At 31.1% G+C, this 141,803-nt stretch overlaps 15 protein-coding genes and 2 non-coding genes across 30 annotated transcripts in view; 9 read left to right on the top strand and 8 right to left on the bottom strand.

Moving 5' to 3' along the window:
- The window catches only part of LOC107406325 (two-component response regulator ORR9-like), a 3,632-nt gene extending 2,067 nt beyond the window's left edge, over positions 1-1,565 (bottom strand). The window contains exons 1-2 of one of the 2 annotated variants that reach the window (XM_060816975.1): positions 1,053-1,565; positions 605-726 (exon numbers count right to left, since the gene is read on the bottom strand). In XM_060816975.1, coding sequence (XP_060672958.1) covers positions 605-726; positions 1,053-1,197 — 267 coding nt within the window. In that variant the 5' untranslated portion in view covers positions 1,198-1,565. The remainder of the gene's footprint in view (positions 1-604; positions 727-1,052) is intronic. The other variant, XM_060816976.1, reaches the window with a different exon arrangement.
- A 16,783-nt stretch (positions 1,566-18,348) lies between these two features.
- LOC132803726 (delta-aminolevulinic acid dehydratase, chloroplastic) lies at positions 18,349-25,477 on the top strand. Of its 2 annotated transcripts, none has more exons than XM_060817146.1 (13): positions 18,349-18,489; positions 18,696-19,049; positions 19,367-19,478; positions 19,599-19,672; positions 20,233-20,301; positions 20,383-20,466; positions 20,610-20,679; positions 21,571-21,626; positions 22,301-22,422; positions 23,024-23,095; positions 23,189-23,270; positions 23,359-23,436; positions 25,082-25,477. In XM_060817146.1, exons 2-13 carry the CDS (start codon positions 18,741-18,743, stop codon positions 25,247-25,249), a joined length of 1,296 nt encoding a protein of 431 aa, XP_060673129.1. In that variant the 5' UTR covers positions 18,349-18,489; positions 18,696-18,740; the 3' UTR covers positions 25,250-25,477. The 2 variants fall into 2 exon arrangements, with proteins under 2 accessions (XP_060673129.1, XP_060673130.1); XM_060817147.1 differs by having other exon boundaries at positions 18,433-18,562.
- Positions 25,478-26,072: 595 nt separating this feature from the next.
- Positions 26,073-31,577, bottom strand: LOC132803725 (IAA-amino acid hydrolase ILR1-like 6). Its single transcript, XM_060817145.1, has 5 exons — positions 30,939-31,577; positions 29,995-30,120; positions 27,606-27,920; positions 27,388-27,516; positions 26,073-26,691 (listed from the first exon to the last, which is right to left on the bottom strand). The coding sequence occupies exons 1-5, from the start codon at positions 31,458-31,460 to the stop codon at positions 26,326-26,328; spliced, it is 1,458 nt and encodes a 485-aa protein (XP_060673128.1). The 5' UTR covers positions 31,461-31,577; the 3' UTR covers positions 26,073-26,325.
- Positions 31,578-49,115: 17,538 nt separating this feature from the next.
- Positions 49,116-54,604, top strand: LOC132803898 (F-box protein 7). 3 transcript variants are annotated; one of them, XM_060817706.1, is made up of 11 exons: positions 49,116-49,274; positions 49,722-49,808; positions 50,003-50,115; positions 50,868-50,984; positions 51,078-51,174; positions 51,826-51,899; positions 52,889-52,942; positions 53,056-53,157; positions 53,342-53,400; positions 53,806-54,016; positions 54,274-54,604. In XM_060817706.1, the coding sequence occupies exons 1-11, from the start codon at positions 49,265-49,267 to the stop codon at positions 54,331-54,333; spliced, it is 984 nt and encodes a 327-aa protein (XP_060673689.1). In that variant the 5' UTR covers positions 49,116-49,264; the 3' UTR covers positions 54,334-54,604. The 3 variants fall into 3 exon arrangements, with proteins under 3 accessions (XP_060673689.1, XP_060673690.1, XP_060673691.1); XM_060817707.1 differs by having other exon boundaries at positions 53,806-54,022; positions 54,280-54,604; XM_060817708.1 differs by lacking the exons at positions 49,116-49,274; positions 49,722-49,808 and adding an exon at positions 49,818-49,837 and having other exon boundaries at positions 49,989-50,115.
- A 1,666-nt stretch (positions 54,605-56,270) lies between these two features.
- Positions 56,271-61,616, top strand: LOC132803644 (cyclin-A1-4-like). Its single transcript, XM_060816950.1, has 13 exons — positions 56,271-56,614; positions 57,016-57,195; positions 57,661-57,919; positions 58,160-58,302; positions 58,401-58,493; positions 58,692-58,825; positions 58,984-59,053; positions 59,150-59,226; positions 59,310-59,343; positions 59,543-59,692; positions 59,836-59,970; positions 60,506-60,629; positions 61,478-61,616. The coding sequence occupies exons 2-12, from the start codon at positions 57,067-57,069 to the stop codon at positions 60,614-60,616; spliced, it is 1,335 nt and encodes a 444-aa protein (XP_060672933.1). The 5' UTR covers positions 56,271-56,614; positions 57,016-57,066; the 3' UTR covers positions 60,617-60,629; positions 61,478-61,616.
- On the bottom strand, positions 61,127-62,415 carry LOC132803645 (acetyltransferase At1g77540). Of its 2 annotated transcripts, none has more exons than XM_060816951.1 (2): positions 61,992-62,406; positions 61,127-61,353 (listed from the first exon to the last, which is right to left on the bottom strand). In XM_060816951.1, exons 1-2 carry the CDS (start codon positions 62,268-62,270, stop codon positions 61,282-61,284), a joined length of 351 nt encoding a protein of 116 aa, XP_060672934.1. In that variant the 5' UTR covers positions 62,271-62,406; the 3' UTR covers positions 61,127-61,281. The 2 variants fall into 2 exon arrangements, with proteins under 2 accessions (XP_060672934.1, XP_060672935.1); XM_060816952.1 differs by lacking the exon at positions 61,127-61,353 and adding an exon at positions 61,644-61,667 and having other exon boundaries at positions 61,992-62,415.
- Positions 62,416-64,239: 1,824 nt separating this feature from the next.
- LOC132803844 (V-type proton ATPase 16 kDa proteolipid subunit) lies at positions 64,240-67,315 on the bottom strand. The gene is made up of 3 exons (XM_060817604.1): positions 67,092-67,315; positions 66,612-66,897; positions 64,240-64,773 (listed from the first exon to the last, which is right to left on the bottom strand). Exons 1-3 carry the CDS (start codon positions 67,168-67,170, stop codon positions 64,641-64,643), a joined length of 498 nt encoding a protein of 165 aa, XP_060673587.1. The 5' UTR covers positions 67,171-67,315; the 3' UTR covers positions 64,240-64,640.
- Positions 67,316-72,760: 5,445 nt separating this feature from the next.
- LOC132803731 (BTB/POZ domain-containing protein At1g21780) lies at positions 72,761-75,597 on the top strand. 2 transcript variants are annotated; one of them, XM_060817183.1, is made up of 4 exons: positions 72,761-73,095; positions 73,195-73,340; positions 74,235-74,350; positions 74,750-75,597. In XM_060817183.1, exons 1-4 carry the CDS (start codon positions 72,983-72,985, stop codon positions 75,359-75,361), a joined length of 987 nt encoding a protein of 328 aa, XP_060673166.1. In that variant the 5' UTR covers positions 72,761-72,982; the 3' UTR covers positions 75,362-75,597. The 2 variants fall into 2 exon arrangements, with proteins under 2 accessions (XP_060673166.1, XP_060673167.1); XM_060817184.1 differs by having other exon boundaries at positions 72,762-73,095; positions 74,756-75,597.
- Positions 75,598-76,620: 1,023 nt separating this feature from the next.
- Positions 76,621-77,329, top strand: LOC132803733 (uncharacterized). The gene has a single exon (XM_060817187.1). It carries the CDS (start codon positions 76,759-76,761, stop codon positions 77,098-77,100), a length of 342 nt encoding a protein of 113 aa, XP_060673170.1. The 5' UTR covers positions 76,621-76,758; the 3' UTR covers positions 77,101-77,329.
- A 600-nt stretch (positions 77,330-77,929) lies between these two features.
- On the bottom strand, positions 77,930-80,385 carry LOC132803732 (uncharacterized). Of its 2 annotated transcripts, none has more exons than XM_060817186.1 (2): positions 79,516-80,385; positions 77,930-78,591 (listed from the first exon to the last, which is right to left on the bottom strand). In XM_060817186.1, the coding sequence occupies exon 1, from the start codon at positions 80,206-80,208 to the stop codon at positions 79,537-79,539; it is 672 nt and encodes a 223-aa protein (XP_060673169.1). In that variant the 5' UTR covers positions 80,209-80,385; the 3' UTR covers positions 77,930-78,591; positions 79,516-79,536. The 2 variants fall into 2 exon arrangements, with proteins under 2 accessions (XP_060673169.1, XP_060673168.1); XM_060817185.1 differs by having other exon boundaries at positions 77,930-78,544; positions 79,516-80,378.
- Positions 80,386-84,671: 4,286 nt separating this feature from the next.
- LOC132803831 (chlorophyllide a oxygenase, chloroplastic) lies at positions 84,672-88,724 on the bottom strand. The gene is made up of 9 exons (XM_060817460.1): positions 88,565-88,724; positions 87,744-87,977; positions 87,398-87,502; positions 86,959-87,252; positions 86,461-86,608; positions 86,100-86,284; positions 85,878-85,990; positions 85,315-85,609; positions 84,672-85,224 (listed from the first exon to the last, which is right to left on the bottom strand). The coding sequence occupies exons 1-9, from the start codon at positions 88,646-88,648 to the stop codon at positions 85,054-85,056; spliced, it is 1,629 nt and encodes a 542-aa protein (XP_060673443.1). The 5' UTR covers positions 88,649-88,724; the 3' UTR covers positions 84,672-85,053.
- Positions 88,725-89,931: 1,207 nt separating this feature from the next.
- LOC132803736 (uncharacterized) lies at positions 89,932-92,853 on the top strand. The gene is made up of 3 exons (XM_060817197.1): positions 89,932-90,550; positions 91,616-91,893; positions 92,297-92,853. Exons 1-3 carry the CDS (start codon positions 90,304-90,306, stop codon positions 92,606-92,608), a joined length of 837 nt encoding a protein of 278 aa, XP_060673180.1. The 5' UTR covers positions 89,932-90,303; the 3' UTR covers positions 92,609-92,853.
- A 446-nt stretch (positions 92,854-93,299) lies between these two features.
- TRNAQ-UUG (transfer RNA glutamine (anticodon UUG)) lies at positions 93,300-93,371 on the bottom strand. The gene has a single exon. It is a non-coding gene; the product is annotated as a tRNA-Gln (tRNA).
- A 563-nt stretch (positions 93,372-93,934) lies between these two features.
- Positions 93,935-94,020, top strand: TRNAM-CAU (transfer RNA methionine (anticodon CAU)). The gene is given in 2 exon segments: positions 93,935-93,972; positions 93,985-94,020. It is a non-coding gene; the product is annotated as a tRNA-Met (tRNA).
- A 373-nt stretch (positions 94,021-94,393) lies between these two features.
- On the bottom strand, positions 94,394-101,911 carry LOC132803735 (filament-like plant protein 1). 5 transcript variants are annotated; one of them, XM_060817193.1, is made up of 7 exons: positions 101,666-101,910; positions 101,148-101,460; positions 100,688-100,827; positions 99,782-99,938; positions 97,385-97,607; positions 95,061-97,210; positions 94,394-94,929 (listed from the first exon to the last, which is right to left on the bottom strand). In XM_060817193.1, the coding sequence occupies exons 4-7, from the start codon at positions 99,890-99,892 to the stop codon at positions 94,534-94,536; spliced, it is 2,880 nt and encodes a 959-aa protein (XP_060673176.1). In that variant the 5' UTR covers positions 99,893-99,938; positions 100,688-100,827; positions 101,148-101,460; positions 101,666-101,910; the 3' UTR covers positions 94,394-94,533. The 5 variants fall into 5 exon arrangements, with proteins under 5 accessions (XP_060673176.1, XP_060673175.1, XP_060673178.1 ...); XM_060817192.1 differs by lacking the exon at positions 100,688-100,827; XM_060817195.1 differs by lacking the exons at positions 100,688-100,827; positions 101,148-101,460 and having other exon boundaries at positions 101,666-101,911.
- Positions 101,912-117,407: 15,496 nt separating this feature from the next.
- Positions 117,408-119,629, top strand: LOC132803851 (photosystem II 22 kDa protein, chloroplastic). The gene is made up of 3 exons (XM_060817616.1): positions 117,408-117,781; positions 117,994-118,110; positions 118,988-119,629. The coding sequence occupies exons 1-3, from the start codon at positions 117,557-117,559 to the stop codon at positions 119,477-119,479; spliced, it is 834 nt and encodes a 277-aa protein (XP_060673599.1). The 5' UTR covers positions 117,408-117,556; the 3' UTR covers positions 119,480-119,629.
- Positions 119,630-126,820: 7,191 nt separating this feature from the next.
- On the top strand, positions 126,821-132,774 carry LOC132803816 (uncharacterized protein At4g08330, chloroplastic-like). 3 transcript variants are annotated; one of them, XM_060817390.1, is made up of 3 exons: positions 129,879-130,737; positions 132,176-132,357; positions 132,457-132,774. In XM_060817390.1, exons 1-3 carry the CDS (start codon positions 130,646-130,648, stop codon positions 132,570-132,572), a joined length of 390 nt encoding a protein of 129 aa, XP_060673373.1. In that variant the 5' UTR covers positions 129,879-130,645; the 3' UTR covers positions 132,573-132,774. The 3 variants fall into 3 exon arrangements, with proteins under 3 accessions (XP_060673372.1, XP_060673373.1, XP_060673371.1); XM_060817389.1 differs by lacking the exon at positions 129,879-130,737 and adding an exon at positions 126,821-127,350 and having other exon boundaries at positions 132,176-132,774; XM_060817388.1 differs by having other exon boundaries at positions 129,909-130,737; positions 132,176-132,774.
- Positions 132,775-141,803: the final 9,029 nt, after the last annotated feature.

The following is a 141,803-nucleotide window of genomic DNA, read 5'->3' as shown; positions in this document are numbered from 1 at the left end:
TTTCCCCCCCATAGTTTTTATGTTCCAACTTTCGATGCTTTCGCAATTATATTTACTTGCTTTCAATGTATAATATATAGGATTTATGGAAAACAAAAAAACTTGCTGGTCTGTGTCTTCAATTTTACCAGCCAAATGAGTTACATTGATGCTTTTTTATCATATCTTTTCTTTTTCTGGGTCAACTTTTTGCATGCTAAAACTCAGTGATTATTTGCCCTATCCAATAACAAAAACACACCACTATATATATATTTATGAATTAATTAATTTCAGACTATTTATTATATGTCTGATGAAAACCCAAGTGTATACATATAATTAACTAAATTTAGACCAAAAGGGAAATTGAAACAAGTATCAGATTACTTATAAATGGCCTTTATTTTTTTTCGGTTCAACTTTGAAGGGATTTGCTTCTGCTTAATCGTATTATTAGTTTTCTTATAATTGAATAGAACAAAATGAAGGGCCATTTCTTCTCTTTTAATTAACTTAGACAGGCTTTACTATGTGTTAGATATTATCAGATGGAAATTAGGAACATTGGAAATGGTATTAAGAAGAGCTAGAACAAATAAATTAAGAATAATATTATTCAGACCTCTTGTTCTGGTGAGTGGATGGAAGTGGATGAAGAAGAAGCTGATGAAGAGCTGTTTTTCAATTCATCAACCAAACCCAGGTACTTAAGTGCTTCATCCCCAGAGTCCACACAAGTCACTGCTAAACCAAATTGTCAAATATTTAGAACAATCTATATATATATATATATATATTACTATATACAAAATCTACCTACAACCACAACTCAACCTAAAAAATATAGTTAATTAACTAACCCCAAAAACCAGAATTATATATCTTAAACAAAAGAGGGCAAAAGGAAAAAAAAAAAGGTTACTGAAGTTTATACATATTAAACCCCAAAAAGACTTTGTATTTGCTCCCTATTTACTCTCTTGGTGTTTGAAAACGGGAAAGAAAAGGACTTGGTTTATGAAGAAGGTTGAAACCTTGTTAATAGATATATATAAATGTATATAATATACCTTTATATGAAGAAACTCTAAGAAGCCTCTCCAAGAGCTTTCTATCTATAAGACTATCATCTACGGCTAAGACATGGAAATGTTGTTGTTGTTCTTCTTCTTTTTGGTTTTGATGTGAATCTGCAACTTCTGATTTCAGCTCCATCTTTTGTATATTATACTTCAAACTCAAAAACCAAAATACCCTTCTAGTTTCCTGTTTGTGTGTGTGTCTATATATATATATATATATATAATATTTATGTATGAATGTTTTTAGAGAGAGAAAGAAAGAGAGAGAGAGAGAGAGAGAGGAGAAAAAGAGAGAAAGGCGTGCCTATGAGGAATGAGAGGTGGTTTTGTAGGTTTTATTATTAAGTAGTTGGGAGAGAGGGGGCTGAGAAGCAAAGCTTGGCGTGTTTGGAAGATAGATAGAGAGATTGTTGATGTTGTTGTTTTTTTTTGTGTGTTTTTCATGTATTGTGAAAATCGTTGATTTCTTCACTAGATTCTCTCCACCGTGTTGGTACAACCACTCGTCCATCTCTCTCTCTCTCCTCTTTCTTTTCTTCTTTCTTTCTTTTTTTTTTTTTTTTTGAAATTTCTTTTTAAATTTTAATTTTTTTCCCACTTTCTTTGGATTTTGTTTGATTGTCAAGGAAAATCCCGGAGATCTTTGTTCCCATTTGGTCATCATGATGATGAAAAGGAGTTGATTTTGGGGGTGTGAATTGGATTGGCTTAAAGATTTTGACAAAAGTGCTTATAAATAAATAAACTACTCTTTAAAAAACAAAAAAAGAAAAGAAAAATAAACTACTTCTTTTTTTTTTTTTTTAAATAAAGATATTTATCTTGACCTTTCTTGCAGGCCTTTTTTATTTTTTATTGTAAAATTTCATAAATTGAAATTGGATTCGAAATTGGGAATTTATTTGATTCCTATTTCCAAGTTTCCAAATTATACATAACAAACATATGCCCGTAAGGCATACATGATAAGCATAGTACTTTGTTAGAATGTAGGATGTGACTGGTATGTGTTTCAGCCGACCAACTTACATGTTCTCTCAATTTTAGAAGGACAAGATGACTAATTTCTATGGTATCACATAGAAAACTAATTATTTACCAAAAAAATTACAGGAAATTAATTATTAAATTGTTTATAAATAAAAAAAATTACAGAGTGAAGCAATATTAAGTAATCAAAGGAAACAAAATTAAATTTCATATGAAATTATCATTTTTCCTAAAATCAAGAAATAATCTAAAATGTAATTAAATACAATATTATTGTTAGGAAAATACAATGAAACAACAAACCATTTCCATTATGAATTCAATTATAAATATAAAACCTTCGGATTTTATTATTCAAATATTGTCAAGAAAAATAGTATAAATATAAAAGAACATAACAGGGTAAAATACCTACGATTATCAAAAAGTTAAAATCCTTGTTTAATATGACATAAAAAAAGAAGATTTGCATTCCTCAAATGCATCTACAAATTAAATCGGATAGATCAAATATACATGAAAATTCTTTTATGCATATCCTATATTCAAGTTAAAAGTCCAAAACCATCCTATTGGTTAATAAACTCCCATGACATGATTAACCATTAAAAATTTATTACATTCATGTGACTACTATAGATTTGTCCATGTCCTAGCGGTTATAGGAGCCTATTAGTTTATGGATTTTAGCTTTTAATTTAGGAACCTAAATGAGAGACTTTTTGCAAATATACATCCTACATATAAAACATGTGTGCATGAGAAAGAAATACCCCATATTCAGGAGTAGAGATTCATGATTTGTTATATCAAATTATATGTAAAGTGGTCAAATTAGTATATATATTATATATATTTGATACTTATACTTACAGTTTTCTTTTTTAATTGACAATATGCACCAAAAAAAAAAAAAAAAAAAACAATCTGTTCCGACAAAAATGCGAAACACTTTTTGGATAGAATTTTGAAAAATTAAAAACCAGAAGATTTGGGGAAAAAAGAGAGTAATTACATAGAGCTGGTTATGTATAAACAAGGTAAAAGGAGGCAAACATAATTATTAAGAAATAGAGTAGTGAAAAGGAAAACAGTGGGGACCACAGCATTAGAATGTTGTATGAACTACGAAGAGTGAGAAGAGCAAAAAAAAAAAAAAAACTACGAAGAGAGAGAGAGAGGTTGGAGTGAATCTTGTGCAATAATCGTGAGGGGGACATGAAATAAATAAAGAGGTTTTGGGTTGGGGCCCCACCTAGCAAATTTTAGAAAATCTTGAGTGGGGACGCTGCAAATCTAATCTTTTGTGGGACCCACTTTCCATTTTCCCTCCCGCTGTGTAAGAAAATCCTCCCCCGAAAATATTTTCGAATCTGTTCCCATCGAGGGCGTCCAAAGCACGAGAGTATTTTTTTTTTTTTTTTTTTTTGGGTGCTTTTAAGGGGTCGGATTGTTCAAATTTTCAATTTTTTTCCACCACACTTGAGTGTGGGTCCCATTTATTGTCTGCCACGTGTTGTAACTCCACGTGTAGACCTTATCATCAACCTGACAGTGGAGAGCAGTGGATCATGGCGTGGACGCCTATCAACCATCCGATCACATCGCCAATCATCTTCTATGATTCTATTTGTTTTTGGCTCTTTACCTTTGTTTTTTTTTTCATTTTTTCTTTAATAATCACTTTCTTGGAGTTTTCCATTTTTTTTTTTTAACGTTTATTGGGCATTGAAGATTTGTAGGATGTTTGGTCTTATAGATAAACGACAGCTAGGGGGGGACCATGTACATGCACGCAAACAATTCCTTTCGATGTCATTAAAGATATATTAAAACATTGAAACAAGCCGTCGGAAAAAAAAAAAAAAATCGCTATTTTCCATATGAAAATACAGACTTAATGTATGTATATTATGAATTATTTGGTTTTTTGAGTTTGCTTGTATTGACAAATATTAAATAGGGTGTTTCTTATCTTTTCCAGGACAATCAAAATATATAACAATTATCTTCCTTTGGATTAGTTTTCGAATTAAGAATTTCATCACATCTAGAGCTAAAAAAAAATAAATAAAAAATTATCAATTTGTTACTTCTTAGTTTAAATCACTTTTTTTTTCTTTTTTCGGTAATATAGTTTTTAAATCACTTGGAATGGAAAAAGACAAAAAGTTTGATAATAATTTATTCGGCACATTAATTTTATTGATTATTAAAGTTCTCAAGGTTCAATTTCTTTTTATTTAAATATTGAATGTTTGTGTTCGTTGTGTTTAATTTGTTTATTGCAAATGTTAGTTAGTATATTTACAAAAAAAAAATAAAAAAAAATAATTGTTAGTTATTGTCGGATAAAATTTATTAGATATCTTGATTAAAATAAATTTAAAGGAAAATAAACATTAACATCAAATTATAAACCATTCGAAATTGGCTTTTTTTTTTATTTTACTTTCTTTTAAATTTTTAATTATTCGGGATGCTTTACAAATTTTAACTTTTTTCAATAAAAAAAAAAACACTCTAGCTTCTACTAAAAAAATATTAATTTGAGATAAATGAATTATATACAGTTAATTATAATGGAAAAAATTAAAGTCCAACTCATTACCAAATAATATATAAATTAATTGATTTCAAACGCAATTATCAAGAAAAGATAAAAAATAAAACAAAACACAAAAGAGTTTAAAGAAAGAAATCAAAAGCGAAAGTGACATAAAATATAGTTTCAAATTTAAAATTAGTGTTAAATTTATCCATGAACTGAGTTGACGGTGTATAAATACTATTATTTTATTTTAGAGTAAAATTTAATTGAAAAATGCTATGATATGCAGGTGCTTGGTTGATGTACATGGATATGCCGCCTCCTCAAGCTGACGCCTAGTAAGAAATATGTAATTAATTTTAAATGTTCTAATTATGCATAGTAGGGGTGGGTATGGATTGGATTGGTTCGGTTTTGGACCGAAATACAATCCAATCCATACATATCGGTTTTTTTAATTTACAATCCAAACCAAACCATTGAAGTATTAAATCCAAACCAAACCATTTATGATCGGTTTGGTTTGGATTGGTTGATCGGTTTGAAACTTACTAATTTATAAATATATAATACAAATAAAAAATTTTCCAAATATAAAATATAAATAATAAATTATAATTATCCAAACATAAAATACAATTAGAATAATACAACATAGTCTACAATGGAAAATAAAGAAGAAAATGTAGCAAATGATACACATCACGCACTTATTAAATAGCAAACATTAATGTCATCATCTCACTCCTATAAAATCAAATTAAAATTGTTAGAACAAATAATGTAAAATAATACATTCGTCAAAATTCATTCACTCAAGAATCAATGCATAATTTCTTTTTTTTTTTTTTAACTTTAAAATTTGGTAAATCATAAGTCAATCAACGTTAACAGGTTCACTAATTTTAGTTGATTCTGTAAGCTCTACAAAAATCAAAACAATAAAATTAGCAATAAATTATATTTAAACATTTATATATATATATATATATATTTATAAGTAACAATTGGATACAATATATGTAAATATATATATGATGGGAATGTAAAAACAATATATATATTATAGTGATGGTGATGGACTGGTGGTGGGTGGCAACAAAGGTAAATGTTTAGTTTAGCGTTACAACTTACAATTTGATTTAGGATTTGGGATATGGGGATGTAAAAGAAAAAAAAAAATATATATATATATATTAAAAATCAATATATAAAAATGGAAAAAAAATTTAAAAACTAATATATAAAAATGAAAAAAATATTCTAAAATTAATATATAAAAATAAAAAAATAAAAATATATAATTTTTTAGTTATATAATATATTATTTGGATTGGATTGGATTGGATTGGATTTATATTTCTAATCCATAACCAATCCAATCCATACAATTTATAATATTTTGAACCCAATCCAATCCAATTGATGTAAAAATCCAATCCAAACCGTTAAAAATGGATTGGATTGGGCGGATTGAACGGGTTGGATTGGATTTTGCCCACCCCTAATGCATAGTTAACAAATATATATATATATATATATAATTTCTTGGATATCAATGCTTTAACAATTGAGTCAATATCGCTTAACATATTATATAAATATATTAACAGATAAGATAATAATATATGTACATTTAGTAAATATTTTAATATTCAAACTAAATTATATCTATAAAATTATTGTATATATGAATATATATATATATATATATATCATAATTGATCTGAAAAATATTTCACACAACATGGACATTAAAAAATGACACTCTTTTTATTGTATTTTAATTGACTTTCTTCACCTTTTCATATTAAATTTTTAATTTTAAAAGGTCAAATAAATAATTAATCAAAGAATTTAAGTGTAAAACCAAAAATATCAAAGAGGATAAATAAAAATAATTAAATGAAAATGAAATCATTGAGTGATTTGGACATCCAAAGCCAACATGCATGTCTCCTCCCAAGAGCAACTCAATATATATATATTTTTTTAAAAGCACATTAGAGAAATAAACAACCACTTAAAAAAAATAAAAAAATTCTCTCCTTAGTAGATCTGTCCATAAGCCCTGTTGAGCTGATGTGGTATCAAAGTGATTATTATTTTTAGAAACTTTATTATACGTTGTGATGTTTTTTAAAAAAATTAATAAAATATATGTAATTAATTATTAACCATAAATATACATTACTATTAGAAAATAATTTTCAAATTAACTGTATATTTATATAACTTAAATTTAAAAAATATTAATTTCTATATATAACAATCTACTTTTTACTATTGAAAACGCATGCGTTTTATCCAAAAGAACAACTCAACTCATCCACATATAAACACACTTTTTCACCTAGAAGAAAAGCCAAAAACGAAGAGATGATAGACATTTGGTCCGAAATACGAATAATAGCTGGTAGCTTTACAATTTGTGATTGAATGTTACCTTTTCAATTTGAAATCTGAGCAAAATGAGAAAAAGATGGAAAATTGTGATACAGTGGACGTCAAGTTTAATTTATGTGCACACAACCACCTTTGTCTAACCTCATGTATGCTTGGAAAATCATGACCTCAAATCCCACAAGCTTTTTGCATACTCTCTCTTTTGTACAAAAAGCAAAACGCGTTTGTTGGCCATCTTTATTTGAAATATGGCATGGCATCGTGGGTGGATACACGAGTTTGCAAAGTATTTCCCACCAATTTGACACTCTTCTCAAAATATGTGTTTTATATAATTTTCTTTAATCTAGAAAAAATTCTTCAAAGATTTGTCTAAAAAACCTCCTTCGCACATGTGGTGAGGCGTTATAAAATATTTGTATGCCTTACCACATGTAGATAGGTGCTTTCTCAATCAAACGATTTCTAAACAGTTCTTTTCAAATAAGAGAAAAATTAATATTTTTATGTAAGTAACTTGTATATATAGTCAACCTGAATCTCAAGCAAATTAATCCCACAATTTTAATAAGAAATCTTAGTATACTATTATTAGATTGACTTGATAAAAGAATTGTTATATACAGTTTTGACTTATAAGAAACATAATTTTTATTTTACATTAGACACCTAATGATATGACAAATGTTAAAAATTATTATTTATTTAATAAAATTTTAATATTAAATAATTAATTGAAATAATATTATTGACATTTAATGTGTCAACACGTTCTCATCCTATATTGGAAAACATGTTCTAAACTGATTTATTTTTATTATATATACAGTTTTAATTTAGTGAACTATATAATCTACCTTATGATATATGATATTGATATAATAAAATATTAAATGGGGCAAAAAATATAATACAGAAAAATATTATATTTTAAAGAAAAAATCTATTGGAATCTACAAATAATGTAACAATTTAATTGGTTATTATTAAAAATATATTTAATGCATGTAATTCCTATTTTAGGAATTGAATTGAAACAGTTATTTCAAGTTATAAAATGTAAGAAAAATGAACCACTAACTTTTTCTTCTGTTTCATAATGTAAATAGGAAAAGAAATATTTTTTAATGATTAGTTTAGTGGCAATGTTCACGCTCTTTTATATAAAACATCCTGGTTCAAGTAATTCAAATGGTATAAAAAAAATAATATCTTATTCTTTTGAAAATTGTATTTAAAAATTTAAACAAATTAGTTTACATTTAATTAAATATGTAATTTATTATTTTAAATTCAATCTCTCTCTCTCTCTCTCTCTATATATATATATATATATAAACATTTATTTTTTATTTTTATGTGATTTTAAAGTACCTTTTATTTATATATTTTAAATATGTGGATAATGTTACAAGTCTAATATTTTTAAGAATTATCAATGTTTATCATTAATTTGGGTGAATGAATAAATAATCAAGTTTTGTAAACAAATAGATATTTTAGAATGGAAGAATAATTAATCTTAGAGATTTTGTATTACTTGACATAAAAACCAATCAAAATAAACTTATATCATCCTATCAACTAGTTATTTCCTTCTTTTCTTTATTTTTTTCTACCAAGTAATTCATTTTTCCTTATTAGATTGTTAGTATTACAAAACCAAAAATAAAAGTAAATATTGTAAATTAATATTGTCATCATTAACATACCCACTGTAAAATGGGTTATAAAGCCTACTAAATCATAGTTATAAAATGAGTTATATAACCTATTATTTTAGTGGACAACATTAAACAATTTATGTTGTCCGATTGATACCTAATTACCTTAGTCCATAATAAATTATATCATAAATTCTATATAATTTGGCTTTTACTGGGCAATATAATGCATCCACCTTCACCCTAGTAGAGTATTACTCATATATATAATTTTGTATAATAGGCACATATATTTAAATTATAAATGTGGATGTTAAATTACATGTAATCCTTGATAATATATTCCATAAATTATATATAATCCGACATCCATGCCATTATAATAGGTTTGCATATTTATACGTATATGTATAGGGTTTGTCTATTAGGTCTATTGAAAGGCTTTTAACATTAGATCTTTTATTGTTAACATTTATATCACATCAAAAGTTAATATATATTAAATTTAATTATTAATTAAATATAAAATTAATGAAATACTAAAATTTTATTTGATTAAAGTGGATCCTATTTTAAATCAGATATCTATAAATGAATTTTTTAATCTCAATCTATCCAATAAAATCATCATGCTAACTTGACAAAATTCTCATTGTATATAAATATGTACATAAAATTTGGACCCAGCGAGTGATGCTGCTTACCTTATAGTGAGCAAATATTGCATCACTAAGGAAATGCATGGAATTAAATTAAAAAAAAAAGAAAAAAAAAAGGAAATGCATGGAATTTACAGTTTTTTCGTCCCGCACTTTTCACTAGGTTTGTAAATGATTGCTGATTCCAACTCTATAGACCTCTATAAGGTAAGCATCATTTTTCACTAGAATAAAAAAAAGAGAAAATTCAAACTTAGAATATGATTATTTATAAGTTTACAATTGAAAATACATTTTTAGATTCACACTCGAGTAAATCTAGATGAAATCTTCCCATATTTTGTTTATATATATTGAAATTCCTTTAAAAAAAAAAAAAAAAAAAAAGAATTATCAGAAGAGGAAATAGTGACGGTCTCCAAAGAGATTGACAAATAATTGTATGTATACACGTATGAATCGAGTATATCCATTTACTTTGACTATGCCAAGCAATGTGGACCCCCTTTTCTCACTATAAATTGACATTTCTTCACGTCACCCGCATCTTTCCTTAAACAGGTCGTCGAGAATCAGCAACAAGATTTTACTCTAGATCTCCTTGCTGCGTCCAACTAAAAATATTACAAAATTTCTGGCACATGTGGGACCATTTCAACTTTCATTTCGGGGTCCACACTCTTCCCACTATTTCTCAGTCAACAAACAGACTTGATGGAAAGTTTCTCTTTTACATAGTTTTCTTAATTGTCTTGAGACGAGACTTTTTTCTTGGTGAAATTAATTGTCTTGGCTCAGTTTACCGTAAAATGAAAAGCATTAATTTTCTTGAACGAAAAAGAAAAGTGAAAAAGGAAAAAGAAAAAATATTCATCTAAATCTTCCAAAGTTTGAAATTAAGGAGACAATATCATCTGTTCATAGAATCATAAACTGTATATGATCAAGATAGTCACCCATATTAAATTGTATATATTTCTATTACTGCCAAGTAAAAAAAAAAAGTGATTGAGATTGACGTGGTTATATAAAAGTAGTTCATAGAGAGGCCCTGGTATAATCGGTGTCGATTATCCTGTAAAATAAAGCTAATTAGCTTAAGCATGAATGTCGTACACGACTCACTTTATTTCAAATCAGTATCTCTTATTGTTGGACAAATTGTGCTTTACCAAGTTACGCATGATCCTACAAGATTTTTTAGTTGACAATTAAAACCATGGCCACACCTGCTTATCATCCAATATTTATTATATAATCAATCTTATTGATCACATTAGAATAGGGATGCAATCCAAAAATCAACCTCTTACCAGAAAAAGAATGACAATTAATCATTTGAATTTCATCTAATGAAATCAGGATGTCTTTATATGATATAATATTATATTCACATCAAGTGAATATAATGGCTTTATGAATTGGAATTCCTTTTAAAGCTCTTGAATGATATTTAAATTTAAAAAAATATTAATAGATTATATAAATTTAGTAAACTATTAAAATCGAATCTTATTTAATACCAATATATTTTGAAATTTTGGTATTTGAAGCAATTAATAATTGATAAAGGAAACTTTGTTAGTAATTACCGTCAAACTATCAGGTCAATGTGTATGTACATTTATATATATAGTAAACATATGGTCCCCCTTTTTATGATCAAAATCTAGATCAAGTATGCTCCCTCTCTCTTTAATGTATTGCTTTGGTTGCACAATTCTTATGCTACTTAACTTTCTACATATTTAGAATTGGTTCACAGTGCGCCCATTCATACTCTTCTTATATGGTAAATTTGGACCACCTTTACACTGAATGATCAGTTCCTGTCAACCTTATTTTTGAAGCTGCATTTGGCTGTTGTCTACGTCTTAGAATTTAAAAAACTGGGGCATGGATGGAGTTAAAAAATCTAGGCCTTTATTCAGACTTTGTTTTTTCCTTTCCAAAATGGTGTTTAAAACATTCTAGGGTTTCGTGAATAATTTGTAAACTAGCTATAGAGATGCTATGGCATTGGTTCATTGTGGACATTCAAAGAAAATTAATTTTTTTTTTTTTTTTTGAGAGAGAGCAGTTGGAGAAGATAAATATTTTCTTAAATGTGAAGTTAAATATTTTTTGGTTAATTACCCTTATTATTTACCTTCGTCTAAATCAATCTCATTAGAGATATATAATCTAATATCTAAACTACTATTTTCTTAAACAATACATATTAAAGGATTGATTGAAATCCTATGTGGGACTCCGCTAAATAGTAAATATGGTTCGTTTGACCGGATTCTATATAGTTTTGTCCTAGTTGCTTTGTCAACCACCTTCATTTTTGGCTTTTCCACATTCAATCTTTTATCCCATGTTTGCTTGCTCTTTCTCAGTCTACATTCCTTATGGATTACAATGATTTAGAGGTTGAATCATTGCCCTTTTGTTCATTAAGGCATCATGATTATCTCCAAAGTAAAGTTTTTGATTACCTCATATATAGTGATCTTTTGAGGTGATATTTTGATTTTCCTCGGTTTTTTTTTTTTTTTTGGGGTAAATTTGATTTTCCTCGGTTATGTCAGGAATACATAACGGTAGAAAATTCGTAGCCTCTTATTGTTATTATTATTATTATTTATAATTAGATAAATTGAATTAAGGATCTGTGGACTGAAAAATTCGTAGCCTCTTATTTGAAAGGTCATGTCATATATGAGGAAGTATATTAATTTTATATTGTCGATGTCTATCACATTCTGAGATCATATCCCCTAAAAAATAAAAATAAAAAATAAAAAAAAAGTGAAGAAAATCTAGTCATTGTGAACTTCTTTCAATTATAATGGAAACAATAGATAAAAAATTACCAATCGTACGTCTTTTCGACACTGGAAATCTGTTAGGCGTGCGCAAAGATTATATAATTGATGTCAAAGTGTTAAAGAGCATCTTGACTTGAGCTCTCCTCCTCCATTATTTGTCAAATTTTCTTGGTCTATTAATATTATATTTTCGTTGGGGGGTCCTCGTTGGTTCGTAAGAATACCTAATTAATATAAAACGAAAACGACAAGTAATCAAAATGAGGTTCTTTATGCCATTTTTTATTTTTTATTTCTGTTTTGATAAATTTGTGTTTCTGAGGTTCAATTAGCTTGGAATGACCGATTCTTCCAAGTTATATATATATATATATATTTATATATAGCTTTGATTAAGAAATTAGTTTATATATGGGTTTTGTACCCTAGAATTCAAATAACTATACGTAGGTCATTATGTCAGTATGACACATCCCTATCCTAATGTTCCATGGTCTCGTAGCCTGTGGGAATCTATTTGGAGTCCTAAGAAAGCTAGGATTAAAGTAGATTATGGTTTTGCTAAACTGCTATGTTAATTCTAGTTTGAAATTTTAAACTCAATTATATAGAAGAGAGATATATATAATTGGAGATAAGACCCCCCCTCCAATTATTACCAAAAAAGATTGATCCCCTCTAATTTGTATTAATTAATTCCATAGTAATTAGCTTAAATTAATATAATTTATAATACCATGTATGATTATATATTAATTAAGACTCTAGTTTTTCTTTATGCTCTTTGATGGTCAATTTCGAGGCAATTCCATTTAGATGATCGCTTGGCATCTAGCATACATAAGTCTGATAAAACGCTATGATTAAGTAATTTTCAGGGTTGCTTAAAAAAAAAAAAAGAAAAAAGAAAAAGAAGAAGAAGAAGAATAAATTAATTGTAGGGCTAATTATGATCATTTTATCATCTAATTAACGACGTTTTATATTTTTCCTTCCAAATTATAAAACTTTTATATTGCCTCATGATTTTTTCTGTTAGTTTAATTTATTATATATTTATTTTTAGATAAATTTGATAGAAGTAATCATATTCGCAATTTATATAATTTTATTTGGAAACTATGTAACTTATTTCATTTTTTTTTTTTGGTAGAGTGTGTATGACTAATTTTATAGAATTTAATAAAGAAAATTGCAAGATTGAACTAAATTGATAAGAAACAATAATACTTTAAAGGAGAGCATAAGGGTTTTATTTGTAATTTGGAAGACAAAGTGCATATTAAAAGTGACATTTTTATTTTTATTTGCATTACTAAGATTGAGAGAGATTGTAGAATCGAGATTAAAGTTTAATTAAGAATTGGCACTTTGGCAGCTAACTACATTTTTTCATCAAATCAAGATACACAACACAAACAATATTTGGTCACCTTATTTAAGAGCTGTCCATGCATAATATTAATGAAAAGAAATGATCATCTTGTTTTTTTTTTGTATTCAGACACTGCTTTGCTTTCAATTAATTATGTGCATGAGAGAATTGGCAAGACTTGGCTATTTAGGGTTTTACTTTTTATGTCCAACGGTGATCATCAAAATTCATTATTAATATAGTAATTCATAATTGATGTTTTTATCATTTATTTTTACTAAAAATTTAGTATAGAAAATAAAATCTTTAATAGAAATCAATTAAACTGATACATAAACAATGATGATAAACAAATTTTTTTATATTGCTAATATATTTGTATAAATAATTCTATTTTCATAAACGATCACATCTTGTAATATATTGCGAAATATCGAAATTGAATTTCAACATTCCACAACATATCATGGGAACGATGTGTTGCTTAAGATATTATATATTCCATCATCAAAAGAATATTTCCCTTCATATAAATACATAATTATGACTTATCTGGGATTAAATCTACATTAATTATTACATCTTCCAACCTCAACAATTATAAATGCTAGCTTGGGTATTGTGAAACTTGAAATACAACCTCCCAAAAATTAATGTCTTTATTTGAACTACTCCTTAAATTGCATATATAAATTGACATTCTAGAATGTGAGAAACTTCGACTTCATTGGATGGTATTGTTTATAATTTGATACAAAACGACTACAAGTGGATTCACTACAGCACAGGACTTCCCGTGACTTCATTATCATTTTATTTTCTTTGTTATAGCGGCACCATGCAAATATAAGTTATTTTTTTTCCCTCATTGCGTTGAATAAAACAAATAAATAAAGATGCATTATTAATGGTCATCCGTGATTGCAAGGAAGTTTGTATACATCTTGTGAAGTGTAACTTTTTCTTAAACTCTATTCAAAAAAGAACAAGTAATTATAACTTATCTCAAACAGAGCCTGATTAAGCTGTCAAAGAGCTTGGACTCTTATGAAAATATAAAATGTTTTCTATTATACATCTCAGATAATTATAAAATTCCCCTTTTACCAAAAACAAAAAATAAAAATAAAAAATTATAAAAATCCCTCCACGATCCTGTAACATGAATTGATGCGTTCATATTAGTTTTGAGTAATATTGTATTAAAGCAATACTGAGGGATACTTTTGTACATTCACATTTGATTGAGTTGCTTTCTGTTATGGGTTTATATTTTGGGCCGCCACGTAAGAAAAACTAGAAAAAAGCTACGGACTAAATAACTTAAGAGGTTTCATTTAAATTCTACACTGCTATATTTTAGGAACCATCCTACAATTTGTCAAACATGTGCCTTGTCCACCATCATATCACAGAAGATGCCAGGCCCTTTGGAAGAAGTTTTAGGTAGTGAAAGAAAGAAGGTTTCAAAACTTGCACTTGATATTTGGGTCTGTAATGATGGGTTATATGACCACTTAGTCAAGAGAAAAAATATATAAATGAGGATGTTCTTAGCCTCATCATAGTTATCGGCACGGCATATGATATGCTGGTTGCTTTAGTCAAATAATTGCTGCCATCCACCAAGGAGAAGGAAGGGTAGATTAACAATATGCTTTTGATTTTGGTAGATATTTCCGTATTAGTTGGTGTATCCATTGTTATTCGTTAAAAATAAATAAATAAACAAATAAAAAGCTCTCTTTCACTTAATAAGTACCAACAATGATGCGAAAGCATTTGTGATAAGGCGCTGCAATAAATCAACCCATGAGAATATATGGTTATATGATCAACAAATTGAAGATTTCTATATATCAAATTTACTCATCGATTAGATTATCAATAATGTTATAGAAACAAAATTATTTACCAAATTCATTTACTAAATTATGTAGTTAAATAATGTGTTGATAAATTATTGATTGAAAAATTAATATAATCATCAACATATAGATAAATGAATTTCAAATACAAACAAAATATTGCTGCATTATTTTCTGTATGCAATAAATTGTAAACAATTTGACGTCTCTAGCTACGATTATAGTTTGGGGTTTTAAAAATTTCGGCTTGGAATATGGCCTTTTTTTTTTTTTTTTTTTTTTTTTTTTTTTTGGGGGATATTACCATTAGAAGTCCATAAACTATATGTTTTACGATAGTTTGGTTCCAATTTTTTTTTTTTTTAAGACAATTTCGTCCCTGAACTGATAGGAAGTGTGCAGCACTAGTCCAAATTATTAATTCCGTCCAAATGTTTAACTAAACATGCACGAGCCGTTACATGCCCATTTTATAAAGGGATTCAAAGTCATTCTTAAGTATGCCTCTCTTTCCCTGAAAAACTTTCTCTTCCTTTTACCATGTTCATTGTTGCTCTCGTGACATCTTTCTCTCCACCAAAGTTTGGATAACCTTTCATTGGAGTTTGTGGGATGGTCTTGTCAACAAAGATGGTAAGTAGTAAAGCTGAAATATTTAGTCTCAACAATATAGGATTTTGGTTCATGAAATACCATTTCAGCTTGAGCAATCCAAGATTTTTCTTGGATAAGATTTATATTTTCAAAACTTAATATGACTCATTTATTTGAGAAGCATAAGTTTCACTTTTCGAACCATTCTTTCAATAAAATTCATTTATAGATTAAAAAAATGGCTAAAATGCATCATCTTTACACCAGTACTCTTCACAATAATAATGCAGCTGTGGCTGTATCAATGCCTTAAATCAATCTACGTTTAAAAGTATGAAAGTGTGATTAAAATTTAATAAAAATACAAATAATAATAGAATAGAATGTGAAAAAGTCATTACAGCCCCAATCCGATGATTCAAAGCAAATTTGTGTGCTTTTTTAGAGTTCTGCCATAACAAATCCACTAACCTGCATTGTGTGGGATTAACCCTTATACAGCTTCCGCAACTTCACCGCAGTAGTTGAAAGTTGAAACCATCATGGCTCAGTCAACAGCCCAATAGGGGAACCCAAGCCATCTTGAACATAGACCACCTTTGCCAAGGACTTGTGTTCAAAGTTTTAGACTATCCAGAACCATTCCTAATCAATGGTCTCCAGAGATCTTTGAGGGAGTGAAGATAATTCAAAATCTGATATTGCAGAGTCGTTAAAGTCATCAGAATGGATGTCATAAGTGGAGGAGGGCATGTTTAGGAATGGTTATTTGCCCCGAACGACCCGATATCCGCGGTGCACCACTCTTAACGGGGCGGTTTTTCCCTTAAAAACCAGAATTGTTGGGCGGGCTTGGGGCAAATACTTAAATCTGAATCGGGGACGAGTCGCTGCCCCGGAATAATAACCCCGGCCCTATATATATATATTTTATAATTTCAGTAAAACATCATTTTCTTAAGAAAGCCCTAACATTCTTTCCCGATCGCCTCCGCCAGTTGCAGTCGCCATAAACCACGGCCAGCTTCCTAGCCGAAATCGCCGACTTCCTACCCTTCTGACCAACTCTCCAACCACCCTCTTCCTTAGCCTCATCCTCCTGAACCTCACCATCATCCTTCCCTCTCCTCCCCTCATCCTCGATCTTCCACTTCAATATAGGCGTCTCTGGCCTGCTCCGCCTTCCATTCTGGGGCGCCGTCACTCTCACACATGCAAAACAAAAAGACCGATCCAACATTTTGTCCCTAAAAGCCAAACGAAAACAGAACTGCAAGGCGTTCTTCTCCATTGCTGTAATGCAATTCTCCTCGTCTTTATTCCTCCATAGATGGTGTGCTTTATTAAGCTCCTCTAATTTATTTTATTGGTTTGGTTGGTGATGATGTTTTTCTTTTTTTCCTTTGAGACTGAAAATGAAGGAGTCTTCAATTTGGACCTACGGTTGGTATCGTTGTCTTCCTCACTTTACCTCTGATTCTTTTTCTCTTCTGAAACCCCAAAAAAAAAAAAAAAAAAAGAAATTTTATTTTTTGACTGCTGTACATAAAAGATCCTTTTTCCAATAATAACGCCGTTTCGACCTACTTCACGATTCACCATGGAATTTTTTATTTTTTCGTAGCAATGTCAAGTTCCTGAGGTGTTTCCAGGAGTCGGGGTGAGAACCTGTTATATAGCCCACCGTCGGTACGGCAATGGTAGCTGGAGCCACTCTGAGTCCTGGCTTTTCTTCGAGAGGGTAGTTTCCTGGGAGCGGGCCTATGGTGGAGATCCAAGTCATGTGGTGGGTTTAGGGTCTTGAATGAGAAGTTTTCCTCTTTAACGGGGAAAACCGTCCTATCCCGTTCCTGTCCCACGGAATGAAAAATTCCCCATGAAAGTGGAGACGGGATTTTAAAAACCGACTCCGTCCTGCTCCGTTAACATTCTTAGGCATGTTGAGAATGCTGACTTTGATCGGATGTCGAAGCTTGACCATCTTGGAATTGGAAATCACCTTCAAAGCCCTTATAAAATGAGCATCTGATGGGAATATACATATTCAGTTAAATATTTGAATGGAATCAAAGATTTGGATTAACGATGAACACTTCAAATGAGTTTAGGGATGAAATTATCTAAAAAAAATAGTTTTGAAACTAATCTGTCATATACAGCATATAGTTTATAGACTTGCTATATATAATTTAGAGACTTCCAATGAAAATATCCCTTTTTTTAAAATATTGAGAGGACTGGGCTCCCGATTTGTTCCATTTTGGGTTTCAAAGAAGGTTGGTCGATAAAACGGGATGTCGTTTGGGCCTTATCTGGTAGGCTTGTCTGTTTGTATGGGGTGGGACCCATTAGAATTCAATTCAACGACGCTTGTCTGTATATTCCATCGCCATCGGTCTATTTTCGCAGCAACTCTGTCCTCATTGGCCTGCCTAATTTCCATCCGATAGATAAGCCCTCACTCCCCCTCTCTCTCTCTCAGCTGTATCATCGTCTGCGACGGTAAGAATTCCATTTCTAATTCCGGGAAAATAATATTTTATCCATTTTTTTTTTCTCGGCAACCAAATAGATGGTAATCGATCCAAAACGCTTGATTCTCTGTTTCTTTCGTGCAAACTAACCGTTCTACTAGAAAATTCTGCTTCGGTTTTTATTTTTAAATAAATAAATAAACTTGAATTGATTCCCGTTGAATATATACGCAGTTGATTGTATCGCGAAGCTGAGAGAAATATTTTGGCTGTTGGATTATGGCGACTGCGATCGTCAATGTGCCGAGCAATGTGGGAGCGGTGAAGGGTTTGGATTGCCAGAGCTTCGTTGGCCTCAGACCATCACCAAATGTGAGGAGCTTCAACTGCGTTCGGACCGCGAAAAAGAGGGGTCCTGGTCGCTTCGCAATAAGAGCGAGCGAGTCGCCGCGCGATGGACCCCTTAGAAAGCTTGGAAGGAGCGACGCCGAGTGCGAAGCCGACGTGGTGGCCGGAAATGTGCCAGAAGCGCCGCCAGTGCCGCCCAAGGCGGCTGCACCTGCTGGGACTCCCGTGGTCCCTTTACTTGTGAGTAAAGAAATAAAATCAAATTCATCAAAGCCTTCTGGGGTAGCACTAGAATTTGCCAAAATTGTTACTTGAGATCATTGTATGCATAAATACGCTGTTTTGACGTTTTGGGTCATTTTTTTAAAGTGGTATTTAGCGATGTAAGTAGTTGGGTTTGCTGGAATTTCAGAATGTTGGAATTAGATACTAAATTGTTAGATGAAATCAATATAAGTATTTGTTCTGGGATTGTGCTTGTATGGTTTTGTTGATTAAAGACTAATGGGTGAGTAATCCTCTGTCATTGATCATTGATATTATTGTTTTGGTGTTAGCCACTAAGTCGGCGTCCTCGTCGAAACCGGAAGTCACCTGCATTAAGAGCAGCATTTCAGGAAACAACCTTATCGCCTGCTAATTTTGTTTATCCACTTTTCATACACGAAGGTTGGTGTTAATTTTATCTGCATTTACTTCTTCTGCTTGGATACTATTTCTGTCCCTGTTGTATTAAAAAAATCTGTCTCAGTTTGTATGGTACTTTCGATTTTTCTACGAAACTTTCAGGTGAGGAGGACACCCCTATTGGGGCTATGCCTGGATGTTATAGGCTTGGGTGGAGACATGGACTTGTGGAAGAGGTAAAGTTGCTGTACTGATTTTATGGATAATGCAGAGCCATAATGTTTTGCAAATATGAGCTTTTCTTTTTGCTAACTATTTATCCTATATTAGTTGGCTTTTGCTGCCTGGAAGTGCTTAGGTTGTGGCTTAAAGAAACCTTGTTCATTTCTTAAAATTTTTGGTTATGATTTGAACCTAAGGTGCGAGCACCCTGTGACATGCATAGAGGATCCCTTGCAAACTGATATTCATATATTTCTTTAAAACTTCAGTACCTTAGCTTCTGACACACCTCCAGAAGTATGTTTAAACCGTTGACTAATTTTTGCAAGGAACTCTGGTTATCTGTTACTTGCAAGGACATGTAGAGGTTGCTGACTACATCACTTCTATCTTGTGCTCTTAAAAGTACTTAGGTGCAGAAACAGTATGATTAATGTCTATACCAGTTACACTATTATATGTCATTTTTTAGGAGATAGGAGGTTCTTAGCATTCCTTGTTTCAGCATTCTTTATATATTTTCCATGCATTATCTACATGTATGGTCTTTTAATGAACTGTGGGGTTGGAACAGGTTTCAAAGGCCAGGGATGTTGGTGTTAATAGCATTGTTCTCTTTCCTAAAGTTCCGGATGGTGTGAAGGTTTCCTTCTCTGCTTCTGCATATCTTCTTCTGTTCTGTAGATCAACATAAGTACATCACATAATTGGATTTTACCTCTAGTCTCCTACAGGTGATGAAGCATACAATGATAATGGTTTGGTGCCTCGAACTATTCGGCTGCTTAAGGACAAATATCCTGATCTTGTAAGTTAAAATACGATCCACCCTTTTGCTCTTTCTCACATTTTGAGGCATATAGTTTCCAAGGAAAATGATTTTTCCTGTTCATTGTGGTTTGTGTGTGGAAGTATGTCATTTCTTATATTGTTTGATCTTTCGTTGATCAGGTTATCTACACTGATGTTGCTTTAGATCCCTACTCATCTGATGGGCATGACGGTATTGTCCGAGAAGATGGTGAGACTGATGCGCCTGGCTATTTAGTTGTTTTTATGTTTCGAAACAAACTAAATGTTTCTATGCTCAAAAAATGAGTATAGTTCACACTATTAATTGTTCTAGTTTCATATGCTTTCTGAAATATGGGAACTAAAGCATTCTAAATGCATGGCACTAGAATTTAATCTAGATTTTTTGTATAATCAACGAGTCAATATTCTTGTCTATGGTACTCCTGATCATCATTTCTTGGCAATAGTTTGCTAGGATTTGTTATCATGTTGAAAACCCTGGTTGAAGTATCTTATATTTGTTTTACTTTTGAATATCCAAGAGATTCTCATTAAAATCAGCTCTATATCATGTTCAGCCTCAGGATAATGCTTAAATACTCAAGCTTGCATGTGTCTGGATATACCAGGATAGAAGGATAGGTTTGAAAATTCTTTATTGGGTAGTTTGGTTGACATCCGTTTCTGTTGCAATCAAAGTACTTGTTGTGTTGCACTGCCATGGAAGACTAATTAATTTCTAGTTCACATAATGGTGTTAGTTAATGCAGTTTCCTTTCTTATACAAGTTTTTCAAATATGCTTAGATTGTTATCTTGTATTTTATAATGGACATTTTTCAGATTACTGCCAAAAAAATTTCCATGAAACATGCAAATAAGACAAGAGAACTTGAATGCCTGGACACATCCTTGGAACAATTATTCAGTGAAAATGATTTTCATATCTTTAGTAAAAAAACTGGCTGTTTCATGTGAGTTCCTATTTTGCAACAGAGTTAGAATCAAGCTTTAACTTTTGGCTGATAATTTAACCACATTAGAGCTCCATCTAAAATAGGTGGTTTTCATGGATACAGACATTAACTGATGCAGAATTTTTCCTTGGTTTGCTGCAGGAGTTATAATGAATGATGAGACAGTACATCAGTTATGTAAACAAGCTGTTTCCCAGGTAATTTTATCATCTTCCATGAAATTGTTTTAAAATGTGGGGCAAGTCATAAATTGGAATTATACTGGTTGCCTACTTGAGGTTTCTATAGCTACAATACATTCCTTATATTTTCTGCTTGGTATTTTACTTGAAATGTTTACAGTTTCTTTAGGATAATCTGAGTTCAGTAAGCAATTTGTTACCAGGATGTCTGTCCTATAGGGTCATTTGCTTCCTTTTCTCATGCTCCACAAATTTGGCTGTATGCATCTGTGTTTGTAACATACATGCTGCTCTAAATTTTCAGTGATGCTTTTTTCAGAGTAATGTGGTACTGTTTGGTCTCTGTTTGATCAAAAAAGAGAGACTGTCATTTTCAATGTCCTAACATTACTTTTATTACTTGTGAGTGGTGTTAACCCTTTTCTTTAATGTGCCATGCTCTTTTTTTTTTGGTGGGGGGGACTAAAAGGAAAAACCCAAAAAAAAAAAAAAAAAAAAAAACAAAACAAAACAAAACAAAAGATATCTGCTTATTCTTTGAATCATGGAGAGAGTGCTGGCCGTGTAGCAACTGTGGTGGTGATATAATATTTACCTTTTTGGTTTTAGTGTCTTGATTTTTCTGTGCTTTTGAAATTGCTATGATCTGACTAGAATCTGGTTCCCCTCTGTGCTAATTACATGAAAAGGCCCGAGCTGGAGCAGATGTTGTCAGTCCCAGTGATATGATGGATGGTCGTGTAGGAGCAATTCGAGCCGCTCTTGATGCTGAAGGATTTCATGATGTTTCTATCATGTCGTATACAGCAAAGTAATAATTTATTTTTCTGCTGTTTTTCCTTCTTGCTTTTTACGTTGGGAGGAGGGTTGGGTTGTTAACATATGTTTTCTACTGTACCATTTCTAAAAGTTTCATCCTTTTGTTTATTTTCTAAAATTAGCCTTTGTTTTGGCATAATAATGGCACCATTCCATCCATCCTAGTTGCAAATAAGAAGAACGTTTTTGAAGTTAGGAGTAATAAATATGTTATGGCTCCATGTTTTACATAGTTTCCTATGTAGAATCCTGTTAACAAATTTTATATTTTTTATGTCAACCCCCGTGGTTTGACACCTCTTCCTCTCCTCCAATCTCCTCTCTCAATGAATCCCCTGCTTCCTTTAGAATATCTTATTTACATGGAATATCCAAAGATGCCCCCGCCTGAACATCATCATACCACCGTAAAATAGTAGATTTCTTAGCCAATCCACCTATGCTGGCATCCTATTTTTTTTTTTTTGGTTAACCTTTTTTGACAAACGAAATATTAACATGTCTTTCTTTGTTTTTGATAGCAATTGTAGTTGATTTGTCCTAATCTTTAATCCCTATTTTTCATTTTTCAATCGCTATTATGCTGCAAACAGGTATGCAAGTTCATTCTATGGTCCCTTTCGGGAAGCACTGGACTCAAATCCTCGTTTTGGTGACAAAAAAACGTACGTATTATCTTTGAAGTTAAACTTCATAATTTCATTAGCTTGATCCATCTGTGGCTGACTTGAATTTTAATCTGGCTCTTTGAACCTTAGTTATCAGATGAACCCAGCAAATTATAGAGAAGCATTGGTTGAGTCCCATGAAGATGAATCTGAAGGAGCTGATATTCTCTTGGTTGGTATTGCTTGCCTTAGTTCTTTGAGCATATTTACTTAATGATAGAAACTTCTCTTCATCTGAAGTTATGTAATTTGGTGCCTAGGTGAAACCTGGTCTGCCATATTTAGATATCATAAGGTTACTCAGGGATAACTCTTCTTTACCAGTTGCGGCTTATCAGGTAATCTCAGTACACTTGTAATCATCTTAAATGACCTGGAGTTCATATTACATTTTTTTTTTTTTTTTCCCTGAACAATTAGAATGTTATTCCTTCTTCTAAACTAATATAATAGGGGTAAGGGGGCGCTAACGAGCAAGAAAAGGCCCCGCCTACGTTGAATAATTATACAATCAGTTTTAAGTTGAAATCAAACTGTTGTGGAAGCACATGAAATATGACAGAAACAAAATATCACTTGTAATAACTTTTAAAAACAAAATAAAATGTCGGGATGTTCATTAACAAAATATCACTTGTAATAACTTTTAAAAACAAAATAAAATGTAGGGATGTTCATTAGTTCGGAACTGACTTAATTTGTGAATAACCAATCCAATTCAATCAGTAAACGATTTGGTTTTTTTGAATCTGAAACGAACTGATCTCTAAATGAAATCTAATCCAAACAAATCCAATTAATAATCAGTTTGGATGATTGATTTCGGGTTTGGACTTTTTTTTTTCTTTTTTTTTTTCAATAATTTTTGGGCTTTTTGAATTTTTAATTTTATACGTTAACCTTTGGCTTTTAGGCTTTTTCATTATATAAAATATTTTTTTTTCTAAATGTATATATTGTCGTTAAAAAAAAAACTAATACATAAAATATATAAATATTGAAACAAAACAACATAAAAAGCTTAAAAATAAGTTAAAGCTTTGCATATTACATTACAATCATTCAACCAGCCAGTAAAATTGCAAATCATGATATAAAATTTAAATATATATAATTTTAATATTTATATAGTTTATCGGTTTGGTTTCATTGGATTTTTGTTTTAGAAACCGAATTAAACCAAACTGATGGTTGGTTTTTGATTATTAAAAACCAATTCAAACAAATCGGATTGGATCAGATGAATCGGTTAATCGATTTTTTTGCACACCCCCTAATAAAATGAAGAATCTCACTTATAAAACTGTCAGGTTGAGGCAAGAAATTTTGTCCTTGGGATGTTACGTGTTTCTATTGGTTTAAAAGCCATGGTTTTAGATAAATGACATAAAACGCTATAATAGTGGAAAAGTATTTTTGAATGCCTTTGCGCAGAATGTAAAGTGAGCAGTCTAATAAAATTGTTATTGTTTATGTTTGTGTCCATATGTATATTTCTTTTTGGCTACTAAAGATTATGGAAGTTGTATTTTCGCTGTTTGTTGTCTGTCTATATTTTACTTTTTTTTTTTTAAAATGTACGATTACAAAAGTTGCCCATTTATTTTTTTCTGTATCTCAATTGAGCACATAAGCTTTTCATCATCCACCTACAATTTAATGTCGGATTAATCCCTCTGTGAAAGTTTTTTAGTTGGACTTTGTCAAAATTAAATCATCTAGTTTATTATGTAGAGAGTCTATGTAGACACCGTATGCTTGAGATATATATATATATATATATATATATGTTTTTGGAAACAAATTGCTTATCCGTGCCTTTTTGGCTTTTCTAACATCTTTATTCCATTAGTTTGGAACGCACACAAATTTTAAGAGTATATTACAGATTATTGTGATATTGTTATTTGGTTGATTAACTTTATCCCGATACTATTATCATTTTTGTTATAATATTATAAACCTGCATGCGAAATATTCTAGGTTTCTGGTGAATACTCAATGATTAAAGCTGGTGGAGTGCTCAAGATGATTGACGAAGAAAGGGTGATGATGGAGTCACTGATGTGCTTACGAAGGGCAGGCGCTGACATCATCCTCACATATTTTGCACTTCAAGCTGCTAGATGTTTATGTGGTGAGAAGAGGTGAGAGTGGTAAACTCCGACATTGTTAGTTGTGAAAGAACCTGAATTAGATTTCACTGATTTGCAAGAATTCTTTGTCTATATTCAAGCTGAAATTTGAAAGACAAGGCTTTAATATTATGGTACCGTGATTGACCAAAATATATAGAGTTACTTTATGCAATGTAAAATGGTACGATGAAGTTGTACTTTTGAAATGAGTATTTAATGTATTGTCCAGTTTCTTCTTGTTCCTCGACAACTGAAGAAATAAATAAAAAAAATTAAAAATAAATAAAATAAATAAATTTAAAAAAAAAAAAGTTATTTCTGTACAGCAGTCTGCTAAATGGAACAAATTGAAAACAAGTAAAACAGTGTTCATAGAAATATTAGAAACCTTTTAGTGTAGAGATATTGATGATAGCAAAGGACATTAATTTCATTCTATCTTGAGCATGAAGATAATTGCAGTGTGATACTGACCCATCGAGGAGTTTTTGTTATTATTATCAGCTAGAATATGTCAGAGGCTTGGAATGACAGCATCATCACTCTAGTCACTATAATCATTCTTTGATGGTCGTGTTATCTTGAGGAAAGGATTATCCGAGACTGACTGATTAGCAAAATTGAATTAGCATAAACTTAATAAGGTTAAGATTTTCATCCTTGTTTTCTTTCAAATCCTTTTGTTGGCTTTTGTATGAAATATTTTAATTACCGTTGTCAGGGGCAAAGAAAATTGTATCTTTAAAAAAAATAAAAAAAAAGAAAGAAATTGTATTCGCTAGGTTTTACCAACAGAAACCAAACAGCCTGTTACTTGCAAAAAAAGAAAGAAAAAATAAAAAGAAAACAATAATAGTTAGTATTACAAACTTGAAATCTACATCCTAGCAGCAGAAAAACACGGTACTATGATTCTTTACACCATTATATGAAGGGACAAAGTTCTATACCCTCCCATTCCAAACCTTTCCCTCCCAAGTGGATAAAAATTCAGAGAGCTTCTTATGGGAAAAAAAAAAAAAAAAAAAAACAAAAAGCCATGGAAATTCTGAGAGAGAAATCTCTATCCAAGCATTATTATTATTATCATTATCTGTGCTCGTTGAGGTATCTTTCTGCAATGGTGGCATGAGTTGCTGCACCAATTGGTAGAACATCTTCATCGATCATGAAATATGGAGAATGGCCTGTGTGTATGGAACCCAAAGTTTCATTCCTTACACCTATGTAAAAAAATGCTGCAGGGACAACCTCTGAGAAGAAAGAAAAGTCCTCTGCACCCATCATCGGTGGTACGACTCTGAAATTGGTTTCACCAACCAAATCAATGGCCACTTTTCTCACATGCTCAAACATCTTTTCATTGTTCACAGTTGGTGGGTATATTGTGTACTCTTTCTCAAAGAAATCCACTGTTGCTGAGCATCTGTATACCATTGCCTGGGCCACAATTACCTGTTTTGGGAATTTACGTATTGATTTGTGTTAGATAAAAGATCACCTGTCTCTTTATTTATGCTACTTCTTCTGTTTTTTCATAATTTCCTCTTTAAGAAAGAAACATTTGATAAGTACAGAACAGCCTTTTTTCTTTTTCTTTTTTTAAAGCTTTATTGAAATTATAGTGTCCCCCACATCTTACTATATGAAACAAGATTGTTCTTTCTTTATGCTAGAAAAAACATAATAATAATAAAGTGATAAAACAGGATATGTTCTTTTTTTTTTTTTTTTTTTTTTTTGACAGCATATGTCAAGTTGGTTGGTCCCTTCAGGTGACAGCTAATGATTTATTTATATCTATATATATATATATATATTCTCTTGGTATCTAATTCATAAAACATTTCAATCCAATTATATTTTACTTTTAATTGAATACCAATGCCAATATCAACGTTACACCAGATGTCGGTGTGGTCTTAATATAAAAAAATTTCCACCCCATGTGGTATGGCATTGTCTAGACATTCTTTAGACCTATATTTCACAATATTAATGAAAAAATTCAGCATTTATTAAGTATTATAACTTTATGATGACAAATATATATTAGACCAATAGCAGAAGGACACATAAGAAGGCAAACAAAAGGCAGTATCATTTTTATTTTTATTTTTATTATTTTGAGTAGGTTTTCAGGAGACAAACCTCTTCTATCCTCTGAAGGAGTTGGTAGAAACTGGTGTTTGAGAAAGCCCTGAAAGTGCCACCTAGGACCACTGTGTCTGGTATCTCGTCTAGATTATTGCCTCCGTTGAACGAAGTCACCGACACAACCTGAGTGAATGAAACAAAACGACGACGTTCCTCTCAATTCAAAAATTAATCAAATAAAAAAATTATTAAAAAAAAAAAAAAAAACCCACCTGGGAGTCCAGTGGATTGGCTTCACGTGACACAATTCCCTGTAAGCTGATTACAGCTGCGGAGGCTGCCAAAACCGGGTCAACAGAATGGTGTGGGTTTCCGGCCCGACCCGTTTGTCCACTGATCACAGCCCTGAAGAAACCGCAACCAGCCAGTAATGGACCTGGTCTCGATCCAATGGTGGCCGTTGGATGCTCGTGAGAGACATGAACGGCGAAGATGGCCTCCACGTCATCCAAAGCCCCATCTCCTATCATCCTTTTTGCACCGTTACCAGCTTCCTCTGCTGGTTGGAATATCAATACTACAGTTCCCTGTCAAAACAGTCCCTTTATCATTGCATTTCACATGAAATATCATGTGCCTGTGAATTTTAATTTCTTTTAGTATTATATATTATTAAAGCGGCTTATATCAAAATATTTGATAAATATTTTTAACAAATAATATCTTGTTAATTGAATAAATAAATCTAATGATATAAATAACTATTCATAATTTTTCAATGTTTATCCATTTTCGAATCCACCCAATCAGAGTCAAAATAATTTATCAAATATGATTGTACATTAAAACTATATTAAACGGGGTATATTAGTAAACCAATATATATATATATATATATAATTAATATATAAAGCATCAAAATAAAGTGTTTTGAGGGCATGCATCACTCTATGTTATCTTTTTTAAGGTCTCCACCGATACCTAGCACAACATTCATGTGTAAAAATAGTTGGTTCCACATTAAAAGTAAGTAATAATAGCAATAAATAAAAATGAAATTAAATATCAGCCAATACTTTAGTATATTAAAATGTCACGTGTCTAATGAGTGTACCATGACAAATAATAACTCACCAATGTAACAACTGTTAAAAAGAGTCCTTCATTTCCATCTGTATCTAATAAATTCTTTAAAGAAGGTAGATCTTTTTTTATTTCTATTTTAAGTTTTAAAATATAAAATTAAATTCAGATGTATTATCTAAAAAAGTAATAACTTTACTGTTAAATTGTTTTCCTGTTTCTTGGAAACATGATCAAAGTAATCCTCTACTCATATATAATATAAAGATGGACCATGAGTGAAATGAATCACGTGTGCTACTACTTACAGACAAACAAAGGTTTGTAATGCTTTTATATGATAATAATGATATTCACAAAAAAGAAGGAAAAAAAAAAAAAAAAAACATATTTCTCTGTTCATGGTCATATCATTTAGGATTGCGTCTTTTTTCCAAGTACAGTCATTACCATTTGTTTTGGTAAATAAGTACAGTCATTACCATACTTCTCTGTTCATGGTCATATCAAAAATTTGCAACTTGCGTCTCACCAAAAAACTAAATAAATAGATACAGAGTTAATAGAAAAACCGACAGATGCAATTTCAATCAGTCGGCAACATGCGAGAGGAAAGACATGATGGGGGAATTTCTACAGTCCAACCTCAATGAACGGTACGATCGGTAATCTTTGAACCATAGTTTATATAACATAATTCATAAAATAATAACATTATATATAAAATAAAATATTATTCATTTTATAATTTAATATTATATATTTATAGACAATGTTATACAATTTACAGTAATATTGGATTGTAGAAAGCTCTGACATGACAAAAGCATAAATGTGAAACACGACGAGAATGAATTTGATAACCACAATTTTATTTTTTAATATATAAAAATAATAAAAATATAGCGATCTCTTTGAGAAGCTAGGCAAAAGACAAAACCTTCAACAACTGCCCAAGTAAAAAAGCTGATTTGCGTAGCTTTAAAGAGGTTTAATTTATGAAGCGCCCACCCACTCTCTTTGGTTTTTTTTTTTTCACATCAATGTTGTCCATATAAAAGTTATCCTCTTCTTCTATTGGTAGTATTTCAAACGGACCCATGACCACTATTTCTCACTTTTTATCCGTAAATTATGGGACAATAAGACACTATTACCCTTTGAAGACTGAACTAAAATAACATAATAAAAATTTAAAAATCTTTTACAACTCTATACCAAAAATGGAAGTATGATAAAGGCTCTCCCCTTTAAGCTACATAAGTCTCTCTCACTCTTTTCTTTTTGTTTAATTTATAAGTATTTTAAAAGACACATTCTTTTACAAGAACGAACATTTATTCTTTTTGGAGACCTCAGTTGACCCAATCACAAAACCCACAAAAAAGATAAAAAGAAAGAGTAAAATTTTGAATATTCAAAGCTAAAAATTCCAATGAAACACATTATCTTACTTCTACTACACGAAGGAATAAATAAAACTTGGAAAAAAAGATAAAACGCTCTCACATTTCATTGCTTCATTATTAATTATAATTATAATAAATAAGGTAAAAGATGGTGGAAAATTAAACCAACCTTCAAAAGATGCTCACGGCTCTTCAAGATCTTAGCAGCTCCAACAAGCATAGTCACATGTGCATCGTGCCCACAAGCATGCATTTTTCCGGCAACTCTGCTTTTGTGCTCCCACTCTACAGCTTCCTGCAACAAAATGCAAAACCCTCACATGCTCACCAACTATTTATTATTCACCATAAAATATTCAACTTCAATGTGGTTATCATAATTAATAACTCCCATGCATGATATATAATTGATTAATCGATGACTGCTTTTTGCCATATGTTTAGTTAAATCAAAATTATGTTACATAGTTCAATAGAGCTTTTATTATTATTATTTTTTTTTTTGGTTTGAAACATTTAGTATTCTACTTCAATGTGAAAAACTAATTTAAACTTGATCAATTTTTAGTACATTAAGTTAATTTATCTTGTAAATTTATCATATGTTTGTATTCCGAAGTATAACATATGATCAAGTACAATTCATAATCAGTAGTTTAATATTTGTAAATATTAAACGACGAAGTACAACATATCTGATCAAGTACAATTCATAATCAGTAGTTTAATATTTATAAATATTAAACGATAAAGAATATTATGTAAATTTTAAAGTACTATGTCAATATCAAAAAAGAATATTAAAAATTCATAAAAATAATGTGTTTGAATTTTTTTTTTGGAAAGAAAAAAAAAACCATTTGAAGCATAGATTCACGTTGACATACATTTAGATGCCTAGCTAAATCATCAATATTGAAATTTGAAGATATTGACGAATATATGAGTATAAAATATATATATATATATATATAACATTTAAAAAAAAAAATTTGAACATGTTCAACTGTTCAAGTGCTGGTACGTTTGTATTCTGAAGGATTTTTTATTTTTTATTTTTTATTTTTTTGTGTAAGCAAGAAAAGTACGGTGGTTTGAAAATTCTAGGCGTACCTGAATAGGGAGAGCATCCATGTCAGCTCTGATGGCGATAAAAGGTGGACCGCCGGTTCCGATCCAAGCTCGAATGCCGGTCTTGGCCAACGGAAACCGGTAGCTGATCTTCAACCTGTCCAGCTCATCCCGAATCAGCCGGCTCGTCTCGAATTCCTCAAAAGCCAGCTCTGGATTCTCGTGGATTCTCCTCCTCAGCCTCTTCAACCACTTAACCGTCTCCGGATGTTTCGCCAAGCTCAAAACAGCTTTCGAACACGCTTGGCTCCAAACCTCGCAACTGCTTGAAGAAGACAGCGCAGCCGTCGCCGCCGGTGCTGTCTTCGTGAGTCTGCTATGATTCCTTTGTCGTTGTTGTTGCTCTGGGTTACAGTTTAAGACGCAGCTAGGGTCCAAAAATGAACAGTCGTGATGATCGCCTGAAAATATTGATGATTCGACTAACGGAAAAAATTGATGAGTGGAAAAAATTATTGAGATTGAATAATAATACCAGAAAATTGTAAATCTGTTAAATTCCATTTTTTTTAAAAAAAATTCAGAGAAAAGAAAAGAAGAGGAGGGACTTGCAGACAGAGAGAGAGAGAGAGAGAGAGAGAGGAAATGAAATGAAATGATGGAAGGGAAGGATAAAGAAAAGAAGAGAAAGAAGAAGAAGAAGAGAGGAGAAATTAAGCACGTGGCGACAAAGAGTGTGACGGGAATTTAAGCACGTGGGGGAGGATATGTAGCTTAAGGCCACAAAGAAAAGAGTGTAAAAAAAAATTATTAAAAAAAAAAAAGTAGTTGAATGAGGCGAGGTCTTCAGGATGTGTGGGTCCCACAGTCGTTGTGCGCACCGTTTTCCAATTTGTGCCGGAGTGACGCTGTGCTTCCATCCTTTCTGGTGAATTCATTTTTTTTTTTTCTTTTAAATTAAAAATTCGCTTTCAACCGTTTCCTTTTACTGATTTTTCTCTTTTTTATATACATATATGTAATTTTTTTTTTCTCATTTTGTTTTTATAATTTTTTTGGGGTGAAGAATTATTTTTGGAAATTGAATCAGAGACTTTCTAAAACATCAATAAATACATGAGTTTTTCTTTTATCTGAAATTAAATACCTGGCCTGGGATTGGATATAATATATTTTTATATTTATTGAGAATCAGTAGATAGGCGACTTGGTCAACACTCTACAGGATCAGAACGTGCTAAAAATATTAGATGAGCTGTCAAAGTCAAAATCTACACTGTTAATGGAAAGCTTTTCTACCCGCTTCTGACAGTCTTGGATTATATCGTTTTTTTATATACAAATAAAATAAAATATAACTAAAATGATAATTTTTATAATTGAATATTTTTATTTATGTTATAAAAATATAAATTCGAATATGGAAATGCATATGAAAATGCATGTATTTAGAATAATTTGTAAGATTAAAAAAAATATAAAATATTAAATTATATCAATTATTTTAATATTATATTGATTATTTTTTATTAGATATTGAAAATTTATAAAAATATGAATGATCAAGCAATATCTTTTTTTTTTCTCTTGCCATAATAGTAAATGGGTAAAATGGTAATTTAGTTGATTTCTGACACATTTCGATAATATATAAAGAAAAAGGAAATAATAAAAAAATTTGTGAAATTTTATATTTAATTTAGATATGATAAATTTCAAATACACATCATATATATATATAAATATATATTTTTTGCAATACTTATATTCATATTATATAATATATATATATATAGAAAAAGATATTTAGATATTTTGAAGTATAGTTCAACTTTTAGCTCTCCTCCAACGCTTATTTTCCATGTGTCTCTAAAAGTAGATTTGAATTTCATTTACATTTTTTTTTTTAACATTAGTTATTCCTCCATTTTCCTTCCCCCTCTCTCTCTCTCTCTCTCTATATATATATATATTTATATATATATCAAAGTTCTACACATAAAAATATCAACTTCTGTTAACAATATTTATATGTATTGGTTATCTACAACTAATATAATGATTGAATTTATCAAAAAAAAAAATGAAAAACATAACCAATGAATTTTCTGAAAACACCATTTAACCTAACGTGGTACAACTTGGTTTCATGTTTCAATCAGTGATTTGATAGCAAAATCATATCTTGCTGGTTTCTTGTTTAATAAAATTTAATGTAGATTGTAAAGACTAATATAGGGTATCAACAAAATACTCTTTTTTTTTTTTTGTATATAAATAATATAGATATTACTTTAAAAAGATAATTTTCAATGATGATATTTAAAATGAATATCAAACTTATGTAGTTTACATACTATTAAAGCGAATATTTATTTTTACACTATCTATTAGACATTATAAGTTTTATTTAATATCAAAATTTTGTAAAGTCAATATTTTCCAAAATAAAAAATGTTAGTAAAATATATATTGATTAATAGTCAAAAATAGCACTTTTGCGTTACACTATTTGAAAATAATTCAAATAATTATTGAATTGTGATATATTTATGTCATCTAGATATCAATATCATCAATTTTTATACTACATATGACAATCCACAATGATAGTTGAAAACGCTCTAAGACTTAAGCATATTATATAAAATATATGGTACGTTTTTGTTTTAAATTGACAAAACGATTTCCACAAAATAAACATTTTCACAATTCCACTGGAAAAAGATAAAATAGTTTCGTGCTAATTAGAAATGCACAATAATAATAGTGAATTCAAATTATAATATTTAAACTTTATATAAGTTAATACACATTAGTATCCTCTATTTTGGCTAAACTATATATTGGATTCTCAAATTTCAAACATTTGATATTTAACCTTCAATTTACAATTTTTTCACATAAGTTCAATTTCCAAATTAATTTCTAAATTGACTAACATGAAATTTAAAATTTCAAAAAATTAACTAGTTTATTATTCAATTTTGTTCCTTATGATATTTGAAAATTGAAAAAAAATAGATAATTTTTTGAATTTTTATACTTTCTGTTAGTCAATTTAAAAGTTAGACTAAAGTTAACAAATTATATATTGAAAATCTTATGCGAAATGTTTTAAAAATTAAGCTTAATGTGCTATTTGACCAAATTATACAAGGTATAATCAACCCATTTTATATAATATGTGAATTTTTTTTCTCATTTTGATTTAGTTGCAATTGCTTCCCCCCCCCAACAAACAAATCTCTTTAATCAAATATACTTATTTTTGTCTACAACTATGGATTCCAACATAACCTAAATTTTAGGATATATAGAAACATAAGCCATACCACTCTTTTTGTATAATCATATATTAAATAAAATTTATTAAGTACTTCAATTGAAATTTTCTATTATTTTTCAAATTAAGAAAAAGCAATATAAATAGTTTCTTAATTTCATATGATTGTTAAACGACTAATAGCTTTTGATCATATCCATAAGATATGATTAAGTGGGTTTGGAGTAAAGATCTATTGCTTTAAGCTTTTGATTATGTCCATATGATTTAGGTGGGTTTTGAGTAAAGTTCTATTGCTTTAAGCTTTTGATTATGTCCATATAATTTAGGTGGGTTTTGAGTAAATTAAGATTTGATGTTTTCACTTTTTGGCGGCATAATTTCTATCATACTGATAATGAATATTGAAAGAAATGCTTGTCTTTTCCTTGTCACAACTTATTCAAAATCAGTTTTTTTTTTTTTTTTTTTTTTTTTGTGTTTGATATGACAGTACTATTTACATGTCCATCTCCATCAGCCATTTTCCCTCCTGTTCTTTTTTTCTAAAAAAGAAAAGAGAATAAAAATTAACGAAAAAGACACTCAATATTATTTTTACATCCACTTCCTCATTTTTTCCTTCTTTTTGTTTGACACTTTTAGCATTCCCTTTCTCTTTGAAGGATGAACCCTAACGTTTTTAGAGCCCCACCCTCCAATCCCCATACATAAGAAAACAAAAACCTACCTCTCTAGCTTCTGTACCGATGCACGTGAAGTATTTTTAGAAGTAATCAAATTTTCTGATCTCTTACACCTCTTTTTTTTTTTTTTTTTTTTTTTTGGCTAAACTGATCTCTTACACCTTACTCGCTAAGATTCTCAAACTTGTATGTGGCGTGGCAATATATATATATATATATATATATTAGAGTGCTGATTGGAACATTTAGATTCTTTTTAATTTTATCTTAATTATAACTTTATTTATATTTATGAAAAATTATATTTTTATAATCAATCTTTTTTTTAAGTTGAAAAAATTAGTAAAAATTGCAGAGAACCGAGAAGAGACTACCGCTCTTTATCAACAAAACTACTTTGTCCCAGTCAATCTCAGTTTTGGCGTTGGCAAACCAACCAATATGCAGAACCCAAACTTTGTCCAATTTTGAATATAAAAATCAATAAATAAAATAAAAGTAAACTTACAAAAATTTTGTTCAATTTTCTTTTTTATTCTAAGGAACATCGTATTATACTGGTCTTTAATGCTGAACTTACAAAAAGTTTGTTCAATTTTCTTTTTTATTCTAAGGGACATCGTATTATCCTGGTCTTTAATGCTGGGCCCATTGGGGTTTTGGAATTAGATTCTAATTTCTTCTAATTAATTAAAAAGTAGTAATGGAACACCCAGACACTAAAACAGGTTACTATTATAAATTATTGGAATTAGGATGAGTCGCACTTGCAGAATATGCGCATACCTACATCGTTCAAATAATCTATTTTATAAAACTCGGCGTTACTTGCGAATATTTTATCATAAATTAATCAAATCTAAATCTATATACGTGCGAAACATAAAGATAAGATGGAAATCACTTTCACTTGTATGGCTATTATTTTCAAAACGGTCCCCAAAAAAAAAATTAAAAAAAAAATAGCAATCCTAAACACTAATATAATGTGACCGTATAAATATTAAGAAAAAAATTTATTTATGTTTTTTTGGTTTTACCATTATTTTAATTAAATTTTATGCATTTGAAAAATCATTATTTTTTTTTAATTTTTTAAATCTTTCAAAAGAGCTTTATTTGTCAAATTTTACTAATTTTGATAATGAAAGCCAAATTTGTATTTTTACAATGTTATTCAATTGTAAAATATTTATTTTAACTTCTTTTCAATTTTTTTTAGTTAAAATTAATTAGTAAAAATTGATAAATGAGTCTATTTGGATATATTTAAAAAATTAGAATAAGGTAATCTATAATTTATTAAAAATATAAGATCTAAATGAAATTATAATCAAAATGAAAGAATGTAAATAGAATTGGTCCTAATAAATTATAGTTAAATATTGAATGATGTGTTTATGTCTTAGATTCGATTTTCAATGTGATCGATTTTTAGCATTTCAATGGTGATGTATATATATGTATATATACTATGAGTATTGCTGTAGATCGTCACCTGTTCCACTTGCAGTTTACCTGAAAGTTATTGATTTTGTTTTACATCTTTTTTTACTTTTAAAACTAAAAATTTATATGTACTAGTAAAACCTTCATTTTCTGTCAGTTGCTTATCGCTATCATAGCTTGTTCTTATAACGTTTTATATGTTTGGTTTTATTTGAAAGATTAAAAAACGTACATGATAAATGACTATCACAAATTTAAAATGATTCTCTTAAAAACGTTTAAAAAAGGGTTTATATTTGAAGTTTATCTATTTGTTTTCTTTAATTGTAGCTACTTTGAAAAGCCTAACCATTCTTTGAAGCATGATACAATTTTATATATCTATTTTTTTAATAAAACTAAAAACATAATCATTATCAAACAAGGAATAAGTTATCAGTTTTACCAGCAGAATAAATTTTATTTAGATCCAATCAATTTTATCATAATTATATTTATAATTTTTTAATTTTAAATATTAATATATTAATATATATTATTTAATAAATATTTTAGTTAAAATTTTGATACATACGACACTACAGAAATAAAATACTATGTAAAAATATTATAAAAAAAAAAATCTAGATACGGCTTTCTTAAAATAGAAAGAAATTAACGCGTTACAGAGCAATTGAAGTGCAAGCTGTGGCTATCAAAAATGGAAGCTAAGACAGAGATGTCAGAGGCACATGGAGGTGGCAGTATTTTTCATTTTATTTAAAGTTTTTTTAAAAAAAAAAAAAAATTGACTGCCGTTTTTATTCATTTTTAAGAACGGTTTTAATTTGTCATTTTCTAAGGCCAGGATTCCGTTGCCATTTATGCATTGCAATGTATACGACACTGTATAAGCAGGCCATACTTCATTTGTTTTTGTTTGTCTTTTATTTATTTATTTATTATTTTTTTAATATTCGATGTGACGGATAGGTGGATAATTCATTTACTTATCCATTATAAAATAATTTATCATGATTGTACTATTTTTAAATTTTAATGTTTTCTTTCATAACAATAGTAAATTCTATATGTAATTTATTGATTTGTAGTTTTTTTTTTTTTTTTTATGGTTTTATACCTAGGTTGTTCAGAACATATCTTCGAGGCTTTTTTCGAAAATATTTTAATACCATCTTTCATCAAACATATTTTATTCTTTCTTTTAAAAAATGCTTTATTCTTTTGTTTAAAAAAAATTAAAAAAGGACATCATGAAGAAGAGGGAAAAAAAAAATGTAGAAGGAATAGCACATATAAAATCATGCGATTTCAAAAATATTCCAAACTAAATATCAGATTTATCGTATCAAATGTCAAATGTTCTTTTTTAAAATTTTGTTTATCAATAATTATGTTATAATAATATGACAATCAATAAAATATGGATATATAATATTTGATATACATATTAATACATTTATTTGGCATTATTCTTGCAAACCAAATCACAAGGGAAGATACAGTTTAGTTATTGAACTCCCTCCTCCTTTTTTCATTTGTAAAACAAATTACCAAGCAGAAGTTTTATTTTTATTTACTTTATAAAAACCAAAAATCAGTTTTTAAATTTAAATTTTTAAATAACAAACTCTTAAACTTTTAAATTTAAATTTATAAATAAGTATTTATAAAGTTTTTTTTTCTTAATTTTTCTTTTGCTTTTATGTTGGAGATTGAAGATTCAAATTAAAAATCATCATATAATAAATAAAAACTTTGCTACCAAACTGTCCCATATGACTTTTTATGCTTTTGTTAGAGTCAAAATACTGCTCCTCCTTGACTTAAAAAATTACATAAATCTGTCCCTAATTCAGAAAGTAAAACTACACATTCACACATATATATATCCATAGAAGAAAAAACTACATTTCCTCTTCTTATTTTTCTTTTTTTAAAAAAAAAAAAAAAAAAAAAAACAAAAAACGTTTCCTCTTAATTCCATTGCAAACTTCGCTTTTGAAAGCTGAAATTTGTGTTGTATTTGCTTGTAACCACAGGATTTTTCTTTCTTTCTTTCTTTTTTTTTTTTTTTTTATCATCAAATTGTTTGAAAGCTCCATATACTTCTGCGGAACGGCTAATTAAATTGATCATCAAAAGAATTTCTTATTGTAAATTGAAAAAGAGTTCCATATATAGCATACTATTTTGAGCCCCTTTACATTCAAGAAAATTAAACAATTAGTATTGAATTTTCATTTGACACCCAATTTTAAAAAATAAAAATATTTGATATAATTTTTAAATGAGGAAGTATGTGAATTAATAATTTTAATTTAATGATCTTAGAGTAAAATTATTAAAGACTCTATTTTAAGAACCAAACTAGTATTAAATGGTATGTTTTTCATATTTACACCTTTAAAACATTTTAGTTTGTTCCCTGTCTTTTTTTATAAACACAATAAATTTGGTGGAATTACAAAATACCCCTTTCACTTATATTCAAGTTTTATTTCGGGCCATAAACTTTAACATAGTGTCAATTTTGAAAATTTTTGTTAGATTTTCTCAATTTATAGTTTTCACTACAATTTTAATTTTAAGAACTCAAGTTAAAAGTCAAACAAAGAGGTGAAATCGTAAACGCACGTACCGATTAATTATTTTGAAAAACCAGATACGGAAGAATTTTTAGTAATAAATTCATAGAATATTATTTGACAAATAGTGAATGCACTGACAAAGAATCCTATGCAAGCTGTTGGCCGATTATTCTTTTTTCTTTTGTCAAATACTCATATCATAACTTCGAATCCCGTAAAAAAAATAAAATAAAATAAAATAAAAACGTGAAAGAAAATGAACCTATCATGCTGTCCATAAAAACCCATTTGTTAAAAAACCTTAGACACAATCATAACAATTCAATTATCAAATTCCCATTTCCATATGATGTCAATCATGACTCAATTTGTGATTTGCGTTCTTCAAATATTTCTTACAAATTCACTGAAAAGAATAATGGTTTATATCATTCTACCTTTTCACTTTGCTCTCCTAAATTATAAATATTTTCATATATACCGATCCTTTGAACTATTGTTTTTATACCATTTTAAGTCCTTTTATGCAATTTTATTTACTAAATTTAGCCAAACTAGTCATACATATATACTATACGAAAACAAATTAAAATTGTTTCCAAACAAAACTACATAGATTATATACAGTTAATTTTATTAAATTCATGGATTGAAGATGTATGATTGGACTAAGATGGTATACATATAAAAAATTGGGTGGCAAAGGAAAAAATGTATAATTATTTGGAGAACTAAATGATATTAACCAAAAAAATAATTTAAAAATATATATAATTTTCCCATACTCTTTATGGGTCTAATAAATCCAAATTGTTTAATAAATAAGTTTGACAATATCTGAAGCAACGAAAGGTCAGGATTTATTCGATCCAATCGTACCATGTAATCTTTTAAAAAGCGTTCTCTTTTAAAAAGCGTTATGAGTGAGTTATTTCAGCTCCATACTTTCTTTTTTTTAAATCGAAAAATAAAATCAAAAATAAAATTAACGACTGATCACTTAGAATCCTCAATTCAAATTGAAATGTATAACTTGATTTGAAATGTACAATGATTCAATACAGTAGTCAATACGGTATATAGTTGATATTCCTTTTTTTAAAACAAAAAAAAATCCTTTTTTACTTCTGATCTAATAATTTTTTAATCTTTAGATTCTTTACATATCTTAATGCCATCAAACTGCCAATTAACCATTTCCAACGGGCAGATAAAAGAGATACGCAGCTGTTTGTCAATAAATAATTGCCTCATAATTAAGTATTTCTTTCACTTTATACAGGAGAGAAGAGAATAGAAAAGAAAAGGAGTTGAATAGAAAAGAATGGCAGAGAGTGTACTTTGATAGGGGCTAAAATAAAGGTAAATAGGAAAAAAAAAGTAAATTCATTGTACATGCTAAAGATTCAAACACCACTTGTTGAATCAACCAATGGCAAAAAAATTAGGTGCGTGTGCAAATAAAAGAGATTGATGTAGCATAATCAAACAGGGACATTCCCAAGTTGATCTTTGTTTTCTCTTCCCCTACCCTGTTCCTTGACAAGTTTGGTCATCTTTTATGGTGGTTGTATTTTACTTGAATAAGGAATTGATGGCAGGGTAGGGCCTTTGGTTGTGGCACATAAGCCTTTGCTTCTGGCACATGAAAGTGACTATTTCTTTCTCTTTTTTTCAGTGACTATTGTGTGTAGCCATAATTCATATGTGCCCACCCCAAATATAATCAAACTATGTGCAGGTAATATATAATTCATGGAAATAATAGCAGGGATATATATTGAATTAAAAAAAAAATATATTGGTATTGGTAAAAATTTTGACTTCAATCATGGAGATGATTTTTAATGTAAAATTCCTTTACTATTACTTAAACTTCTTTTTTTTTTTCCAATGCCCAAAAAAAAAAAAAAATGAAATCAGGATGAAGGATTCAACTGAAGGGATTGTCCATGATTTTTTGAACTTCAGATAATGTTGTATTGAAAAGTAAGTATATGGTTGGATGTGCAAGCATGATGCATTGATTGAATAATCCAATGAAGTACAATTAAACATGGTAGATTTCTAATAAATTAATTTTTGGATATAAAAATTTTGAGTAGAGGATGCTTACACAGATAATGTAGTAATGTGATGTATTATTATTGTATTAATTGAAAAATTAATGTAATTTAAATATAAATAAATATTTTTTTTGAAAAAATTAATATAACTAAATATAAATCAATAAAATAATAACACTCATTACTCAATAATGACAAACTTTTTACTACCTCTAGCGTAAGAGATATCAAATTTTTTAATAATAATGCTAAAGACATTAAATTATTTACTAAATTATATGGCAACTAATAATACCCTTAGTGTCATAGACATTAAATTTTTTAATAATATGATTTAATAATAACGTTAAAGACATTAAATTATTTACTAAATTATATGACAACTAATATGATAATTTTGATTGAATCTTTTATTGAATTTACTCATCTACATTTAAATTATGGTTAATTTTCAAACATTAATATATAGACAAATTATTTGATAAACTTTTTGATACCTTTAACACCGTTGATTATAATACGTTGGATAGTTTCGTACTGTGATGTGGTATTCGAAAAATTAATCAGGAGGAAGGCAAAGTCTAATTAAAACCTATCGATAGTTTGGATTTATCAGCGATTTGTTGGTGGTATTTGAAGCACCCTTTAACTAAGCAATCAAAAATAATCCAAATTAATAATTAATTAAATATATTTAACACTGAAAAATTAATTTTCTTCTTAATGTTGAAGGTGTAGAAATTCGAATTCCATAACTTTTTCCCAAAAAATAGATAAGGTACAATATTTGTTTTCTTAAAAAAAAAAAAATGAAAGAAATAAAACAGTGGGTGACCAGACGTTACCACATGGCTCAATTAGTAGGCAATGAGTTCGGTATAAGACTATTCATCCAAAAATAAAAAAAAATAAAAAAGAAAAGAAAAAAATGTTCGTATTAGATCACGCTCACGATATTAATAGAGTGTACGAAGGAAAAAAAAACTTTTTTTACGACAAGTTTAGGTCACGCTCACGATATTAATATACTGTACGAAGGGAAAAAAAAAAACTTGTAAAAAAATGAAAAGAAAAGAAAAGAAAAGATTGATAGGCAATAACAGGCAAAGTAAAAACCTTTTTTTTTTTTTACTTGATAAATAGATAGGAAGTAATTTCTTTTATAATTTCTTCTTCTTTTTTTTTTTTTTGTTTTTTCTAAACAGGAATTGATTGAGAGAAAAGTAAACTCTTTTTGTTTCAATACTGAAACATTTGAAGAATTGTTAAAATTCTCCATAAAAAGGTAATTTTTTTTCTCAAAAGACACACTAGGCTGTTAAGTTGCTAGGTGCAACGATGAAAGATGAAAAATTTCAAACCTTAATGTATGTTTGGATAGTAACAAAGTTAGTGGAAATGTAATTTTTTTAAAAAAGTAATGTTTTTTTATTTAAATAGTTATTGTGAAATGGAAAAATACAAATATAAAAAATTAGATTTTCATAAATATAGAAAAATATATGAGAAAGTTGTTCCCATCTCTATAAAGATATCATTTTAAAAATTATAAAAAAAATAATTTTAAAATTTTTTAAATACATATTTATCTTTAATTTATTATATAATATTAAATTTAATTACTTATAAGTTTCAATATTTCTATTACCCATCAAACATATAAAATAAAAATTAATTCTTAAAAAATTAAATTTTATAAAATTAAATATCAATAATCTTTTACTTTCAAATTTAACACTTTCCAAATAAATTTTCAATAAAAGATAAAAATATAAAAAAAGCTTATTACCAAAAAGAAAAAAAAAAGAAAAAAAAAGAAAAAGAAAAAAGAGCTTCTTGTTAGAAGAAGAGATATATAATATAATAATTTGATATACAAATGCCAAGTCCATTTCAAGAACGTGTAAAATTTCGTGGCAAAAACTCACATCAACTCTGACATCAGGTTTTACGTTGGCCAACTGGTGGCAATTGTACAAAGCCAAAGTGTAAAGGACCCCATAAACCCTTTTCTTTCCCCTTTCTATACGTAAGGGGGAAAAAAAAAATAAAATCAACGAGAACTTCCATTGAAATAGGAAAGAGACGTTTGAAAAAAAAATAAATAAATAAGGGAAAGAGATGGAAAAGGCCCTTAAATCTGTTGCTGTTAAGCGTGGAAAATTCAATTGAAAAAAAAAAAGAAGGGAAATTGGAGTTACAATATTTAGAATTGAATAACTTTGAATTATTAAAATATTTATCAAAAAATATAAATGATGTAATAATATTTAATTAATTAATTTTATTTATTTATATATTTATATTTAAATTAATTATATAAAAATATCAACTAATAAGATTTTCAAATATATTATTTGATAAATAAATTTTATGTATATTTTGGTGGTTGTAATCTTTTTATCCAAAAGTTCACGTGATACAATAATGCAATCTCAAAATAACAATAATAATAATAAAATATATAAAAAGATACCTAAACTTTGTCTCTGACGACTGTTATGGATAAAATTCCATACCTAACTTGCGCTTAGGAGAACACATGTCTCAAAAGACTCTTTTCCATCTTAGGGGCCATATATACAACCAAAGAATGATGCTCCCAATCAATTCAACGAAATGCAGAGTGACACCAACTTAACAAAAAGCCCAAGCTTTAATCCTCCTCAAAAGTGAATATGGAGGAATTCTTCAGAGGCTCCACGTAACCTAGACAAAAAAAAAAGTAAAATCTAGGCGACTATGGTGACTAACTTGGAGTCTAAGAAGGGCAAATGATATTGGACACGTTATTAGCACGAGGATGCACATATCACCTCCACAGGATTACCCAATCAGAGAGGAGCACATTTTGATGCAATGTGAAAGCTTGAAAAGTAATACAATCTCACAAACACATATAACAATAATTTAAAAACTGTTAGATTCGCTCACGAAAAATTGAAAAAAAAAAAAAACTCAAATATTATTAGTCATAAACAACAGGCTTTTACAAATAATGCAAAGCCACCTATATAAAGGCTAACATAACACATGAAAGAAATGAACTAAAAATTCTAAAATATGTTTCAAAAATAATAAAATAAAGAAAATAAGAAGATATCTTATTTTTCTAATATTCTAATTACTTTATTTGATTAACCATTAAAAAAATTTAAAATGAATAAGATACTATATCCTAGTTCCCTAATTAAAACTGATATTTAAATTCAAAAACTAAAAAATAATAATTACTATAAATGAAATACAATATCAAATTAAATATGTTATATTTTGCTGCTACATCAGCCCATTAGATGGATGAAGCAGGGTGGACAATTTGACCAAACACCAATATGTGAATGACGAGTTGATAAAGCTTGTCACCTTTACCACTAGTCACCTCGTGAGAGAGAGGTTTGAGGGTTTTCCACTAAGCTAGTAAGAAACTCTTCGAGACAAATGGAAGGTCCAGCTGGTAGATTCATCCCTAAAATCCTCGAATTTGATGCTTTTCAAACTCTCTTTTTAGCTACATTACCATCACTCTGCCAGAATATTCTCTTAGGGGCTGGCTTAGCTCGTTTACTGATTTTAAGCTTCAGAAGATTTATTCGCCGGCTCACTTACTGGCATGCACCTCCTAACATTATTTTCTATGTTCTCAAGTTGTAGTTCTTATTAGCTCCATCGGTGCTAGTTGTAGTGCCTTGAGGTCTAGCGAATATTGTCAAGATATGAAGGCCACATTTAGGCTAAACAAAATTTCCAATACCAAATGTCAACTATGAAAATATTTTATATACCATCAGTATGAATAACATGGATTCACAAACCATTTATATATGAATGTGTAGTATTATTTATGTAGGATTTATATGTTTTATATTTTGTACATAATTATAGATTTTGAAGTGTGTATTGATCGTTATTATTGGAAAATATATGGGATGGCATGGTGTACTTGTAACATATAATACTTTTATCAACTATACAATTTTTTACACTTTGTGCTCTTGTTCCAATTGTATTGCTTCTCAGACTATTTTTATTTTCCAATCAATTCAATTTAATCATGTATTTCGAATATATATATATATATATATATATTTTTTGGTATTGGAATATTTAGTAGTTTCTATGAATTTGTAGCTTGCCATGTTCAAATAAAATGTTAATTGAAGGACAAATAAAGCAAATAATAAATTGACTAAACGATTATAATAGAACTAGAGAACAAAAAAGAATTCTATATTGGGTTCTAACGCAGAGAGTAGAAATATGACTTTATTAATAGAAGAAATCCAACTAACAAAATATATAATTTAAAAAATAAAATAAGAACAAATTGAAATATAAATAACAATTAAATAAAACTCGAAAAAAACAAAAAAAAAAAAACTAATTGAAAGCTGGATTCTCGAGAAGATAAAACTAGAGAAATTTCAATTAAAAGATACTGTAAAGAGAAGTTGATTGGACTGTGAGTGGTGATCTAAAATGGTATTCTCTATCCCTTTATCTAGTCTCCAGCTAAAGCTTGTTGTTAGTGATAAAACATTTGATGGTCTTATCTCAATCAAATTTAATCTTTATTACAGATAGAATTTATCTCCATTTTATAATTAAAATTTATCTTTTATCCATATCTTCGATAAATATTATCTCCAACCACATAATTCTCAAATTATTTCTGGCTCAAACAATTGGAAATGAAGAGATTTGAAAGTTGAGACATTTTGTCCAAAGAGGTAGTGGCTTTGCACGTTAAACATATTAAACAAACACGTTAAAGGGTTTTATAAAAAAAGAAAAAAGAAAAAGAAAATGCAATATTGCTTAATTTTATATTCAAAAATTAATTTTTATTCTATTTTTATTATCATTTTCGTAGAACTGTTAATATACTAATCCCTTTGGAATAATCCAAATGATAATAACCATCGTCATAACTTCTTAATTTGGATTTAAGATTTGATAACGAAATCCCTTCTTCTTAATATATATATATATATATATATATGTACTATTCTATTAATAAATACTAAATTGTAAATAATAAAACATGATAACTACAGTGTTGGGTTTGAAAGACAAAATTTAAGTTGACAGAGACACACAATATTTAAAAGGCCCACACTCTGCTAGAAATTGGAGTCTCTATGAGGTTTTTTGGACCACTCCCAAGTTCTTGTGGTTGCTATAGACCCAAAATATGTACTCTTTCATTCCAATTTTTAGTCGGCTCTGGCACCTCTCTTTTTCCAACACTATTTTTTTTTCTCCCCCGGTATAATTGCTAGTTTTTATTTACTTTTGGGATAGAAAAAGAAAAATAAAGAAAAACGTAACCCTCATTTTTCATATTGTTTTCCGTTATTTCAGAGAACACATGAGAATAAAGGATATATATATATATATATATATAAATTTGACATCATGGGTTTGGAAGTTGGGATCTATTATTTTCTCATCATATACAATATTTAACATTTCATAAAAAAAAATAGGATATCTAATAAAAAACTTCACATGTATACATATCTTGAAAAAGCTGATATCGTAATTTTTTTACTTAAAAGAGTTATTTAATTATACATCAGATATTAAATATAATTTAGAATGTAAATGAAAAAAGTTTAAAATGTAAAAATAAATAAATAAAGGAGAATAAACTCTAAAAAATAAAAATTAGACTTGATAAGGTAGGGAGGAGGTGGGCATATGTCACTGGTCCTCACTTTCGATCCATCTTGTAGTTGTCAAAATTTTTGTCATTTGTCATTATTAATATTGTTGAAATTTTTGTCATTTGTCGTTATGGTATTAGTGTTATTCATCAAGTTATGTTATTAGCGGTATTCATCAAATCAAATCAGATCAAATTATATGGTAAATTTTAATTAATATATTTAATTTTAACCATTTTATATAAAATTTTAATATTTTTAATAATAATCATTTAAATTATTATTTATTTCTATTAATAATTGTTCATTAATAATAAAAAATAATATTTTTTATTTATTAATTTCAATCTAATGTTAAGGAGCTTTCCATGTGCGATTGTTTTTGATAATCTTTCACATTTAGATATTCAATTTTATGTGACAAATATTTAATTATCACTTTTTATTGCACCAAATATTTCTTTCTTTCTTTCTTTCTTTTTTTAAAGGGACGGGAAGATTTTTTCTTTTCCTTTTTTCTTCTTTTGGGTCATTTATAATCTTTCTTCTTCTTCTTCTTTTTTCTTTTTGTTTTTTTTTTTTTTTTTTGGGTTATTTATAATCTTTGCGGGACATTGAATGGAACAAGCTAATATAAAAATCTGGACTGAATTCTAAAACTTCAGATGAAAATTTGGCTTTTGCATTGTTTGTTTACTCAAAATCCTAAAATTTATTTATTAATCGAGTATTGCTTATATTAATAATTACAAATCATGTATTTCTTTTGCAAGTGACATGTTGTTGCACCATACAACAACCTCGAAGCAACATCCTAAAATGGAACGTAGTTGGGCCCAATCCAAGTTGTGAGCGCAATTTGAGTTTGGATTGGATTTCGCTTCGGTCTGCCCAATTGAAACTGGGCTGTTTACAATCGTAAGATGGCACATCAACGTCGATAAAATGATAGACAGGTTGGTTTTCAGCAAAGGATCGAATCAAATGCATATGATCCATTAGTAACATTTTTTTTTTAATTAACGAAAACAAAAAAAAAAAAAAAAAAACCTAGCAGCAATGTGTTTACTCTTATATGAGAATTCAATTAATTTTGATGATTTTTTTTTTGGAATGAAAAAAAAAAAAAAAGAGCTTCTGCTTGTTTATGGTTTCAATTTTGGAATTAATATGGATTCCCAAAAAAATCATCTCATCAATAATTATGCTTGTGCTGTAGTAAAAATAAAATGTAATGTAAATCCGTGCTTTCCACTAAAATGAAATCGTTATCACAAAGCCATTGAGTAATTCCGAATGGACATGTGAAATCAGAATTTGAATATGAAGGTTTTGTAAATAATGAACTTAATTAGTTTAAAAAAAAAAAACTAATTGCTTTAATTATATATATATAAGAATAAAAATAAATATTAAAAAATTATTTTGATTGTGGAGAAGATTGATTATATAAAAATCCAAGTAAATAAAAAAATTTAGTATCATTATTCTCTATTATAAATTTTATAGTAGTCTGTTCATTGTATTGGTTCCTTGATAAATCTTTGAAGAGTTTGCACTGTCAAGAATTGCTGCAAATCTCTCTCAATTTATTGTAACGTGATAATTGTAAAATGAGTTCTCATAATCCAAGAGGAAAAGACAGAATTAAATCCTTATTTAGGAGTTTGCTTCATTTGATTGCATTAATATTCTACTTAACATAAAATGTTACAATTTTATAAAATAAAATAAAATTTTGCAATGTTTTCAAATGAATTGTTTAAACATTAATGTTAGTTTTATTAATTTTTTATCAATATTAAATCCATTACAATTGAGAAGGGAAAAAATTTATTCAAATTAAAATTTAAATCATTATATTTAGAATGTATTTTAAATAATTTTGTCATTAGACTAAAACTATAAATAATTTGTTTTGTGGAACTTTGAATGCTAATTAATCAATATTTTATGTTATTGTATTATTTTTAGTAGATAGGAATTTCCTACAACAAAAGCAAATGAAATGAAAATATTTTCCACATTGACATCTACAAGAAAGAAATCTACAATTAAGATTGAAACTTTTATTTATACACTGTTTTCAATTTCGTTATTCTTTTTCTCTGACATATTAAACTCTTTAAAATTAATAATAAAACAAAAACAAAAAAAATTCACTTGATTCCGTACATTAATTGAAATAAAAAAGTGATTTCTATATAATATTTTTAGTTTTTAAAAGAAACTTAACATTAAAAAAATGCCATCTATCTATGTCTAAAGCACACGTGACAACACACGTGCGATTTATTTATTTATTTATTATTATTATATAATTTTCTGTTTCCTATTTCATGTGCTCGCTCGCTCGGACACTGGAAAAGCTGTAGACGTGTCCCCGTTTGATTCATTTTATTTATCGTTTGATTGATTGGGGTCCACTTTAAAGCCTTAGATGTGGGGCCCATTGATTTCCAGGTCAGAAAATTAATTTGTGATAGTCGGTGTTTGTAAACGCTGTTTTCATATTTCTCCTTTGTTCTTCGTTTGTCTTCTTCTCCATTTTCCTGAGAAAAATCCAGAGGGAAAGCTTCGATTGGTACTTGGGGGGAAAATTTTTTCCCTTCCACCCTTAAATGGCTTCAGGTATGCTGATTCTTCTAAACCTAACAATCAAGTTTTTGGTCTTTGGTTATAATTGTTGACGAATTATGATCCTTTTTGTTGTGTGTTTGTGATTCCAATTTGCTATTTATTTTTTTTCAAAATTTTATGATTTTAGGTTCTGGGTTTTGATTAATTATTGAAAAAGAAGTATAATTTACTAGTATTCTTTGCCATTAGAAAATTTATTGCAAATTTAATATGATTTGGGTCTGGAAACTTCGTTTGAACAAATGGGAGAAGAATTGACAATTTTTGGGGTTTTATTTTGTCCTAATTAGCTGGAAAGGGATTGCTTTTAGATGTTCCATAACTTGTAAAAAATTCATCTTTATTAAATTAAATGCTTTTATTTCTTATATTTGGGTTGTTATTGTTGTTATTGTAATTTTTTTTTTTTCAAGACATTTTAATGGTTTTTTCTTGCAGATTTCCCCTTTACTGTCCCTGCCGAACTTGAATCAACTTTGAGATTGAAGACCGTTCAGTACTTTGTAATAAAAAGACCCTGGCTTGGTAGCCCCCGGTCCTATTGCATTGATGATGTTTGTGTTTCTTTTTATGTTGCTCTTAATATATGTTGCTCGGTTGGAATCTAAAAATTAAAAACAATGTTTTGTACTTTGCAGCTGGTCTTGTTGTGTGATTTCAATTGAGTACAGGATGTAGATTTTTACGATCTCTTAGTGTTTTCAGGATTTCTGTTTCAGATCTTTATGGAATTAATGTTAGACCTGTTGCACCTGTGGGAAGTGCTAGTAGAAAACCATATGTTGATCCAGCACTGATACACCGTTCATTGCCAGATGAGCTGCTCTTTGAGGTATTGCATTTTAGGACATGATTTATTTTTTGTTTTTATTTTTTATTTTATGAGAAATCTAATATTCTCATTCACTATCCTTCGTTTGGGTGCTTAAAAATGATTTCTGGAGAACCAAAAAAAAAAAAAAAAAAAGAAAAAAAAAAGAAAAAAGGGTAAATGTCGGGGAAGACTAACTTTGTTGACCCTACTTGACAATATCTAACACATACATTTGAACATATCAATTCATTTGTGCTCTAAAATAAACTGTAGTTTGATGGTTTTTGGCTAACTTATGAACCCTGTATAGTGTTTATCAATTTCTTTTGATGGTTTAATTTTTAAATTATACTGATGTGTATGTTTAAATAAATTATTATTATTTGTTTTATTTTATTCATTCGGATAAGTTTCTTATCGTAACATGTTTCTGTATCATTTTGAGGTAGTTTGCTAATGTACTTAGTTTAGACAAAGAAAGAGTTGAAGCTAGTCTTAACTAGTTTAGGATATTTTTCAGACAATGGAGCTAGGATATAATGTTGGGAAATCCTCGCATCCCATTAAGCCAGATGCTGAAAATTTTGTGATTTCAAGTTGCTATAGAACATAAAATCATCACATCATCATCTTCATTGTTGTTCACATTCTATAATTACTACTTAACTACAACAATTGTAATGTTAACTATCTAGGTTGTTTTCAAGAATCTTTCTGATTTTGTATTATCATAAGTGAAATGGTTTTAAACTGTTCTAATTGATATATAGGTCTTTGCAAGAATGACTCCATATGACTTGGGAAGGGCATCTTGTGTTTGTCGAAAGTGGAGGTATACTGTTCGTAACCCTGTGTTTTGGCGCAATGCATGTTTGAAGGCTTGGCAGGTAAACTTTGTGTGGTTTATGAAATATGAAACCATATCTATTTATGTTTTCCTATGAATTGGTGATTTTAAACCCTGTGTTTCTATGATGAAGGTCTCTGGGGTGGTTGAAAACTATAAGATTTTGCAGTCAAAGTATGAAGGATCATGGAGAAAAATGTGGCTATTTAGACCAAGGGTTCGTACCGATGGTAAGCTGTACCTATCTTCCCCCGCAACCCCCCCTCTCCTTTTTTTTTTTTTTATTCCCCCCCCACCCCACTTTTTTGTTTTTTATTTCTTTTCCCTCAATGTTAAATTTGAGACTAAAAAAGGTGCTTGGACATCATAAAGTTTGATACTTTTTGGTCGCTATGCATTGTATCCTAAATGCATGATGAGAAAGCCAACTAGCAAGGTTCTTACTTAGGATAAGCATGTAGACGTTTCATTGTCTAAATTGAATTCTATAAGTTATTTATATCCTGTCATGTCTAAATTGAATTCTATTAAGTTATTTATATCCTGTCATGTTTAATTAATTGTTGATGAATCATCTGTATATAAGTAGAATAGCTAAATCAATTCCTCATTCAAAAGTTTTTTGTACAAAGATTTAGGCTGAGTCAGAATCTATTATGATTTCTGATGCATTGGGGAATACACTAGCAGCTTAACATGAATGGTGATATATTGCCAATTTTCATCAATAGGTATTTCATATGTTTTGAAATATGTTGTATGTATGTGTGAAAATGAATGACGTGAATTAACAGAACTCACCCAATTATCCTATTATTATACCTTCGGGGATTTGAAAAAATTATACATGAAGCTAATTTCCATTTTTATTTTCTTATCAGGTCTTTATGTTAGCAGGAATACTTATATTCGTGTTGGAGTTGCTGAATGGAAGGTCACTAATCCTGTACATGTGGTATGCTCCTTTTCTAGACTATGTGCATTTTTCTTTTGGATAGATATCCATTTTGTTGAGTGTATTCCACATAAAAGATGCACAAATTTGCCAAAATTTAAGAGTGGCTCGGCAAAATTGAAAGGTTTTACATTTTATAAGTTTAAAATTGCAAAACTAACCTAGAAAGAAGTTAAATATTTAGTGCCACTTTATACATGGAATACAGGAATAACAAATCTCTGATTATGACAGTAGCAAGGGGGAAAGAAACGTGTTATAATCATTATGAAAGAAGAATGTTATGTCTATTCTTTCTCTTCTGCTGCTGACCAAATTATTTATCTCATATCTTTTATTTTATTTTAATTGTTTTTTCCCTCCTCTTTGGAGGTATTACAATTTTATAATAATAATTTAATATCTAAAAAATAATGAGGTTTTTACAATTTTATAATTATGATCTAATATCTAAAAGTAATGAGGTTCAAGAATCGTACCTCTTTTGTGTTTTTAGGTTATAATCTCATACGAGTAGGGTATATATTCCAACCAGGATAATAGCCTTGATAGTCAAATTTCATGTTTATAATCATGTTTCTGATTTTTTTAAATTCCCTAAATTGATTCTTCTGGAGTCATAAATGTCAGGTTTTCCAAGCACTCTACTAATTTTTGTTCCTGTGGCTTGACAATGTTAGTATGAGCTAAAAATATCTAATATAACAAATTATCTCAACAACTTCATAGGCCATAACATAACTTTTTTCATATATCTAAGGGAGAAATTGTTATCGGCCTTAATGTTACAGTTTTCTCTTACAGAGAGTATTATAATTTTGTATTTGTGATGCTCCCTTGTATCTGTACAGACAGCACTGCACATCAGTGTTAGTACTTGTAACCAAGCTGCTAGAATAATTTCTTAACTTCTCTTTAAATTAGTTACAGGCGAGTGCAATCTTTTTATTTTTAATTCTTTTTCTTCTATTTCGTTCTTACTTTTGCAGGTCTGCTATTTCCGTTACATGAGATTTTTCCCTTCCGGCCGATTCCTTTACAAGGTTAGTGCATTGAATTCTTATACTGCATGAGAATATTGATAGAATAGAAGATAGATAATCATGTTTGTTGTCTGATTGCTTTAATCTATTCTTTTATTATATACTACTATCAGAATTCATCTCAAAAAATCAAGGATGTGGCAAAATGCATGAACTTTCGGGCATCTAAGGCAGACTGTGTTTTCGGTGGCCATTACACAATATTAGATGATAAGGTCAGTGTATCTGCCTTTTCAGGTGTTAAATGTTCAATTTTGTATTCTTGCAAATTTTTAGTATCCTCGTGTAGCTTATCATGTTTCATTTTCATCAGTGGAATATTTTACTTTCCACATGCTATTGAAACCTTTTACTCTTATCTCCTCCCCATTATTAATATGTATTTGATATGCATTGCAGGTTGAAACTGCAGTTTTGTATCCAGGCATGCGTCCTACTGTCTTAAGGATCCGCTTAAGGTATTGCACAGGGAACTGATTCTGAATATTCTGTAAATTAAGAGAAAAAAACAAATAAATAAATAAAGTATTTTTTGTTGTTTTCTGGTTGGGAGTGATTATACCTTTCAGAGTAATTGACAAACAACTTATGCTGCATCTTGATAAAGTTCTATTTATAATGTGTGGTTTGGGCAATGATTTAGATGAGTCCACAGCTGGTTGTCTTTTCAAGGTCATTTCTTTAATTTTAAAGTACAAAAAGATCATTGTTGAACAGTATATTGAAGTTGAACATGAGATCTTCTAATTGCATCTGAAGGGGAGAGTAATTGCTGCTTTATGAATGTTCTATTTGGACTTGTCTCTTAGTGGAAGTTTTATTTATTTATTTATTATTTTTTGGCATAAACTCTTTCTGCACAGGTTAAGAGGAACAACAGAAGGAGCAAACAATAGGATGGATTTACTCTCACTGGTTACAAGTGGTGTGAACAGTAATGAGGTCGATAACCACAATGAGGATATTCTCGGAGTGGTTGAAGGGTGGCAGGATGATGAAACACACAATCCAGATGTCCCTGCTGTCTCACATAAGAGGGGCATGACACCCTTTGTTTTTGTTCCATTTGAACAGGTATATGTGCATACTTTTCTAGGCTTTCCCCAACAACAAACGCTTTCAAACGTCATTAACAAATATTGGACACCGGGGTCTTTTGATTCAAGCTTCAAATATCATTAACACATCAGAAGCCATCAACTTCCATGTCTTTGTTAATAAATGCTTCAGTCGTGTTCTCCCCCGGTACATGGTTTGCACTTCACATCATATGTACAAGTACAATCTAACTTCTCTTGGAAATTGTTTGCATTTGCTTCTTTGTTGTGTAGGTAGAGACGTCAGTTTTGAATCTGCCTGTGGACAAGATGGATTATTTTGTACCTGGCTGATAAGCTCCAATAAAAGATCTCATTTGAAATTTGTAAATATGTAATGTATTCTGGCATTCACGTTCACTTTAATTCATGTATTTGTTTTTAAACATTGAATCAATGCCATGAAAAATATAGTGGTCGGTGTGTGCTTTCGTTTCTGTTTCTGGATTTTTACCTTTCCATTACATGTATAAATGTAGGACGTTGTATTAAGCATGAACCGCTGTATTTTGTTGTGATTAAGAGTTTAATAATGTAATTATAGTACGCTTTTTGTTTTGTCATACATACTACATTTCAATATTTAATCGCAGAACGGCGAAGAGCAGCTTGTATAAGAGGCTCATCATGTTCTTCTATATATATTTATAATTAATGCTTTGTAAAGGGACCTGGAAAAATGTCCTTTAAAAAAAAAAAATAATGAAAAATAATTTGAGTTAGAATGCTTACACTCTATAATTAAAAAAAATATTTAGAAATATTTACAAGTAATAAGAAAAAATAATTTTTATATTCTTACAATAACAATAACAATAACAATTTTATATCCTCTCTTACAATAACAAAATTCAGTATTATGTCTTGACTTTTTTTTATATTTGGCTTTTCCGGAAATTGTATTCCAAAATTTATTTATTTTTTCAATATTTTTAGTATTGGTTCTATTTTTCCTGATTATTTATGAAATCAATAATTTTATATCTATTTCTAAACATCTATTTTACAAATGCTTTTGCAGACTTTTCCAATGGTACCTGTATTCAATTTTTTATTTTTTTTTTAAAATAAAATGGCTTTTTAGATATAAATATTTTGAGATATCAGCTTTATTACCCCACAAATTTTATATGTTGGGACCGTAAATAGGCTTGGCTTTGGATCGGCTGGACAATTGAGATTGGATCTTTCGGCTTCTCCCGATGAAATGACCATTAATGTATCTGCCATGCCTTTCATGTTCGTTCTTTTGCCATGGAATTGATAGAAAATGAAAAAATCCGGAGGCTGTTTGGCCATGATTTTTTAAAACAAAAGGAATATATATATATATATATATATATAATCACTCTCAACTAAAATTTATCTTACTTTATTAATTTAAGGTTTATACTTTGATGATTATTCAAATAATAAAAATATTAAAATCTAAAATTTAAAAAAGAATCAAATATGTATTTAATAATTTATTTCAAAAAAAATATAGTGGCTAAAAAAAAAAAGATAGAAGATTAAAATCTAAAATTAAAAAAAAATAAAATATGTATTTAATAATTTATTTTAAAAAAAATATATAGTGGCTAAAAAAAAGAAGATAGAAGATCTTATATTAGGTTTTATGTTACGGATCAGATCTTATTTAATCTTAACTCTATATATATATATATATATACAAAAATAATAAAAATATTAAAATAATTTTTTTTAAAAAAATATAAAATTTTATCTCATGTTACTTTTCATATTACAGATTTTATTTTATCTTTACTATATATATATATATATATACAAAAACAATAAAATACAAAAATAAGTTGTTTTTAAAAAATATGGAACTTCTTGTTGGTACAAAATTTCCGCTTACGAGTGAGCCATTAATCTGTGAATCGTGTTTAAAAACCAACAAGCTCCAGTAATTATATATATGATATTTGTAATGCAGTAATTATATATATATATATATATATATATACATATATAAACAATAAAAACAAACTCACTTAACGTTTATTAGTTTTATACAACAATTTTTTATCTCTATTTTGAAAACCATTCACCCAAAAAAAAAAAAAAAAAAAAAAAGAAGGGAAAAAAAATGTCTAACAAGGTCTTGGCTTTTCGTACGGGTATATGTTTTTTTAAAAACTAATTAGCGGCTAATTAATTGATATATTGTTATAATTTTTCTACACATAAATTTAAAATTTTAATAAATATTTTTTTAAAAAAAAATAAAAACTCCCTTGAATATAATAAATAAACAAAATCCCACTCTTTAAAAAAAAAAGAAAAAAAAAGGGCGGTTACTGGTTGGTAGTGTCTACAGGAACTAACTGCTTTTATTATTATTTTATTTTTTGGCTGCCAATTAGAAAACTGCCGAGAACTTGTCGGAGAGAATCTGAAAGAAACCGGCAGCGAACTCTCTCGGTGGCGCACACTCTTATCATGCACACTCCCTCCTTTCAGTTGCTCTTCCTTCTTCTTCAATGGCCTAACCTGAACTGCTAACACTGATTCTACCATTTCTCGTCGCATCGACCTTCGAGCTTTTTCCTGGCTTTCCTCAGCTCTGGTTTTGCTTTCTTCTCCATCTCTCGCTGCGTTCTGTACATATATATATATATATATATATATTGCAATGTTTCTTCGTCTGTGGTGAGATGATAAGTCCGCCATTGTTTATTCCGATTCCGCTCTGAATTTGATGGTGATTAATAATAAAGGTTTTGGTCAGGCTCCTGTAAAAATAATCATACAGACTGAACTCGAATGTGTCGAATTTTTTTGAATTTAGAGCCCTAAAATCTCAGCATTTAACTAATGCAGTGGCTAAAAAAGCGTGCAAATCTCTTTGTGGATTGATTAGTTAGTATATGCATACTTCTGTTTTTCGAGTCTTTTTTGTTTGTTAAAAGGCGTAAGAAAAAAAAAAAAAAAAAGTCGTTTTGTCATCGATTGCGTTTTATTTTTCAGAATATCGTGTTGTTGGTGTTTGGCATACAGGGAATTCAGATTTTCAAAAACATGGCAAAGTCAAAAAATTCGAGCCAAAAAAAGCACCGTTTGGCAAAGAATGGACAGGGTTTTGGAGATTTCACGAACCAAAAGAATGATTCTCAGAGTGGTTCACAAACCTCTGTTTCTTCGGTGGAGGTGAGTCCACTTTCTATAATTTATTATAATTCTTTTTTCATTGTTTTAGTTGATTAATGAGCAAATTATCAGTATTGTATTAATTGGATCTTTTAGCAAGCAAACCATAACAAATTTCATAAAAAATGACAGAACAATTAAACCAATTAGTTTGTTTAAGTCTCACTGTTCTCCTTGTACTTACTCTTGATTTTTACTTTTCATTCTTTTTTTTTTTTTTTTTTTTTTGGGGGGGATGAATTATATAGGCGTTTCTTTAACTGATTTGGGATGCTTTTGATTGCTTTGTGTTCATGTTATGACCATGTAGAAAATTCTCAGAGGAAAAATGAAATTTAGAGAAAGAATAATAATGAGAAACAAAACATAATTCGAATAGTTTTGGTGTAAATAATAAACACAATTATTTATTTATATTTTGGGTTCAGAACGATAATTATTTGTGGACCCATATTTTTTGCTCAGGTTCCTTTCGACAATGCATCTTCCACAGACTTTCCTTCTCCAAGGAGAAAGGATACTGTTCTTACAGTTCTGACCCCTCGTGGTATTGGTGATGAACCTATATGCATGGATGCTTCACCATGTAGTTCACTTAGTGATCCAATTTCTTTAGACGAGAGGTGCCCAGAATTTGTATGTATTGACAATGAGGAAGTCTCGGGAGTTGAGACTATTAAATGGAGGACAAACAGTCTCTATATTCCAGATGATTTGGAAATAGGTCTCTTTTTCTATATGAAATCAAACTTCTCTAGTTCTCTCCTTGTTTGTCTGACTGCTACTTTTTGTTCAGGCTTTACCCTCAACTAACTTGTTAATAGGGATTTGATATATGCAATTAATGAACAATACAGTCAATATGTGGGCAAAATTATTATTTACCTTCTTTAACTAACCATTGAATTTTATATATTAGATTTATGACCCTTATAATGTAACTTTTTTCTCAATTTGATTCCAGGAAGTATCTTGTATAGAGATATGTTTGCAGAGCTGACGGCAATTGATAAAGCAGTCGATATTGATAAGAATTTCACGGATCCACAATTTTGTGCATCTATTGCTTTTGCTTCTGACGCATACAAATACTTGCGCGCTGCTGAGGTTTTTCTTTTCTACTATTAGAAACAACGTTTTAGTATCCTTATCTTAATTTTTTGGCCTTTTTGTTTGTTTGATTCATTTAATTTTGTGATTCTCAGGCTAATAAAAGACCTTCTGCAAACTTTATGGAAAGGATCCAAAAAGATATCAATGCCAACATGCGTGCAATATTAGTTGATTGGCTTGTAGAAGTAAATTGTCCAACAAACTTTCCTGTTTCACGTCACCCCAATTTTTGGGCTTTTGTTTATTACAGAACAACTTGATAAGTTAGATTTTCCTAGCATTGTACAATTATCATTACAAGTATCATCCAACACATACCCTTTATAAGGGTGGAGTTGTTTTTGTTGTTTTCTTGGTATCTAATTTTCTTATATCAATTTTAGGTTTCGGAAGATTACAAGCTTGTACCTGACACACTATTTTTGACAATTAACTACATAGATCGCTATCTTTCTGACAACTTGATGAGTATGAAATATTTGCAGTTGCTTGGTATTGCATGCATGTTGATTGCAGCGTAAGATCACTTTATTTACTTGTTTTCCAATCCTTCTTTTTCATTGCGTTTGTGCATGTCACATGCCAATATTTCTTTCTTTATATATATATATATATATATATCAAAAGACTCGAAGTTTACATTGTAACTAAAAGAATGAATGATATTCTTGCCAGTGGATATGTGGAGATTTCTCCACCTGATGTGGAAGAATTCTGCAATGATAATGCATTTTCCAGAAAGGATGTAAGTCATATTATCAGTTAATCATGGTTACTTTTTATAGTTTGAACCATCACGTTCATCCTAAATTGCATAAGCTAAATACTTTGATAAGTGCAGGTTTTGGAAATGAAAACCTCTGTGCTGCATTACTTGAAGTTCGAAAGGACAGCTCCAACAACTATAAGTTTCTTGAAGTAAGCTTGCCTTCTTAAGCTCATGATTGTTGGTATTAAATTTGGTCTAGGTATTGACTTGTGGTTCATGACAATATGTTCAGGCGATTTGTATGTGCAGCTCAAGCGACCAGTGAGGTATCTAACCTAAATACTTTTCATGTCCCAGTTTGTATCATTTCTTCACTTACGTAGTCTTATGTATATTGTTGTGTTTTCACCTACCAAATATTTTAGCAGTCTTATATCGTTTGTCATGTTTGTTTGAGATTTTGTCTGATGGTTATGGCAATAAAATATCAATATGAGCCGATGATTTACCAATTTCTTTTTGCAGGTTCCTTCAGCACAGATGGTTTGCTTGGCAAAATATATTACAGAGTTATCTCTTGTAGAGTATAGCATGCTTCGCTATACCCCGTCATTAATTGCTGCTTCTGCTGTTTTCTTGGCCAAGTATATGCTTACCCCTTCGAAGAGACCCTGGGTATGTGATAAAAGTACTAGAAAGATACTTTATTTATTTGTTTGTTTGTTTTGTTTCTTGTTTTTTTCGGTGTTGCAGGTGCATTTTATTTTCAAATGATATCTGGTGAACTCATGGATTTTAGCGTTTCATATTCGGTACAGGATTCTATATTGACGTATTATACACTTTATAAAGATTCTGATTTGTTTGACTGTGTAAAAGCACTACATTACCTGTGCTGCAATGGCATCAATTCAAAGTTACCAGCACTAAGGAAGAAGTACAGTCAACAGAAGGTTAGAAGAAGCTTTTTGTTCTTTGTTTTATTTCTTCATTAAACGAGGAACATGTTATAAAGTTTTTTATAATAACAGATTATTATAGTATTTTAGTTTTTCCATGACTACCTTTATCACTGTGTATCCAGAAAATTTCAAATGAAACAATAAAATGAAAATTTTAAAGTTTCTTACAAGGACAGGCCAGCCCATTTTACTGCTTCTCTAAGTTTAGATTCTTGTCTTCCACATTTGTCACGTATTTTTGTTTTGTTGGCTAAATTTTATTAGTCATATCTACAAAATTGTACTGAAGGTATAAGATGAAAAACCAGAATTGGAATTCTTTGTTAGTGTTAGCCAATGTTTTTAGCACATGATATACTGTTGGTTGAGATATATAGGATGGAAACTGCAAATAATGAAGCTTCAATGCAGGTTAACCATGAGTGCTTTCTTATATATAGTATAGAATTGTGTTATAAATTTATAACAAACAATTAGACGAATCCTAACAAATTGCTTTCTAATTAGCCTCTTCCTTCCACAACAGAGTGCTTTCTCGTGGATGTGGAAGAACAAAGATACAGATACTAGTACCACACCAGAGTACGTGTTTCTCCAAATGAAAGAGCAAACTTCTATGGAAAGTGGAGCAAGCTGAACTTCCAGATCAGGTAAGATGCAGAAACTCAAGACTAATTATCTAAGCAAGCAATGCATGAAGAATCTTTAATGTATTTTTTGAGTTCCAATTTCTTAAGTTTTGATCTGGATAACTTATATAAAAAATATTGGAACAGTAAACTTTGGTAAGCAATAAATAATTAGTTGATTTTAACTAGATTATGTCCTTTTTTCTCCTTTGTTTATTTGTTATCTATGAATGTTGTGTAAAAACCCCTTGGATCTTTCTGATGGTCTTGGTTGTCACTTTTCCAGGTCTTGAGTGCTTCGCCAATTACTTTGCCTAATTATCTCTTCTAGAACAGCCTTCTGCAATTTTCTTGGCCAACTTCCCCTAAAAATAGTAATGTAGATCTTTCTTTCTTAGGCAATCTTTCTTTCTTAGGTCATATATTATTACTATAATTAGTCATATGTAAATCATATAGAACATATAAATAAGAAATGTTGTCATAACTTGCAAAACTAAACCATCAATTGTCACATGTAAGGAATATTTCATATATTTACATTGGCTGAAAGCAAAGCAGATTCAGCATTGGAATCGGGAGTACATGCAAGTAGTATAATCACTTACAAGGCTTTTTAGCAATTTCCACCGCACGAAACTTTTAAAACAACTTTTTAGGTCATCTCTTTTATTCATATATTAGACTTGATATCCCCCGAATATAGAAGAGAATTCCAAGATGGGTTCCGCGGTAAAAAAGTGTCCTGCAAATAAAACAAACCTACGTTTAAGTTGTTATCCTTTAATTACATTACATTGCTAGCTCACTGTCAGAAATTTGATCTACTGCAATGTTTTTTGACTTTCCAATTTATAATCTTTTTGTAGAATGAATACTGGAAAGCAAATTCACCACCATGCAGTCAGAAGAAGATAATCAAAGTTTGTGTGCTTCAAAGCTATTATGCCTATTTCAGAGTAGTAAGTATACAAAATAGTACCGGTTACCCAAGAATTGCAGTTCCAAAAACATAGCATTTTTCTTGATGGTTAAGCCTGCGGCTCTCATCTATGTATACTATTAAGATTTAGTAACAATAAATAACACAAAAAACAAAATCTAAATTTACAATCATCAAAACACAAATGACACGAAAAACCAAAAAAAAAAAAAAAAAAAGGGGGCACAAAAGCAAAAACTTTTGAAGACCCAGTTTATATAAACACACGAAAATTTCATTAGTTAAGAAATCGCAAAAAGAAAATAACTTGTTTATTAATTCAGATGAAGAATCAGATAAATCCATTAAATTGAAACCAAATATTCAATCAGAATTATGCTTAAAAAGACAAAAACGCAGAAAGAAGAAAGAGGAGGACAAAAAAGAGAATAGAAACTCACAGAGACATAAGAGCAGGTGGGAATGACAGAAAGGGAATTGGATTTGGCGTGGTTAAAAGCGGCAACGCAGAGGTGAGAAGCCAAACCCAAGCCTCTCTTGGAGGAAGGAACGAAGGTATGGACCAAATCTAAGACTTTGCTGCCATTTTCATTTTCACGAAGCACATACTGTATATAAGCTTTCTTGTCCTCTGTCTCGAACTTGTTCTGCTCCTCATTCCAAACTATCGTTGGACCACCCTCCTTCGCTGCCCCTCCTCCTAAGCTCGCCGTTGCCATCTCTATTATGTGTCGTGGTAGTCGCGTTTATCCGTTGATGAAGTTTTTCTATTAAAAGTTGAGGGTGCAAATGAAAGAGGCTCGGTCCCCTCTTTTAACTCTAAAGTCTACCCCCAAAACGTGGTTTGGTTATAAAATGAAGGAAAACCCAAACCCATTTTTGTGGATACCCATTTCACCCTCCTGCCATATTGACTAACGAAACCAAAGGTGTTAGATTATCCTATCTTGGGCCCACGCAATCTTTTTCTAAGCTTTCTTCGGAGAAACATTGAGAAATAAATATGAATTACACGTAATTCGATATAGTCGAACATAAACTGTTAGATGAGGTACTTTTAAGTACAATAATCCTTTGGATATAAAAAATTTAACCAAAATACTTAATGTCACTAACAAAATTCCTAATTAATTAAGTACCTTTTATCTTTTAGGTTTTATAATATTCTGAACTTGTTAATCTTCTTGTCCTTCTTAATTACTTTCATACTTAAAACTCTGAATATGAACAAGAGACTAATTAAACTAGCAACTAAACAAAAAATCATAATGGATCTGCATTGAATCCGTAGATTTCAAAGAAACAATATACAGTTCTATGTTACTATTAAACTTTCTCCAAGGAAACCTGTCATCTTAGAAAAGGCAGTCCAGAGTTTCGGAAACCAGTGGTTATAGCTCTTATCCATCACCAGCAATACTGGATTCACCATCTCTAGAGCAAGCATCGCCTCTTCAAACTCCTGCAATTAAAATAAAAATAAAACCATTGATAGCTTAAAGTATAAACTGGAAAGCCAAATAAATAAATAAGTAAATAAAAATCTATGTTATATATATATATGACTTACCCATCTGTAATTCAAAGGAGCAGCAATACCTCCCACATATGCAACCGCTTGTAACCATTTTAAGTAACACTCACTGAATTCGTGGCCAAACACAAACAACAATTTCATTAACCTTTTTTTTTTTTTTTTTTTGTTGCCAATTTTTCTGTTTTTTATAATCAAACAAAAAATTGTAAAAAGCTTGGAATGTGTTTTCAGTTTATGGGGCATTACTTGAAAAAAGATTGAGATAAATCCATCTGAAATCCTAAAATTGAGAGAAACCATGATTACTTAGTTCATCGTATTCAGGAACTCTGTAAAATAGCCTACGGTTAAGGAAAAGCAGATGGTGCTGCTAGTTAAATGGCTTGGAGGAGAAAATGAATAGACTATATATATATATATATATATATATATATATATTTTGAGTAGATTATGTTTTAATACAATTATAAAACCTAAAAATAAAAACTAATTAATTAATTAATTAATTAATTGAAAATGTTATTAGTGACGTGACATTATTAGACGAATTGCCATGTCTTTTTTTGCATAAAAATTAGGATTCATTGAAACAAAAAAAAAGCACAGCTTTACAAAACAAATCTAGCGAAATTATCTTCCTCAAATACATTCTTCTAAATCTTCTAAATCATGCACTTCGACACGGATGTCGCCCCACTTACAAACAGTATGGGCTATTATGGGATGAAGTGTCATGTCATTTGGATTATAATTTTGGTTAAATTTTTTATATCCATATTATTATTGTTTTAAGTTTTACAACGTTATAGAAGATTCACTATACAATTTTAGATTACTTCTTCATTAGTAAATCATACCAAACTCCCCATTTTCCAATGCTATTTGCTATTTTTCCTCCGTTCATTTTATGTTAGTTTCTTCTACTGTTTGAAACCCATAAGGTGTTATTCCCACTCAAAGAAAAAGAAGAAAACAGACATTTACAACATAATCTAAATTCTCTTACCACGGCACTCGAGATTAATTTGAAGTAACTTATTAATTTTTAACAATATCTTCCACTCCATAAGCAACATACACATACCCGGTTTTTGATTTGGAAGAATTTATCATTTTTTGAAAGATGAAACAAGTTAAGACACATTATGTAATAGTTGGAAAAAGAGGATAAAATTAAAGTAAAATCAGACTTAAAAAATACGGTCTATTTCGAAAGCGCCAAGACTTATAACGCCATCCAGATCCATCTCCAGTGTTCGCTTCCTCCGCTTCCTAACCCTCAATAGTTCTTAACATTGCTTATGCTCACAACAGACAAAGGACATCTTGAACCAGATATACTGGTCAGATTCACACAGTATCAGGGGAACTAAACTATCTCACAAGACAAATGAATCCACATCTCATTAATTAAACAGTCCTTATTTTATACTAGGCACAAAAGAACCGCCTTCATAAATGGCCATGTCAATTAACATGATCCGAATTTGACGCTATATCCACGAAATAATATCCCAAAGGCAAAATAAACTTTGAGAAACTCAGGTTGTCTCTAATCTGCACGAGATTGGCCTGCTCGGGATGACAGGATGATCCCAACAATGAGACCATAGAGAGCAAGAGCTTCAGCAAAGATGAGGATAAGAATCATTCCCACGAACAGCTTCGGCTGCTGTGCATTAGCCCTACATACAAAGAAAGAAAAATAATATCAGATCACTCTGTACATATCCTTTGTAGAACTCGAAACATACTGCCCATCACAAAATAATTTCTATATGTATGAATGTAATTGTGTAATGCATCCAAACCAGCTTCTGAAACCAGAAAAACCAAACAAGAGCCAATTTGATACTAAAAGAAGAATCACAGGCAAGATGTTAAACAGAAACAAGTCAAGTCTAGAGTAAACAGTCATGAGCAAAAAAATTATATTAATGAATCTTCGGCTAAAATATCTTGAGCGAAATAAGTTTTATCCCATTTAAAAAGCATATACGTTATAATAAAACAACCAAAAGGAAACAGATAAAAAATTCCAACCTCAAACTTCTTAACTTTCTTGACAACAATCACCTTTCCAAAACTTTGCAAGTATGGAAATTGCAGCAAAGGAATCAGAATAACTTATATAGCAAATCACAACTATGAATTGGTAACGCTCCCATCCCCAGCAGGATCATCCCAACTCGGTTGAACAAGTTATCATTTTTCTTGTGCAGCAAAGGAATCAGAATAACTTATAGAGCAAATCACAACTATCAATTGGTAGGATTATCACATGGCTTTTTGTTTTTCTGGCACAAAACTAGATGAAACACCCCACAAGGCTGAGCAAGTTGTCATTGTTCTTGCTATTTCTAATAATTATTAGTAGAATAATTTATAATCCCTTCTCTCAAAGCCTAGATGACTAACCAGTAACTTCCCATCAGATTTCAACGTCACTGGATCATAAAATGAACCCTAATTAGTAAAAAGAATTTCTTTTTAGGAGGAAAAAAATAATAAAGGAAGAGGATAATAAACATATAATCCTCTTTGTCTGCCATGATTTGTTAAGGGATAGAGGTTTTCCATCACCACTTTCATCCTTGTATAGTTCCATCATCAAGCATTAATAAACCAACACCCACATCCATATAAGCCCATCTCTATCACCAAATCAAGATTACACAAGTCAACCTTACTTTCTAACCAATCACCACCGCCATGTTCTTCAGTCAATATTAAACTATGGCAATTACAGCCATGAGATCCCTTCGTAAAGGGGCTTAAACACAAGTAATTAAAAGATGTATAACCTTCCACCACACAGTTTCATAAGCGCAAGCTTAATGTCACAATGGAGGCTATTAATTTCCTTTTAACCCAAGCAAATCAAAAAGGCACAAGTAGGTGAGACACCAAACTCCTTCACCTTTGTCTTGAATTACATGTGAATTTGGTTAATCAAATTGAAGCATAAACTCGATACCAGTGATAACCCATTTCCCAAATATGCAAAAAAGGGACCACCAAGAATGCAGGCATGATGCAAACTAAGTCAAGCTTTGGTTTCAAAAGCCTGTGTTGTGTTCAATAACAGTTCTATCCATCCAAGAATTTAGACTTCTAGATAAGAAATTCTAATTTAAATAAGGAATCGTAGATTCATAGTTCTGTAATATAATAACAAAATACATATAATTTCATAGCATATGAAAGTCAACTACAAACCATAGGCATCAGATCATGTTAAACTCCAAGACCAACAACGATTCAATCTGCTAAGTTTTCAAAGCAAATTAGATTCATTCTATAATTTCATAACTTTTAAACACAATTAACATTTTTTTTTTTTTTCTTTTGGGAAACAATCACTTCGAGTCTTGCAAATCCTCTTAAACTGAAAATTCGAACAACAGGTGTTTATAATTCCAAGATTGATACTCGTATGGTGGAACCGAATAAAGTGATAAAAAAAAAAAAAAAAAAGGCTTAAGCTACCAAAATACATAGAAACAACTGCAAAAAAGCTTACCGAACTCCAGCATCGCCAACAATCCCGATGGCCATTCCAGCTGCAAGACCAGCAAGGCCACAAGCAAGCCCAGATGACAAATGCGCATAACCATCAAAGAGATAATAAGATTTGGCCTTTGGGTTAATTCCAGTACTGATAATAACAGCTACGATCAACCCGTAGATTCCCAAAACTCCAGCCATAACCACCGGCACGATCGATTTCATTACAAGCTCCGGCCTCATCACTCCCATGGAAGCCACACCCACCCCACTCTTCGCTGTCCCATATGCAGCACCCATACCTGTAAATTTACATATATATATATATACAGTTCCGTCAGCAATTAGTGAAATTCAAAATCTTTTAGGTTTTCATTGTTGCCTGAAACTAGGTTTTCAAATAAAAAAAATAAAAAAAGGGAAGATGAAGATTAGAAGTTGGAGGAAGAGTGTTAGAAAGAGAGAGAGAGAGAGAGAGACAGATCGGATCATTTACATGAAAAAACGAGAGCTGCGGCGGCTCCGATGAAGCCGAAGAAAGGAGCTGTTTCATCGCCGCTGAAGGTTGAAGACATCCTCTGTTTGGTTGTGGTGTTAGGTCTGTGTTAATCCCTGTTTTGGAATTTGCTCCGTTCTTGATTTGGTGTGTTCTTCGTTCGTTCGTTCGTTCGTTCGTTCGTCGTACCTTTTTTTTTTTTTTGTCTTTTTTTTTTTGTCTGGTCTCTCAGAGATCGAATCGGGGATTAATGATAATACATGACTGATTAGAATGGCTCACCGCGCACGAGGAATCCCGAAGTCGTTTTTACCGAAATGCCCTTGTCACTTATTGTTTATGTCTAATTAACCAATGTGTGAGACGATTTTCAAAAAAGTAAAAAATTATTGGTGTATGATGTGGCGGAGGGGAATACGCGTAGGCCTACCTTATCACCACCAAGTTGATGATACCCATTAATGATTTTGTTAGGGTATGTTATTTATAGATATATTTTTTACTTTTGAGAATGTATTTTTTTTTTTTATGTGTGGATATTATTGAAAATTATATTTGTATTTCAAAAATATTTTCTTACAGTCAATGCTCTATTTATGAAAACATCAAACGTTCTAGATATAAAAATATAAAAAAAAAATGAAAATTTATTAAATATTGATAAAATTAAATAAAAAATTATGAAAACATTATAAAATAAAATGGAATTTGTGAAATTATAAGATATTGTTATTTAATTAATATTTTATTAATTAAACTATAAAAATTGAAAAAATATTATCATTACCATAAGAGAGAGTGTTGTTATAGTATCAAAGTAAATTTAACAAATATTTCCGTAAAACTACCATAACACTTTATTTTATATGTAGATTTAGCTTTTTATACGTGTTAAATAATATTTTTAAAATTTAATAAATATTATAATTTAACAGATATTCTTAAAATTCTATAAAAATTAAGATGAAATTTTTAAAAATATTATCATATGTTATAAAATTTTTAATCAAATTATGAAGGAATCAACGTACAAATATATGAATAAAACATTTTATATAAGTATTGATAATTTTGAAGGAAATATCATCAAATTTTTTTATTTTATTATTTTTTTTGAAACCTAAATATTTTATGGACTTATTAAAAAAAAAAAATCAGAGAAATATTGAGGAAATTATTGATATTTTAAACATTAATTAAAACAATTTTTTTTTTCATAATTTTAAAAGGGGAATAAAACAACATTACCGAATAACCAAAAAGAGCAAGCATATATCCAAAACCATTAAGACAATTACCCCACTATCATCCCAACATTATAACCGCTCAATAGCTGAGACATACTCGGTCTCTATCACAGAGAGACAATTAAGTGGAAACTCTCACGTACAGATTTCTTTTTTCTTTTTTTTTTTTTTTTTTGTTTTTTTTTTGGAGTAGCCCGACAGGGTCTATGACGCTTCCAAACCGATGGCTATTGTTTTGTTGCTTTTTTTGTTGTCTTGAATTGTTATAGAACGGCTTAATAAATGGGAAAACTGGGGTAGTATCTTCATTAGTCGAAAAGTAATTTGTCTCTATAGGCGTCATTTGAAAAACGAAAAAAAGATTACTGTTTAAGTAGGATACATGGATATAGTCCAATGGCTAAAGCTCCGCTAGCCAGCTTCTTGTCAACTGAACTTTCTGTTCTATACACACGCCATATTTTATTGCTAGCTTTCCCCGAATCACCAATAGATTTTTATTAAAATTCCTGCTTTCAAATAGTCGAGACCAGAAGGTTAAGGGGGTAGAAAGGACTTTGCAGGCCAGAAGGATGGAGAATAGGGTAGGAATGGACAGGGGTAATGGCAGGTAAAGATAATGAGCTCTGTTGGGTTCCCAGGGTCCATTAGGAGTACCATGTTGCTGCTGAGGATCATAATTGGTGGGAGGCACAGTGTTGTTATAAGCTAGTCCGGGTGGGGAGTGCATCTTCCAAAACGCCATGCGCTGAAAAAAACAAAAAAAAACACTTAGATGCTTTAAAGTCTATAACTTGCCTCTAATCTTATACTAAATCGTATTTAACATCTTTTGCGGACCTGTTATATCTTATTCATTTCTTTCCATTAACTCTCCAAGCTTCCTACCTAGGAATCATTTGAATTGGACCACCCGATAATCAGTATTAGGAATCAGTAAGTATATTAGTATAAAAAATTGGTTGATAAGCGCGAAAAAGAGTGTTAAGATAGTGGTAATTTGGCAATTGAATGTGATTGTGAAATAATATTTATAATTTATAGAATGCTCTTTACCATTATACTTAAAATATGAAACACATGTCATTGCATCAATATGTTAGTACTTTTAGATTTTGTTTTCGTATCATTATGAGACTCAAAATATCTGTATTTATGGAAACATTAAATATTTTAAAATATAAAAATATTGATGAAAATATTGAAAATTATTGAATATAAAAAAATCTCTTAAAAATTATAAAAATAAAAAAAATAAAATTTATTATTAAAATTGCAAAAGGTTCTTATTTAATTAATACTTTATCAATTTAATTATAAAAATCAAAAAATATTAACATAGATATTACCATAACACTACCATAAGCCATAAAAGAAAATATTATGTAAATATTCTTTAACCATAATACTCCCTTTACGTTTTTTGGATTTAATTTAAATCTTTATACGTATTCAATATTTTTCAAATTTACTGAAAATTAAAATTAAACACATATTTTAAAAATTATATGAAAATTATTGTGGAAAATTTCAAATGAAATTATGAAAAATCCTTTTTTTTTTAATCTAAATATCCTATCAACTTTAAAAAAATAAAAATTTGAATAGTAGAAATTATCAATATTTTAAACCTTAACGTTATAATAATTTTTAATATTTTAATTTTAAGATGTACAAAGTAACCAAATTGGATGATTAATTCTTAAATACCTACATTGAAATCTTGTAACTCTAGCTCATCATTTTAGACTAATCAACATCGTCACCCTCATCTATCACCATTGTCAACCCCTAAATTTTAAACTATAGTATTTGGTAAGATAGAGCATTTTTATTTCCTAAGCACATAAGAATAAGCTTCTTCAAAAATTTTTTACTTTTACATTGTTCTTTCAACTATTGATCTTTGTGAATTAAGTTCACTCATACATTTTTCACAAATAACTATTGCTTTTTAATAATTAAGTTCCTTCACTATATAAAACAATTTTATTTCGTTTTTACATAATGTATATATCTAAATCTTGGCAAATTCATAAAAAATTAAATATTAAACAATAGTTTTTATATAATAGAAAAGATTTTATAATTTAAACAATAAAATATAAAAAGTGTAACAAATATGGGAGAAAGTATTACTAAAAAACATATCACATATATTTGAACTGGCCTTTTTCTTAGAATGGGCTAACTTGTGGGACTTTGTTTTCTGGATCCACTAAATCCCCCAAAGTAATTTGCTTTCCTTAATGAATTATACAATAAGCCCTTTTGTCAATGAAGCCGAGCATATGTCCCATGTTTTATTTTCTCACTTTTCAGCCTCATATCTCAATGTCATTTTAGTTTGCCGAACAGCCTTTTTTTTTTCTTTTCTTTTCATTTTTTTTTTCTTTTTTTCTTTATTTTTTTTTATGATAACTTTTATATATATAAGTAAATCTCAAAGTGCATGTGCATCACCATACACCAATTGGGGGAGGAGGATTGCAAAAGAAACTTATTAACCTTATGAAGTTTGAACGGTTTTTTATTAGCAACAAATATAAGAATATAAGCTTAAAACAGCTAGCAACAAAGTTGCCTCTTATAGTGTCATAGATTAATGACTGTAGTCCTGTATCATGCAGTATTGCAGCATGGGACCATCCGAGGTAATAATAAAATTTGTTAAAACTCGAACTTCAATTTTTAAATCCACAGATATGAATAATTTCTTTCCGCTAAACTACTATCCTCAGCAGTAAATTACCACTACTTATATGGCGAAATAGGACCGAATTGCATAAAATATACATTGAAGTAGAAAAAGCTTATAAAGATGATGCACCCTGAAAATAACAACGGAAAACGGTGCCAAAAAGCTTGAGACAAAGTAAGTAGTATAATTAGCACCATTAGCAATCCTTTTTAAATAAAGTAAATAAAAAAACTAAAATGACGTTGGAAGTATTTCAAACAAGATTAAATTATAGAGTATGTCGGTTGGTCTTTTGCTGAAAAAGCTGAACGCCAATCCAAACTGAAAAGTACCATAAATTATAAAGAAAAGAAAACCCAAAGCAGAGGTTAAGATGATCATGGATCAAGTTGACCTCAAACTAAATTACTTAATTTTTTGATGTTTGCTTTTGCTTGATAAACAATAAAAGGATATAGGAGGCTTAAACGAAATTTTCATATAATATATGGCAACTAAGGTTTAGAGATATTAATTGTTTATTAAATAATATGGTAAAATAATATAAAACTACATGAATGGTTTGAAAAATTCTTGTAAAATAAAGAAAAGCACTATTTGTTATCAATTATTATTTATAAAATGAAATTAATATATCAAATAATAATTTAAATAATTTCAAATTTTAATATAAAAAAATAAAACTAAATATCATCAAATAATATAAGTAGAAACCAATCATATATTCATATTATTTGTTTAGTAAACATTTCTTATATGATTTACCAAAAAACGGATGGCTGAAACGGAATTTACCAAAAAGCATTGTTGAAGGGAAAATGTATTGTGTTAATCATACATTTTAATAGGTGTGTAAATGAAATAGGTGGAGCCTAGTATTAGCATGTCAAATTGCATAATTTTGGAAATAATCAAATTCTGCTCAAACTCACAAAAATTGAAATTCCTTGCTTAAGATAGATTTGGTTCATTTACGAAAGGACTATCTTACCTTAGCTTGTTATAAATCAAAAGCTTCAAAATTTTGAACTTTTAATTTATTAGTTTTTTTGGATCAATAATACGTCCTATTATTTTTTTATTTTTAATATACAATCAAATATAAAATGTCACTTTTTTATTTTTAATATACAATCAAATATAAAATGTCACTTAAGTTATGCTTGTATACCATAGAGGCTTAAATTTATAAATATATTTATTTTTTCAATTATCAAATTTGAATGAATTTAAATTGAACCAATATTGAATATTTCGAGCTTATTTGTAGCTTTATATTTTAATAATGAGCGTACAAAATACACTCTAATTAATTCATAATATTCCTAATCTATTTAGAAGATTTTTTTTTTTCCTCATTTGATAAGAATCTTTTTATCTTTTTAGAACCAGACATTTAGGATTGTAATTTTCAGCATCTACTAGAAAACAAAAACAACAGCTTTTCCAAAATTTATTGGAATTTTCAAATATGTATATATTTTAGCTCATTCTCGTGCCGCACATTAACTTTACACCTAAACATACAAATATGAAAATGTCAGTATCCAATGGAAAAAAAGAAAATAATAATAATAATAATATATATATACCCGATAACTTTTAGACACGAAGTGGGAAAGGCCTCAAAAAAAAAAAAAAAAAAATTGGAATTAAGAAAAACGTGACACAGGGATCAGACGCTTCCAAATAAATAGAAATTATTAAAAAGATTGGAAAGCCAAGCAGACTAGTGGCTTTATTTCGATGGAAAATTGTGTGCAAAAAAGCAAAGGAAAAGAAAGAAACGTCGTTTTTAGGGACCAAAAAGGCTTTGTGAAGGTGAGTCAACGAAGCTTAAACGCGAAGTCAGTGTGCACTACTTCTCTGTCTGCAAGTCACGGCAAAAGCAGACTATTTGGAGGAGGAAACAACAGAGAGAGATAGAGTGAGAAAGTGGGAAAATGGCCGATTCGAAGGTGGAGACCATATCAAGGTTGGCTCAATGGAGGATCGACAACTTCGGGCCTTGTACTTACAAGAAATCCGACCCTTTTAAGGTCGGATTCTGGAACTGGTACCAGAAACAGTCTATGCCCTCTGTATATGTAATTTTTTTTTCTCTGTATATATGAATTTGGATTTTTCTGGGTTTTTTTATGAATTGGGTTTTCAGGCACTTGTCCATAGAGAAGAATCGGTACCTCTATATTCGTCTATTTCCGGAGCCTTCTCGGGCTTCTAAAGAACAGCCTCCAATTGCTCGCTTTGTTCTCAGATTTTATAGCACGGTCCCTGGACGAAGACACTACATCTCTCCTGGTATGGATTCTGTTTTATGCTCTCTTTTTACTCTTTTCTTCCATTTTGTTATGATATTTGTTGGGGGGGGGGGGGGGGGGAGAGGAAAAAAGAAAAGGAAAGAAAAATAAAGAGAAGAAAAGGGTTGTTGTTATGTACTTTTAGTTTGTAAAGTCTGTGAATGAGGTCTAGTGAAATTCAAAGACTTACTTGGAGTCTTGCACAGTTGGATGTATAATAATAATTCTCTAGGAATGAGATTCAAAATTTGAAGGCGGCTTTGATTTTGGGCTCTGTTTATGTTTAGATGGGAAACCAAATTCAGGGGGGAACAATGTATTTTTTGGAATTTAGTTGATTTTTAAAGTGACAAGTACGATGAATTTTTGTTCATTCGGCATAAGTAGTTTCATTTTCGTGCCTCTATTAGCATATAATAGGAGAATTTTAGACAAATGATGTTCATCTTCAATTAAATGCATAACCGTTCGCTAAAACATTTCTCCTTTTGCTCTTTCCGGTTACATTTTTCTGCCTGTGTTGTAAATCATGTGAGTCCACGGGTTCAAATTTTAAAGGTGATGCAACAATTGGGCACTGTATTCTAATTGAAAAATTTCTATGGATCTCATGTTGTGACATGGGAAAAAACAATAACTGCATAAAGGGATAGATGGGAGCAATTTCTTATCCAGCTAAAAATATTCAAGCTCAAATACATTGTTATAGAAACTCCAATACTTTGCTTGTGGTCCATGGCATTTGTATTTTGTATTTCTTCTGCAGCATAAAAGATAATACAGATAAAATACTAAATACAAATACAGAGTCAATATGTCACAATGCTAACAGTGCTTAAATATGGTAAACAGCAGTTAGATGATGCCTGTAATGCTGTATTGCTTGATGCTGCAGTTCATGAAAGACTGCTTCGGACGGGTGAAGACTTTGTGTGGCCTGTTGATACTGCCTTCACTGGTCGCTTCGTCATTGACGTTGAGTTTCTGGATCTGAAGATATACTCTGTTAATGTGAGTTGTTTTGTACAATTATCTCTCTATAACCAACGTAAGTATGGTTATAGCATTTATGTCTTTCATGACTTTAGAGGTGAAATGCAAACTTGGTCATAGTTACTGTTGTCTTTCAGTTGGGGAGCTATTTTATTGTTAACGGCCATCATATGTCATAAGGATCTATGAAAGCTACATCTTGCATTATGCTTGTTTTTGTTAAATCCATTTTCTTTTCCAGCTTCACATTTGTTTCAGACTATGGCATCATGTTGCTTTATGTATATGTCTTACAAGAAGTCAATTTTTCTTATCTGTTTAGCATAATCTGTCACCAGGAATGTTGATTGAATCATGCATCTGTAAATCTGCTTATAGTAGCATTTCTGTAAACCCTCTTTCGTATTTTTTGGCTAGAATCAGGGTGGGGAAGCTTGTTCCATATGGCCTATTGATGGAATGATGCAATCTGTATCAATCCAAGGCACTCTTCGATGCCTCTCTCGGATGCTTGATGAGGGAATCCATGCGGATGTTACCATCAACACAGCTGATGGAAATCTAAGGGCTCACAAGGCAATCTTGTCTGCAAGCTCTTCGGTATTCCAAAGCATGTTCCATCACAACCTCAAGGAGAAAGAGTCTTCCACAATTCACATAGAAGACATGTCAATGGAATCTTGTGTGGCTCTTCTGAGTTACTTGTATGGAACCATTAAACAAGAGGATTTCTGGAAGCACCGGCTAGCACTTCTTGGAGCGGCAAACAAATACGACATTGCAGACCTAAAAGATGCTTGTGAGGAAAGCCTTTTGGAAGACATCAACTCGGGGAATGTCCTTGAGAGGCTGCAGGAGGCCTGGTTGTACCAGCTAAACAAGCTGAAGAAAGGGTGCTTGATGTACTTGTTTGAATTCGGCAAGATCTATGATATAAAAGATGAAATGAACAACTTTTTCAGGCATGCAGACAGGGACCTTATGCTAGAGATGTTTCAAGAAGTGCTTGCAGTTTGGAGACCAATATAAGTTACATACTTCTACTCTTTAACTTCCATATAACAAACAATGGTATATTGTATATATATATATATATATATATTTCTGTAGAACTCTTCTGAGTATGTGAAGGTTTTACGTTTCAGGGTCCAATAGTTTTGGCTGGTGGTAATTTTCTATTGTAATTAGTATGCCACTCTATTTCAGGTTCAAGAATAGCACATGAGCAATATTAATTAATGTTTTTGGGTGGTACTGTTATTCTCTTTTGATTTGTTCTCTGTGTGCATCTGCAATTTGGGTCATAATATTCTACTTTAATTGGGGTCTACTGGTTTTGGTAATCTAATTGATTAGCATTCATGGGGTGAGACCGAAAGAAAAAGCTCGTTTTGCGCTCTACTGTTCTGTTGTTCACCCTTGATCTTTCTTCTCATATCCAGCAACCCTTCATAACAAGGTCATTGTTCTGTGTGATTCTGTGCAACAAAGCTAAGCGAATGTTCCGGTTTCAGGGGAATCAATGCAAGTCTTCAAGCCATGACCACAACTAATATGTGGAATGAGACATTAAAGGAGGTGAAACTTCTGTCTAGCCAGCTTCTCTTTATGGATTGGAAATCATTCTTGATGCCATGTGTGCTTGGTTGTTTATTAAGATTTTAAGGCTTTGATGAATGTTCCTGTTGTTTATAACTCTTTTGGGAAGGAAAAAAAAGAAGTGGAGGGTGGTATTTGAAAGCTCAAGTGTTATTATTGAGAGGGCATTAAGAAGATTTTCCAGGTGGTTGAAGTTGCTTGTTCTTGCCTTCTTGTATATCGCTTTGCATAATCTGTTTTCTTTCTAACTCTTTTGACTTATCACAATGTTCTCGTACATGCTTGTTACTATAGAAAGTTGTACAAGTTTTGTATATGATATTCGTGAATATATCTCATGCTTCAACATATATAATGACCAACCATTGGCAAAATTCAGATGCATAATGTTATTTAGATTTTTCTTGTTTTAATAAATATCTAAGAATTATCTCTAATAATCATTCCCAACTGAGTTATCATGTAGAAGATGCCTGAGGGCTTTTTTTATTTTTTATGATAAGCCGCTAATTAATGGATATATTCTCATAATTTTTCTTTTATATTTTAATCCAAAATAATATATATTTTCGTATGTCAATATTTTCCAAATAAAATTCTGGAGAAACTTTGAAGTGAGCAAGTCTTTTAAGGATAATCAGATTCCTAACTTTATTAGACCGTCTAATTAACCAAGTGCGCATGTTAGCACACTTTCACCAGAAGCCGTCCGAACCCTCCAGAAAAAACACTTTGTTAATAACCAACCGCCTCTATTTAAAACAAGAACAAAAACAGAGAAATAATAAACCAAAAAAAAAATAAATAAATAAAAAGAAAAGAAAAAAATGTTCTTCTTCTTTTATGGAGGAGTAGAGCAGCAAATCCGGCAGGTGCTGAAATACGGCGCCGGAAGGTGTATTGCTTGCCGGTCGCCGGCTGATCTGGTCGAATACGAGAAGGTTCTTAAGGCGTTCTTTGTGCCGGTGTGGCGGTGGCCCGGGAAGGATCCGGCGATGTACTGCAACAACTGCAAACTCTTCTTCCCGGAGTCCTACTCTCTGCCGCATCATCCCAACTCCGAACCGCTTCCGCCACCGGCGGATTCCGAGTCTCTGCGTTGCCGATTCTGCGATCGGGTTGTTGAGCCGGATTTCCGCTTCTGTCCTTTCTGTGGCTCCGCTATGTAAATTATTATTATTTTTTTGTTTTTTGGTTTCTCTTTCAACGGCTGTTTTTAGGATTTAGGGCACTGTTTTTGGGGTTTTAACGTTGGAAAAAAGAAAAATATAAAGATTCTGTTTGGATGTTCTATATATATATATATATATATATTTGAATGGCCGTTTGGTTGCTGAGAAAGAATACGATTGTAATAAAATTTTCGACCTTGGTATGAAATTGCAGGTACTTGGCTTATTTTGTTTCTTTGTTTTTGTTTTTGGCTGTGGATGATTTTGAGGGGTCCTGGATAGCGAGATTTGCCTAAAATAACTAAAAAAGATAATAAAAAAAAAGGTAGGAAAAATTTCCAACAACGATTAGGGGACCAAAGGAGTTGCTTGCTTGCTCCTCTTTCCACTCCAGAGTCTGTATTACTACACACAATTTTGCGGACAAAAAATATAAATATATAAAGTGGACCTTTATTATGCAAATTTTATGTTCTGTCATTGTACCATATTCTGGCTATCTGATTGCGAGTAGCAATTAGTGTAATTCATCATTCACCGTTTTGAGAGTATTCACTTTAGGATTTTAGATACCTTCTTCAATTGTAAACCATACGAAACTTCACATTTCTAGTCCTCTTTGCTCTCTTTCCTCCCTTCATTTTCTGTCAGTTTCTTCTTCTGTTCGAAATCCATAAGGAGATATTTCGAAGCAGACATTAAAATATAATCTATATCTCAATTCTCTTACAATAGCAGTTGGGATAAATTTCAATTATTTTACCAAGAAATTGTTTCAATAGTGAGCAACACACCCCTTCCGATACGATTTTATGAAAGATGAAACTGGTAACAAATAGTAACATATTATATTATGTAATAGTTGGAAAAAAACAGAGTAAAATTAAAGTAAAATCAGACTTTGAAAACGGTGCCTATTTCAAAAGCACCAAACTTTACAATGCCATCCAGATTCACCTTTGTAGCTTTCCATTCCTTTTAACATTTGCTTATGTACACGATGGACAACTGACATGTTGAACCAGATAAGCTGGTCAGATTCATACAGTATCATGGGTATATCACAAGACACAAAAACGAATGCACATCTCATTAACTCTACAGTCTTTATTTTGTACTAGGCACAAAAGAACTGTATTCATCCAAAAAAAAAAAAAAAAAAACAAAACAAAACAAAAGACAAAAAAACAAAAAACACAAAAAACACAAAAAAAATGGGCAAGAAAGAACTGCCTTCATAAATGAGTTGCCGCTATATCCACGAAATAATTTCCTAAGGCAAAATAAACTCTGAGAAACTCGGTTGTCTCCATCTGCACGAGATTGGCCGGCTCGGGAAGAGAGGATGATCCCAACAATGAGACCATCAAGAGCAAGAACTTCGGCAAAGATGAGGATAAGGATCATACCCACGAACAGCTTTGGCTGCTGTGCATAAGCCCTGCATACAAATAAAGGAAAAAAATATCGTATCACTCTGTATATATCCTATGTAGAACACGAAACATACTGCCCATCAGGAAATAATTATGTAAGAATATAATAATGTAATGCATCAACAACCTAGCTTCTGAAAGCAGAAAAACCAAACAAGGGCCAACTTTGATACTAAAAACAAGAAATTTGAGAAGAATCATAGGCAAGCAGTTAAACAGAAACAAGTGAATCTTGACTAAACAATCATGGGGGAAAAAAAAATGTTAGTGAATCGTCTTCTACAAAATCTTGAGCCAAATAAGTCTTTATCCCATTTAAAAAGCAAATAGGTTATGATAAAATACCAAAAGGAAACAGATCCAAAGTTCCAATCTCAAACTTCTTCACTTTCTTAACCAAAATCACCTTTCCAAAACTTTGCAAGTATAGAAATTGCAGCAAAGAAATCAGAATAATCTCATACAGCAAATCACAACTATCCATTAGTAACCCTTACGTTCCCGGCGAGGTTATCACATGGCTTTTTTGTATTTCTAGCACAACACTACATGAAAATCCCAACTTGGTAGAACAAGTTATTGTTCTTGTTATTTCTATCAATTATTAGTAGAATAAATTATACTCAAAACTTCTTAATTTCGCAACTTTCTTAACCAAAATCACCATTCCAGAACTTTGCAAGTATGGAAATTGCAGCAAAGAAATTAGATAAGATTATTCAATTGGTAACCCTCCCATCCCCGGCAAGGTTATTACATGGCTTTTTGTTTTTCTGGCACAAAACTAAATGAAAAACTCAACTTGGCAGAACAAGTTGTCACTGTTCTTGCTATTTCTATCAATTATTAGTAGAACAAATTATATTGCCCTTTCTCAAAGCCTAGACGGATAACAAAGTAATCTAATATGAAGTTGTAATTAATATTCATAAGAGCCAAAAAAAAAAAAAAAAAGGCAGCAACAACAATAGCTCACCTTCACCTCCTAGAAGGTCCTCTACTTCCATGATCTTCTGTGTTGTTTCTCAACCAACAAAGCACGTTCCCTTTCCTTCTCCTTCTTCTCCCTTTTCAACCGCTCTTCTCTCAACTCTTCCAACGTCTTTTTCCCACTCTTCTTCTTCATATTTTCCTGAACCACCCCAGTCAACAACGACCCATTACTCTGAGCATCCACAATATCATCATCATCGCTTGGTCTTTTTTCAAGGTACCATGGCAATTTAGTACCTTTTCCAGCAACACCATATCCTAGCCTGTATTTCTCATCCTCGGCGGTCACTACCTTTTTCTGAACCTCCTCTTTCTTCATCATCTTCTGCTTCTTCTTCTTATTCTTCTCAGACCCATCACCAAACTCCTCGTTTTCCAACGCTTTTATGGGATCGAAAATCTTAATCCCATCAAACAGGTTGATATGGCCGTCAGGCTTCTGTTCCGATTCAGCGGGCTCAGACTCATCATCGGCTTTCTTCAGCGGAGCCAAGCCACGAGCCACCCGGAGCTGCTCAAGACGAAACTCGGTGTCTCGCTTTCGTGACTGCTCGCGTTTCAGCTGCTCTTCTTTGGCGGCGGCTTCTTCGTCTCGGCGAACTTTCTCTCTGTTCTCGTAGTTATACACATTCCACCGCTTCTGCGGAAGAATATTGAGACCTCCATGACCTCCCATCTTCTACCTCTCTCTCTCTCTCTCTCTCAAGAACAACGTCGAATACAAATTCGATGAAATTCCAAGGTATACAATTGGAAATTGGGAATTTAGGGTTATATATATATATATATATATGTGAGTTTAATAAAATCTTCAATGGTCGTTTTTTTTTTTTTTGGGGTAAATCTTGAATGGTCGTTTGGTTGCTGAGAAAGATGGGATTGTAATAAAATTTTCGACCTTGGATTGAAATTGCATTTACTTGGCGTATTTTGTTTCTTTCTTTTGTTTTCACTGTGCATGATTTTGGGATCCTTAGTGAGTTAAAAATAATAATAATAATAATAATAATAATAATAATAGTAAATTTACAGCAACATTTGACGGACCAAGGAAGTTGCATTTTTTTTTTTTTTTTTTTTGGGGAAAACTAAGGAAGTTTGTTGCTTGCTTCCTCTTTCCACTCCATTTCTCGAACCAAAAAAGAGGGGAAAAAAAAAATCTGTGTAACTAAAAAGGGAAAAATATAAAAATACTCATATTTTCTCTAAAATAGAGAAACACATTTCTTAGTTCTCTCCACATCTTGAAGCCTAGTCATGTCTGCAATCCTTCTTTGTTTATTTCAATTCGTCCAAGCTTCAATCAATCTTTCTCTATTTCTCTTGAATTATCCAAGCTTCAATAGCTGACAACAACATAACATGGTTTTTCTTTAATATTTCTTTATTTCCTTCTTCTTCTTCTTTTTTTTTTTTTCCCCATATTTTTCTCTTTTTTTTCATAATTCCCTCTAACCATTTATAAATAAAAATAAAAATTATTGTCAAAGTAAAAGAAATTCGTATAAGTATCGACCAAATTGATTATGTTGTTAAATTTCTTGATAAAATTCGACAATAATGGATGCTGCAAAGCAAATCCATTTTTTGAGTTTATTTAGATAATATAGTTATGGTATTTTGGGTAATTTGATGGATAGAAAAAGTGAAAGGTAGAAAAATTTATTGAAAATAAGAGAGATGATTATTTTTCTTCATTTTACCTAAGGATAGGCAATTTTGTGTTTTCCCCTAATTGAAAACACCAATTTTGAAAGATACACACACATATATATATATATATATATATATATACAAAATTAGGCTCAAATAAAATCTTTAATATGAGGAATAATATTAAATTTTTATTTTTCAACATTTAGATCATATCAAAATTTAAAATTTAAAATTTTAATTATTAATTACCACCTTGATAAGATTAAATTTTTCTAAATAAAATTTTAGTATGTCACTAAATTAATATTTTATCATTTTTTAAATTTTAAATTTTAATGTTTGATGTATCAAATGATTTCAATGATGAACATTACCCAAAAAAAGGTCAGAACTCCAGAGAAAGGAAGTGGGTTGATATATAATTTTTTCAATATATATAATAAAGCTATATCTATATATATATATATATTTTTTGATAAATATAATAAAAATATATCGTGAAAATTATATTAACGATATAATATGCAAGCATAGGAAGTTTTCACCGAAACTTTTAATTTTTTTCTTTTTTTTTTTTGTGTGTAATATCAAAGCCTTTTAATTTGATTGCTACAGATTAATCCCACATGGTAAATTAATGTGCTTTGTTGAGACAATATATAACTTGCAGTGCCATCATTACCGCGTAAAAGAAGCCGGGTATAATGATATAAAGAAACTTCTCAAAATGCAAGTTCCAAGCCTGAGTTAAAAATCTAAAGCCCAGCCCAGAAAAGTAACATATAAAGTATGGCAATTGCCTAAATAGCGCGCTCTTGTCTCTAAAATCTTCGAAATGTTTATGTTTGTGAGAAGCTAGAAATGTGAAAGGCTAGAAATCTCTACCCCTCTCTTAGACTTTACACTTTTATTTATCTTTTTTATTTTTTATTTTTAGTTGAAAAGCTAAAAATTCTTTTTTTTTTTTTAATTTTGCATTTATATTTTTTAATTTTGTTTTTGTTTGTGAAAAGTTAGAATGAAAAACTAGAAATCCCTATCCCTTTTACATATATAAAATTGGGAGTTTTAAAATTTACAAGGTTAGCGTTTACTTTTATTTATCTTTTTTATTTTTTATTTTTAGTTGAAAAGCTAAAAATTCTTTTTTTTTTTTTAATTTTGCATTTATATTTTTTAATTTTGTTTTTGTTTGTGAAAAGTTAGAATGAAAAACTAGAAATCCCTATCCCTTTTACATATATAAAATTGGGAGTTTTAAAATTTACAAGGTTAGCGTTTACTTTTATTTATCTTTTTTATTTTTTATTTTTAGTTGAAAAGCTAAAAATTGGTGTTTATTTTATTTATTTGTTTTTAAAATGTTTATATCTTTTTTATGATCAGATAGCAAGAATGACTAGAGAATGCTATTTTATCATCATATCAGATCTTCGTATTTCATAGGTTAGAATTAGAATTTATTTTTTTACTCTTAGAATTTACTTTTTTTTTTTGTTTTTGAATTTACTTTTTTTTTTAGTTAGAATTATAATTTTTTTTTTGGAAAAGCTAGAAATCTCTATCCCTTTTTCATATATAAAATGGGAGTTTTAAAATTCACTAGGGTTAGAGTTTTTTATTTTATTTTATTTTGAATTCACTTTTTTTTTTATTTTGTTTATGTTTGTGAGAAGCTAGAAATGTGAAAGGCTAGAAATCTCTACCCCTCTCTTAGACTTTACTTTTTTTTTTTTAAATTTTGAATTTACATTTTTTTATTTTGTTTTTGTTTGTGAAAAGTTAGAATGAAAAACTAGAAATCCCTATCCCTTTTACATATATAAAATGGGGAGTTTTAAAATTCACTAGGTTAGCATTTACTTTTCTTTATTTTTTTAATTTTTGGTTGAAAAGCCAAAAATTGGTGTTTATTTTGTTTATTTGTTTTTAAAATGTTTATATTTTTTTATGATTAGGCAACAAGAACGACTAGAGAATGCTATTTTATCATCTCATCAGATCTTCATATTTCATATAACCACTATGGTTGCCTCCTTCAACTCAAGTTCAATTCAAAAGTCTCTCCTTTTGATACAAACTTTCTAACTATGTTAATCTTCGTTACTGCTTTGCATGTTTATGCTATTGTAATGATAATACTACTCTACCATCCTAACTCAAGTTATGCATCCTAACTCACTAACTCAAGTTATGCTAGAACTATGGGCAATATTAGCCTCTTTTGTGGTATTTTTTCTTCCTTGTGGCTATTGCGGCTCCTTTCTTGGTGAATTGTTTCCAGACGGCTGTCTTTCATCTTATAACCAATTCTTCCTCTGTTTTATTTTAATTTTAATCAGCTTTTTTGCCGTTAATGTTTTTTTTTTTTTTTTTTTTGCCAAATGGTATTGTTTGAACATAACATGCTGTCTTTTTGTATTATTGTTGTTCATGAATTGGAATTAGCGTGTATTAAGAAGAAGTAATTATACTATGATTATTGAATACTAAATCAATTCGAACTGTATAACCTATGACTTCCATTATTTCCTTTCATTGGCTTTTTCAACCTAACATATTTGACTGTCAATATCAACCAACCGTTTAGTAATCAATCCAATTCATATAACCACATCTGATATATTATATACAAACACTTTTCTACTTTTAGGTAAAAAAATAAATAGTTTCTATACACAAAGTCTCCAATCACAATTCTCTCTCCAAATTTATAAATAATTTCAATTATCTAAATTACAAGAAAATTTGAAATTAGCATAGCTTTAAATTTATAAGAAAACTCATAAACACCAAATTAAAAATAGAAAAAACCCAAGTTTTCATCCAAGGCAACCAACAAATTAGAAGAAGAGGGTTTTTTTTTTTTTTTTTTTTTTTTTTTTTTTTTTTTCTATTCTAACTAGAAAGGTTAAGGAGAGAGAAAGGTGCTTGGAATTTGGAGATTATTCTTGTAGAAGCGCTTTTTCATGCCACCAATTTGCTCGATCTTCGATCTGCAAGATAAAAGGAACGTGAAGATCCTTAAGTTGCTAATATGATACTGGCCAAAGATACTTAACACTTGAGTCTCTGAGAGTGCTTTGAATGCTAAATTGCTATTAGGGTTTCAATGTGTTGCATACCTGTAACTTGAGCATAATAGAATTTATATACAATATAGCATTAGGTTTTCATGTGTAACAATGACATTGGCTTACCAAACCTTAATGGACTGGACCACAGGCCCACTCTTTACGAAAATATGGTTCCTATGAAGAATGAATGGATGGGAACGATGTAGTATATGAACATAGTATGTCATGCATGGAAAGCTAATCAAACGGATTACCAACTGAAATTTGCATCTGAATGATCTTAATCCCCAGCTCAAAATATTGAGAAACTATACGACAGTTTGGATTAGAAAAAAGGGCAGAGTTGATAATCTATCATACATTAAATGAACATATTATGCTACAGGGCAAGAAGGATCAAAGAGAGTATTCCAACTGCAAAGCAATCTTCATTATAATTGTAAGAATGTCAAAAAAGGAGGAATGAACAAGGGGAAAAAAACAAAAAGGGGTTGAATTGGCACTGTACACGGAATCAAATAACTAGTGTACAGTTAAAACTATAATTTTACAGGGGGTTTCTAAGTAGAGACGATTTGATTCTATGCCTCAAATCAATCAACAGTTTCCGCCGAGTCACACTGGGTTCCATGTGTAAGGTGCCAAGGTATGCCAAACTGTAGGACATTGGTCAGATTTTGATTCATCATCTTTATTTGCTAGTTCCAGCAAGAGGGTTTCAGTCATTCAAGCAAGTTGTTTCGCCAGAAGCAGCGAGGTAAAAAGACAATCTATCCCTGAATCTGAATTTACATGGATTTGCTGAAAGGTAGATTCTTAGCTCCTTTTTCCACTGCATCTCTCCATAGTCTATACCTTACACCTAGCTTATCATATGATACTGGCCAATTCCAGACATTAGCTCCATTGTTCATTCGCTCTTGTTGGCCAACTACAAGCCTCAGATCCTCATTCAAAACCTTGTAATCAAACACACAATTTAGAAGAAATAAGAAAAGACCAATAGCTAAGCAGGACAAGCCTTTTACAACAGGGATGAGTTTGTTTACCTGTTCTGCAAAATGCCTCCACAGATAATGCATGAAAGGTATATGCTTCAGCACTGGAGCAAAATCCAATGACATTCTGTATAACAACCTTGTTTTCTCTCTTGATGAAGGTAAGCACACATGAAGTTGATGGAGATGTGTTGCACACTGACTTGTACTCTGACCTTCAAGTTTCCCAGGCTTTGAGATCCCAATTGTTGAAAGAACCATACAAGGAGGCCGGAACTCCATGTCTATTGGATAAGGGTCCCAATATCCTTGGAGGCCAGATGCAGGTGTCAAGAATTTCACCAAGCTGGGAATTCATAGAATATGCAACATACATGAGAGTTATTAAAAATTATGCTTATTTATTGTTGTGATACAAAATGAAGAAAGTTTTCCTAAGATTCAACCATCAATCTCTCATGCTAATTGGATATGACGGTGTTCATTTTCATCCGCATGTCCAAAATTTTCTTATTTCTCTTGTGGCTGCACAGGTAAAATAAAGAACTCCATACGATACAACGACAATACCATTTGGCATCACACATTAAATATTAGTAAGAACAGAAACAAACCTCGGAACACTCCATCCCTTAGCAAAGGTGGACGTGTGAGTGAAAGGAGCATGTGCAAGATCCAAAAGGTTGTCCAAAAGTAGCCCATGTTCTACTGGAAGTTCCATGACAATCTGTGATATGCGAAAACATCACATAAATGCAGGAGGGAACAATTATCTAAGCATAATTACTATGCTTAAAGTATGCATCAAATCTAAAAGGACGTGAAATTGGCTATACCTCAGCATGGATTTGAAATCCTTCAGGAGGTTCTAGAGAAGGAAGGGTGGCAGATGGCGGGTCATTGCCAGGCCAAACCCAAATCATCCCTTCTTTTTCAAAACATGGCAAAGACTTTATCTTCACATTAAGTAGTCGTGTTGATGGCATTTTCTCGCATTTACCATCTGTTGTGTACTCCCACCCTGATACATCACAACATGTTCAAAGGTTTTGCATATGTTAAAAATTTATGCATTGAACGGGGTTTATTCTGTTACAATAAAACTTAATAATGGATTTATGCCTTCAGTATATACATACACATATATATATATACACATATATATAAAAGAAGGAGGATAGTCCATGGTTAACTAACCATGGTATGGACATTGGATACGTCCCTCATTTACTGAACCAAGATGGAGAGGACATGCTCTATGTGCACAGGTGTTCTGAACACAACCAGGTTTCCCATCTTTTCCACGAAAGAGAACCCACGGCTCCTCAAAACAATCAATGGGAACCTGAAATAAAAGAAGTTTATCATAAGAAGGGCACGATATATAACCTATCCCGAAGGGAAAAAACACAGGGGTACTTCTTTAGAAGGGAAACGAATACAACCACCCTTCTATCTTCCAAGAATGGAGAAAACAAAACCGCTATATGTACTCACAAAAGCATGTTATATTATGGTAATGTGGTTATTAACATTGACACCAAACACGCCTATCCCATAACTTTTGACATTTTTTGTCCTCCTATTAAAGGGATGTCATGGTTCATTTTGTAACGAAAATGGGAATTCTTCCCCTCCATTTCTCATTTTCTCAGCCCAGATCCTAAAGTAATTAGTTGACAAGGACTGGCATACCATGGTATCGTCCTTCAGGTCAGCAGAAAACGCAACAGGGTACCAAAAGTTCTTCAACCGAGGATGGTATGGCTGAACAGGACCTGACACATTCAAGCTTTTCCGAGGCAACCTCCTTTTTACAGCGTCCAGAGACTGTGTAGAAGAAGTCGTTGACATGGAAGAAATGGAGGAAGATGATGCTTGCTCTGTCACCATTGTGTTTTTATCTTGTAACAGCCTATCATTCACCAATTCTTCCATGTAAGCTAGTTTGTCTAATGCAGTGGCAACCCTTGCTTCAGAAATATGAACCTGTTGTTATTTGTGGGTTGTTATGGTTAGTAATTATATTTGGAAGCTGTTCATCATGTCCATTCATGGATATTTTGAAAAAATAAAAACATTTTCAAATCGCTAAAGTTAGATATATTTATCTAATAGCATTAATATTGCAGACCTGTCTATGAGCCTGTGCTAGATCTTCTTGCAATTCTGCAAGCTCCTTCTTCATGGTGCCAATAGATTTGTAATCACGGGCCAAAGGATTCAAAACTTCCACAACCTACACCAATACCATTTAAAGTAAAAATTACAGCAATTAAGAACTTAAAAACTAAGAAAATATTGTAATTAATTTAATCATAGCCTTTTAATCAACAACCAATTTGTATTATAAAAAACTAGACAGACATAAAATTCAACTTCAAATGTTATTAAAATCAAACTCAAAAGTCATTAAAGCATCAGCCACCATTTCAAGTGAATTCATCTAGCTTGTGAACTTGTCAAAGTCAGTTGTAAACCTTTTCATGAAGAAGCATGATTGTGAGCACGTCTTGCCGAGCCCGCCAATCACAGTACTGAATGTCATATCTAGCCACTTCCAGTGCCTGATTTACATCTAAAAACTTCCCTTTGAACTGTGGGACTTTAGATCTCGGATCCTCCACATCAAAGAGAGCCCCCCAGACACTCTTCTTGTCCGCCGCAGCTTCTTCTCCAAATACAGCAAACACCCGAAATCCTCCCCTTACATCCTGAAATATAACTAACGCCCATTTATAATCTCAACTACAATATACTATTTAAACTGTTTGCTTTACAGAGACATTGAGTAATCCAGATTACTTATATTGCAGACAATTAAAAAGACTTCAAACCCTCAAGGAGATTGTATATAATTATCCAACGCAACTACTGTAAACAAAAAAATTAAAAATTAAAAATTAAAATTTTTTATCTTTCTGCTAGAATTAGCAGAATCCCAGATAAATTTTGACTTTAATTAAATAAAAAATTACAATATATTTGGGAGCACTAGAATAAAAGCCTGCTGATATCTAAACTAACAGACTAACCAATAAACCAACCTAAACAAGATTTTTTCTTCCTATTTTTAGCATGCAAAATTCTATGCAAAACAACATATTGAATGATCAAGAACTTTCCCACTAGAGTATTCACATACCCAGTTAACTTTATCAGGAAAAATATAAACAAAAACATGGTCTGCGCTACATTTCAAAACCAGCCATCATTTACGCTGCTAATCCTTTCAAATTTATGCAAAAACCCATGTAAAATTTTCAGTACCCAAGTATGAAAATGATATTAATTTTCATACCTTTCTGGTGTTTAGCTTAGACGATTTACAGAAAGAGAGAGGGAGAGGGAGAGAGAGAGCTGCTGCTGTGGCTATGGCGTTCATGGCGTTTAAAGCTGTCAAAGCAGACAGACAAGCAGTGGGGAGAGAAGGAAACGTAAGCAATATTAGAGAGGGAGATTTATTTTGAGGATTTTGTTGATAAGAGGTTGGTGTTGAGCGCGATCTGGGCTTGCCTCCCATGGAAAGCCACGTGGACATGCGTGGACTCCTCTGATTCACACGTGGAGTGCTGTGCTTCCACATGCTTGCCTTTTGGTTTGAAGAGTCTATCTAGCATGGGTGGGAACCTTTATATCCTGCCAGCTCGGATTGTCAAGATATCTTTCTCTATCCCCTGTTTTATGTTTCTTGTCTTTGTTTTTGGATTTTTGAGAAAAATTAGAGTTTGGGGTTTTTGTCATCTAAAGCCTCTAAAGGTGGATTGCTAGGTTTTAAATGGTTTTATTTTTATATGGGCCAACGTCAAATGATATCCATCAACTTTCATTTTGTCAAGGTTTTGACTTTTCTGTAATTATGGTAGTTATCTTTGAAATATTCTTGTTTTCCTTTTTAGAAAAATGAAAAAGAATAAATAAAAGATCATTGTTTTTTTGCTTTTGTTTCCAAAAAGTGATGCATAGTAAAAATGGAATATGCTTTATTATTCTTTCCTTCTTTCCTTTTCTTTTTTTTTTTTTTCTTTTGCTGAAATTTTATCATATTCCATTTATTTTCTTTTTTTTTTAATAACCAATTTGTTTAGTAAATTATGCGGCAGTATAAGGCGTTATTTATTTTATTGATTTAAACAGATTAATATTAAGTTTAATATGGATAAGCAAACAATGAAATTCAACTTAAACTAATAAAATAATTACTTTATGTTTTTCTATCTCATTTGGCAAACAACTTATGGACTTAAATTTTTGTAAACATAACCATTCAAGCTATGTAAAATATATATATATATATATATATATATATAATTTTATAGTCCAAACTGGTCCACATACAGACTACATACTTTTTGAAATAAAAATATTAATTTTTACTCTCTCTCTCTCTATATATATATATACATACAGCATACACACTTTTGAAAAAAAAATCGATTTGAGTTGCACCGTAAGTATGTGTGTGTGTGTGTGTAAAATAAAACATAAAAGCTAAATTGAAAAAAAAGAAAAGAAGAAAACTAGTAATTAATTTTTTTTTTTTTCCCTTATTGCCCAAACACATTATCACGGGTGCCGAAAGAAAAAAAAATAAAAAAAGAATTGACAAATGTAGTTATACCTTCAATGGGGACAATGTAGTTATACTGGCAGCGGGAAACCAACCCTTCACAAAAACCGCAAGTGGGTGGATTAAATTGGTCCTAAATATCTGTATTTATTTATTTATTTATTTTTTTTGTTTTGTTAAAAGAAGAAGCTAGATGGGCCTGAGCGTGAACCACAAGGAGGAGGACAAGCAAGAAGAAGGGGAAAAAAAAAAAAAAAAAAAAATGCCATAAAAGATTTGCGGGTAAACCAAGCAAGCCAATCTCCATTGTTCATATTATCTAAATTCCTGCACAGAAAATATGACAATCCACACAGACTCCACAGTGAAACAATTCCAATCCCAATGACATTTGCGATAAATGAGTATGAGCCATCTCTAATCTTCTGCACAGCTTCAGAGAGAGAGAGCGACAGAAGGGGTCAGACCTAATGGTTCGAACAGCAGCCCGAAATCAGGACAGAGCTGGGACCTTCTTCTTGGCTACACTGGTGCTGTGGTTTGTCTCCGTTTGGTTCGAAATACTCTTCAATAGGCGCTACCAGCTGCTTTCCATCGTCGCCGGTTGTTGCTTTTTCCAGTCGGCCAACTGGGTCATCCGCCGTTTCGCTTCTCGTGACCCTCTCTTTGTCAACACCTCCGTTTCCCTCCTCCACTCCACCATAACATCCGCTTCAGGTTCTATTAACTTTGCTTCTCTTTCTATTTGTGAAATTGGGTTTTCTTCCTTGCAGTGTATTTGCCTGAATTTTCATTTTGTTTTCGCCTTTGTTTCTTTATTTGAATTTGGGTATATGGTTTGTATAACTTTCTGTGTTTGGCGCACCCTTACGTGTTTTTTTTTTTTTTTTTTTTTTTTTTTTCCTCTTTTGGGTATTATTTCCATTTACTTCTCATTTATATGTTTCTAAGAATTGTTTAGTTGTTTCTGATGTTATGTTCGCTTTGGTTCTCCGTTTTTCTTCCCCTTATATCTATTCTGTTCTTTGATTGAAACAAAATCAACGGTGCTTGACTTATTGAAAATCAGATGTGAAGCAATAGTTGTAGTATTTTTGACATGGAAACTTTGTTGGAAGAACTTATATGTAATTCAAGTTATACCGTCCCATCATGCATGCGAAATAACCTTTAAGCAACATAGGATGTCTGTTTGGAACATGGAATTGTCTAATTTTTGTGTGCAAGTTGAGAAATGATAACCAAAAGCTGGGTTTTGTAAAACCCTCCATGAGCATACACCTTGTTCTAGTTTCCTAAGCTAGGGATTGGTAAGTTTACTAAAGTGGGATTTTGAGCTAAGTACAAGGGATTAAGGATGTTGATTTGCAATAACTTTACCTTAATTTCTTTGGTTAGATTGACTTGTTAACATCATCTTTGGAAATGCCTATTTTTTGTCAATGAGTTTATGCCTTGCATTTTTGTTACAATTTGTGCTTTAGTCAGGCTATGGTAAATGCAGTATCATTTCCTTAAGTATCATGTTAGAAGTTGCTGAGCTTTAGCATTTTTTTGGTCTTATTTAATGGAGGCAGTTAAGAATGCCATCTTAGAGTCTCTTTTTTCTCCTCTATTGGTATAATTTGGTTAGGCACTTTGATATCAGTGGCTTCAATGTATATGTTAATCTGGAGCACTTTAAGAGTCAGATGCTCAAAGTACGTGGCTGCATTCCCCCCTCCCCCTTCTCCTAATCTTGCATTAGCTAAAGCAATTACAAACTTTGTGTTCTCTTTGCAGTGGTTCTTATTTTGGTTAACCAGTGGTTAAGAAATGGTTCAACTAGGATGTTTGAACACTCGGAGTTGTTTGGTGGTACTTGGCCCTGGGCGTACCCAGCTCTGTGCTTCTCATGTGGTTACTTTGCATATGACCAATGGGATATGTTGCAGTATCGATTATACAATGGTTGGATTCCATCCATTCTGTTACACCATCTGATACTCCTCATCTGCTTTACCCTTGCATTGTATAGAAATGTCACCATCAACTATCTTATTCTCACTCTCATTTGTGAGGTATGCAGCCTTTAACTTTTGTAAATTCATTTTCATCCCCTCAATTTTGTGTCTTTTTATTCGCCTGATGAAGGTTTTAATTCATTTTTAGTGCCTTCTGTTTCTTTACTATTTGGGGAAAATTCATTTTACTATTCATAGAAGTATGAGCTTTTGGAAACCCAGGCAGCACCATATGGATTACCTTTAGATGTGAGAACTAGAGAGCTTTAAAGTTAAAGTTGAAGACGAAAACTCCGCTGATTAGTGAATTGTTTCCTTAAGCAAAACAAAAAAGAACTGTTAATCCATTTGTTAGAAATTCAAATTAAAAATGAATATCAAACTTATAACAAAATTTCTAGAGTTTTAAATATTCAAGCATTCATAAAACTAATGTGAATATTTTACTTTGATGACTCAGCTGCATTCTATCTTTCTTCACATGAGGAAAGTGCGAAGGATGACTGGTGTTCGTGACGCAAAGAGCATAATTGTCAAGGTGGAATGGATTCTTAACTGGTTAACCTTCATTTTAGCAAGGTTTACATCTCATGTTCTCATCACTGCCAAACTCATTCTCGATGCTCCAAATTTCGGAAAGGGTGTGGAGCTGCCGCTGGCGCTGTTAGGAATGGCTGGGATGAACTTACTTAATGTTTTTCTCGGTATCGATCTCTTCCATGCTTTCAGGAGAGAAAAAAACCCTCAGCAACATGGTCTTCACCGTGAATGACATACCTGAGTTCCTGAAGTTAAACAATTTATTTAAATTTTATCATTTGTTTCATTGATAGGTTCAAAAGTTGTTAGAATGAAAATCATTCAAGATAGAAATTTAACCTTGTGAAAAGAAATGTAATAGTGAATGAAAACATGGCTTGTTGCCATTAGTTGGAACTTGGAAGTTACTGATTAGTTGACAACCTATAAAATTTACATATTGCCCCGAAAATGTAAATCATGTTACTTTGTTTCTGCTGTGAAGGTGCCATTTATTTTTATATTTTGTGAGAGGAAAGTTATAAGTTTAGCCTTGCTGCTACGTGTGCAGAGATGGACAATCAGTACTGGTTCCTGACTGCTTCAGAGTTTCTCAGTTCCTGTCAAGAAATCTTCACAAATTTTATATGATACTTTGATCCAATTTGTGATTCTGTTTTTTAGCTGAAAAGCCAATTTGTTATTCTGTGAGGGGGTTTCTATTTGTCTTTGTCAATTTAGTAAAACTGAGGAGTGAGAAAGCAGTTTCTTTTAGGATCTATTACAAAAGGTGTGGCAATTTAAATTGTTGCCATCCCTACTTACAAGGTATTAAGTTATTTGACATTATGGAAGTTTGTAATCCAAGACAAAAAAATTCTAACCTTATTATTTTAGATTTTGATTTAACCAAAAGTTGAGGTTGTTACGTGGCAAATCAAAAAAGGTCCCACCGGGAGTCGAACCCAGGTCGCTGGATTCAAAGTCCAGAGTGCTAACCACTACACCATGGAACCTCGTTGGTCGGTGAATTTTGACTAAAATTTCAAATACTAATAATTCAATACCAACCAAGCCATGAGCAAATTGTAAAGCATGATAGCATGCGCATTGATGGTTTTCACGAGTCCATACAGCGTCGTCTGGCAAAGTTTTTTTTTTTTTTTTGGGGAATTCAAAAGTTTTATTTGATGGTTAAATTTTTTTTTTAAAAAGTAAAAATATTTAGTAAGAATTAACAAGCAATTGTTAATTAAAATTTTTTTTTAAACTGTTTTAGAAAAATTTAAATTTTAAATTTTTTAAAAAATTGTTTTTTTTCTTTATTTGCGTATGTGGAAATCTTAATGTATATTTAATATAGTTTTATATTTATAATCAAAAATAAATTTTTTTAATAAAAATCTTTTTTCCAAAAAATTTTATTATATAAAACTTCAAACTTTATTTTCATCGCTCACACCGAATGGATATAGAGAGTTTCAGTGAAACGTTAATATGCGGTGTAGCTGCTGTAGACTGAGTAAAAATTGCTCAAAATTATAATTTATATTAAATTGTTTCAACGATTGAAGCATCTGGGGTGGTGGCGCAGTTGGCTAGCGCGTAGGTCTCATAGCTACATGTGAAATCCTGAGGTCGAGAGTTCGAGCCTCTCTCACCCCAAAAGTTTTTTTTTTTTTAATTTATTCTTTTATTATTATTATTCTTTTTGGTTCCATTATATGGCATTGTGTTTCTGAAAGATGACATATTGTCCAGCAAAGGACTAATCCACAGAAAAAAGCACATGAAGTTGATGAACCACAAACAAAAAACTGTTAACTTTGTACTGTGAAAACAACAAAACCAAAAGAAAAAAAATTGATGCCTCCATTGTCTCAAAGATGGCGTTTTGTTCAGGGGGTTGATCCACAAACAAAGCACATGAAGTTAATGTACCAGCATCTGAACGTTGAGCAACATTTATGAGCACCTCAAAGAAACCCAGACAAATTTTTTGGCCAAAAAAAAAAAAAGGTGAAATAGATAAAAGAAATCTTAAAATTTAAGAATTTCATTGATCACTATTCGTTTAAACACAAAAAAAAATGTGCCAATTAAACAGCATTAATCAGCAAAATCTACTAAAATCAAACTATCTCTGTTTCATAATCTAATATTTAAACCTAACCCTGATTAAATTTCTAGCCTTATCCCACTTTTAGTTCGGGAAAAGAATTTTGCAAAACCATTCCGGTTCTTTTCGGTGAAGACATGAGTTGAAATCACTGCAGATGAAGTTGATGAAGATGTTGTTGAGTTCCCATCATTTTTATTTAGTGTTGGAATAGAACTCCCCTCAGGTGGTTTTGATGAATTAGAATCTCTTTTTGGTGAAAATGTCCCATTAGAATGAAACTTCCACTCTTCTCCACTACTAGTGAGCAATGGTGTACCAGCAGGGAACTCTGGCAGGCTTGCAGTGTCGATCAGGAAATCTTCTAGTGTTGCTAAAGACTTGAGCTGATTACCAAGAGATGCTATTGTTTTTTGGCACTCTGCAAGTTTTCCAGCAGCTACATCCAAGTCTTCCTGCGATGTAAAAATCCAAGAACCATAAAGAATATGATATCTGTTTACATCATTTTAGAAATTGGATGAATAATTAAGACCGCGAAATATTACTCATATTTGGAAATGGTACAACTCAATAAGTGACCAACCTGCTTTATCTTCATTTCACCATTTGAGTTTGCAGCCCGCCGGAGTTTGACCTCCTCTTTTTCTCTTGATAGCTCATCCTCTAAATGTCGACACTTGACAGCCATTTCTGCTGACAAAGCCTTCTCCCTTTGAATCTCTTCTTCTAAGAGAGCCATCTTTGCAGAAGTGATCCGAGCTTCCGCTTCCATGCTGACGAGCTGAGACTCCAAAATCTGCTTCGATTCTTTTGCGAGATTTAGCTTACTTTGCAACTCTTCCAGCTTCTTCTCTGCTCCTGTAAGTTGAACTTGTGATGCCTCAATACTTTCCTGACTCTTGGTTAAAGCAGTCTCTAGTTCAGCTTTCTCTGTTTCCAACTTTCCTAATTTCTCATCCAATTCAGCTGTCTGATAAATCATAGCTGTGAGTTCAGCTTTCTCTGTTTCCAACATTACTAATTTCTCTTTCAATTCAGCTGTCTGATGAATAATAGCTGCAAGTTCAGCTTTCTCTCTTTCCGACTTTTCCAATTTCTCTTCCAGTTCAGCTGTCCGATGGATCATAGCTGCTACATCAGCTTTCTCTGATTCCAACTTTTCTAATTTCTCTTCCAATTCAGCTGTCTTATGAACCATAGCTACGAGTTCAGTTTTCTCTGTTTCCAACTTTTCTAATTTCTCTTCCAATTCGGCTTTCCGATGAACCATAGCTGCAAGCCTAGCTTTTTCTGTCTCTGACTTTTCTAATTTCTCTTCCAATTCAGCTGTCCGATTAACCATAGCTGCAAGATCAGCTTTTTCTGTTTCTGACTTTTCTAATTTCTCTTCCAATTCAGCTGTCCGATTAACCATAGCTGCAAGATCAGCTTTCTCCATTTCCAACTTTTCCAATTTCTCATCCAATTCAGCTTTCCGATTAACCATAGCTGCGAGCTCAGCTTTCTCTGTTTCCAACGTTTCTAATTTCTCTTCCAACTCAGCTGTCCGATTAACCATAGCTGCAAACTCAGCTTTCTCTGTTTTCAACTTTTCTAATTTCTCTTCCAATTCTGTTGTCCGATGAATCACAGCTACAAGTTCATCTTTTTCTCTTTCTGACTTTTCCAATTTCTCTTCCACTTCAGCTGTCCATTGAATCACAGTTGCAAGCTCAGCTTTCGACTTTTCTAATTTCTCTTCCAATTCAGTTGTCCGATGAACCATAGCTGCAAGTTCAGCCTTTTCTGTTTCCAACTTTGCTAATTTCTCTTCCAATTCAGCTGTCCTATGAAACATAGCTGCAAGTTCCTTTCTCATGGAACTTTCATCATTGTTGCGTTGATTAGCAACAACTTTAGATTCCAGGCAACTGCTTCCACTCTCAATTTGTTGTGATGCAGCAAGTCGCTCCATCTCAAGAAAATCATCCATCAGATTAATGTCGAAAGAAGGGGATGAATGATTTCTATTAACAGCCCTTTCATTCTTAAATTGATCAAGCTCAGCTATCAGAGCTGATGCCCACGAATCTGAAAAACTCTTTTCACATTTGTTTGATTCAGAGCTTGAAATCCTATGGGAATTAATATCGGCATTTGGCCGATCCCCACTGTCCGAATAACTATCCAAGTAAGACTCTGCATAAGTTGAGGAAGCAGCAGTTGATTTATGGTCATTACCCAAGGATGGTTTACAAGTAATTGCTTTTAGCCTTCGACACTCAGCCTCAAGCTTAGCAACCTTCTTGATACTCTCTAAATGTTGTTTGCTGGCTGTTTCAGCTGCTTGAGTACTCAAGTCCCTCTCAATTGTCCTTACTTCTAACTCCTCTGCTTGATATTGAATCTCAAGTTTAAGAGCTGAGTTTTCTTTTTCCAAATATTCAAGCTTCAGTAAAAGATCTGGATCAACACGAGGTGAAAACTCAGTTTTATTTACTTCTACTTGGTTCTGGAGTTGAAGTAGCTGACTCTCTAGTTTGGATTTGGTAGATTCTAAGTCACTGGTTTTCTTTAGGACAGCTTCATGGACTTTCTGCTCTTGCTCCTCTCTTGCTTGTCTCAGCTGCCTAACGCATTCCTTTAAGGCTCCATCAAGATGCATCACACGATCTTCCAGTGCTGATTTTTGCTGAACTGAAGCCTCTAGTTGTTGCTTCAAAATGCCCACTTCATTTTCAGCTTTTTCCCAGCCTAAAATGATTAGCAAAATTAGATATAATATAAATAAGTACATATATAAATTATATATATGTGTGTGTATATGCATAATTTGGTTGGGCCTAACGAGCTGCAGGTCATTGTATGATAATAAAATGAAACTATGGAAATAGCAAGCAAGATCAAATATTGCTATTGGACCATTACCTGCAACAGCTTCTTCAGCAACTTTTGCATGCTGCTTCACCAAGTCTTCCTTCGCACTAACATTTACAAGAGCTGCTGACAATCTTTCTGTCAGACTCTTCATGCTATCATTAATGGTTTCCTTTCTTAATGAACTCTCGTCATGTTCAGTACCAGCTTCAGCTTTTGATGAAACTTCAGGTGATTGAGAATTATGATCAGGAGATCCCTTAAGTGCCTCCTGCTTCGATGATGTGACGATGAATAACAACAATGTTAAATTTGCACAAGGAAAACTACTATTAATAATAATTTTGATTTCACTGAATAAGTGATGGAGTTGGATAACTCAAATGCTTGCCAATTCAAATTTTAGTAAACATGGAAGAAAATTCTATTCCTTTTGAATGCTCAGAATAAAAAGAAAACATCATAAAAATATTTTATACTAGGTCAATCATAATGATTTCTGTTAGCACATAAGCATGAGGATAATTGTAGTCTGCAGGGTCTGTCTTTAATCCAGTACTCATGATTCATGCTGCATTTATGAGATGGATTTGGTTCATTGATAAAAGGTTGATAATAAATCATAAAAAAGTCAATTACATTACACAGACTTTTTTGACATCCAATATCTTGCCACTGGTGTCGAGAAAGAGGACTCACTTACAACACAGTTTTTTGAATTCTTTCAGAGGACTAGCACTGCCATGGTGTATTTATGCATTTAAGACAAATATATAGCATCCTTTTTCCTACCAGCTACTATCTATGTCAAAAGAACTTTGCTAGACGAAAAACCCCAGTAAAGATGAGCTCAATTCCTCTATTTCTTTAATTACAATATCTGACAGATGAATAAAACGAGCTCGGTTGGCTGCATTTGAAGGTCATCTGGTCATTCTGACTACCGGATATCTGCAAACATCACCATGATATTGCTACTTTCTTTTTCTACTAAGATTCCTGTAAGTAACTCTTATCCGAATTCTAAACCAACTTCACAACAGTTTAGTGACACTTATCTGGTAGGAGGCTCACTTGTTATCCTAACAATCATCGAACACAAACATGTAACAATATAGCAGGTCCTGTCCCATGTGCCATTATAAACTACCCTGACAGTTATAATGCCTCAGATATTGACAATTAAAGCTCAGTTTTATGAATCCTCTGCCTAATGTGATGATCATTTCTAGCAACTCCCTTGAACAACTAGCACAAGGATGTACAAAGATCCTCCCATTAGCAGTAGAACTTTGTTCATCGATCAAATCATAGATACTAGCCATTCTTGTGGCTTTTTCTAGGCCTTGAATAACTGCACTTCACTATATTACCTCTGCGCCTCTCACATCATTTTGTATTACTAGAAGAATTAAACTTAAAATGGCTACATAATGTTTTCATAGAAACAATAATGAAAGATTTGACATCATTCCTCTAGATGCTATTGAGAAGGAACATTGGCTAAAGCCTGCCAACGGAACCCATCTAAAAAAATTGTGTAGAGCCATTAAGCAAGATTTCCTCTTATTTAGCTTGTCCATCCACCAACCAAGCAATCCGTGGTGGAATTAAATTGAATACTGCCATAATCGATGCTATTAACAAAATTGTTACATATGTGGAAGTTCAACTAGAACTAGAATTTCATACTAACCACATTCAACAACTTAGGCAAGAAAGACATAAACAAGAAGCTTAAGGGTAAGAAATTATTATGAACTACAATCCATTCTAAAAGTCCAACAAGATAAAAGAACCACAGAAAAAGTTGTTCCATAAAAAGAAAACACAACTTCAATTGTTCATATTCCTAAACACACATTTTTTGTTGGAGAATTACTGTGTCAAACAAAAGTCTTAGATCTAATCTGATTTAATTTGATATGTTCCTCAGGACAATGTTACCATATGCTTCACTCATACATGTTTTAGGAAATTATTACAAAAAAATAACATCGAAAGAAAGTAGACAAGCAATTGACATATTTGTATGTCCAGGTTACTCCCCATCTATTCTAACATTAGAAGTTTAGAACACACTACGCCCAAGAAAACCAAAGAAACAGAGAAACAAATTTCAAATAAGACGCTGTAGCCACTTTTCAAAAATCAGCTCAGCCAAAGTTGGATATTGGTGAGCTAAGCCCTTTCCATCAGCGAGGCTAAATCACAAAATTTCAATGGAAATTGCAACCATCCAGAAGAGGTCAATTTACCGAGCAGCAACCAACCAAAGAAAAAGAGAGAAAGAAATCAAATAGGAGGAACAGAGTTTAGAGTGCTTTTTAATCCATTCTTTTGTTAATTAGTTAACTACTTTTAATCCATTCTTTTGTTAATTAGTTAACTACTAATTAAACAAAACATCCAACCTTGCAAAAGCATAAATTAACTCAAGCAGCATACCTGATCATCAGAGTACCTCTCAGAATGCGAAGATATTGAACCTGAACTTTCAGTTTCACCGGGGCTCTTCTCAGAAGACTTCCGCTTCCACAACCACTTCCGCTTTTCCATCTTAAGGTCCAAGGTTTCACCAACTAGAACATCACTAAGCGTTTATCTGCAAAGACGTTTTAAACCATCGCTCAACTGGTCCCCAAGAACCCACTACAGAATTTTTCAAAAAATGAAGGGAAACAAAGAAGAAAGCGTAAAAAGAATATCCAACCGCAAAGTGTCTACTTCTTTTTGTTGGATAAGGGACACAACAACCAATATAGCCAAGCCTTTCAAAAAGCAGAAAGACATTCCAGCAATATCAAAACATTCGTACAATTCGATAACTTGGCTTATCATTCTCCTTTTCCCAGCTTTGCTTCAAATTTAAGCCTAAACCTTCCTACCCCTATTACAAATATACGACACTACATGACTAAAACATATTTTTGCTTTAGCTCAAGAGCACAAAAAAGAAATCCCGGCATTACATTCTCAAAACAATGACTGGTATCTGAAGCACCTGAAGCCGTGAAATCCCACTTACTGAATCACAAAAAGAAAGCTTCCCATCTGATAGACTAATTAAGTTTTGCTAAATACTCACTTTCAGATGAACGGCTCACAGTGAATGAAACAGTGGCTGCTAGTATACACAGCCTAAGCAGAGGATTGAAAAATCTGGAAAACCCAATCCATAAAATCCCAAATGGGAATAACCCATCAACTCAAAACGCACAGAAACACCCTCGTCGAAACTATTCCAAAATCCAAAATGACAAACGAAAGGGAAACAAGCATACGAAAATAATGAAAGCTGAATATAATTGGAGTAAAAGAGTATTTTTTTAGGAAGAAGACCAGATCAAATACCTTTGACTGGAGACCAGAACAACCAAGGTTCGGATGGGGGTTTCTCTTGGAAGCATTAATAAATGAAAGGGAAGTTGGGTTTTCAGACTTGATATTTAATATATCAGGACATAATAATGAGAAAGAACAATATAATAACTCTGCACAAATCTGTAGAATGTCAGGTGGTACACAGATAACTACTAACAAAGAAGCAGATAATGTGGGTTTCTATTTCTTGTTTTTCACTTTAACTTTACAAACTGTTTTATATTTTTTCATATATAAAAGAAAGAGGTGGAGCATGTGCTTGTGGTGGATTTGAAGTTGTGAAGTTCAAGATTGAGACCTCAAAAATCGCCTTTTTCAGCTTTTTTTTTTTTTTTTTTTTTATTCACAAAAACAAAAACTTTATAGTTCACTCAATTTTCTCTGCCTTTTTATTTATTTAATGTTTAGATTTTGAAAATTTTCAGCTTACCCTTATTCCCGCCCATGGATAGTGATTTTGCAGCATCGGTAATCACTATTCAATGAATATTTAAACACCAATCACTAGCTTCAAAAATTTTCTTGCTTTGTTTCACAGAAAGCCAATATTTTTTCAATTTCCCACAATAACAGAGAGAGCGAGACTCTGGGTGGGTCCTCTTCGGCTCAGCTTTTCGATGCTATTGCTCATGCCTTAGCATAGTGATGGAATCTTACAAGACGCGCACTTACAGTATACTTTTCTCTTCGATGGGGGTCTCATCCTTCAGGCCTTTTATCAAACATCTTACGGTCTACACAATCTGTAAATATTTATTAACAATTTGCAAATCCTATGTTTGTAATTTGAAAAGACTTATTAACAAAATAGAATAAACTCATGAAAAGAAATATATACGTATATACAATCATTAGCAAAGAGAGAGTTTTATTATGAAAACCTTTTTGCATGTGCAATTAAATTCTTTTCTCTATAAGAATTGAATGAATAAATGTATATAAGAATACCTGAAATTCCAACATCTTTTTTCTGTCACGAGCAGGACAGAGTCCATGGCTGGGAAGTTTTTGTGGAAGAAAAATAATAATGATTGCATTTATTGAGTGGGTCAACAATTAAATACACAAATTTTTTTGTTCATGATTTTTTTATTTATTTAGATAATTTTATTTGTTTGAATTTATAACGTACTTATAAAATTAATGGGTTGTTATGTTTTCTTTTTTTAAAAAAACAGAAAAAAGAAAAAATGATGGATTTTTTATGTGAATTTCCTTTTATCTCATGTATGGTATTACTCAGTTCCAATCTCATTGTTTTTAACCACAAAAAAAAAAAAGGGGTGTCTCAATGGATTTTTCTTTTTTGTTCATTGCTCATGATTTTAATTCCTTTTCAATATAATGATGATGCCCCTTACTGTAACTTATATATATGAATCTGAGTTGCTGTAAAGACAGAAGAGGATGTTGAAATTGAAATCACAAATACACAAAAAAGAAAAAAAGTACCCTTATAGAAAGATTCTATTATTTTGTAATAATATATATATATATATATATACGTATATAAATGTTGAAATTGAAATCACAAATACACCAAAAAAGAAAAAAGTACCCTTATAGAGAGATTCTATTATTCTGTTATTATATATATATAGATATATATATATATATTTTTTTTTTTGTGATTTGTTATTTTTGTAAAGGATATTACAAAGAAAGAGAATATACACTTTGTTTTTTTCATGCTGCAAATACAATGACTAGAAGAGACATAGAGAAAAAAAACAAATTACCAAAGGATTTTTCCCTCCTAATAAGTTCAAAATATGATGGAGCTTAATGGATTTTTATTTCCTGGGTTTTGAAGCAAAGGGTAATAATTAAGCAAGAGATAGAGATAAATTGGAGGCTGGGAGATTAATTACACTGGTAAATTGGAATAGAAAATTCATATTTTTATTACCCTAATAAAAACATAAATCTCTCTAAATTAGGTGAACTTCCACTTAGAGAAAATACATAAATAGGGTTAGAAAAATGGAACTAGAATTAGCAGTTGGCATTGGTCTTAGTTGTAAGCTCTTTTCTCACGTGTATATGCCAGACTGACACTATGGACCCTCAGCCCTGTGGGGCTACCTTTTTATTTATTTATTTATTTATTTTTATCTTGTTCAACTTTGCTGTAAGTTCAAAAATCACATCATTCTTCAATGGTGGTCCATGTTACCCCTGTGACCTATACCATGTTTTGAAAGATGTTGATAGCTAGATGCAACATTCAAAGTGTACCTGATTTTGAGAATTTACATATCATAGTGGTAATACAAATATTCTCACTTAGGCATTATTATGATAGACATCAATTTTTTTCAGTCATACTCCATCATTATTTATCTTATACATTTTTATAGCTTTATTTCCGATTTTAATTCTGCTATCGTTAGTTGAGATATAAAGTTTCATCCTCAAATATTAATCCATTAAAAAAGTAGTTCAAACCATTTCCACAATTAACTATCAAAATTCAAAAGGCAAATATCAAGGGAAAATATAACAAGCAAAAAGATGTTGCTTTTATGAAATGTTGAATTTATGAGAATTTGTTATCCAGGGAAAACCAATAATTGAATGTAGGCTTTGGTATGTTTGACAATGATGAATATAGGCTGCTAATGGAGGCCTTGAGGATGACCATACTTCTGAAAGTTACACTCTCTTTTAACTAATATCTTTTAGCCTACAATTATTCAATTGCGGTTGTTATGACTTATATACACATGAGAAGCTTGGAGTTCTAAGGTTGTGTGTGAAAACGAGGGCACTTTGAATGGTGTTTTTAGACACTGCCTTTAAACATAGGCCTTGTAAAGAAAAAGGCTGATCATACATATAGCTTAGTACTTCAAACGAGTGGTTAATATGCTGCAGTATTTTAAGGATTTTTTCGAGCTATATGTATTTGAATTAATTAAGAATATACTACATGATTTTGGAAACAATGACATTTATTATCGTATTTTGTCTCTTGTAATGATGCTTTACATCGTCTATGAATGTAAAAAACATTATTATTAATTTGCAGTTTTATTGGCGGAGCTGACACTTTAAATATATATATATATATATATATATTCAATTAACTAAAATGGTTTGATTCAAATAGTTGATTAGAAAATTAGAATATAAAGGATTGACTCATAAAATTAGAGAATTTCTTTTATAATAAAAAAATAAAAACTTAGGCAGAAAAATAGAGTATTTTTGGTGGATTGGCACAGCCGGCATGGAAATGCTGATTTAATTTTTTTTGGTAATGGGAAATGCTGATTCTTTTTTTAAAATGATTTGGGGCTGTTCTCATTTTGTTTGGATTGTGAATTGTGATAGAGGAGCATCTCGGCCCAAAATATATAAATATATATATATATATATGTGTGTGTGTGTGTGTGTGTGTGTGTGTGTGTGGATGCTTTATTTATTTATTTTTTATATATATTTATATGGATGATTTATTTATTTATTTTTATCTTTTGTATCTTTTTCGTGCATAGGATGCTTCCAAATCCTTGAAACTGAAATTAATGCACTTTGTTGATGTTCATCCGTGATTGACACAGCCATATACACAATTATTTTGAAGTATTCATAACAATATTTCTCATGTATTCAAATTCCTATGGAGAGGGTTTTAAGACAAGGGGATCCTTTATTCCTCTTCCTCTTTCTTATTATGTTAGAACTCTTATCTAGCATGCTTCATAAATGGGAGAACAATTGGAATATCAATGGAATCAAATTGGGCAGATCTTACTCCTTAATCGCTCATCTCATGTTTGTGGATGATATATTAATTTTCTACAAAGCTAATAGGGAGGAGGTAAAAAATGCTCTAAAGTTCCTTCAGTTTTATTGCAAATGGACAGGTCAAGGGATTAATTTTGAAAAATCAAGCTTTTTTTTTTTTTTTTTTTCAAGGAATGTCCTAGGAAGATGTCTTGGAATGAAAGAACTCGATAAAAAGGCTAAATATTTGGGAATCCCTCTTTTTGTGGAAAAGAACAAGATGACAGCCTTTGAAGACATTACAAGTCAGATAGAGACTACATTCCAAGGTTGGAAGGCCAAATTATTGTCTTAGGCAGGTAGAACTACATTTATCAAACACGTGGCTACTTCAATACCCAAATTATTGTCTTAGGCAGGTAGGACTACATTTATCAAACACGTGGCTACTTCAATACCGGTTCATTCGATGTTTACTTTCATTCTTTCGAAAAGTTGGTGTGAAAGCTTTGAGAAAATTACCAGAGCCTTCCTGTGGAGTTCTAACAATAGTACGTCAAGGGGTTTCATTCCTGTGGCTTGGTAGAAGGTCTGTAAACCTAAGCTAAGTGGAGGCCTCACCGCCTCGGGATTAAATGGGTATGGAGCTTCAATAGAGCCTCGATAGCAAAACTTGGCTGGACCTCTCTATTGAAGAAAATAAGATTTGGGTGAAAGCATTGAAAGCCAAATATTTCCCTTACTCCACCCTTATGAAAAGTACAAAGAAAAGTGTCTATTCCTAGTTGTGGTCTGGAGTTCGAAAGACTAAATCTCTTCTAGTCAGAGGTCTCTGTTTTAGAGTTGGAAAAGGTGATTCCGTCAATTACTAGAAAGACCCGTGGATACCAAATAACCTTGACTTCTTACCTAGACCGATCAACCCGAGCATCCCTAATAGAAGTGGTATGGTGAGTTCTTTAAAGCTGAGCAATGGGAAGTGGGATGAGGAAAGCTTATTCATCCTTTTTGACCAAGCAACTACGAAGAATATCAAAAACATGTTTTGGGCAAAACGTCCACTTAATGACAAGCTTATCTTAGTGGGATCCAAGTCAGGATCCTTAATTGTCAGATTGGCATACAGCTTGGAAGAGAATGAAATAGGACCTGAGGATGCCTGGTGGAAACATTTGTGGAAAAGCCGTTCACATAGGGATCAAAGTTTTTTTCTTGTGAAAGCTTGCAAATTTTAGGCTCCCTATGTTGTCTAATCTTTCTTACAAAGGAGTAGAAGTGGAAAATGATAGATGTGTGCATGGCTGTGAGAGCCCTAAAAACGAAGTTCATATTTTCTTCTAATGTGAAGTGGCAAAAATGATTTGGTTTGCGAGCCCTTGGTGCATCAGATGGGAGAGTTTAGACTGCATAGGATTACTTTCCTATCTAAATTGTCTAACGGAACCAGAGGGAGTGCTCCCAATTCTCTCAAATGATAAGGAGAGCTTTCTTTTTTTCAATGTGACCATTTTGGAGCACCTGTGGTTGTTTCGGAATAGAATTGTGCACAACGAATCTGCTGGTAGTATAGAACTTTCTATGTTGAAGATTTGGAATAGGTCCAAAGAATATGAAGAGAACTTAGTGAGCGGAGAGTGCGAGAGGTTGAATAAAAGCTTTGAAATGAATGGAGATAACTTGCAGCTTTGGAGAAGACCATGCTCTGGAGTTATCAAAATCAATTCTGATGCAGCAATGACCAAGAAAGTAGTGTTCTGGCTATCGTAGGCAGAAATGACAAAGGAGAGCTAATGCACATTCATGCATTCAAGTTTGGCGTTTTCATCCCTGAAGTAACGGAGATGGAGGCAATCCTAAAAGCCATGCAGACTATAGTTTATTTAGGATGGAGTAGCGTCTGTGTGGAGTCCGATGCTTCTATAGTGATAAAATAGTCTTACTAATAGAGAACTAAGCTCCATACATTGGGCTGCTGAGCATTTATTTAAAGACATAGTTTTGCTTGTTTCTTCTTTTGTTAGTATTTCTTTTGTTTGGGCTCTTAGGAGGATCAATGGCATTGTCCATTATATAGGCAAATGGGCTGTAAAAAACTGTTTCTATGGTCTTTTATATACTAGCTACTTGCTTAACTCCATTTTGTCAAGTTTGATTTGGGAAAGTGAGCCTGAGGCAGCTACTTGAATTGGGGCTTTTGTTTTGCCCCTTTTTTTGGTTTCTATGAATCCCCATGTTTTCAACCAAAAAAAAAAAAAAAAAAAACAATATTTCTCATTTTTTATTCTAACTTTTTTTCTTTTGGGTTGTCTATAAGGCTTGAAAATTAGACATTGGGCTATAAGGTTTTGAAAATCAGATATTAGGCTATCAAGTGAAAGACCAAAGAAAAGCTCAGCTTAATGGTTGGTTAAATAGATTGAACTTGTTCCAGTCTATAAGAAAGAAATAAAATGGCCTTTGGTTATAGGAATTGAGGATGGAATAGAATCGAACCCCGCACAAACACCCACCCGGATCCCACCGAGATTGCCCCCCAAGCAAGGTTCGAAGAGACTCCCGCACGAGTGCAGGTGTCCTTCGTCCCCCATTTCAGGCAGCGCCCCCAACAGTTACCGAATAAGCATCCATGAAGAAGCATCGCCCACAAACACCGCAGCATGCAGAACCTATAATATATTGAAAAATGGAATAAGATTGGAGGTGAAATGAAATTTATTAGAGTTTAGGGTACTTAGCATCTACGATTCCTTAATTATTAAATATTTATATTTTGGTAATTGATTTTTTTTTTTTTTGGCATTTGGTCTTTAATCATCAATTTTATTATTATTATTATTATTATTATCATTTTCTATATATATATATATATATTATATTTTTGCATTTTGGTCTTTTAATCAAAATTTTTTTTCATATTTGATGCAACATGCACATGTCTTTTGTGTTGGATTTTATACTCTTGGAACAAGTTAATTCACTAATCAGGAGCCTTGATTAATAGTGGACCGTATGATCTCCAAATTAGCTCATTAAATAATGGAGTCCTTTTAACTGATTATCAAGATACAAGAAGAAATCCATTAATTGGATTTAAGATGTTATAAAACCCTAGGAGGATTTGGGTTACAGTTTATAAATATACAATTTATTAGTCTCCAGTTACATAAGGTTTTATGTATTATTTTCTAGATATTAAGAATCTCAGTAGAAAAATCAAATACTTTGAGAGAAAAACTGAAACTGTAAGGTTTTAATGTGTTTTTCACATTAACATTTTTGTTTCTCTTATGATCATATGCGTCCATATGCAAATTTTGCCACATAGAGAATGGTTTGGAATGTCCTATGGATTTAAGAAGATATTTTCTACACCATTACAGGCTAGTAATGGATAATGAAAATATATCTATCACATATTTTATTCAATTGTACAATTTCTGAATCTATTATATGATTCCAACAATTGGTATTAGAGCATTGGTTGAATCCATATGTAATATATTGAATCCATAATTTTATTTTCATGTATATATGATGTTTATTAGTTATATGGAACTTATGACTCTAATATTTATGTTATTTATAATTTTGGTATTATAAATGAATTGTTGGTTTTTGCCTTAATCCATAGTAGGTTTTTGCTTGTATTATTTTTTATTGGGGATGTAACAAGGAGGCTAGTTATTAGATTAAGTATCTTGTTGATTTTTTTTTTCAACAATTTTATTTATGTATTTTGCAATAAAATTGGATTCTTGCAAAAATATATATATAAAATATCCAAAAGAAAATGTGTAGTCCTCACTATTCATCAATTTTCAAGACCTTCTAGACATCATTTGAGATACAACCACCACAGAGGGATAGTACATAGAGAGGTGAAACCAACAAGCATCTAAACGCAACCGAAAGCCGCTAGACGCATCCACATGCACCACTAGAAACTGTTATAAGTGGATCTCACTTGCCTACGTTCCTTGGGAGCATGCGTGTATGGTCAAATTTGGATGATTTTTGGTGGGCAGGTTTTTCTTGTGATGGTGTACCTACCTATAAAATTCCACTATGATTGGAGTTTTCTATGGTCGTTGGTGATTTTTTAGTTCTAGGATTCAATTAGGAACAAGTTAGGATTTTGTGGTTTTGGGTTTAAAACCCTAGAAAACTAGTTCTAACTTAGCCCACACCCTATAAACTTGTAATATCTACAGAAAAGAAGATAAATGGACCAAGGAATCAAGTTTAGGTTTTATGGCCCTAATTGAGTTTGTAATTTTTCTTTCTAAGAAACTATGGATGAAAGGCCTATTTATTATTCAATTTTTATAATTCTTTCTAAGAAACTATGGATGAAGGGCCTATTTATTATTCAATTTTTATAATTGTTTAAATTATATGAATATAACATGTTTATATGCTTGCATGCCATATAGAATAAGTGGTGCCATATTATGATATGTGCATATGCATAATATTATATGTTGTATATTTAGATTATATTATTATAGAAAATTTCTAAATTAATTTAATTATAAAATATTGAATAGGTGAAGGTTAAAATTAATTTAATTAATTTAAAAACCCATAGGCTCCATTAATGGTACAATAATAAAAAAATTATATGATACCTAAATGGATAAGCATAACTATGTTTTATTGGATTGGATCTGAATTAATTTCAAAATCTTAATTATGTTGTACGATCCAACGTTGACAATGCTTAGTTATTAAGTGAATTTTGAAATTAAATTAATGGTTAGCATATCAATTTTAATAATATTAATACTTCTCCTAACGAGATTTTATCAGTATTACTAAAAGCCCATATTCAAATAATGGTTGATTTTTATAAAATCAATTTTTAGTGATATGTTTTAGTGTTATTTAAGAAAACTATATTTAAAGAAGGAGGTTTTTAAGGAGTGAGACCCACCTCATCTTTTTTAGGAGCCAACAATAGGTTTTTAAGGAGTGAGACTTACCTCATCTTTTCTATGAGCTAACTTGGTAAGACACTATATATATCATGTTTAAAATGGTAGATTTACTAAAATAAATTTTGAGTGATAGATATTAGTGTTATTTAAGAAGGCTTTGTTTAAAAAGGTAGATTTTTAAAAAGTCTGAGATCCATCTCATATTTTTTGGAAGCTGACTTAGTATGAAACTAGACATACCATATTCAAAGTTTAGTTTATTACAAATGTCTTTTGCTCGACATAAGTATTTAAAATGAAAACTAAATTATTGTTACAATAAACATAAGATATGAGTAGTCAAGGAATTTGCATATTTATATGTTTGTTGTGAATATTATGTGTTAATATATGTGCATTTTTATTTTCAGGAAATATCAAAACTTAAATCACTTAGCTATAATTTTGAGTCAAAAGCCTATGGATGAAAATAATTATGAGCAACAGAAAACCAATCTTTTTATTATCTATGAGTTTGAGAGAATCACCTTTATTCTAACAACCCTAAAGCTCCAAGAACCTGGTGCTAATGCATCTAAGAAAACTAAGACAAGGTATGTAGATTGGCAATGGGCAAATGCTACAGCTCACTGTTATATTTTTGGCAGAGTTGCCAATTATTCGAAGAAATAAATACCCAACCTAGAAGATACATAAAAAATTATCAAGATTTTAGATAAGATGTTTGCTAAGAGTAGTAATATTACTTGACAAGTAGCAATAAGAGCACTAATATACTATCGTATGACTGGAGGAAGTGTCCGGGAATATTGTCTCATAATGATAAGGCATTTCAGTCGTGCGAAAATGATGGGGAGTAAGCTGGACGAAGAGGTGTAAATTGATATAATATTGGAATCTCTACTTGATATCTTCAATCATTTCAAATTGAAATATAATATGTATAATATTAAGTTTTCTCTTATAAATCTCATACACCAATTTAAGAGTGCTGAAAAGATTTTTGTGAAGTCGACAAGTACATATCATGTGGAAGGTTCTTCTAAATCTAAGGGGTAACCTAAATGTGGAAAGAAGAACAAAAAATAGAAATGAGCAGTTCTAGTTGTCAAATCAGCTGCACTGAAGAAGATGAAATGTAAGTGTTTTAAGTGCAATCAAAAGGGTCATTGGAAAAATGATTTCCCTAAACTAGATATGGGTAATTTACATGTAATTGAGGCTTGCTTAGTAAAGAATTATAATGATAAATTGATCATTTATAAAGAGCCACTAACTATGTATGTTACTCTTTGCAGTGGTTTAAACAATGCAGTCCACCCAATAAAGGACAAAGAAGCTTAAAGTTGGAAAATAAAGAACATATCTCTATGATGACAATAGGACTAGCAGAGTTATATTTTAATGATAAAATTTTGGGATATTGGCAGTTAAACATCCCAAACTTTATCATGGTTGACACAGAACATCCTAAACTTTTTTTTTTCTGACATTATGCACTCGAAACTTTCTTTTTGTTTGTATTGTTGGTCATTCTGTTAAAAATGCTTAACGAAATGATCAGGCAAGGGTAGATCAGGTAATTTCACATACTCTTTTTCTTCTTCTTCTTCACAAACACCACCAAATCTATATAGGAAAGAGGTCCTCATGAGTATTATAAAATTGATCTTCTTGTTCATCACTGCAATTAATCATATTTTTTATCCCTTATTATTTTGCTTTCTACCCATGAAATCCTGACTTGAAAAAAGAATAGGAAAAATAAAATAAAATGATAAGGCTCTTAGTTAGAATGGTAAAGCTTTTCAATTTTATTTCTTCAAAGATGTCTTAAAAAAAAAATCACCCTTGAAAAAAGAAATAGAAATACCCATCAAAGATCTAGCAACAAACAATATATTCAGTCCTATCTAAAAATAAACAAATTGATTTCGAAACACAAGGAAAACCCATATGACATGCAAGAGCAAAAACACTACGGAATAAACAAAAAAAGGAAGAATTTGGCCGATCTGGGTTGTCTTGAAATTATAGTCAAACCCCAAAAATCCACTCAATCACATAGGGATTTCCACCTTCAAAGCAAACCTCGATGCTCTCTTTCTCTCTCTCTCTCTCTCTCTATGTTTCTCACACCCATAGGAGTTTCCCACTTGGGGAGGCAAAGAATACAACCAAAAAATAAAAGAACAAAATTTTTTTAATAATCAAAAAATATAAATTATAAAGGAAAAAAAAGAAAAAAAACAAAAATTGCCTCGATATGGGCATCTTGGTGGCACGAAGGAAAGGAAAGAGAAGGTGAAAAAAAGACTAGAAATGTCTCTTTTTGCGTTTGTGTTTGTGTAAGTGTAAAAGAAGAAAAAGAAGAAAAAGAGATCTAGAGTTTGGATTTGGAGTTTGTGTGCAATGGGGAACAAGTTTTGCAACAAAGAAGAAAAAGAAAAAGATGAAGGAGAAGAAGAAAAAGAAAAAGAAAATGTGAAATTACCTGATTTATCCTCACTTAATTAGCACGTGCACAGTACGTGATTATTCCGTTAATCATTTTTAACAAAAGTACCAATGGTGCAACCGAAAAGGAAGTTTAGGGTGCACAATGCCAGAAAAAAAAAAATTAGGATGTACTGTGTCAACCCCAATAAAGTTCGGGGTGCTTAGAGGCCAATATCCTTAAAATTTTATATTTGTCAGACTGTTTATATTTTCAAGATTTTAAGAGAAATTTAGTTTCTACTGGTTGTTTATTTAAATATGGTTTAATAGTATAGTTTGATTTTTTAGTTTCAATTAAAAGTAATAGTATTTTTTTTTGTTCCAGAGAATTGATTAATGGTTTTTATTTTTAACTTTTTTGTCTTATAATATTAATATCATTGAAAGTATAGATGATGAGTAACTTTTCTTATTTAAAAAAAAAATGTTAAATGAAACCTATCTTTGGTACTTGTGACTAGGTCATATTAACTCTAACAAGATTCACGATTTGGTTAAAAGTGAAATTTTAAATTCCTTGATTTTTGAATTTATACCAGTATATGAATCTTGTTTGGAAGATAAGATAACAAAGAGGCTCTTCAAGGCCAAATGAAATCACGCCATTGTGTAGTTAGAATTGATACATATTGATGGATGCTTAAGCTAGAAGCGAATTTAAGTATTTCATCATGTTTACTGATGACTACTTAAGATATAGTTATGTTTATCTAATGCACCATAAGTTTGAAGTTTTTGAAAAATTTCAAGAGTATAAGGTTGATGTAGAAAAGCAATTAGATGTCTATATAAAATAATTTCAAGAGTATAAGGTTGATGTAGAAAAGTAATTAGATGTCTATATAAAATAATTTCAATCTGACCAAGACAGTGAACATTCGTCTAGTACATTCAACTCTTTCTTGACTCAAGAGAGGATAATTTCTCAATTGTCATCTCCTGGAACATCCCAGCAACTTGGAGTTGTTGAAAAAAGAAATAGGACTTTTTTAGATATAGTGAGGTCGATGCTTAGTTATTTATCCTTACCTGAATCATTCTGGGAATATGCCTTAAAAACAATTGTTTATCTACTGAACTTAGTTCCATTTAAATTTGTTTTAAAGACACCCACAAAATTATAGAAATGACATAAACCCAATTTAAATCATATTTGGATTTGGGGTGCTCACCACATATCTTAGTACAAAAACCTAAAGAATTGAAATCTTGTATAGAAACTTGTATGTTTATAGGCTATCTTAAGGGAATAAAAGGTTGAATTTTTTTATAGTATGAAGGAAAAGAAAGTGATTATGAGTATTCACACTACGTTCTTAGAAGATGATTATATGATGAATTTTAAACCTAAGAGTAAGGTGATTCTTGAAGAGCTTGATTCAGTTCGAGACCCATTTGAAACTCGTGGACCTCCATCTTTGATTCCTATGCATGTTCGAAGAGAGGAAAATATACTAGAAGTATCCAAAGGTGAACAAGTATAGGAACCCGTTCAGGACCAAACTCAAGAACAAGAAGAGGATGATGAAAAGATTGGTGATCCACCACCACAACCATTGAACTTGGATCCTCCTTTATATATACAACAGCCAGTACGGTAAATTCATGGTAGGAGAGTGATACATAAACCTGTAAGGTATGCCTTGTTAGGTGAGACATATCAGGTCGTTATGGATAATTTAGATGATGATCCTACCACTTAAAATGAAGCACTAAGGATGTTGATGTGCAAGAGTGGAAAAAAACCATGGATCATGAGATTGAATTTAGGGATTTTAACTTAGTCTAATCTTTTGTAGTAGTACCTGAAGAGGTAAAAACCATTGCGTGCACGTGGATCTATAAAAGGAAGAGAAGACCAGATGGGGTGGTAGAAACATTCAAAGATAGATTGGTGGAAAAATGTTATTCCCAAAAAAAGGGTATAGATTATAATGAAACATTTTTTGCCAAAATCCATGTTTAAATGTGTCTAGATTCTCTTAGTTATATTAATAACTCTCGATTATGAGATTTGGCAAATGGATGTCAAAATTGCTTCCTAAATAGTGAGCTGGAAAAAAACATCTATACGCAACAACTAGAAGGGTTTATTGCAAAAGGCTAAGAACACATGGTATACAAGTTGTAGAAGTCAATTTATGACTTTAAGTAAACATCAAGGTTATGGAACACTAGGTTTAATCAGGCCATATGAATGTTCAGTTTTGAGAAAAGTGCTGATGAACTATGTGTGTATAAAAAGATTCAAGGTTCAATAATAGTTTTTCTGGTCCTTTATATAGATGATATCCTTCTAATCGGAACTGATGTGAATGTGTTATCAGGTGTAAAGAGTTACTTTAAAAAATAATTTGATATGAAGGACTTGGTGAAGCTAACTATATTTTAGTTATAAAACTTTTACAAGACTAGAAGAATAAGATGTTGGTTTTATCTTAAGCTTTATAAATTGACAAAATAATGGTGAAGTACAGCTTGGAGATTTCTAAGAGAGGATTTTTATCCTTTAGACATGGAATATATCTTTCTAAAGAGTAATTACCAAACACTCCTGAGGAAAAAGATTTCATGAGTAAGAAATCTTATGCAATGGTAATTGTTAGTCTCATATATATCATGCTATGCACTGGGTCAGATTTCTACTATTTAGTTGGAATAGTGAGTTATTTCCAATCAAATCCCAAAGTAGAACACTATGTTACAGTAAAGTATATACTCAAGTATCTAAAGAGAACAATGGATTATATATCTGTTATACAAACTTAGATTTCCAAAAGGATATTGATTCTAGAAAATTTGGCACAATGTTTTTGTGAAACTTTACCTTAGTAAGTATTTATGAAATATACAAAATTAAATTTGTATGAAATATCTTTTTGATATGTTTCGATACTTGGATACTAAAAGTCACCGACCAGTGCATTGAATTCATTAGAGAAATCGATAAGTTAGAAAAATAAATAATTAATTTATTGATAGAAATTATTATCAATTAATTATTGATATTTTACAAAGGACATTCAATATAAATATTATTAATCTTGGAGTTCAATTATGGGCTTTTAGTGGAGTAGCACATGATTAGATCAAAATTCTAAACTTGCTCAGAGCATGTGGAAGATCATTGAATTTATGCTCTTGGAGTAAGGTAATCCATTAATTAAGAGCCTTGATTGATAGTGGACCGTAAGATCCCTAAATCAGCTTATTAAATGACAAAACTTATTTAATTGGTTATTAAAATACAAGAAGGAACTCATTAATTAGATCCAAAGTTTTATAAAATCCTAGGAGGATTAGAGTTAGTAGTTTATAAAGTTACTACTTACTAGTCTCTAGTCATATAAGGTTTTTCATATTATTTTTTTAGAGATTAAGAATCTCAATAGGAAAATCGAACACCTTGAGAAAAAAAATAAAAACTATCAGATTTTAATGTGTTTATTAGATTAACTTTTTATTTCTTTTGTGATCAGGTGTATTCTCATGCAGATTTATCATGTAGAAAATAGTTTGGAAGATCCCATAGATTTAAGAAGATATTTTTTACACTACTATAGCTTAGTAACAAATAATAAAAATATATCTATTATATATTTTATTCCACTGTACGATTCTTAGCTTCCGCTATATGATTTCAACATTTTGAAGTTATCTAACTTTGTAATTTGATTAGTTTATTATTATAGTAAATGCATTACATGCCGTAGATTGGAACTGTTAAAAAGTAGATAAAAAATAATTCAAAAACCAAAATGCAAAATATATATATATATATATATATTTAAGAACTTAAGTGCCCAAAAAAAAACAAAAAAACAAAAAAACAAAAAAAGAATCAAAGTGCAAAAATTTAATAATTGAGGAGCATAGATGTCAAAACATTTAGAACTTATAAATATAGATATACACAAATTGTTGGATGAATGTGAATGGATCTAAAGGTGGGAGTCGATTTGGTTTGGTCAGGTTTTTATTTATTTATTTTTATTTCTTTTAAGACTGAACCATGGAAAAAAGCCAAGCCAAAGCAAATCAATCATCCTTAATCCAATTCGGTTTGATTTGATCAAATTTATTATTTTTTAAAAATTTTAAATAATGTTTTTAAAAAGATATTATTATTTTTAATTATTTGAATTTAATATTATTGATATATTTAACTAATTAATTTAAAAACTAAAAAATAAAATAAAAATATATTTGATTGCAATAAAATATTAAAACATTATATATGATAGAAATCATCAGTTCGATCCAATCTAGTTTGATTTAGATTAAAAATTATCCAAATAAAATTGAATCAATTATAGATAAAAAAAAAAATTAAATTCAATCAGTTTCATTTTATCGATTCGGATCTATCTATAGTATTTGGATTTGAAGTTGAAGGGTGTTATATCCCTACCATTCCCAAATTTTAATTATTATTTTATTTAAATAAAAAAAAAAAAAGGGTAAATGTGGAAGATCTAACTCCAGGAAAAAATCAGCACTGGAAATTTGTCCCAATTACAGATAAGGCAAATGAAGTAGGGCAGGTGGTTGAATGATTTTGTCTATGTGTCAAATCATGATTTGTCAGGATATAAGATAGTTCTAGATAAATGGTATAGTAGTGTGCGTGTGTAAAAGAATAAAAATATATGTGCGGTGCACATCTCCAACAACTGCGTGGACTTTAGTCGTCGAGAGTGAGGTGGCATAGTGTGATTCAGATATTGAAAGGGCAACACTTCGACGAAGCTCTCTACCTCACCTACGCCACACGAGTATGTTCTTCTTTTGTCCCAATCTTCGACACGTGACCATCAACATTGTCACTCACTTAGCTCCACTCAAACTTTTCTCTCCCAACCCGAAAAGTATAAAGTAGTAATAAAATTAGAGGATTAAGCGATTATATATTAGATTTACCTCCTATATTTTTACCTTTATAATCTCTAGATTTATTTTTTCGTTCACATTTTTTTTTAAATTTTTTTTGGAGTCATATTAAATTGGAAGGGGTATTTCTTTACCTCTACCCTCCAGATCCATTTGAATCTATAGCATTGGGGGTAATTTTTATCATCTCTGGCTGTTTGTAAAATTGATTTTAAAAATAACTATTTAATTTAGTGATATTGGATTTGTCTAAGATGGGATTATATTATATATTAAATTAAAATACCTTTACGTCTTTTTTCACTTCTTTTCCTAAAAGCCTAAGGAAACCTAATTAAGTTAGCTCGGTCAATATTTCTCAAACAATTGGAAATTAGATAGAACTGTAAATTTCTTGATAATTTAATGATCTCTGGTATTTGGTTTATTTATTTTTTTATTTTTTAGGTGAATTACTTGGTATTTTGAAGTTGAATCTACGATGTTGTGTTAACTCAGACATTATCTTCATTCTTTTAACATCAAAAAGTACACAAAAGACGACGTGGGCATTCTCATCGCCCATCAATGCATCTCACACCATATCCACATCTCTCTTTCCCCTTATAACACAAAAAACCTTCGAAAATGCATTTTAAATTATACATCACACAAAAGAGTATAATTGATATCATCTTATTAGCTAGTTAGCCTAGCAAACATTCAGTGGTAAAGCAGCAGAGAGAGAGAGAGAGAGAGAGAGAGAGAGAGCAAAGAATCAAGGCCAGGGAAGAAGAAAGCCATGGCTCAAACTATGTTGCTAATGTCAAGTAGTAGTGTGTCTTCTAGTGTGGATTTGAAGAAGAGATCTGACCCTTTGCTTCAATTCCAAATCCAAAGACTCAGACCCACTAAGCCACTCTCTCATCTCTTCTTCAAGTCCCTCCCTTCTTCTTCTTCTTCATCTCCTCCTGTTTCCACTGTGGTTGCTCTCTTCAAATCCAAAACCAAAGCCCCTCCCAAGAAGGTCTCTCTAGCTAGCTGCTAATCTCTTTTTTCTCCTTTCTTTCAATTAGAGCAGGACAATAATTTCTCTAATAAGTGTATTTTGTTTTACTTGTACATATTTTATATCCCAAATTACACGTAATCGGACAGCCGCAGTCCAAGATAAAGTCCATTAGAATAAAATTATATAACACATACATATTTAATGGCTCTGTTTTTCTTATTTTCTAGGCTGTAAAAGCGCCGAAGCCAAAGGTTGAAGATGGTGTATTTGGGACATCAGGAGGCATTGGCTTTACAAAGCAGAATGAGCTCTTTGTGGGTCGAGTTGCCATGCTTGGTTTCGCCGTGAGTCGTTATTATCTCTTTTCTTATTTTATAATTAATTATTGTTATTATTCTATGAAATATCTTGCCTCAACTATATATACATATATATTGTAGATTATATTTGAAAATCAATTAATTATCCCATCAAATTATTTGAAAGTCAGTGACTTATATATATATATGGTGGTGGTGAATGATAAGAGGTTAATTGGCCTTTATCGAAGATACATAATTTACTTACTTGGCCGGGAGCAAATATGATGACGCAAGTATTTAAGAAAGCAAAGGCTAGGAATATGGCTTTGTTAGGTATGACTAAACAACACTTTTTATTGTCCCATAGCTTAGCCTCAAGGGTGTTTTACACACATATAGTTGCTGAAAATTCTAACAATTTTCTCATCAAAAGCTATAGAGTAACGGAAATTAGAACATATTTTTTTTCTTTCTTTGAAAAATGAAAAAAGACATTTTAGTTTCTACTATAGAGAATTATAGTTAAAAAAAAAAAAAAAAAGTTACATCCTCCAAAATTGTTAGACATAATAGATAATAAATTCATATTCTCACCGTTTAGCTTTAGTTGGATATAATTTGGACATTTTTTTAAAACAAAATTAAAAAAGAAAAAAGGAAGAAAACATTCTAGTTTCTACTATAGAAAGCTACAGATAAAAACAAATAGTTTCACCTCCTCAAAAAATTTGTTAGATATAGTTTGATATAAGTGATAAACTTATATCCTAACAATTTAACTTTGTAAAATAAACAATGATCTAATATAGAATTAGAATCTGAAATCCCGATTTTAGATTTTATACATTCGATTTTTAAATATGATGAAAAAGGAAAAGGAAGCTAAATGAAACTAAATATAACTTGATAAGATCTGCAGGCATCCATACTGGGAGAAGCAATAACAGGGAAAGGAATTCTGGCCCAATTGAATTTGGAGACAGGAATTCCAATCTACGAAGCAGAACCACTTCTTCTTTTCTTCATACTTTTCACACTTCTTGGAGCCATTGGAGCTCTCGGAGACCGTGGTCAGTTCGTGGACGACCCACCAACAGGAATTGAAGGAGCTGTGATCCCTCCAGGGAAAAGTTTCAGATCGGCATTGGGTCTCAAAGAAGGAGGTCCTCTGTTTGGATTCACAAAGGCCAACGAGCTCTTCGTTGGTAGATTGGCTCAGTTGGGATTTGCATTCTCTTTGATTGGAGAGATTATCACTGGGAAAGGAGCTCTTGCTCAGTTGAACATTGAGACCGGTGTCCCCATTAACGAAATCGAACCCCTTGTGCTGTTCAATGTCATCTTCTTCTTCTTTGCTGCTTTGAATCCCGGGACTGGTAAATTTGTCACGGATGTCGATGAAGAAGACTAGAATCAATCATCATGTGCTTTTTCCATTAACTTTGATACATGCTTTTGTTATTATTGATGGTCCCTGCTCATTAATATAGGAGCTTTTCTTGTTTTTTCACTATATATCTTTGGTTTATGTATGAAATGAAATAGCACTCTCTTTGCCTCACCTCTTTTCCTTTCTTTCACTTCTAATTCGTTTCCGTATTAATGATCATATGTTATAATTATAAGATGAAAAATGAAGAAAATAGTTCTGAGAATTGGATGCTTGCTATCATCAGGAAGAAAGCGATTTAGAAGCTTATTGCAGAATATGATGTAATTTGTTCAAATTTAGGTACACGTACCAATTAAAAAAAAGACAAGCAAGTTATGCATGTAAAAAACTAAACATTTGTCAATGACTCAATTTACTTCCAATGTATTATTATACCTACTAAAAGACATATTAGATCAACTCCTTTAGACTTTAATTTTAAAAAATGGGAAACGCAATTAAACAAATTCATAGCTAGCTAATCTAGTGGAGCAAATCGATAACAAATCTAGCGATCATCATTGAAGATATTACTCTAATATTTCTTATTGGTGAATAAAAAAGGGTGAGAAAGTAGAGGTTGACGGACTCTTATAATTTTGAATAGTAGATTCATCTACGTCGACTAAGCAATTTATATACATCTATATTATTCTGATATGTTATACCTTCATTGTTAACGTTTAGGATTTAAAACTTCTTCAATATTTGATTAAAGTTTGTTTGGTTCTTATCCATCAGATCTTAAGAAAAGGGAAGAAAAAGAACAAAATGAAAGACTTCTTTGGGCATATACTGATGATTGAGATTAATATTTCGAGAATTTCTTAAGTAAAATGTATATTCACATATATTTATATTTTAAAAATTATTTCTTAGTTTTTTTAGTTGAGTAGATCGAAAGTAATCCCTGTTTGAGAATGCTTATTTGGACTTCATGACAATTTAATTAAGTTTTGCTATTTGTTATAATTAATGATTATATGTAGGATTTGTTACTGGCGTGACAATTATTAATTTCTTTGCATTTATTATTATTTTTATTTATTTTTTAATATTAATAATTTAATAATAACAAATCAAATTGTCATAAAGCATACTGAATTATAATAATATCTACTTAGGGAAAAGGGGATTGTTTGAGGCATACAGGTCCATTGGTGCTTTATCACCGATGGTAACATGTGTCAAGTTGATTAGGATATCTAAATTAGGAATAAGGATTACTATTTATGTGGTGTAAAAACTAACATAGGAATATTAGTTAGGTGGCATCAATATATAATGTATTAATAGATAATTTATAAAGAAAAAAATGACTATCATTATCGGTGGTAATAATTACCAATAAAATTTATATGCTATTTGACAATTTAAGTGATTATATAAAAATTGTTCATTTTTCTTAATTAAGGTTTGCAGAATAAAAAATTATTATATAACTAAAGGCAACCAATGAATTATAACCATGTTAATAATGGTCCCACTAGTGAGCATGTAACACCCCAACCCAAACCACATTGGAATTCGTGCACGTTAACCAAGGTTAACCGTTGACCGAATGGGTCAAAAGTTGACTTTTTGTTCCAGTTGAAATTTCTAGTTGACCATGATACCGTGGCGAAGTGCATAATGCCCCGAGTTCGTAAACTAGTAGCACGTCGAAAACGGAGCTACGGTTTGAAAGTTATGGGCAAAACAAGTCAAGGTGCAAACTGTTCAAAAGGTGGCAGGAGTTGATTTTTTATCGTTGTGTAATTTTGTTTTGACTTTTGTATGGTTGTAAAGTACTCGTCAATACGAGTTCATAGACTAACGGTACGCTTAAATTGGACATCTCGTTAAAAAGTTATGGACGTGTGAAGTTCGTCGGATACCGTAATATTTTATTATATCTGGCTTAAGTGTACAGTAACGCCATGTGTCGACACCTGATTGGTCCACGTGGGTGAACAGTGTCACCCACGGTGGTTTTTATTTGGCAAAAACAACGGGGAGGAGAGAGAAAGAAAGAGAGGAGAGAGAGAAGGAGAGAGAGAAATGACCGGTCGCCGGAATTGTCAAATTTTCCGGCCGATTCTTGCTACACGCACAGGCCAGATAGGAGCGGCTCTCCATTCCCGGCCAACCCTCAAAATTTCACGACCACCGGTCGCCGGACGCTCCCAGATCGAGCTGGCGAAGCTCGAAGGCGATTTTTCCCCTCCATCGCTGGCCACCGCCGTTTGACCCATTTCCGACCATTTTCAGGCCACACGGGCCAGTCACCCTTCACCACCTCCTCATTTCCGGCCAGCCCACCAAATTTCACGGCCACCGGACCTCCGACACGCCGGGATCGGATTATTTTTCGGCGAGGTGCCGAAAACCTTCAAACCCCGATCTCTTCGCCGTCCGGCCTCCGTTTGCCTCACCGCCGGTCCCGTTGAAACCCTCTCCCCTCGATGTACAAAACCCCCAAAACTCTCAGCCATCGGCCATCGGACACGCCACCATCGGCGACGGTTGCCGGTGATCGCGGCGGCTCGCCGGAAATCACTGTTCCGGCGAGTACCCAGTTGCACCGCCGGTCCCTCTCCACTAATTCCGACCTCTTGAATCCAAATCCGGCGTCCTTTTCCTCCAATTTGTGATGGTTTGGGAGAATCGAGGAGTTGAATCCCGAAAGCTTTCCGGCAAGATTCCGGCCACCTTGGGTCCGATCTCCGGGAAGTAGGACCGGATCCGTGATCCTCGTCACTCAAGCTTCGATTCGGTATATTACTCGTCAATTTTAGTTGTAGTTTGTGTTCGCTCTCCGGGTACGCATTTGGGAGTTATCCGATTAAAATATTAATATATTTGGTTGGTGTACTGTGGATGTTTTAGGTGCACGTGAGGGTAGTGGAATTGATCCTGCGGAGGATCTTAGCTGATATACGCGCTTAAGGTGAGTGACCCACCTTTAAAAATATTTTGGATAATTAATTATATTTAATTGGTGTTTAATTGATATTTGAAATTATGCTCATGTGGTGCAATTTAATTATAATTGTGGAAAATTATTATTTATTGTGATTTAATTTTATTTATTACGCATGAGCAAGGTATTTTCAGCAATAAATTATATGTAGTTTTAATATTATTTTTGGGCATAGTTGGTTTAAATATTTTAAGGAAATTATTTGTTTAATTGGTGGTTTAAATTTTATAATTATGCTTGTGGTATATTGTTTGTTGAACCTTGTGTTATGAGAAAAATTATTTGTATATTGTTATCGATGTTTTTGTACCGGGTATATTAAAGGAAAATATGTGGGATGGTAAATTTGAAAATTGGTATATTTTCCACGGTGATTTTGGAAAATCGGTACGGTTATGATTAATTTAATAATTATTTTAGACGCACTCACACAGTATTGGTGTTCCGGTGTATATGTGGTTAGCGCACAAGTTATTATGTCTCCTGTGAGTTGCTATTGGACTGTGGGCAGGCAAGTTTGATATTGGCCACAGCCGCCCCCCTCTTTGGCCGGGATGACGATTTCAGCAGCGGTATTGTCAGGACGCCGAAGTGCCGCATGCAAGTTTCTCTCTTTAACCCCCCACCAGTCGATGCTCGGGACGTTGGGTATCAGAGGGCATCACTGGTATATGGTGTGGTGCGTCAAGTATAAATTTTTGGATGGAAATTTCAAACCCCAAAGTGTTCAAAGTTATTTACCATATTTTATTATATTTTAATTATATTTGGGGTATTTATTTATCTATTGTTTATTGAATTATTTGATCCCTTGGTTTTCGAAAAATACGAATAACGGGTTTTGTGAAAATGTTTTAAAAATGGAACATTTCCAACAGAGTGAATAGTGAGAGTTTTGAAAGAAATTATTACTTTCTATTGTTATTATTTATTTATCTATTTAATTTTCGGTATTAATTAAATTCCTTTATTTGTTATATTATTAATATTAAAAGTGTTCAGTAGATAGGGTCACTCACTGAGATGATTAGCATCTCACGTTTTTAAATTCCATTCCCTTAGGTGCAAGGGGTGGTAGACGTTCTTCCGGAGCGAACCAAATCTCCGCCGCTATTGTAGTTCGAGAAGTACCTTTGTACTCGTTTATTTCAATTGTAATATTTCTTTCATCTTTGTTGTATTCTCTGTTTAATAGCACTTCATGAAACTCTGTATACTGTTCTGGACATTTATGTATTATTTATGCACTGGATTACTGTTATTCCTGTGAAGTGCTGTAAAATTATGGAATCAATTTGTAGTATGTGGGAGGAATAAGGGGATGAATATAGAAGTGTGTTTTCAGTGCAGGAAATTTATGATAAGTCCAACCCTTAGGGGAGGTTCTGCCGGATTTTCCATTGGAGGGTCCGGTAGGGTTTCCCTGGAATCAGAGTTTGTTTAGGGTTCCGGTGAGGAATTTTGGACGGGTCCTGACAGAGCATCACAACGGTGATAAATAGCAAAACTCATTCAAAAATTTTTCACCAATTATAGTGTCCAAAAATACTATTAATTAACTACATGTTTTATTAATTGTTGTATGAAATTTGACTTAATAAAAATTTGGTTTTATGTTTGAAATGAAATAACACTCTCTTTTCCTTTCCTTTTTTTATTATTTTTTTACTTCACTTCGTTATCTGTATTAATGATCATATGTTATAATTATAAAATGAAAAATTATAAAATAGTTTCGTGAAATGGATGCTTGATGTCATTGGGAAAAAAGAGATTTAGAAGCTTATTATTGAATATTATGTAATTTGTTAAAATTTAGGGTACACGTACCATTAGAAGAAAGACAAGCAAGTTATACATGTAAAACACATACATTTTTTTTTTTTTTTTATGAAAGTAAAAACACGTACATTTGTTAATTAGGATTTCACATAAACTAATTTGGACTGACTAAATCAACCTAACTAAATCGACTCAATTTTTACTTTATGACTGGTTCAAATTGATATGGCTAATTTTTATCCCAAATCAAACCAATCCAAATTGATTTTATATATAATTTTTGTTCATATTTGTATTATATTAATTATACATTTTTAATATATTTTTTGTTTTTGAAATTTTAATTTAAGATATCAATAATATTAAATTTAAACTATAAAAAATAATAATATTTTAAAAATATATATAAAAAAAAATTGATATTAGACCAAATCAAATTGAAACTATGATAGTCATTCAGTTTGGTTTGGTTTAGTTTATTCTAATGGTACAATTCAATTAGGGTTAAAAAAAAATATATGCAAAAAACCAACCGAACTGAATTGATGCTTACCCTACTATTAATGACTTAATTTACTTCCTACTTGTAACATATATATGTCAATATATTATTATACATACTAAAATACATATTAGATCAATTCCTATAAACTTTATTTTTAAAGATTGGCAAACGTAATTTAACAAAATTCTTATGATTGGAGATATTACTATAATATTTTTTTTTTCATGAATTAAAAAAACGTTTAAAAGATAGATGTTAGTGTACTTTTACAATCCTAAATAATGGACTCATTTATGTTAATTAGACGGCATTTATACATCTATATTTATAGTTTCACAAATTTAATCGAACCTCCAATCTAAACAATAGCGGTTGATATCCTTTCATTGTTAAAGTTAATAAATAAGATGCACAGAGGCTACAACAATACCAAAACTAATTAAAAACAAAAACAACCTTCTTGAAAGCTTGTCTAGTTATTGTATATCAAATCTAAAAAAGAGGAAGAGAAAAGAAGAAAAGAAGAAAAAGAAAGATATGCATAGAGCTCTGTTATAAGATGGTGCCCATGTTGGAGGTTTCCTTTACGCTAAAAATAGGAAGTCTTTGTGCAAATGCTGGTGATTGAAATTAATATTTCGAGAATTTCTTGAGGAAAACACATACTCACATATATTTATATTTTCAAAATTAGTATACTATTTTTTTGTTGTTTAAAATTGAAAGTAATTCCTATTAGAGAACACCTAACAAGCTTTCAAGACAATTTGATTAGGTTTTTTTCTTTGTCACAATTAGAGATCATATAGGACTCGATGTTAATATGAAAATTATTAATTTGCTTGCATTTATTTATATTTTATTTTTTACTATTAAAAACCAAATATCAATATAGTAACTAATTAAATTGCTCTGCGTAGGTGTAAACGTTGGTTGGTTTCTTTATGTATATATATATATATATATATACATTTTACAACCCGCACCATTGAGAAACCAAACTAAACTGAAATTGAATCAATTATCATTGATTTAGCCCAATACTGCTCTTTTATTGCTTTTATTTTTAAAAAATATTATTATTATTTTAATAATTTAAATTTAATGTTATTAACATCTTAAGATAAATAATTTAAAAGCATAAAAATTTATTAAAAATATAATCAATTATAATAAAACAATATTTTAAAAAATTATATATATATATATATATATATTTGTATAGTCAATTCAATTCGATTTAGGTTAAAAATTGTTCAAGCCAAACCAAATTGACCATAGAATAAAAGTCAAATTAATATCAAACCAGTCCAATTAAGTCGATCCAGATAGGTTTATGTTCTTTCCTAGCCATGAGACATATAAGTCTCAATGGGCACTTCATCATGGTAAGTGATATATGCATCAATTTGATTAGAGCATCTACACAGGAATATAGATTGTTATCATGTGGTGTACAAATTATTAATATTCACCACAACAAAAATGCACATCTATGAAGAACTCATTTTGGATTGATAAGATGGGCATTGAAGAGATCGTCGTATCTATCTTTTATACAATGAAAGTTGAAATTTTTAAAAATTTGAAAACAACTAATAAGACGGACCTACAATAATTTGTTGTATAAGAGAAATTGTATACGATAGGCCATAATGTCCCATTGTATAATAGACAACATGATATGATGGCACGACACATGTCATCGTTGTATCCGGTTTGATGAACATATACAACAGAATAAGTATAGCTTACCATATTTGCTCACAAATCAGATACGATGGGCATAACATAAATTCGTCGTACTTGATGACAAATAGCCTACGTGTCATGATACGTGGCATCGTTGTACATGATAATATGATAATGTATTTGGCTACGTGGTGCAATGTTGCAAAAAACATGTCAAATATGATGGCCAAGCTAGGCCACTAGCATATGTTTGGCCACGTGTCTCCACATGGCAAAAAACATGTCAAATACAACGGGCTAGGACAAGCCCATCATGTCTAATAACAGGCGTGGTCTATCGTATTTGAGCAGCATATTACCCCCTACTCAATCTTTTCTTCCTCATTTCGTGAAAACAATGGGTTTGCTATCCTTAGTTTTCTCCAGAACTGATAGCTCTTTAACACCATTTTAGCTCGATTATTGCTCGGGAACAATATATTATGAGTGATTCTTTGTATTTAGGTTTGTGGATGTTTTATTTGATGGTTGAAGTTATGGCTTTTTAGGGATTATTATTTTAGCTTGTGAGTGCTTTAATGGTGGTTTTCTTACCAAAATGTTTCAATTTTTTTTTTTTTTTCATTTAGTTTGGTAATTAGTTCAATTTTACTTGTTTTTAGTGGACTTATTTCAAATATTTGGTGTGGGTGGCATGGTGTTTGACGGTGTGGGTCGACAGGCCTTTGAAATTGGTATGGGTCAGAGTGGTGGTTGAAATCCGATGTGGCTCACTGCCGTAAGGATCCAAATCCGGTGCGGGTTGTGGTTTGGTTCCCACTTCGACTTGTGGGTGACAATTTGATTCAAAATTTGGGCGATGGGTGGTGGCTGTTGCTGGGTTTTTGAAAAATTTGGGCTTAATTACTTGTAAGTATTAAATACTTTTAGTATACTAATTTTTAGTTCTTAATTTTTTATTTTGTGAAATTTGTTTCTTAATTTGAATATGTGATGCATGGATATATATAATAGATGTATATGATATAATTGTTATTTTATTTAATAAAATACGATGGACTAGGCTAAGCTCGTCGTATTTGATTATACGGTAACATGTCATCAAGTTTTCCATGTGGATAGTCCATCTCACCATGCTTCAGATATGACGAGCCTCGTTTTATGCCTGTCGTATTTGATCATCAGATATGATGGACAATGCCCATTGTGTATGGGTTGTTGTCATATATAATGAATGATATTATGACGAGGTGTGCTTCGTCATATTAAGTGTCTCTTCTGACAACAGAAAATTTTTGTCATATTATGGGATAGTTTTTTGTGGTGATTGATATTTAATGGCTCTTTAATGATATTATTCAAAAAAGTTGATAGTTAACTACATATTTTGTTATTTTTTTAAATTAACTTTTTAAAAAAAAAATTTGCTTATAAGAAAATTTTATAGTATCTAATACAAGTCATTTATTCCATACATGAAATATTAAAGAGTAATTTTTAATACAATATATATTTTTATATATATTTATGAGGAGAACGGAATCCTTAAGCCTTAGATTTGGAGGTTCACCACAGGGTCCAAGGTGTTATTTATTTTTTTTTTTTGGGGAAAATAGGGTCCAAGATATTTTGTTTTGTTTGTTGTTTTGTTTTTTTTTTGCTTAGAATCCCACAATCCCGGCTCGAACCTGGGTGGAGATAGCAAGGAGGCATGGCTAATGCCAGCCCAACTGCGAACTCGGCCGGCCCAAGGTATTTGATTGCAAAGAAAAGAGTAAATATATTCTACGTGGATGTGATAAAGATTTTTCCTAATGTTTTTGTTTTAATATATTTTGTTATTTATATGAGGTAGATGTTATCCGCTTTTCGTTTCTTTTTTATTTTTTATTTTATTTTTTTGGGGTAATTAATCCACTTTCCGCTTCTTACCTACTATATATATATATATATATATATATGTACACGCCATATAATTAGTTCAAGTAATTAATGATTGTGGTTGGTACCATAGTTAAGTGGAATTTGGAGGCATTACTCTAAAGCTTTAATTTGATTAAGGCCCTACATGTATCATATATAAGAAAAGAAAACTTTTGTTACCACTGGCAAAATGATCATTAGTAAGGCATATTGTTCCATGACAACTTAATTGACTAACTTTACCCAGAAAAAATGACCACTTAATTGACTAATCTAATTATTTTATATATAAACTCTACATGTGTGGTCTTTCTCAGTCAACTGTAGCTGCTCTGCAAATAGGTCGGTAGGTCGATCCTTTAGAATATCCCAAGGAAATTTTTGAATGTGGTATTTTTTTTATTTTAAAAAAATAATATTTAAAAAAGAGTTTCAATAAATTTTTTATTTTGATTTTTTAATATAAAAATTTAATTTGGTTCTCCAAATATAGAGAGCCAAAATTCCTATTTATGTTAATATTATATTTATTTAATTGAATGTAACATATTTTTTTATGGTATTATTATAATATTTAAAAGGTAAATAACTCATATAAAAGAGAAAGACTATAAATATAACAATAAATGTTTATAGAAAAAATAAAAATAAAAAATTTAATAAAGAATTTGTTTAAGAGCATTTTTAAATTTTATTAATTATTTTAAAAAATGCATTTTATTATAGAAAATATATTCTTTTACCTTAAAGAGTCTTTGAAAATGCTCCTAGAATTATAAATTTAAATAATTTTTTCAAAATCTTTTTAAAAAAAATCTATTTTTTAAATAATTTTATAATAGTTACTCTTTCTATTTTTGGAATCCAAGACTCCAGATAAATAAATTGAATTAAATATTTATAGATCCTGTTGATATTTTGGGTAGTAATTCTATTAGGTACAAGCGAGGTGTGAAATCTTAATGGTTTTCTTTTGATTTTGTATCATTAATTTTAAATTAAATATTGAACCCCACTCGTTTTAGTCGCTCATTCTTTTACTCAGGGAACTCTTTAATAAATAAAACCAATACATTGCACCTCAATTTATTCCCAAAAAAAAAAAATTATAATATATATTATTATATATAAAATAAGCTTGTCATGGGTGTGAAAGTCCATGAACTTGGCAACTACTACGTGTTGAAATTTCCTTCTATATATATATATATATATATATATATCCATATGTGGGAGCCCATTCCGTCTCACACCAGATATCCATTTTACTTCAAAAAATTTGCTATGTTTTACTGGATTAGCTATTATCATTATTTTATAAAATAAATTTTAATTAGAAATATTTAATTATATTATTTTTATTTTAAAATTTTAATAATAAATATTTAAAATATCATTTGATATGTTATCTACCGATAACGAAAAATAGTATTATTTTACTTAATTAACCCCAAATCTTTCCAACTAATAAATATTTATTAGATTAAAATCCGTCACTAAAAAATAATATTTCCATTTTAATAAAACTTCGATTAAAGTCGCAATGATAGGCAAACAAACAAATCTAATTTAGCCCCTTTCACACAAACACCACCTTTTCGTTTTCTGAAACCACGCCACGTGTATTCTTACAAAAAAAATTTCCATTAAAATAACTCCATTTTTATTGTCATTGTTTTTTTAAAACTTTGTTATTGTAATTTTTCTATCTATGGAAAAAAAAAAAATTAAAAACTTTCTCCTTTTCTTCTTGACCACGTCAGCACCCAAAAAAATAAAAAAAATAAAAAATGAAAAATCTGCAATGCAAAGAAGGCCGTGGAGGGCCACCGTCCCCCCTCCTCCAATCTTTCTTTTATTGCCTTTATTATTATTATTATTTTAATACATCGATTCCTCTTTAGCTTCGTGTTCCTTAGCTATCCGATTCTTCTTCTTTTTTATTCATCTGGAAAATTCTCTAAAAAAGCTTTTCTGTTTTTTCTTTAGCTTCCTCCAAGGAACTACGTCGTTTTTTTTGGTTAAGCTTAATTTTGGGCTTTTGTCACTGAAAAAAACTGTGAGTTTTTTGGTCGGTTTGAAGTCATCCGGATCAGACGGGGACACGTTTCGTTGCAGCTCAATTCGCTCAAAAAATACAAATACAACTCGGCTTCGCTGGCTTTTTTAACCGTCAAATACACTTCAAATTTCTTCGGGGAGGGATATTTTTCATTTTTTATTTTTATTTTTTTGTGTTCTTCGGTTTGGCCGTCCGATTAAGCAATCTCGGAGCTCTGTCATGGAAAAATCGACGTTTTCCAAAGATGGGTATCTGAATGGAGGTCATCGTCCTTCTTTATCTTCTACTTCTATAAGAGATGTTAGCTACAGGTCCATTCTCTTTCTTTCTCTCTTTGTTAATTTTTGCTCTTTTTTTCTTCTTGGGTTTTTAATTTTGAATTTTAGTGGTTTTAATTGTACGCTATAAAAAAAAGGGTTAATTTTATTGCTTTAATTTTTTTTTTAGTTTGATGGGTTTAAATTGGTTTAATATTTTTGATGGGTATTTTTTTTTTTTGCTTTAATGTAATTTAGTCCCTGTTTTTATTATTCGTAGTCTGATTGGGATTTAATTTTGATTGTTAGTTTTGTCCCTCTGCTTGGATAATTTCGTTATATACAGAGTAGGCAAAAAAGGAAAAAAAAAAAAAAAGACTGGTGGATTGTTGATTCAGCTTTGAGTACTTAGATCAGAATCAGTACTTTGCTTGCAGCTTTTTTACACTACAGTTTTAGAAATTTAGAATATAAGAAAATCTTTCTTTGTTAAATAGGATTTTGGTTCTTTGAGAATAATTTCATTCCAAGATTGTTTTTTTCTTTTTTTCTTTTTATTTTTTTAAAAGAAGCCAAACAGAGCGGTAATAATGTAGCAGTTACGAAACAAAAATAAGAATGAAGTTGTAGTATTAAAAAGAATTCTTAGTAAATTTGGTAAAAGCCATTTTATTGAAATATTCAAGTTCGGTGTGATTGAACATTTTTTCTTTTTTCTTTGCTGATTTTGGTATCTTCTTGGTTTTTGGCAAGATAGAAGTGTGCTGCAAATCCACTTTAGATCATATATCCAATAAAGATGTAATGCAATTAATAAGTTAAAAAAAAAATTTAGATCGGATCAGAAATGGGCCTTTCCCTTCCTCTCTGGTACCGTATGGCAAAGAAAGAAAGCTGAAACTATTTTGTTATGATAGGTCTAAGAAGATCTTATTGGGCATGTTTTCTTATTAGAAGAATTCTATTGGGAACTTGGTTAATATACCAGTAAAGCAGAATTTTGTTGAGTTTTCTGCATACCAAAAGTATTTTGTAGATAAACTACGTAAAATCACAATGTGAAGACTCTTTACCCAACTGGTGTTTGATAGCAATAGTGTGAAATCAAATATGTCTGCTTAATCTATTATATCAACTCATTTAAAACATGAGAATTATTGAAACTTTTCTCTGTGGTTTTCTAACTTTCTTGAGGTCATCAACATCATAAACATGTTCTCAGATTTCTAGTTGAACCTTCCTGCCATTTTGGATGCAAAGATGTATAGCTTTGTTGAGTCTGACACTTTTCCCTAATGATAATAGTATTGGTTACAAATGCAAAAAATGATGAAAAGTTCTCTCTAATAATGAGTAGGATCAAACTTGTATTCAACGAGACTTTTTAAAAGTTATCTTACCAACTGATTTGTTTACTTAGATAAATTTTGCATAGACACCGCGTAAAATGTAGTTACTTTTCTTTTTTTACTTTTTATTTATCCATTAACAGCTGTGGCACCTGTGGATATGAGCTAAACCTAAGTTCCTCCAACCGGAATACCTCAACAATTGGATCTAAATATGGCAAATCTATCAAGCGAGGGATCATATCATTCATCTACATCGACGATAGCAGATTTACTCAGGTTGATGAAATTCAATGCATACCTCATTTCTCCAAGCACTCATGGGGTTTGTTCCGCCGTAGGACTAAACTTCTTTGTCGCAAGTGTGGTAATAATATTGGAATTGCTTATGATGATTATACTTCATCTTACGCCCTTGTGTCAGATGGATCAGATTCATGCTCGGGCAATGAAGTTTCCAAACGCACAAAATATGATATCAAAATTCGTGGTCTACAGCCATTGTCCTCTGAAGAATCTGGGATTCCAATTATAGCATGACATACTAGAGCAAGGCTGTAATGTGTGTCTGTTCACTAGTGGACCATCATCAACAACCAGGTATTATTGCTTGCAAGTCTAGTTTTGGAAAGGTGTTTATTCTTTTTTGCCTTCTGATTTGTTATGTGCTTGTCGCTTTTTATTTAGAATATAATTTGTACATAACAGTATAAGTACTGAAAGGAAAGTTGTTGGTGTGGAATTTTGAACTGAGTTGAATGATTGGGCAGAGCTTATAAATTACTGCCAAATCCATATTAATGAAAATAAGACGGTTTTTTCCTAGAGAGAAAGAGAAAAAAAAAAAAAAAAAAAACATTGGTAATTTGAGCTAGTTGGGCCAGAGCATTAATTGCGTGTTGAGTAAGAACTGGGTTGGGACATCAGCTTTTGATCCTTGAGTTACTGATTTTCTGGAAGAAATCATAATGAATCTTTGAACTACTACTTTACATGGACACTTAGACTTGAGAAATTACTTCAATGTACCATGAAGAAGCCATGGCAATACTAGAAAGACCCAAGTTGTGTATTTCCAAGTCAATAAGAATAGTTAAAAAGTCTTTTGGCTTATTCCAATTTAAAATTTAAGAGCACAATATAAGATTTTATTATAATTATTAAATTTAATTTTGGAAGCTCGGTAGTACTTTTCTAATTGAGTTAGGCTGACATAATTTGTAACCTTCTGAATATAGTAGGCTGAAAAATATTTATCCGTCGCCAGGATTCGAAAAGAGAAAGATCTCCGACTTCTAAAAATAAATGGATCTTTGAGAATATTAGTCATAAATTTTACGGATATATAGCTAAAATTATGAGAAAATCCCAAAAAAAAGGAAAAAAAAGAAAAAAGGTACACTTTGCTTATATAAGGCTTGTAGGGTATGGACTGTGGACAATCGCACATAACTAAGATCAAAGCCAAGATTCAGATACCAAAAGCAAAATTATAGTTAAATGTAATCTTGCATCTCAACCATGATTAAATACTGAAAAATTCAGTATTTATTTATTTGATTTGATCATTTTTTTTTTCAAGTTCTTACCTTTCAAAACATACTACATTTCTATTACCAAAAAAAAAAAAAAAAAAGGCTATATTTCAGTAATTTTTTCAAAATTTTATTCAGCAAAAAGAAAAGAAAAAGGGACCCATTATTATTATTATTATTATTTTTAAATTTGGATCCTTCAAAAAAGGGAGGGGTAGATTCGTTCTTTAATACTGGGCAGAGACAGACTTTGAAATTTTGGACTCAGTATACTTCTGCAATAAACAGAATTGTATTGTCCTATTTACCAAAAAAAGAATTGTATTGTCCTGTCAAATTGATAAGACTCAGATATTTTCTTCTTAAATTCAGTAACTTTGCAAACTTCCTTACAATTCAAATCCAAGGTATACCCTACATTTTACTATTACAGTTTGTTGTATTATACAGTTTGTATATATGGTTGTATTTTTGTATTTTAAGTGATCCCCATTTTTTACGCCATTTTTATTGGTAACAGAATTCTCCCTTATCTTGAAAAAAAAAAAAAAAAAAAAAAACAAACAAACAGAAGAAAAAAATAATAATAAAGTAAGCAAATAAAGAGTGAAAAATGAGAAAGAAAATTTGTTAAGAAAGAAAATCTCTGTTGGTGTTTAATAGTAACAGTTCCAGCAATAAATAACATCTCGTTTTTGAATAAAAGTAAATGAAAATTAGATTATTTCTAGCTAACTAACTTTTAAGCAGATTACATTAAGCCAAGTGGGCATTATGCACACATTCGCTGCTGGGTAGATCTCAGTGAGAATTTACTTTCTGGTTTGTCTATATAGGAAGTTAATGCATCTGTCCGTGACCTTATCAGCAACTTTTTTATTTTATTTTTTTATGTTATTGTGAAAAAAACATTATCAACAACTTTTCAGCAAATTTTAAGATAAATATTTGTTCATGAATAATTTTTTCTTGAATTAATTATATGATTTGTTTTATTATAATTATTAGTTTTTTTCCTTTTATTTTGGCCATTGCCAACTTTAAATCGGCAAGCGCGGTACTTTTTCTATTTTTTAGAGCAGTCTCAAATGCGTCATTTTAAAGACCCAAAACTGTTTAAAAAAGAACTTTAGGAGATTTTTAATTTGTAAAATCAGATTTATTTTTATTTTAATATTATATTATTTTAATTGAATGTAACAAAGTTTTTATGCTGTTGCCAAAATATAGTATTGGCGACAATTTTGAAGATTCAAAACCGTCATCTTTGTATAATATTGATGATGATTTTTTAAAAAACTATCATTTTCAAAAAGATCTATGGTGTCTCTCTCTCTCTTTATATATATATATATATATATATATATGTAAATATGTATGTATGAATTTTGACTCCGCAACTTTTGTATATAACTGTCTGAACATGGTAGGCGAAAATATTATATTAGTGGCCAGGACTCAAAAAAAAAACAAACATCTCTGGCTAAAATAAATGGATCTTTGAGAATATCATTGACAAATTATTATGTATGAATATAAAACTAAGACCATATTCACCAAAAGAAAGAATATTATAAAACTAAAACTATGAAAAAAACCAAAAAAAAAAAAAAAAGAAAAAGAAAAAAACACTTGCTTCTTAGGGCCCATGATGGACAACCACACATTACTAAAAAATTGAGGTTTCGGTCCCGTCTAAAAAGTTAACTAACAATGGATCTTATGTAAACCCATGAGAAAGTCCATTAAAAATAAAAAAAAAAACACTTGCTTATTGGGGCCCATGATGGACAACCATACATTACTAAAAATAGAACCAATGTGAAAAATGAGGTTTCAGTTCGCAGCTAAAAAGTTTAACTAACAAGGAATCTCCTGTAAGAGGACCACGTGCTAGGGCCCTCGCTTTTACCTACTCCTTTAAATTAAGGATCATTAAGGCTTAAAGTTCCAAGCTAAGAGATTAATCAACATAGGAAAATAATCGAAGTCTTTTTATATTTACTAATATCCTCATGTTTAGTTAATATGAGATTTTTGTGTGCCTAATGCAAGCCATTTTCACCCAAAAAAAAAATATGAGACTCTTGTCCGCACGCTCTTAGCACTTCATACATGAATTTGGTAATTTTTTTTTTTTTTAACCTTTGCTTACAATCATTTCAATCAAATTTTTACATTTCAAAATGAAACAAATTTCACTAATTTCTTCAACATTTTATTCATCAAGCAAAGGAAATTTATTAAGACATTGATGATCTGTCACTTAGAAAATTTCAGTATTTTTGCGTATTAAAGAGGGAAAAGATAATTTTGATCCTTCAAAGAATCTAAGGGGTAGATTTGTTCTTTCTCTTGGCACTCTCCCTGCAACTTTATTATTCCAACATAATAGGAATAAGGAATAAGACAAGACTTTGAAATTAACTTTTGGACTAAGTTGTATACTTTTGCAATTTCTATTGTCCTGTGAAATTGAAAAGACTCAGATTTTTTTTTCTTTGCAAATTTAATAATTTAAATTTGCAAAATGGCCTACAATTCAATCTTACGAATATCATACATTTTTCTATTGTTGAAAATGATGCACCAATTTTGACACCTAGCAAGCATGTGGATTACTCATTAAGTGAAGATAAACATGAAAAGCTACACTTGTAGCCTTAGGCGTCTTCATGCATGCAATTGTAGTTCATTAGTTAACACCTAGATGACATATGTCAACATGCATAAAATTGTAATGTTAATTGATGACACCTAAACTTGCTACTTGACAACATGCATGCACATATCATTTTCCTATAAATAGCATCCTCTCCCATTTGCAATTAAAAACAATAAAAAAAAGCAAAATCTTTGTAGTAAGATGTTGAGAGTTTCATATTGTCAAATCTTCCATCTTGTTTTCTTATTTGTATTTAAAAACTATTTTAGTATAAGAATTTTTATCAATTTTCAAAAAAAATTTCCCCCTAAATTTCTAACAGTTTTATTAGAGCTATTTTCAATCATTGTTTGCTGTAATGATATTCTTCAGCAAATATTACCATTATGGCCGAATCAAGTTCATCAATTTCTATGCTAATTTTCAAAGGTGAAAACTATAATTTTTTGGTGTTTTAAAATGAAGACTTTTTATAAATTCCAAAATTTGTAAGATATTGTTGAGATTGAAATTAAATTTCTTATTGATAGCTCAAACTCTGCTGTTCATGATGAGAAAAAAGTAAAGGAGATCTCACAAAAAGATTTGAAAGCATTATATATTCTACCACAAGTTATAGCAAATGGAATTTTTTTCTAGGATCATGGGGCAAGAAGTGCCAATGATGCATGGAATATCTTATAGAGGATTCCCATGACACACACTTCCAAATTACAAACTAAGAATTTGAAGACAAAATAATATAAATATGCTAAGGATACTCCTTTAGATTCAAAAGGTTGGTAAATCAAAAGAAAACACGTGGCTTTGATAAGAAAATTGTTGAGAAAATATTATTTAGTGTTACTAAAAATATGATGCGATAGTAACAATTATTGAAGAGTTAAAAAATATTTCTCAACTTTCAGTAACAAAGCTGATGGATTCTTTGCAAGCTTTTGAAAAAAGATTGAGTACGCATAGTAAAAGGTTTGTTGAGACTGTATTTCAATCTAAATCTATACACTTTCTCAAAATCAAAAAATGAAGGCAAAAATCAAAGAAAAATTTTAGAAGAGAAAGCTCTAAAATTGAAGTATAAAAAAAAAGAATGCAAAAAATCATCCTTATGGTATCTTTAAAAAGTCAAACCATTTGAGGAAGGATTGTTGGTTTTGTGATAAACCAAAATGCCCCTTACCGGAACTCTAGACAAGTCCTGATCCTAGAAAAATTCTACCAAATCTTCCAATGGAAAATCCGGTAGAATCTTCCCTAATGATAGGACCCACATCGGGAACCTTCCCGGGTGGTCCCGCCTAGTGAAGTTCCACCGGATAATCCCTAGATAATATTCAATGGAACCTCACCTTAAAACATGGACACCGAACACAAATGATATCAATAATACCCTAATATATATAAATATAAAACCACAACAGCATAAAAGTCCACATCTGGCTTATTATACCATAGGCCATAACTATACACATCAATATCATGGTCTCTACTGAGTCTCATATTTAAAATCAGAGCATTCTAAAAGTGTCAATGAAGTCTAGGAGTACAAATAAATAGTAAATACGTCCAGAAGATAATGATAAATAAAGAAATGATAGATAAGATTGCTGTCATGGAAGGAACAAAATGATAAGCCATGCGCGATTTGTCTGAGCCTAGGAGAACGAATTTAAAACAAATAAAACATAAGATAATGGAATCTCTATGAGTGGCATAGTATAATATAAAAATAATAATTTATTTCTATAAAAATCTTTCTCTCAAGACCTTTCGTCCTGCTCTTTCGAAAAATTTCCCGTTAAAAATCATTTCATAAAATCCAAACTTATATCCCAATTTAATCTGAGAAAAAAAATTGATGCTCAATGGTATAAATGAACGATAATTGTAATGTTATAAAATGTCTCAATCAAGATATAAATATTTGACCATAAAATATAATAAACACAGTTCCACAAAATATTTATGAAAATGCAGTTATAATCACAATATTTAAAAATCAACAATGTACTCAAAGCGTATAGAATGTGTCATTCGATGTACTAACTGTAAACCGTGGGATATACCCATATCACGATCCTCAATATACGAAAGACATTCTGGAAATAATAAACTATCGGAACATACCCAACCTCACGGTTTGTGGCAATCATATCCTATGGGCTAAACCAAACCTCATGGTACTGTGGGAATAATAACCTGTGCGATAAACTCAATCTCATGGTCCGTGGCAATAATATCCTATGGACTGAATCCAACCTCACGGTCCGTGGCAAAACCCAGTACACTATAATAAAATATAATATAACATTGATCCAAGATATTAGCATTACATGGTATATCAATTTAAACATAACCAATACAGTATCCTTGAAATAATCTTGTAAGATCATATATACTTTTTCCAAACGATACTGTATTATAAATCATAATTTAATATTTCAATTCCACCGTTTATTTAAATATTTTAAAATTTTCAAATCATCATTTCATATTAAAACCAGAAATACCACAGTGAAATATATTCACCATAAACCAATTTTAAGCACACAAAATTATAAAATATTTAAATATGCTTAAAATCATATAAATTTTCAATCTTCTCCTCATATCAAATATTTTCCCAAAGTGATCTAAAATCTCAATTCAAATACCAGAATATTTAATCAACATAATTCTCAAGTTCATTATGAACTCATCAAAATTAGAAATCATTAAAAATCTTATTAAAATCCACATAAAATGATAACTCGTGTAAGTAAAAGCAGATATTTTATATATATAAAACAACAATTTCAATCAATTTATATATACGTAAAATATCCAAAACATATCTATATACATATATATATATATTATTCTATATACCCAAAATATTTTAAAAATAATAACCACTCACATTACTACAGATGTTCACTTCAGCTCCTCTGTAGGATCGCCTCTAGGCTCAACTCGAGTGTCTGTAATATAATAAAATATTCCTTAGGCTCCAAATAACTAAATCAAAGACACTTGTACAACCCAAATGTCCTAAAATAATTTATGGTACTATAAAATTACATAAATTGGATACCGAATAGTCCAATTATATCGCATGTCCTTAGGACCCTGTACCCAAAATTGGGATTTTCAACCGAACCTTAATCTTTCAAAATTGAACCTCCAAATAGGTCTTAATAATATCCAATTTCACTAATCCAACTCCAATTTTAAATAATTTGACCAATTTTGTCTAAACATAGTCCCAATTTATCTGATAATTATCTAATTGATCCAAAAATAGAAAAATTATCAAAGGACCTCCAAAATTCATAAACTTAATATCTCCAAAAAGCCAAGAGATGAGGAACTCGTCAGTCTGCTCACCTTGGTCCAAAGATTCCTCCGGTGGCCAAAAAACTTAGTTGAAGCTTCGACAAAACTTCACATCATCGTATCTCCCAAACGGTGAAGAATCTGGGAAAAAGAACCATGAAAATGAGTTTAGAGGATCAAAAAATGGAAGGATAGGTGTATGGGTTGGCCTGAAATGGTCGAAAAACGTGAAAATCCAGCGACCCACCTCGCTGTTGGCCATGAAATTTCATGGCCAAGCTCGCCTCGATGTGGGCTTCCTCCTTGGCTGGAGCATGTAGTAGGTTGGTGGCCGAAATGGACAAAAACGACGATGATCCAGTTTGATGATAAACAGGTTGAAACGACCCAGTTCGGACCCACGGGTCTAGGGGGAAAATTTCTAGGATTTTGGGGATAGGAGGAGAATTTCTAGGATTTTTGGGATGAAATGGATATTTTGGGGTTTTTTTACTGTTTGGAATGCTTACCGAGGCTTATATAGAGCCTTGGATCAATAACAAACAAAAAATGGGACTGGTTTGGATACTGATGTAAAATTTATGCTTAAAATTTTTTAGAACCATAACTTTTTATCCATAACTTGAAATGTGGCTTGCCGCCAATCTATGAACTCGTATCGACAAGATCTACACAATGGTACCTCAGTCAAACCAAAAATATTGACCATTGAAAAAGTCAACTCGGACCCACATATTGTTCACTTGGTCAAACTTAGTTTACTTGGTTAAAACATGTGTATTTTTGGTATGGGTATTACAACGTACCCCCTTTAAAGAAATTTCATCCACGAAATTTGTACCTTAGTTTTGGAACACGTGAGGTACTGGCTCCGCATTTGATCCTCTCGCTTCCAAGTCGCCTCCTCGACAATGTGATTTCTCCAACGAACCTTCACCAAAGGTATAGTCTTATGGCAAACCCTTTTCTCTTCCTTTCCTAAAATCTGCACTGGCTATTCCTCATAAGACAAGTCATTCCTCAACTCAATCTCCAGTGTCTCCAATACATGTGATGGATCTGAGATATACTTGCGAAGCATGGAGATGTGAAAAACATTGTGGACTCGAGAAAGCTCCTCTTGTAAGTCAATCTTGTAAGCCATTGGTCCTATCTTCTCTACTATCTCATATGGTCCAATGTAGCAAAGATTTAGCTTCTTTCGTTTTCCAAAACGTACTACACCTTTCCAAGGAGAGAGCTTCAAGAATACTCGATCACCAACCTCGAACTCGAGATCCTTCCTACGCACGTCCGCATAGTTTTTTTTTTTTTTTTTTTTTTTTTGGGCCTGTCTTGTGTTGCTTCCAACCTAGTCCGTATAATATTGACCTTGTCCATTGTCGCTTGTACAATTTTAAGGCCTAGAAGTTTTCTTTCACCCATCTCATTCCAATATAATCGAGTCTGACATTGTCTCCCATATAATGCCTCATAAGTTGACATCTCAATGCTCGAGTGATAGCTATTATTGTAGGTGAACTCTGCCAAAGGTAGATGCTCACTCCAATTTCCCTTAAATTGTAATACACATGACCCCAACATGTCCTTTAAGGTTTGAATAGTCCTCCTGGATTATCCATTGATCTAAGAGTGAAAAGCAGTACTCGAATTTAACATGACAATTAATTCCTTCATTAATCTTTGCCAAAATCTTAAAGTGAACCGTGGATTTCTGTCAGATACAATCAATATTGGCATTTCATGAAAACTCACTATATGATTCATAAAAAATTTCCGCTAACTTTTAAGGATAAAACCTCTCACGAACGGGTTAGAAATGTGTGGACTTGGTGAGTCGATCCACTATCACCCAAATACCATCATGTCTTTAAACTGTGGGAGGAAGCTTGAATACAAAATCTATTGTAATGTGCTCCCATTTCCATTCTGGGATGGGTAAAGGTTGTAGGAGTCCAGAAGGCTTTTGTCTTTTTGCCTTCACTTGCTGGCAAATGAAACACTTAGATACATATTCAACAACTTATCTTTTCATACTTTTTAACTCTTCATTAGTTGGAAAACAATACCTAGAACCAACTACCAAGGCTTTATTACCTCTAATAACAAAATCTGACTTTCCCCCTTGTTTAACTTTTCCTTTCATGCTCATCAAGTAAGTGTCTTCAAATTTAGCCTCAAGAACACAATCCATAAGTATAAGTCGTAATCAGAAGCTAGTAAAAAGTTCTCATGAAGTATGCATCCACAAATTAA

Source organism: Ziziphus jujuba, chromosome 5 (assembly GCF_031755915.1).
Source record: "Ziziphus jujuba cultivar Dongzao chromosome 5, ASM3175591v1".
In the NCBI taxonomy this organism is placed as follows: Eukaryota; Viridiplantae; Streptophyta; class Magnoliopsida; order Rosales; family Rhamnaceae; genus Ziziphus; species Ziziphus jujuba.
This window is presented reverse-complemented; position numbering and strand designations above follow the sequence as displayed.

Excerpts from the sequence above, each read along its gene's own strand:
- LOC132803735 (XM_060817195.1), bottom strand. The coding sequence starts at position 99,892 with ATGGAAAAGCGGAAGTGGTTGTGGAAGCGGAAGTCTTCTGAGAAGAGC. Across the intron at positions 97,211-97,384 it reads TGCTGAAGAAGCTGTTGCAG|GCTGGGAAAAAGCTGAAAAT; the intron begins GTAATGGTCCAA and ends TAATCATTTTAG. Across the intron at positions 94,930-95,060 it reads GTGAAATGAAGATAAAGCAG|GAAGACTTGGATGTAGCTGC; the intron begins GTTGGTCACTTA and ends TTTACATCGCAG.
- LOC132803816 (XM_060817388.1), top strand. The coding sequence starts at position 130,646 with ATGGAAAAATCGACGTTTTCCAAAGATGGGTATCTGAATGGAGGTCAT. Across the intron at positions 130,738-132,175 it reads ATAAGAGATGTTAGCTACAG|CTGTGGCACCTGTGGATATG; the intron begins GTCCATTCTCTT and ends ATCCATTAACAG.
- LOC132803731 (XM_060817183.1), top strand. The coding sequence starts at position 72,983 with ATGGCCGATTCGAAGGTGGAGACCATATCAAGGTTGGCTCAATGGAGG. Across the intron at positions 73,096-73,194 it reads AAGGTCGGATTCTGGAACTG|GCACTTGTCCATAGAGAAGA; the intron begins GTACCAGAAACA and ends TTGGGTTTTCAG. Across the intron at positions 74,351-74,749 it reads TGAAGATATACTCTGTTAAT|AATCAGGGTGGGGAAGCTTG; the intron begins GTGAGTTGTTTT and ends TTTTTTGGCTAG.
- LOC132803645 (XM_060816951.1), bottom strand. The coding sequence starts at position 62,270 with ATGGCAACGGCGAGCTTAGGAGGAGGGGCAGCGAAGGAGGGTGGTCCA. Across the intron at positions 61,354-61,991 it reads CCACCTGCTCTTATGTCTCT|GACACTTTTTTACCGCGGAA; the intron begins GTGAGTTTCTAT and ends TTTTATTTGCAG.
- LOC132803831 (XM_060817460.1), bottom strand. The coding sequence starts at position 88,648 with ATGAACGCCATAGCCACAGCAGCAGCTCTCTCTCTCCCTCTCCCTCTC. Across the intron at positions 87,978-88,564 it reads CTAAGCTAAACACCAGAAAG|GATGTAAGGGGAGGATTTCG; the intron begins GTATGAAAATTA and ends GTTATATTTCAG. Across the intron at positions 87,503-87,743 it reads TCATGCTTCTTCATGAAAAG|GTTGTGGAAGTTTTGAATCC; the intron begins GTTTACAACTGA and ends GTATTGGTGTAG.
- LOC132803844 (XM_060817604.1), bottom strand. The coding sequence starts at position 67,170 with ATGTCTTCAACCTTCAGCGGCGATGAAACAGCTCCTTTCTTCGGCTTC. Across the intron at positions 66,898-67,091 it reads CGCAGCTCTCGTTTTTTCAT|GTATGGGTGCTGCATATGGG; the intron begins GTAAATGATCCG and ends GTAAATTTACAG. Across the intron at positions 64,774-66,611 it reads GTTGGCGATGCTGGAGTTCG|GGCTAATGCACAGCAGCCGA; the intron begins GTAAGCTTTTTT and ends CTTTGTATGTAG.
- LOC132803736 (XM_060817197.1), top strand. The coding sequence starts at position 90,304 with ATGGTTCGAACAGCAGCCCGAAATCAGGACAGAGCTGGGACCTTCTTC. Across the intron at positions 90,551-91,615 it reads CACCATAACATCCGCTTCAG|TGGTTCTTATTTTGGTTAAC; the intron begins GTTCTATTAACT and ends TTCTCTTTGCAG. Across the intron at positions 91,894-92,296 it reads TTCTCACTCTCATTTGTGAG|CTGCATTCTATCTTTCTTCA; the intron begins GTATGCAGCCTT and ends TTGATGACTCAG.
- LOC132803898 (XM_060817706.1), top strand. Across the intron at positions 51,900-52,888 it reads TCACTAATCCTGTACATGTG|GTCTGCTATTTCCGTTACAT; the intron begins GTATGCTCCTTT and ends TTACTTTTGCAG. Across the intron at positions 54,017-54,273 it reads TTTTTGTTCCATTTGAACAG|GTAGAGACGTCAGTTTTGAA; the intron begins GTATATGTGCAT and ends TTTGTTGTGTAG.
- LOC132803732 (XM_060817186.1), bottom strand. The coding sequence starts at position 80,208 with ATGGGAGGTCATGGAGGTCTCAATATTCTTCCGCAGAAGCGGTGGAAT.
- LOC132803726 (XM_060817146.1), top strand. The coding sequence starts at position 18,741 with ATGGCGACTGCGATCGTCAATGTGCCGAGCAATGTGGGAGCGGTGAAG. Across the intron at positions 19,050-19,366 it reads CTCCCGTGGTCCCTTTACTT|CCACTAAGTCGGCGTCCTCG; the intron begins GTGAGTAAAGAA and ends TTTTGGTGTTAG. Across the intron at positions 22,423-23,023 it reads ATCATGTCGTATACAGCAAA|GTATGCAAGTTCATTCTATG; the intron begins GTAATAATTTAT and ends TGCTGCAAACAG.
- LOC132803644 (XM_060816950.1), top strand. The coding sequence starts at position 57,067 with ATGGCAAAGTCAAAAAATTCGAGCCAAAAAAAGCACCGTTTGGCAAAG. Across the intron at positions 57,196-57,660 it reads CCTCTGTTTCTTCGGTGGAG|GTTCCTTTCGACAATGCATC; the intron begins GTGAGTCCACTT and ends TTTTTTGCTCAG. Across the intron at positions 58,494-58,691 it reads TAGTTGATTGGCTTGTAGAA|GTTTCGGAAGATTACAAGCT; the intron begins GTAAATTGTCCA and ends TATCAATTTTAG.
- LOC132803733 (XM_060817187.1), top strand. The coding sequence starts at position 76,759 with ATGTTCTTCTTCTTTTATGGAGGAGTAGAGCAGCAAATCCGGCAGGTG.
- LOC132803851 (XM_060817616.1), top strand. The coding sequence starts at position 117,557 with ATGGCTCAAACTATGTTGCTAATGTCAAGTAGTAGTGTGTCTTCTAGT. Across the intron at positions 117,782-117,993 it reads CCAAAGCCCCTCCCAAGAAG|GCTGTAAAAGCGCCGAAGCC; the intron begins GTCTCTCTAGCT and ends CTTATTTTCTAG. Across the intron at positions 118,111-118,987 it reads TTGCCATGCTTGGTTTCGCC|GCATCCATACTGGGAGAAGC; the intron begins GTGAGTCGTTAT and ends TAAGATCTGCAG.
- LOC132803725 (XM_060817145.1), bottom strand. The coding sequence starts at position 31,460 with ATGGAATTTAACAGATTTACAATTTTCTGGTATTATTATTCAATCTCA. Across the intron at positions 27,517-27,605 it reads CCAATCCACTGGACTCCCAG|GTTGTGTCGGTGACTTCGTT; the intron begins GTGGGTTTTTTT and ends TCATTCACTCAG. Across the intron at positions 26,692-27,387 it reads TCCTTCAGAGGATAGAAGAG|GTAATTGTGGCCCAGGCAAT; the intron begins GTTTGTCTCCTG and ends TTCCCAAAACAG.